The sequence below is a fragment of the Procambarus clarkii genome, chromosome 60 (assembly GCF_040958095.1).
Source record: "Procambarus clarkii isolate CNS0578487 chromosome 60, FALCON_Pclarkii_2.0, whole genome shotgun sequence".
NCBI lineage: Eukaryota > Metazoa > Arthropoda > Malacostraca > Decapoda > Cambaridae > Procambarus > Procambarus clarkii.
In genome coordinates, this window is record NC_091209.1 from 1,112,546 (window position 1) to 1,256,724 (window position 144,179).

Sequence of the window (144,179 nt, forward strand, 5' to 3'; positions counted from 1 at the left end):
GCTCGTCCTGGAAGTCAGGACATTCAAGAAGGACATGCACGACCGTAAGAGGGACAATGCAACTAGGACAATAAGGAGCAGGGCGGCGCTCCATCAAGTGACCATGGGTTAAGCGAGTATGGCCAATACGCAACCTCGCCAGAGCTGTTTCCCACCGCCGGTTACGGTGGAAGGAGGACGGCCACGAGGAAACACAACATTTAAGAGTACGTAGCTTGTTACCAGTAACAGACAACCAAGAAGCCTGCCAACGGGTAAGAACTGAGGAATGGATAACTGGGTAAAAGTCGGAATACGGAATGCCTTTACGAGAGATGGGACAAGAGCGGACAGCTTCCTTAGCGGCAGCATCCGCACGCTCATTTAAAGACACACCAATATGGCTGGGAACCCAACAAAACTCAACCGACTTAAATTTACTGTGAACGAGAAACAGCCAATGCTGGATTTCGACAACTACTGGATGAACCGGATTAAAGGACCCGAGAGCCATGAGGGCACTACGAGAGTCAACAACAACCACAAAGGAAGACTGACAACGAGAAAGCAGGAGACGAAGAGCATAGAGAATAGCATAAAGTTCTGCTGTAAAGATGCTAGTCTCCGGAGGCAAGCGACACATATAAGTGCGATCAGGAAAAACAACAGAGTAGCCAACACCGTCCGCTGACTTAGACCCATCGGTGAAGACAGAAACGGAGCGGGAGTGAGAAGAAAAGTGCTCGAGGAAAAGGCGTTTTAGAACCGTAGGAGGGGTAAAAGCTTTAGTGATACGGGTCAAGGAAGTACAAAACCGCGGAAGAGGGACCCTCCACGGGGGCAAAGAAGGAACAACACGAGGAGAAACATCAGAAATACGAACGGAGAGAGAATCCTGTAGGCGAGATAACCGGACAGAAAGAGGGAGGTGGTGAAGAGGAACAGGAACCGCAGGAGGGGTAAAAGTTAAAGCACGACAGAGGCGAGAGGAAGGATGTTGCAAGGACCGCGCAAGATAGCGAAGACAGTAGCGATCACGGCGGTCCCGGAGAGACAGGAAGCCAGTGTCAACATACAAGCTAAGGATGGGAGTCGAACGAAAGGCACCAGAACTGAGGCGCAACCCAGTATGGTGCAAAGCATCAAGACGGCGAAGAGTAGAAGGAGAAGCAGACGAGTAAGCAGGGCAACCATAATCGAGCTTAGACAGGACGAGAGAGGAATGTAAAGCAAGGAGAGTGCGCCTATCTGCCCCCCAAGAAGTATGGGACAAGACCCGAAGGAGGGTAAGGGCCTTAGAGCACTCAACACGGAGGTAAGAGATATGGGGAGACCAAGACAAACGAGTGTCAAGGAATAACCCCAAAAGCTTCGCGGAATCTTTGTATTCAAGGGGATGACCATAAAGTGACAAAGAGGGACGAAGAACAACCCGTTTCCGCGTAAAAGTCATGGCACAAGTCTTAGAAGTAGAGAACTTGAAGCCATGACCTGTGGCCCAAGACGACACGGCATCAATTGCAAGTTGAAGCCGGCGTTGAAGGAGAGGCGAATCATCACCCTGACAACAAAGGGTAAGATCATCGACATAGAGAGCGGAGAAGACACCAGAAGGAAGAGAGGAAAGAAGACCATTGAGGGCAACAAGAAAAAGAGTAGTGCTCAGAACACTACCCTGGGGCACACCTTCGTATTGCTGAAAAGAGGGAGACAGAGCGGTACCAAGGCGCACCCGAAAGGAACGACGAGAGAGGAAGCTGCGGAGAAAGAGAGGGAGATGACCACGAAGGCCAAAAGAATGAAGTTGAGATAGGATATGATAATGCCAAGTGGTGTCGTAAGCCTTTTCTAGGTCAAAAAGGACGGCAACAACGAGGTCTTCGCAGCAAAAGCAGTACGAATATAGACCTCCAAGTTCACCAGGACATCTGTCGTGCTGCGGCACTTGCGGAAACCAAATTGAGAAGGGGAGAGGAGGTGATGGTGTTCCAGGAACCACATCAGACGAACGTTAACCATACGTTCAAAGAGTTTGCAGACACAACTTGTGAGAGCAATAGGGCGAAAGTCCTTAGGGGAAGTACCCAGAGACCCCGGTTTGCGAACAGGGAGGACAACGGCATCGAGCCAGTCCTCAGGGACTGACGACGACTCCCAGATCCGATTATACAGACTCAGTAAATACTGAGACGTGCTCGGAGGGAGATGGCGAAGCATCTCATAATGAATACCATCGGAGCCCGCCGCCGTAGAACCGCAGAGGGCCAGGGCAGAACGAAGTTCAGAGAGAGAGAAGGGATCATTATAGGGAAGCTGAAGATGAGTGCAGAAATCTAAAGGACGAGACTCAAGGACAGGTTTACGAAGAAGGAAAGATTGGGGAAGATGAAGACCAGAGCTAACAGAAGAAAAATGGGAACCCAGTTCGGAAGCGACCTGCAACGGGTCCGCCACAAGAGTATCATGGAGGTGAAGGACCGGTGAAACATCGGGAACGAACTTACCCGCTATCTTGCGGATACGCTTCCAGATCTGGGCCAGAGGGGTCTCGGACGTAATTGTTGAGACATAAGATGCCCAACATTCACGTTTAGCCGTACGGATGGCCCTACGGGCCACCGCACTCGCTTTCCGAAAGAAAAGAAAAGAATCGGTCGTCTGCCTACGGCGGTGCCTCTTCCAGGCTGCACGCTTACAGCGGACAGCCCGAGCACAGTCCGCATTCCACCAGGGAACGCACTTCCGTGGACCCCGAGAGGAAGAGCGAGGAATAGAGCGGAGGGCAGCGTTGAAGACAGTGTCATGAAAAAGGAGGAGAGTGCGAGAGAGAGGCAGAAGGGAGAGGTCAGGGAGAGCAGCACTGAGGGTAAATAGGGTCCAGTCTGCCTTAGCAAACTGCCACCTAGGGAAAGAGAGGGAAGGGCGAAAAGAGAAAAAGGAAAACAAGGATGGGGAAATGATCACTTCCATGGAGGTCATCAAGAACCTGCCACGTGAAATCTAAGTAAAGAGAAGAAGAGCAGAGAGAAAGATCAAGACAAGAAAGGGTGCGAGTCCGAGAGTCCAATGAGTGGGCTCACCAGAATTCAGAAGAGACAGGGAAGAAGAGAGGAGAAACGGCTCAAGGAGGCGACCCCGGGTATTCGTCAGAACGTCACCCCAAAGAGAATGACGACAATTGAAGTCACCCAGCAGGAGCACAGGCTCCGGCAAGGAGTCCAGGAGGTGTTTCAAATCAGGAAGAGAGAGCGGGACACTCGGGGGGAGATAAATGGAACAAACTGTGTACCATTTCCCCACAAAGATACGAGCAGCAGAACAATGGAGAGGCGAAGGAAAAAGTAAAGGAACAAAGGGAACATCAGCCCGAATCAAAAGAGCAGAAGAATTAGAAGCCCCAGCAATGGCTGGGGGAGGGGAGAGAAAGGAATAGCCACGAAAACGACCAGGACGAGCACCAAGCATTGGCTCCTGGAGACAGACACAAAGGGGCGAAAACCGCGAAATCAGAAGTTGGAGTTCGAGGAAATTGGCGTAATAACCTCGAACGTTCCATTGAAGAATGGACAACGACGAGAAGAGAAAGGACAAAAACAGAGAACAAGGAAGAAACAAAGGCGAAAGAGCAACAGAGCACGTTAAAGAATATCAGGGTCGGGATCAGGGTCAGCAAAGTCAGGGTTAGGGGGCATGGGTAAACTGAGCAAAGACGGAGGGAAGGAAACGGGAGAACAGAGCAGAGGTGGGCGGGCAGGGTCTGGAGGAGGAGGAGGAAGAGGAGGAGACAACGGAGAGGAGCCGTCAAGGACAGCAGCAGGAGGAGGGGGAGTAGAAAGAGGGGAGCGCACCCCAGCAAGAGCAGCAACCGAAAGGGAAGCAGGGGCCAAAGAAACCTCCATAGCAGGAACAGGGGGCGCAAGCACTGAAACGGGAGGGGAAGGAGCAACAGAGCCAGAAGGAGCTGAGGAAGAAAGCGAAGCCTTCTTACCCGCCGGGGAAGAGGAAGGAGAGGAGCCAGGCTTACGCTTCTGACTTAAAGAGATCGGTGTCCCAGCAACTACGTACCGGGCAACGGATTCCAGTGTCTCAACAGGAGAAGCCGAACGAGAGCACACACGACGGCCGTTAGGAGAGCGATGGACATCCGCCCGCACCGACAGGCGGTGGGGAGAGCCAATAGATGGAGGAAGAGGATGGGAAGGAGGATCGGAGGGGGACGAGGAAGAAGACACAGAAGACACGACAGACCGGGTAGAAGGAAGGGGAACCCCAGACAGAGGACCAGGAGGAGGATCCTTCGGGAGAGAACCCAAAGGAACAGAGGAGGGGGCAGTGGGCGCATCAGGGTCCAAGGCCCGGAAACGGTTGTGAGTCTGAGGAAGGCGGGAAGGACGAGGAGAGGAAGAGCGCAACACGCGAGCATAAGAGATATTAGTATAAGGCGGGAGCCGGCGAACCTGGCGCCTCGCCTCAGGAAAAGATAAACGCTCCCGGTGCTTCAGGTTGAGGACGGCTGCCTCAAGGTTGTAATGGACACACGCACGGGAGAAGGTAGGATGGGCTTCACCGCAGTTGAGGCAGCGAGCTTGGGGAGAAGTGCACTCCGACTTAGAGTGACCTTCACTCCCACACAAAGGACAGAGAGAGACAGTCCCAGAGCAGCGGAGGGCACCATGCCCAAACCTCCAGCACTTATTACAAAGTCGAGGAGAAGGAATATACTCCTGGACAGAGCACCTAGCACCAGCAAGAATGACAGAGGATGGAAGGGTCCTACCATCAAAGGTGATCTTCACAACGCGAAGGGGTTGACGGCGACGACCACGAGGGGGACGAGTAAACGAGTCAACCTGGAGGACAGAATGGCCTTGGGCAATCAAGGATATGCCGAATATCATCGTGGCAATCCTGCAGATTCCGAACACCGGTTGCAACATGGGGTGGGAGGAGAATAGTGCCAACACTGGAATTCATCTGAACGTTCTTGGAGACCCGAACAGGGATCTCGCCAAGGCAAGATAAGGCAGCCAAGCGGGAAGCCGCATCCTGAGAAGGAGCAGCAACGACACGTGTACCGAGACGAGTGGGGTTGAAAGTAACACACGCATCCACGGAATCTACAAGATGCCGATGGAGGGAGAAATCGTCAGGAGGCGCAGAATCAAGAGGGAGGAGATCAAAGTATTTGGCCCATGAAGCAGGACCAAACAAGGCCTGATACGCATCAGCACGGGAAGGAATCGAGCGAGTGCGGTTGGGGCGCGAACGGCGTGAGAACCCCTAGAGAGAGAGGGGTCAAAAGGCGCAGTAGTCACAACGAAAGACTTAGCCACACCAGGGGACGAAGTGGTCACCACCGGGGGCTGGAGGCTCGACCCAACCTCAGAGGAGGGAGGGGAGCTGGGGGAAGAAGACAGGACGGTCAAAGGAGGAGCAAGGTCGGGGCCCAACGCAGCGGGAGCTACAGAGCCTGGTCTTCCAATACAGGCCGACTCGGGGGCTTGGTCGCCCACCCCACGAGCCTGAGAGGGTACAACGGAAACATTCAACGACATAGAGACGAAAAGTAACAAATTCATCCACGAATGTGCCCCCAAACCCACCATGGAGCCACAATTAGAGGCAGGACACCCAACAGGAAGCTATCGCCGATCATGCCGGGGCCCCCTAGGGATGCGTCGTGAGTATACGCCCAACACACGCCACCTTAAGAACCGTCAGTCCGTCGAGATCGGGTTCAGCGACGAAAGGGGGATTGACAATAAAAGGTTCCCCTCGCTCGAGACGTCGGGTACTACAGTTCTACGGGTGCAAGAGTATGCATCCTCAAGCACCCGGGCGTCAAAATAGAAGAAGTCCAAAGAAATAATCCAAAACAAGCAAAAGGTCGGCAGGAAACGACAAGCAGATAGGAGAAGAGGGGGGAGAAAAACGAAACATAAGTAAAAGGAAAAGCGATCCGGCACAATTGGAGAAGACAGCAGCAGGAGTGCAAGGCCAAAAAAAAAGGACAGAGGACTGCCCAATGGAGCATCACACTCCGGCAGCCGTCCACCAAGCCCCCTCACGACGCCAACGGGCCGGAAGGGGAGGGGGGGATGTTTTTCAAGCTACATGACATTAGGCTACTGCTATTCACTAGACTTCTAATATATATCCACAAATACATGGCAAGGACTTATAGTACAGATATATGATCTAAATATACATAGATATATGTGGAATACATTTGCAATACACATTTAATACTAGTGTGTTGTCGAAAAAATAATAACTACATAAATTAATATTCGTGATACTAGGCTAATCAGCCAAGACATCACTATACAGTTTGAGCACATCATACACCAGCTACAGTATAATCATACTGGTGTATGTGTGGTCATAACACCACCTCACACCCATATGGTAATATCACAACACACCATGGTCCTGTATGGTAATATCACAACACACCATGGACCAGTATGGTAATATCACAACACACCATGGTCCAGTATGGTAATATCACAACACACCATGGACCAGTATGGTAATATCACAACACACCATGGACCAGTATGGTAATATCACAACACACCATGGACCAGTATGGTAATATCACAACACACCATGGACCAGTATTGTAATACCACAAACACACCATGGTCCAGTATGGTAATATCACAACACACCATGGACCAGTATGGTAATATCACAACACACCATGGACCAGTATGGTAATATCACAACACACCATGGACCAGTATGGTAATATCACAACACACCATGGTCCAGTATGGTAATATCACAACACACCATGGTCCAGTATGGTAATATCACAACACACAATGGACCAGTATGGTAATATCACAACACACCATGGACCAGTATGGTAATATCACAACACACCATGGACCAGTATGGTAATATCACAACACACCATGGACCAGTATTGTAATACCACAACACACCATGGTCCAGTATGGTAATATCACAACACACCATGGACCAGTATGGTAATATCACAACACACCATGGACCAGTATGGTAATATCACAACACACCATGGACCAGTATGGTAATATCACAACACACCATGGTCCAGTATGGTAATATCACAACACACCATGGTCCAGTATGGTAATATCACAACACACCATGGACCAGTATGGTAATATCACAACACACCATGGACCAGTATGGTAATATCACAACACACCATGGACCAGTATGGTAATATCACAACACACCATGGACCAGTATGGTAATATCACAACACACCATGGACCAGTATGGTAATATCACAACACACCATGGACCAGTATGGTAATATCACAACACACCATGGTCCAGTATGGTAATTTTTTTTTTTTGAGATATATACAAGAGTTGTTACATTCTTGTACAGCCACTAGTACGCGTAGCGTTTCGGGCAGGTCCCTGGAATACGATCCCCTGCCGCGAAGAATTGATTTTTCATCCAAGTACACATTTTACTGTTGCGTTAAACAGAGGCTACAGTTAAGGAATTGCGCCCAGTAAATCCTCCCCGGCCAGGATACAAACCCATTACATAGCGCTCGCGGAACGCCAGGCGAGTGTCTTACCACTACACCACGGAGACTGACGGAGACTTGCAATATCACAACACACCCTTGTGATAGTGAAATAGCAGTGATAGTGAGGTAATGGTGATATGGCAGTGGTAGTGCGGTGATGGTGCTATTACAGTGATAGTGAGATAGTGGTGCTGTAGCAGTGATATATCAGTGAATGTGAGGAAATATATCAGTGTGAGGTGATAATGCAGAGACAGTGAAATGATGTTGGTGTAGCAGTGATAGTGAGCTGTTGGTGATATAACAGTGACAACAGCTGTCATATAGTGACACTAACAATTTGTTACTCAACATGGTCAGTATATGACCCCAAGTGTGGGCCCTGAGGTGATGGTGATATATAGAGGTGATAGTGAAGCTATAGTGATACAGCAATGATAGGTTACAGTTCTGAGAAGATATAGCATTGATGGTGATACAGCCGAGATTGTCAGGTATATGATACCAAAGTATAAATACCAAACTGTTAAATACCAAAGATAGTGAAATTATGATGACATAGTGATAAAGGTGTGTCCTTAAATTACATTGGTATCAAAACATGCAGCCCATGGTGATGCAGGAGTGATGGTGGTGGTACAGTGAACTAGAGTGGCAGCACAACACCACAGTAGTGGTGGTGGTGGTACAGTGAAACAGAGTGGCAGCACAACACCAGAGTAGTGATGGTGGTGGTACAGTGAAACAGAGTGGCAGCACAACACCAGAGTAGTGATGGTGATGGTACAGTGAACTAGAGTGGCAGCACAACACCACAGTAGTGATGGTAGTGGTACAGTGAACTAGTGTGGCAGATCAACACCACAGTAGTGATGGTACAGTGAACTAGAGTGGCAGCACAACACCACAGTAGTGATGGTGATGGTACAGTGAACTAGAGTGGCAGCACAACACCACAGTAGTGATGGTGATGGTACAGTGAACTAGAGTGGCAGCACAACACCACTATAGTGATGGTGATGGTACTGTGAACTAGAGTGGCAGCACAACACCACAGTAGTGATGGTGGTGGTACAGTGAACTAGAGTGGCAGCACAACACCACAGTAGTGATGGTGGTGGTACAGTGAACTAGAGTGGCAGCACAACACCACAGTAGTGATGGTGGTGGTACAGTGAACTAGAGTGGCAGCACAACACCACAGCAGTGATGGTACAGTGAACTAGAGTGGCAGCACAACACCACTGTAGTGATGGTGATGGTACTGTGAACTAGAGTGACAGCACAACACCACAGTAGTGATGGTGGTGGTACAGTGAACTAGAGTGGCAGCACAACACCACAGTAGTGATGGTGGTGGTACAGTGAACTAGAGTGGCAGCACAACACCACAGTAGTGATGGTGGTGGTACAGTGAACTAGAGTGGCAGCACAACACCACAGTAGTGATGGTGATGGTACAGTGAACTAGAGTGGCAGCACAACACCACAGTAGTGGTGGTACAGTGAACTAGAGTGGCAGCACAACACCACAGTAGTGATGGTGATGGTACAGTGAAATAGAGTGGCAGCACAACACCACAGTAGTGATGGTGATGGTACAGTGAACTAGAGTGGCAGCACAACACTACAGTAGTGATGGTGATGGTACAGTGAACTAGAGTGGCAGCACAACACCACAGTAGTGATGGTGATGGTACAGTGAACTAGAGTGGCAGCACAACACCACAGTAGTGATGGTGATGGTACAGTGAACTAGAGTGGCAGCACAACACCACAGTAGTGATGGTGATGGTACAGTGAACTAGAGTGGCAGCACAACACCACAGTAGTGATGGTGATGGTACAGTGAACTAGAGTGGCAGCACAACACCACAGTAGTGATGGTACAGTGAACTAGAGTGGCAGCACAACACCACAGTAGTGATGGTGGTGGTACAGTGAACTAGAGTGGCAGCACAACACCACAGTAGTGATGGTGGTGGTACAGTGAACTAGAGTGGCAGCACAACACCACAGTAGTGATGATGGTGGTACAGTGAACTAGAGTGGCAGCACAACACCACAGTAGTGATGGTGGTGGTACAGTGAACTAGAGTGGCAGCACAACACCACAGTCCACCACAGTCACCTCCGTAATGTCACTGTGGTTGACTGCCGCCCTCACCACATCCAGACCGCTCACCACATCACCGAAGACATCTGACCACTGGTCACCATCCTGGTTGTCCCTGGTGATGATGATGAACTGGGCACTCGTGGGATCCCCCGGCTCATACCAGGCCCCCACAGCTCCTGCCTGGCCTGACCCCCGGTACTGCCCCTGGAGGTCAGGCAGCAGTGGGGCTCCTCCCCTACCATCATTACTCTCGTAGTCTCCGCCCCTCACACACTCCCCCGGCTCACCCTTGTCCCACACCTGCAACAGTTTAGTGTTGCGGTAGGTGTGGCCCCGCTGGCCCGTACATAACAACACAAACTGTCTGGCCAGCGGAGTGTCAGGGGTCAGCTGGATGGTAACCCGCCCTCTTGTTGACCCCGCCCACCCGAGGTCAAGGAACGCCAGGGTGCAGGAGGGCTCCAGCACGCCCATAACCTCACTCTCCTGCAGGAAATGAAATAAATCATGCTGACAACTGTATAACAGAATGTTATATTAGTTATCATAACTCAATAAGTCAGTAATGTCAGTAAAAATAGTGGGTGTAATAAAGTAACCTGGAGGGTGTGGGTGTGGGCGGGCGTGGGCTGACGCAGGAGTGGGTGGAGGTACAGCTGTCCGTCTTGTAGAGTTATCCTGGCGGAGCGGCGGCCATCTTGGTCTTCCTGGACGGCCAACACCCGGCCAGCCTCCACCAGCCTCTTGACGGGCTCCCTCATCCTCCTGCGGAGGTCCTCAACCTGTGGACAGTGTCAGCCCCATTATCATCTGTTATCAGTGTCAGCCCCATTATCACCTGTGGTCAGTGTCAGCCCCATTATCACCTGTGGTCAGTGTCAGCCCCATTATCACCTGTGGTCAGTGTCAGCACCATTATCACCTGTGGTCAGTGTCAGCCCCATTATCACCTGTGGTCAGTGTCAGCCCCATTATCACCTGTGTTCAGTGTCAGCCCCATTATCACCTATGGTCAGTGTCAGCCCCATTATCACCTGTGGACAGTGTCAGCCCCATTATCACCTGTGGTCAGTGTCAGCACCATTATCACCTGTGGACAGTGTCAGCTCCATTATCACCTGTGGACAGTGTCAGCTCCATTATCACCTGTGGTCAGTGTCAGCCCCATTATCACCTGTGGTCAGTGTCAGCCCCATTATCACCTGTGGTCAGTGTCAGCCCCATTATCACCTGTGGTCAGTGTCAGCCCCATTATCACCTGTGGTCAGTGTCAGCCCCATTATCACCTATGGTCAGTGTCAGCCCCATTATGCAGGACCTGTAGCTCCAGCCCCCCCCCTCTACTGACAGGGGGATGGTATTGGACTTGTACCTCCAGCCCACCATCTCACTATCTCCTGGCAGGGGGTTGGTGCTGGACCTGTAGCTCCAGCCCCCCCCCCCTCTACTGATAAGGGATTGGTGCTGGACCTGTAACTCCAGCCCCCCTCTACTGGCAGAGGGTTGGTGCTGGACCTGTAGCCCCAGCCCCCCTCTACTGGCAAGAGGTTGGTGCTGGACCTGTAGCTCCAGCCCCCCCTCTACTGGCAAGGGGTTGGTCCTGGACCTGTAGCTCCAGCCCTTCCTCTACTGGCATGGGGTTGGTGATGGACATGTAGCTCTAGCCCCCCTCTACTGGCATGGGGTTGGTGCTGGACCTGTAGCTCCAGCCCCCCCTCTACTGGCAAGGGGTTGGTCCTGGACCTGTAGCTCCAGCCCTTCCTCTACTGGCATGGGGTTGGTGATGGACATGTAGCTCTAGCCCCCCTCTACTGGCATGGGGTTGGTGCTGGACCTGAAGCTCCAGACCCCCTCTACTGGCATGGGGTTGGTGCTGGACCAGTAGCTCCAGCCCACCTCTACTGGCAGGGGGTTGGTGCTGGACCTGGAGCTCCAGCCTCCCTTTACTAGCAGGGGGTTGATGCTGGGCCTGTAGCTCCAGCGCCCCTCTACTGGCAGGGGGTTGGTGCTGGACCTGTAGCTCCACCTTCCCTCTCTACTGGCAGGGGGTTGGTGCTGGACCTGTAGTGCCAGCCCTCCCTTTACTGGCAGGGGGTTGGTGCTGGACCTATAGCACAAGCCCCCCTCTACTGGCAGGGGGTTGGTGCTGGACCTGTAGCTCAAGCCCCCTACTGGCAGGGGGTTGATGTTGGACCTGTAACCCCAGCCCCCCTCAATTGGCAGGGGGTTGGTGCTGGTACTATAGCCCCAGCCCCCCCTCTACTGGCAGGGGGTAGGTGCTGGACCTGTAGCCCCAGCCCCACTCTACTGGCAGGGGGTTGGTGCTGAACCTGAAACTCCAGCCCCCCTCTACTGGCAGGGTGTTGGTGCTGCTCCTTTAGCTCCAGCCCCCATCTACTGGCAGGGGGGTTGATTCTGGACCTGTAGCTCCAGCCCCCCTCTACTGGCAGGGGGTTGGTGCTGGATTTGTAGCTCCAGCCCCACTCTACTGGCAGGGGGGTTGGTGCTGGACCTGTAGCTCCAGCCCCCCTCTACTGGAAGGGGGTTGGTGCTGAACCTGTTGTTCTAGCCCCCCTCTACTAACAGGGGTTGCTGCTGGACTTGTTTTTCCAGCCCCCCTCTACTGGCAAGGGGTTGGTGTTGGACCTGTAGCTCCAGCCCTTCTTTACTGGCAGAGGGTTGGTCCTGGACTTGTAGCTCCAGCCCCCCTTTACTGGCAGGGGGGTCGTGCTGGACCTATAACTCCAGCCCCCCTCTACTGGCAGATGGTTGGTGCTGGACCTGTAGCTCCAGCCCCCCCTCCACTTTGCAAGGGGTTGGTGCTGAACCTGTAGCTCTAGCCCACCTCTACTGGCAGGGGTTTGGTGCTGGACCTGTAGCTCCAGACTCCCCTCTACTGGCAGGGGGGTTTGGTGCTGGACCTGTAGCTCCAGCCCCCCTCTACTGGCAAAGGGTTGGTGCTGGACCTGTAGCTCCAGCCCCCCTCTACTGTCATGGGGTTGGTGCTGGACCTGTAGCTCCAGACCCCCTCTACTGGCATGGGGTTGGTGCCGGACCTATAGCTCCAGCCCAGCTCTACTGGCAGGGGGTTGGTGATGGACATTAACTCCAGCCCTCCTCTACTGGCAGGGGGTTGGTGATGGACATGTAGCTCCAGCCCCCCTCTACTGTCATGATGTTGGTGCTGGACCTGTAGCTCCAGACCCCCTCTACTGGCATGGGGTTGGTGCTGGACCTATAGCTCCAGCCCAGCTCTACTGGCAGGGGGTTGGTGCTGGACCTGTAGCTCCAGCCTCCCTCTACTAGCAGGGGGTTGCTGCTGGACCTGTAGCTCCAGCCCCCCTCTACTGACAGGGGGTTAGTGCTGGACCTGTAGCTCCAGCCCCCCCTCTACTGGCAGGGGGTTGGTGCTGGACCTGTAGCTCCAGCCCTTCCTCTACTGGCAGGGGGTTGATGGTGAACCTGTAGCTCCAGCCCCCCTCTGCTGGCAGGGGGTTTGTGCTGGACCTGTAACTCCAGCCCCCCCTCTACTGGCAGGGGGTTTGTGCTGGACCTGTAGCTCCAGCCCCCTCTACTGGCAGGGGAGATGGTGCTTGAATTGCAGCTCCAGATCACGTCTACTGGAAGGGGGTTGGTGATGGACCTGTAACCCCAGCCCCCCTCAATTGGCAGGTGGTTGGTGCTGGACCTGTAGCTCCAGCTCACGTCTACTGGCAGGGGGTTGGTTCTGAACCTGTAGCTCCAGCCCCCTCAACTGGCAGGGGGTTGGTGCTGGACCTATAGCTCCAGCCCCCCTCTACTGGCAGGTGGTTGGTGCTGGACCTGTAGCTCCAGCTCACGTCTACTGGCAGGGGGTTGGTTCTGAACCTGTAGCTCCAGCCCCCTCAACTGGCAGGGGGTTGGTGCTGGACCTGTAGCTCCAGCCCCCTCTACTGGCAGTGGGTTAGTGCTGGACCTGTAGCTCCAGCTCACCTCTACTGGCAGAGGGTTGGTGCTGGACCTGTAGCTACAGCCCCCTCTACTGGCAGGGGGTCGTTGCTGGACCTGTAGCTCCAGCCCCCCTCAACTGGCAGGTGGTTGGTGCTGGACCTGTAGCTCCAGCCCCCTCTACTGGCAGGGGGTCGTTGCTGGAGCTGTAGCTCCAGCCCACCTCTACTGGCAGGGGGTTGGTGCTGGACCTGTAGTGCCAGCCCCCCCTTTACTGGCAAGGGGTTGGTGCTGGACCTGTAGCCCCAGCCCCCTCTAGTGTCAAGGGGGTTGATGCTGGACCTGTAGTTCCAGCCCTCCTCTTCTGGCAGGGGGTTGGTGCTGGACTTGTAGCTCCAGCGCCCCTCTACTGGCAGGGGGTTGGTGCTGGACCTGTAGCTCCAGCTCACGTCTACTGGCAGGGGGTTGGTTCTGAACCTGTAGCTCCAGCCCCCTCTACTGGCAGGGGGTTGGTTCTGGAACTGTAGCTCCAGCCCCCTCTACTGGCAGGGGGTTGGTTCTGAACCTGTAGCTCCAGCGCCCCTCTACTGGCAGGGGAGTTGGTGCTGGACCTGTAGCTCCAGCCTACCTTTACTGGCAGGAGGTTGGTGCTGGACCTGTAGCTCCAGCCCCACTCTACTGGCAGGGGGGTTGGTGCTGGACCTGCATCTACAGCTCCCCTTTACTGGCAGGGGTTGGTGCCGGACCTGTAGCCCCAGCCCCCCCTTTACTGGCAGGGGGTTGGTGATGGACCTGTAGCTCCAGCCCACCTCTACTGGCAGGGGGGTTGGTGCTGAACCTGTAGCTTCAGCCTCCCCACTACTGGCAGGGGGTTGGTGCTGGACCTGTAGCTCCAGCCCACCTCTACTGGCAAGGGGTTGGTGCTGGACATGTAGCTCCTGAACCCCGTCTACTGGCTTCGGGGTGGTGCTGGACCTGTACCTCCAGCCCACCTCTACTGGCAGGGGGTTGGTGCTGGACCTGTAGCACCAGCCCCCCTCTATTGGCAGGGAGTTATTTCTGGACCTGTAGCTCCAGGTCCCTTTCTACTGGCAAGGGGTTTGTGCTGGACCTGTAGTTCCAGCCCACCTCTACTGGCAGAGGGCTGGTGCTGGACCTGTAGCTCCAGCCCTTCCTCTACTGGCAGGGGGTTATATCTGGACCTGTAGCTCCAGGTCCCTTTCTACTGGCAAGGGGTTTGTGCTGGACCTGTAGTTCCAGCCCACCTCTACTGGCAGAGGGCTGGTGCTGGACCTGTAGCTCCAGCCCTTCCTCTACTGGCAGGCGGTTGGAGCTGGACCTGTAGCTCCAGCCCCCTTTCTACTGGCAAGGGGTTGGTGCTGGAACTGTAGCTCCAGCCCACCTCTACTGGCAGAGGGCTGGTTCTGGACCTGTAGCTCCAGCCCCCCTCTACTGGCAGGGGGTTGGTGCTGGACCTGTAGCTCCAGCCCCCCTCTACTGGCAGGGGGTTGGTTCTGGACCTGTAGCTCTAGCTAACCTCTACTGGCAGGGGGTTGGTGCTGGACCTGTAGCTCCACCCCTCTCTCTACTGGCAGGGGGTTGGTGCTGGACCTGTAGCTCCAGCCCCCCCTCTACTGGCAGGGGGTTGGTTCTGGACCTGTAGCTCTAGCTAACCTCTACTGGCAGGGGGTTGGTGCTGGACCTGTAGCTCCAGCCCCCCCTCTACTGGCAGGGGGTTGGTGCTGGACCTGTAGCTCCAACCCCCCTCTACTGGCAGGGGGTTGGTTCTGGACCTGTAGCTCCAGCTAACCTCTCCTGGCAGGGGGTTGGTTTTGGACCTGTAGCTCCAACCCCCCTCTACTGGCAGGGGGTTGGTGCTGGACCTGTAGCTCCAGTCTCCCTTTGTACTGGCAGGGGGGTTTGTGCTGGACCTGTAGCTCCAGCCCCCCCTCTACTGGCAGGGGGTTGGTGCTGGACATGTAGCTCCAGCCCCCCTCTACTGGCAGGGGGATGGTGCTGGAACTGTAGTTCCAGCCCACCTCTACTGGCAGAGGGCTGGTGCTGGACCTGTAGCTCCAGCCCTTCCTGTACTGGCAGGGGGTTGGAGCTGGACCTGTAGCTCCAGCCCCCTTTCTACTGGCAAGGGGTTTGTGCTGGACCTGTAGTTCCAGGCCCCTCTACTGGCAGGGGGGTTGGTGCTGGACCTGTAGCTCCAGCCCACCTCTACTGGCAGAGGGCTGGTTCTGGACCTGTAGCTCCAGCCCCCCTCTACTGGCAGGGGGTTGGTGCTGGACCTGTAGCTCCAGCCCCCCTCTACTGGCAGGGGGTTGGTTCTGGACCTGTAGCTCTAGCTAACCTCTACTGGCAGGGGGTTGGTGCTGGACCTGTAGCTCCACCCCTCTCTCTACTGGCAGGGGGTTGGTGCTGGACCTGTAGCTCCAGCCCCCCCTCTACTGGCAGGGGGTTGGTTCTGGACCTGTAGCTCTAGCTAACCTCTACTGGCAGGGGGTTGGTGCTGGACCTGTAGCTCCAGCCCCCCCTCTACTGGCAGGGGGTTGGTGCTGGACCTGTAGCTCCAACCCCCCTCTACTGGCAGGGGGTTGGTTCTGGACCTGTAGCTCCAGTCTCCCTTTGTACTGGCAGGGGGGTTTGTGCTGAACCTGTAGCTCCAGCCCCCCCTCTACTGGCAGGGGGTTGGTGCTGGACATGTAGCTCCAGCCCCCCTCTACTGGCAGGGGGTTGGTGCTGGAACTGTAGCTCCAGCGCCCCCTCTACTGGCTTCGGGTTGGTGCTGGACCTGTAGCTCCATCCCCCCCTCTACTGGCTTCGGGTTGGTGCTGGACCTGTAGCTCCATCCCCCCCTCTACTGGCAGGGGGTTGGTGCTGGACCTGTAGCTCTAGCCCACCTCTACTGGCACGGGGTTGGTGCTGGACCTGCAGCTCCAGCCCCACCTTTACTGGCAGGGGGTTGGTGCTGGACCTGTAGCTCCAGCCCACCTCTACTGGCAGGGGGTTGGTGCTGGACCTGTAGCTCCAGCCCCACCTCTACTGGCAGGGGGTTGGTGCTGGACCTGTAGCTCCAGCCCCCCCCCCCCCTCTATTGGCAGGGAGTTAGTTCTGGACCTGTAGCTCCAGCCCACCTCTACTGGCAGGGGGTTGGTGCTGGACCTGTAGCTCCAGCCCCCCTCTATTGGCAGGGAGTTATTTCTGGACCTGTAGCTCCAGGTCCCTTTCTACTGGCAAGGGGTTTGTGCTGGACCTGTAGTTCCAGCCCACCTCTACTGGCAGAGGGCTGGTGCTGGACCTGTAGCTCCAGCCCTTCCTCTACTGGCAGGGGGTTATTTCTGGACCTGTAGCTCCAGGTCCCTTTCTACTGGCAAGGGGTTTGTGCTGGACCTATAGTTCCAGCCCACCTCTACTGGCAGAGGGCTGGTGCTGGACCTGTAGCTCCAGCCCTTCCTCTACTGGCAGGGGGTTGGAGCTGGACCTGTAGCTCCAGCCCCCTTTCTACTGGCAAGGGGTTTGTGCTGGACCTGTAGTTCCAGGCCCCTCTACTGACAGGGGGGTTGGTGCTGGACCTGTAGCTCCAGCCCACCTCTACTGGCAGAGGGCTGGTTCTGGACCTGTAGCTCCAGCCCCCCCTCTACTGGCAGGGGGTTGGTGCTGGACCTGTAGCTTCAGCCCCCCTCTACTGGCAGGGGGTTGGTTCTGGACCTGTAGCTCTAGCTAACCTCTACTGGCAGGGGGTTGGTGCTGGACCTGTAGCTCCACCCCTCTCTCTACTGGCAGGGGGTTGGTGCTGGACCTGTAGCTCCAGACCCCCTCTACTGGCAGGGGGTTGGTTCTGGACCTGTAGCTCTAGCTAACCTCTACTGGCAGGGGGTTGGTGCTGGACCTGTAGCTCCAGCCCCCCCTCTACTGGCAGGGGGTTGGTGCTGGACCTGTAGCTCCAACCCCCCTCTACTGGCAGGGGGTTGGTTCTGGACCTGTAGCTCCAGCTAACCTCTCCTGGCAGGGGGTTGGTTTTGGACCTGTAGCTCCAACCCCCCTCTACTGGCAGGGGGTTGGTGCTGGACCTGTAGCTCCAGTCTCCCTTTGTACTGGCAGGGGGGTTTGTGCTGAACCTGTAGCTCCAGCCCCCCCTCTACTGGCAGGGGGTTGGTGCTGGACATGTAGCTCCAGCCCCCCTCTACTGGCAGGGGGATGGTGCTGGAACTGTAGCTCCAGCGCCCCCTCTACTGGCTTCGGGTTGGTGCTGGACCTGTAGCTCCAGGTCCCTTTCTACTGGCAAGGGGTTTGTGCTGGACCTGTAGTTCCAGCCCACCTCTACTGGCAGAGGGCTGGTGCTGGACCTGTAGCTCCAGCCCTTCCTCTACTGGCAGGGGGTTGGAGCTGGACCTGTAGCTCCAGCCCCCTTTCTACTGGCAAGGGGTTTGTGCTGGACCTGTAGTTCCAGGCCCCTCTACTGGCAGGGGGGTTGGTGCTGGACCTGTAGCTCCAGCCCACCTCTACTGGCAGAGGGCTGGTTCTGGACCTGTAGCTCCAGCCCCCCTCTACTGGCAGGGGGTTGGTGCTGGACCTGTAGCTCCAGCCCCCCTCTACTGGCAGGGGGTTGGTTCTGGACCTGTAGCTCTAGCTAACCTCTACTGGCAGGGGGTTGGTGCTGGACCTGTAGCTCCACCCCTCTCTCTACTGGCAGGGGGTTGGTGCTGGACCTGTAGCTCCAGCTAACCTCTACTGGCAGGGGGTTGGTGCTGGACCTGTAGCTCCAGCCCCCCCCTCTACTGGCAGGGGGTTGGTGCTGGACCTGTAGCTCCAACCCCCCTCTACTGGCAGGGGGTTGGTTCTGGACCTGTAGCTCCAGCTAACCTCTCCTGGCAGGGGGTTGGTTTTGGACCTGTAGCTCCAACCCCCCTCTACTGGCAGGGGGTTGGTGCTGGACCTGTAGCTCCAGTCTCCCTTTGTACTGGCAGGGGGGTTTGTGCTGAACCTGTAGCTCCAGCCCCCCCTCTACTGGCAGGGGGTTGGTGCTGGACATGTAGCTCCAGCCCCCCTCTACTGGCAGGGGGTTGGTGCTGGAACTGTAGCTCCAGCGCCCCCTCTACTGGCTTCGGGTTGGTGCTGGACCTGTAGCTCCATCCCCCCCTCTACTGGCTTCGGGTTGGTGCTGGACCTGTAGCTCCATCCCCCCCTCTACTGGCAGGGGGTTGGTGCTGGACCTGTAGCTCCAGCCCACCTCTACTGGCACGGGGTTGGTGCTGGACCTGCAGCTCCAGCCCCACCTTTACTGGCAGGGGGTTGGTGCTGGACCTGTAGCTCCAGCCCACCTCTACTGGCAGGGGGTTGGTGCTGGACCTGTAGCTCCAGCCCCCCCTCTACTGGCAGGGGGTTGGTGCTGGACCTGTAGCTCCAACCCCCCCCCCCCCCTCTATTGGCAGGGAGTTAGTTCTGGACCTGTAGCTCCAGCCCACCTCTACTGGCAGTAGGGTTGGTGCTGGACCTGTAGCACCAGCCTCCCTCTACTGGCAGGGGGTATGGTGCTTGACCTGTAGCTCCTGCTCCTCTTTACTGGCAGGGGGTTGGAGCTGGATCTGTAGCTCCAGCCCTCTTTCTACTGGCATGGGGTTGGTACTGGACCTGTAGCTCCAGCCCCCCCTCTACTGGCAGGGGGGGTTGGTACTGGACCTGTAGCTCCAGCCATCCTCTACTGGCAGGGGGTTGGTGCTGGACCTGTAGCTCCAGCCCCCATCTACTGGCAGGGGGTTGGTGCTGGGTTTGTAGCTCCAGCCCCCCTCTAGTGGCAGGGGGTTGGTGCTGGACCTGTAGTTCCAGCCACCCCCCCCCCCCACATCTCTACTGGCAGGGGGTTGGTGTTGGACCTGTAGCTCAAGCCACCCTCTACTGGTAGGGGGTTTGTGCTGGACCTGTAGCTCCAGCCGCACTCTACTGGCAGGGGACTGGTGCTGGACCTGTAGCTCCAGCCCCCCTCTACTGGCAGGGGGGTTGGTACTGGATCTGTAGCTCCAGCCCACCTCTACTGGCAGAGGGTTGGTTCTGGACCTGTAGGTCCAGCCCCCCTTTACTGGCAGAGGGTTGGTTCTGGATCTGTAGCTCCAGCCCCCTTCTACTGGCAGGGGGTTGGTGCTGGACCTGTAGCTCCAGCCCCCCTCTACTGGCAGGAGGTTGGTTCTGGACCTGTAGCTCTACCCCTCTCTCTACTGGCAGGGGGTTGGTGCTGGACCTGTAGCTCCAGCCCCCTCTCTACTGGCAGGGGGTTGGTTCTGGACCTGTAGCTCTAGCTAACCTCTACTGGCAGGGGGTTGGTGCTGGACCTGTAGCTCCAGCCCCCCCCCCCTCTACTGGCAGGGGGTTGGTGCTGGACCTGTAGCTCCAACCCCCCTCTACTGGCAGGGGGTAGGTGCTGGACCTGTAGCTCCAGCCCCCCAGGAGATCCGTAGAGTGTGGGGAGGGGAAGCACATGAGAGCACGAGCTCTGTGAAAAACAATATATATCTCGGGATATTTCAGTGATACAGGAACTAAACACAGTCAGATATCTCATAAAGTGCATCTCAACTTAATAAACAATATACCATAGTGATTGCCATCCGACTTTTGTGCTTTAAGGAAATAACAAGTGAATTTTGTGGAGTCCACCTCGTGGTGCCAGAACCCACCCCATAGACCCACGTCCCGTGTGCCCACCGTGTGTGTGTGTGCTTACTAGCAAATTGGTTTCCAACAAGTGTAATAGGGGAATGTGGATTGAGAAATTATTAATAGAGAAAGTGAATACTATTGCAAGTCGGAAATAAAGCAGAAAATCTCTTATTGTAATACAAGCGAATTAATATATCAGTGTTATAACCCAAGTAACTGGCAACTAGGCCTCCAGCCGCGGCCTGGGACAACAACATGTCAACTGTACAGCCTCTGGGACCCTCACCCTCGACCGTGTGATAAGTACTGACCATACAGTAGAACAAATAAACATATATATTGTTACAAATATATGGTATACATATAATATTATAAATATATAGATATATATACGACAAAACAAGGCAAAATGGGAGTAAATATACAAATTTGTGGCCACTGTAACAACTCCTTAAAGTCGAAGGTAACGGGAATTGAATGTTTTATCTGTAAGAATAGATTTCATTCGGCTTGTACTGGAGTGAGTAACACCACGTCACTGAGAGCTAGCCACTTGCTCTGGGTGTGTAAAAATGACCTGCCAGCTTGGAATATCCTAAAAAACCTTCTAGATAACATGATGCATGATCAGAAAACATCATTCATTGGAAGCCTACCAGACATCCAGAAGGAGTGGGAAAGGAACAACAACAATTCTAATATACCAGGGGCGGAGGCTATAGTCAGGGATGAAACTGAGGCTGAAACTCAGGAAGTTGTAAACTCTGACCAGTAGGCCCAGATGTAGATGACAGTAAACTAGAAAGTGTAACAGACAGCACTGACAGCTCAATAGGTACAGACACTACGATGGTTCCCGATAGAGCAATTCAGAACAGAAAGACAGACTTATGCAAATTTTATGCAAAGGGCATATGCAGACATAGATATGCTGGTAATAAGAAAGGATTAGAATGCAGTTACCAACATCCCAAAAAATGTTTAAATATGCTTAGGAAAGGTGAGTGTCGATTTGGATCAATATGTAGGTTTTTCCCTCCTGACATGTGCCAAACCTCACTGGAGGACAGAAAATGCTATGACCTTAGCTGCCCACACTTTCACGTGAAAGGCACGGAACGCTACATAAAGAGTGGCAAGCAGGATAATGAATCTGGAGGAAACTCTATAAATTTTTTATACCAGACCGAAAGAGAATTCAAAAGGAGGAGCATAGGGTGTATGGAACTGGATGCCAGATCCACTTGCATTACAGATACAATTACACACCGAAAGGGAACTACAACTACGACAGGCAACTGCCCTACAACAATCAGTACTGGTCAGAACAAACGCATTATGTCCACGCATAATGGGCATGCCGAAAAAGTCTCCCATTCAAACTATCACTAATTTCATTCATCTTTGCCAACATACAAGGACTGAAAACAAGAACAAACAACAAAGTACAGTTCATAAATGGCCTCCTCACGGAGTCAAATGCAGTATTTGGAGCTTTCACAGAAACCCATGCAGGGGAATTGTTGAACAGTGAGATCTGGATTCCAGGATATAACCTATACAGGTGTGATAGAAAAATTAGGTCACATGGAGGAGTGGGTCTGTATATTAGGGAAGACCTTGTATGCTCGGAGCTCCTAAACGTTACAAATGAGGTGGTAGAGGTACTGGGAATACAAATAGAGAAAATAAATTTAGTGATTATTCTAATATACAAACCGCCAGATGCAACGGCTGAGGAATTCACAGAACAGATAAACAAAATAGAGAATAGCCTTCATAATTTGGAGAACCCGATACCTGATATTATCTTCCTAGGTGACTTCAACTTGCCTAGTCTCAGGTGGAAAATAGCAAACAATAATATTATACCAGGAAATCTATCAGGACCTAACCAACCACAGAGTAGAGAACTACTTAGATTCTGTGACAAATTTTCACTCAATCAGCAGATATCGGAGCCAACGAGAAATGAAAATATTCTAGATCTGGTCTTTACGAACAATAAAGACATTATCAGAGACATTACGATATCAGATACCACATACTCAGATCACAAGTTCATTGAAGTGCAAACGACCATCAATACTCAGAATAGACCTAAAACGTTGATAAAGAGAGAGGGGCTATTCAGTAAATTCAATTTTAATAATAAAAGGATAGACTGGGAGATAATAAACAGGGAACTTATAAACATTCCATGGGAAAATGTTCTAAGTAATACAAGTCCTACAGAAGGAATAGAAAAACTGACTTCGGAAGCGTATCAAGTCTGTCTGAAACATGTTCCTTTGAGGAAAGCCAGAAAGAGATCCAACGTAGAAAGAGAACGCAGACGACACTATAAACGCAGGAAAAAAATAACGGAACTGCTTATGCAAACACGAATTTCCCGTCAAAGAAGGAATAATTTAAATAGGGAGATTGAAGAAATCGAGCGGAAATTGAAACACTCATATGAAACTGAAGAAAGGCAGTTAGAACAGAAAGCAATTCAGGAAATAAAGAAAAATCCAAAATATTTCTTCACATATGCGAAATCAAAAGCAAAAACCACTGCCAGTATTGGACCTATTTGTACAAGTGAAGGTTCATACACGGAGGATGACAAAGAAATTAGGGAAATCCTAAAAAAGCAGTATGAGGACATGTTTAGCACTCCAATAAACAACATGAAAGTGGAAGATCCAGACAATTTCTTTATGTGGGATATTCAAACCCCGGTAAACATAACTGATATCAACAAGAGCGCACAAAATTTTGAAAGAGAAATTGAAAACATGCCCATGCACTTGGCCCCAGGTCCAGACTCATGGAATTCAATATTTATAAAGAAATGCAAAGTGCCGGTAGCACAGGCACTCAGTATAGTGTGGAGGAAGAGCTTGGACACGGGGGAGATACCAGATGCACTTAAAGTAGCAGACATAGCCCCTCTACACGAGGGAGGGCGCAAAGCATTGGCAAAGAATTATAGTCTAGTTGCACTAACATCGTACATCATAAAAGTATTTGAGAGAGTGATTAGGAGTCAGGTCACCAATTTCATGGAGACCAATGACCTTCACAACCCAGGCCAACATGGATTTCGAGCAGGAAGATCGTGCCTCTCACAGCTACTTGAGCACTACGACAAAGTCACCGAGGCACTAGAAGAAAAACAGAATGCTGATGTGATATATACGGACTTCGCAAAGGCTTTTGATAAATGTGACCATGGCGTGATAGCACACAAAATGAAGTCAATGGGAATAACCGGTAAAGTAGGACGCTGGATACTCAGTTTTCTGTCAAACAGGACTCAGCGAGTAATGGTCAACCATATAAAATCTAGTCCAAGTGCAGTTAAAAGCTCTGTACCTCAGGGTACAGTCCTTGCACCGCTGCTTTTCCTTATTCTCATATCAGATATAGACAAAAATACAAGTCACAGCTTTGTATCATCCTTTGCAGATGACACAAAAATCATTATGAAAATTATCTCGGCTGAAGACATTGAAAAACTTCAAGCTGATATTAATAATGTTTTTGACTGGGCATTAGAAAATAACATGATGTTTAACAGTGATAAATTCCAGGTACTCAGGTACGGTAAAAATGAGGACCTTAAACATAATACAGAGTACAAAACACAATCAAATGTACCCATAGTAGGAAAACAGCATGTAAAGGATTTGGGAATAATAATGTCTGACGACCTAACGTTTAACCCTTACACTGCTCAGGGGTCCTGGGGACATTTACACCCCTGTGAGCAATAAAAAAAAATTCAAAATTTTTTTTTCGTCTTCTAAACATGTTAATTTGTGTCCCCTGAGCACAGGAAAAATAAAAAAAAATCGTAGGTGACATATTTTGGGCGCAATTGGCCGAGGAAGTCTGGCAAAAAGTGGGCGTTGACAGAGCGGTCGTCAGACCCGGTCCGCGTCACCCGTGCTGACAGGTGGGAGTTGCCAAAAATGATATTATTACCTAATTGTTTCAATGTCTCCGATTGATTTTTTCTTAGTTTTTTTGCAGTAATATTATTCAATAGTGTGTATTGTAATATATTTATATAATAAAAGTGGTGAATAATCGCTATACTCAAAAGTATGATGTGCATATTAGTGATTCAATTATTATGTTTATAAAACAATAAACAAATAGTTTTGCTGCTATTACACTCTATACACAGGTTATATATAAGTATCTGCATGTTTTGGTCACCATAACGAACCACTAAGTTGGTATTGAGAGTCGAAAAGCAACGAAGAGTTACCGCCACACACCAGCCAGCCACTCGCTGCCACTCCCTCAACACACGCACTAAACTTTCTTCCCCAACAATACCATTTGTGGTGTTATTACACTATATACAGACGTTATATATAAGTATGTATATATTTTGTTCACCACAACTGTACAGCTAAGCTGATATAGTTAGTTCAGGCACTAAGAGTCATCGCTATACACAGATGGCGGCTCCCTCGCTCATTCAAGGTCACACGCACTAAACTTTCTACCCCAACAATACTGTTTGCAGTGTTATTACCCTATATACACATATTATATATAAGTATCTACATGTTTTATGCACCATAACTGTACACCTAAGCTTGTAGTGCGCCCAAAGAGCATAGTGGCCACCCTCTAAACAGCTAGACAAATCGTGCAAACGACGTCACCTCTGTCACCCATATGGCTCCTCCCAGCATAATCCTTCTGCTGTTATTACACTAATAAACACATTATATATAAGTATTTACATTTGTGTTCACCACAGAGAACCACTGAGCTGGTATGGTGAATGCAAACAATAACAGGGAGCCACACAGTCAGTAAACGATGCTGTCTCCCTCCGTCTCTCAGCATCACTCCTCCCACAGCGCTAATTATTACAACAATCCTGCTATTATCACAACCCTGGTTATTTATATCACAGTCATGGGTCATCTGTAATATTGTCATCGCTAAATAATAACAATTATATATTTATTTTAATATTTCGGCAATGCTGTGGTCACAAGCTGAACAGCAATGCTGTTTGCTCATGCTGCGTGCACCAGCCTTGGTTGCTCCAACAGTACTGTGCCTCTCACACCTGAGAATATTGCCCACGATTTTTTGTTTAAATGGCATCTGTTTACAAGAGCCCTGAGGAAGCTACTGTGAACCCCGTGTAGCCGTGGGCCATTTGAATTGGGCCTGGCACCCTATGGCGTATATATACGCTATGCGCACCGTGGGACATGTTACTCAGGGCGTATATATACGCCATGCACATTTTAAGGGTTATAGAGCATAACCAAGCAAATATTGCGTAAGCCAGAAAAATGATAGGATGGATTACGAGAACTTTCAAATCCAGGGATCCCACCACAATGGTTGTACTCTTCAAGTCACTTGTGTTGTCCCGTCTTGAGTACTGCTCAGTACTCACTTCCCCCTTCAGAGCAGGAGAGACTGCTGAAATAGAGGGAATACAGAGAACATATACGGCACGCATAGATGCAATAAAGCACCAAAATTATTGGGATCGTCTCAAAGCCCTCCAAATGTACTCACTAGAAAGAAGACGAGAGAGATATCAAATAATATACACCTGGAAGATACTGGAGGGCCAAGTACCAAATCTACACAGTAAAATAACAACGTAGTGGAGTGAACGATATGGAAGAAAATACAGAATAGAACCAGTGAAGAGCAGAGGTGCCATAGGCACAATCAGAGAACACTGTATAAACATCAGAGGTCTGCGGTTGTTCAACGTCCTCCCAGCAAGCATAAGAAATATTGTCGGAGCAACCGTGGACATCTTCAGGAGGAAACTAGACTTATTCCTCCAAGGAGTGCCGGGCCGGGCTGTGGTGGGCATGTGGGCCTGCAGGCCGCTTCAAGCAACAGCCTAGTGGACCAAACTCTCACAAGTCAAGCCTGGCCGCAGGCCGGGCTTGGAGAGTAGAAGAACTCCCAGAACACCATCAACCAGGTATCAACCAGGTACCCCTCTCTACTGGCAGGGGATTGGTGCTGGACCTGTAGCTCCAGCCCCCCTCTACTAGCAGGGGGCTGGTTCTGGATCTGTAGCTCCAGCATCCTTCTACTGGAAGGGGGTTGGTTCTGGATCTGTAGCTCCAGCCCCTCTCTACTGGCAGGGGGTTGGTGCTGGACCTGTAGCTCCAGCCCCCCCCCCCTCTACTGGCAGGGGGTTGGTTCTGGACCTTTAGCTCCAGCTCACCTCTACTGGCAGGGGGTTGGTGCTGGACCTGTACCTCTAGCCCACCTCTACTGGCAGGGGGTTGGTGCTGGACCTGTAGCTCCAACCCCCCCTCTACTGGCAGGGGGTCGGTTCTGGACCTGTAGCTCCAGCTCACCTCTACTGGCAGGGGGTTGGTTCTGGACCTGTAGCTCCAGCCCCCCTCTACTGGCAGAGGGTTGGTGCTGGACCTGTAGCAATAAAGAACACAATAATGTAGCCGTCACAACTGCAAGAAAAATGACAGGTTGGATAACAAGAACCTTTCACACTAGAGATGCTATACCGATGATGATACTTTTCAAAACGCTTGTGCTCTCTAGAGTGGAGTACTGCTGCACAATGACAGCCCCTTTCAAAGCTGGAGAAATTGCTGACCTGGAGAGCGTGCAGAGATCCTTTACTGCTAGAATCCACTCAGTAAAACATCTAAATTACTGGGACCGATTAAAGTGCCTAAATCTGTACTCCCTTGAGCGCAGGCGGGAGAGATACATAATAATTTACACGTGGAAAATAATTGAGGGGCTGGTCCCAAACCTGCACACAGAAATAACATCACATGAGACCAGAAGACATGGCAGGATGTGCAGAATACCCCCGTTGAAAAGCAGAGGTGCAACAGGTACTCTGAGAGAGAACTCTATCAACATCAGAGGCCCGAGACTGTTCAACACGCTTCCACTACACATAAGGGGCATAACTGGCCGACCCCTCACAGTGTTCAAGAGAGAACTGGATAAGCACCTCCAAAGGATACCTGATCAACCAGGCTGTGACTCATACGTCAGGCTGCGAGCAGCCGCATCCAACAGCCTGGTTGATCAGTCCAGCAACCAGGAGGCCTTGTCGACGACCGGGCCGCGGGGACACTAAGCCCCGGAAGCACCTCAAGGACCAGTGGGAGTGCATCGCAGGTCGCAGGCCGTAGCTCCAGCTTCCCCTCGACTGGCAGGGGATCGGTTCTGGACCTGCAGCTCCTGCCCACCACTACTGGCATCGGGTTGATGCTGGGCCTGTAGCTCCAGTCCCCCTCTCTACTGGCTTATACCTGGTTGATACCTGCTTGATGGGGTTCTGGGAGTTCTTCTACTCCCCAAGCCCGGCCCGAGGCCAGGCTCGACTTGTGAGAGTCTGGTCCACCAGGCTGTTGCTTGGAGCGGCCCGCAGGACCACATGCCCACCACAGCCCGGCTGATCCGGAACTTCTCTTAGAAAACCGTCCAGTTTTCTTCTGAAGATGTCCACGGTTGTTCCGGCAATATTTCTTATAGTCGCTGGGAGGACGTTGAACAACCGCGGACCTCTGATGTTTATACAGTGCTCTCTGATTGTGCCTATGGCACCTCTGCTCTTCACTGGTTCAATCTTGCATTTTCTTCCATATCGTTCACTCCAGTACGTTATTATTTTACTGTGTAGATTTGGGACCTGACCCTCCAGTATTTTCCATGTGTATATTATTTGGTATCTCTCTCGTCTCCTTTCTAGTGAGTACATTTGGAGAGCTTTGAGACGATCCCAATAATTTAGGTGTTTTATCTCGTTTATGCATGCCGTATATGTTCTCTGTATTCCCTCTATTTCAGCAATCTCTCCTGCTCTGAAGGGGGAAGTGAGTTCTGAGCAGTACTCGAGATGGGACAACACAAGTGACTTGAAGAGTACAACCATTGTGATGGGATCCCTGGATTTGAAAGTTCTCGTAATCCATCCGATCACTTTTCTGGCATACACAATATTTGCTTGGTTATGTTCCCTAAACGTTAGGTCGTCGGACATCATTATTCCCAAATCCTTGACATGCTGTTTTTCTACTATGGGAAGATTTGATTGTGTTTTGTACCCTGTATTATGTTTCAGATCCTCATTTTTGCCGTACCTGAGTACCTGAAATTTATCACTGTTAAACATCATGTTTTTTTCTGCTGCCCAATCGAAAACTTTGTTGACATCTGCTTGTAGTTTTTCAATGTCTTCAGCAGAGGTAATTTTCATGCTGATTTTTGTGTCATCTCCAAAGGACGACATGAAGCTGTGATGTGTATTTTTGTCTATATCAGATATGAGAATAAGGAACAGTAGCGGTGCAAGGACTGTACCTTGAGGTACAGAGCTTTTAACATCGCTTGGACTCGATTTTATCTGATTGACTGTTACTCTTTGTGTTCTGTTCGACAGGAAATTGAGTATCCAGCGTCCTACTTTTCCAGTTATTCCCATTGACCTCATTTTGTGAGCTATCACCCCATGGTCACATTCGTCGAACACCTTTGCAAAGTCTGTGTATACAACATCTGCATTTTGCTTTTCTTCTAGGGCTTCTGTGATTTTGTTATAGTGGTTGAGTAACTGTGAGAGACAGGATCTTCCCGCTCTAAATCCATGTTGTCCTGGATTGTGCAATTCAATGTTTTCCAAAAAACTAGAAATTTGATTCCTAATCACTCTTTGAAACGCTTTTATTATGTGTGATGTTAGTGCAACTGGCCTATAATTTTTTGCCACGGCTTTACTCCCCCCCTTGTGCAACTGAGCTATATCTGCAGATTTAAGTGCTGCTGGTATCTCCCCTGTACCCAGGCTCTTTCTCCATATTACACTGAGTGCTCTCGCTACTGGTACTTTACATTTCTTTATGAATATTGAATTCCATGAGTCAGGCCCAGGAGCTGAGTGCATAGGCATATTGTCAATTTCTCTTTCAAAGTCTTCCGAGTTTGTGGTAATATCCGTTATATTATCTGCAGCTTGAATGTCATTCATAAAGAAGCTGTCTGGGTTATCAACTTTCATGTTGTTTATTGGTGTGCTAAACATAGCCTCATACTGGCCTCTTAGAATTTCACTAATCTCTTTGTTGTCCTCTGTGTACGTACCTTCATTTGTAATTAATGGTCCAATACTGGTCGATGTTTTTTATTTTGATTTTGCGTATGTGAAAAAATATTTCGGATTTTTCCGTATCTCTTGTATAGCTTTCTGTTCCAATTCCATTTCCTCAGACTCATATGATCGCTTCAACGTTTGTTCTACTTCTTCGATCTTTCTGCTTAGGCTTATTTTCCTTGCTAGTGATAGTTGTGTCTGCCGAAGCATTTCCGTTATTCTTTTCCTTCTCCTGTACAGTCGTCTGCGTTCTCTTTCTAAAGTGGACCTCTTTCTGCCCCTCCTCACATGCACGTGCTTCAAGCAGACCTCATAAGCTTCAGCTGTCAGTTCAGCTATTCCCTGTATGGGAGTTTTGTCGCTTAAGACCGTCTCCCATTGAATGGTTGCAAGATCTACATTTATTTTTTCCCAGTCAATCCTCCTATTGTTGAAATTGAATTGATTGAATATTCCTTCTAGCTTGTTGGGTCTCATAGACCTACTACCGTTACTTATGCTAGTTCGCACTCCAATGAGCTTATGGTCTGAGTATGAAGTATGGGGGGGTTGATATGAGTCAATCCTCCAATTGTTGAAATTGAATTGATTGAATATTCCTTCTCGCTTGTTGGGTCTCTTAGACCTACTACCGTAATTTATGCTAGTTCGCACTTCAATGAGCTTATGGTCTGAGTATGAAGGCTGTGGGGTTGGTGCTGGACCTATAGCTCCAGCCCCCCTCTACTGGCAGGGGGTTGGTGCTGGACCTATAGCTCCAGCCCCCCTCTACTGGCAGGGGGTTGGGGCTGGACCTGCAGCTCCAGCCCCCCTTTACTGGCAGGGAGTTGGTCCTGGATCTATAGCTCCAGCCCCCCCCCCTACTGGAAGGGGTTTGGTTCTGGACCTGTAGCTCCAGCCCCCCTCTACTGGCAGGGGGTTGGTTCTGGACCTGTAGCTCCAGCCCCCCTCTACTGGCAGGGGGTTGGTGCTGGACCTATAGCTCCAGCCCCCCTCTACTGGCAGGGGGTTGGGGCTGGACCTGCAGCTCCAGCCCCCCTCTACTGGCAGGGAGTTGGTCCTGGATCTATAGCTCCAGCCCCCCCCCCTACTGGCAGGGGTTTGGTTCTGGACCTGTAGCTCCAGCCCCCCTCTACTGGCAGGGGGTTGGTTCTGGACATGTAGCTCCAGCCCCCCTCTACTGGCAGGAGGCTGGTGCTGGACCTGTAGCTCCAGTCCCCCTCTACTGGTAGGGGGTTGGTTCTGGACCTGTAGCTCCAGCCCACTTTTACTGGCAGGGGGTTGGTGCTGGATCTGTAGCTCCAGCCCACCTCTATTGGCAGGGGGTTTGGTGCTGGACCTGTAGCTCCAGCCCCCCTCTACTGGCAGGGGGCTGGTGCTGGACCTGTAGCTCCAGCCCCCCTCTACTGGCAGGGGGCTGGTGCTGAATCTGTAGCTCCAGCCCACCTCTATTGGCAGGGGGTTGGTGCTGGACCTGGAGCTCTAACCCCACTCTACTGGCAGGGAGGCTGGTGCTGGACCTGTAGCTCCAGCCCCCCTCTACTGGCAAGGGGTTGGTGTTAGACCTGTAGCTCCAGCCCCACTCTACTGGCAGGGGGTTGGTGTTGGACCTGTAGCTCCAGCGCCACTCTACTGGCAGGGGGTTGGTGTTTGACCTGTAGCTCCAGCCCCCCTCTACTGGCAGGGGGTTGGTGCTGGACCTGTAGGTCCAGCCCCCCTCTACTGGCAAGGGGTTGGTGCTGGACCTGTAGCTACAGCCCCCCCCCCTCTACTGGCAGGGCGTTGGTGCTGGACCTGTAGCTCCAGCCCCACTCTACTGGCAAGGGGTTGGTGCTGGACCTGTAGCTCCAGCCCCCCCCCCCTCTACTGGCAGGGGGTTGGCGCTGGACCTGTAGCTTAAGCCCCCTCTACTGGCAGGGGGTTGGTGCTGGACTTGTAGCTCCAGCCCCCCTCTACTGGCAGGGGGGGGGGGGGTTGGTGTTGTACCTGTAGCTCCAGCCTCCCTCTACTGGCAGAGGGTTGTGTTGGACCTATAGCTCCAGCCCCCTCTTCTGGCAGGGGGTCGGTACTGGACCTGTAGCTCCAGCCCCCTTCTACTGGCAGGGAAGTTGGTGCTGGACCTGTAGCTCCAGCCCCCCCTCTACTGGCAGGGGGGGTTGGTGTTGGACCTGTAGCTCCAGCCCCCCTCTACTGGCAGGGGGGGGGGTTTGGACCTGTAGCTCCAGCCCTCCCCTTTACTGGCAGGGGGTTGGTGCTGGACCTGTAGCTCCAGCCCTTCCCTTTACTGGCAGGGGGTTGGTGCGGGACCTGTAGCTTAAGCCCCCCTCTACTGGCAGTGGGTTGGTGCTGGACATGAAGCTCCTGCCCTCTCTACTGGCAGGGGGTTGGTGCGGGACCTGTAGCTTAAGCCCCCCTCTACTGGCAGGGGGTTGGTGCTGGACCTGTAGCTCCAGCCCCCCTCTACTGGCAGGGGTTGGTTGGTTCTGGACCTGTAGCTCCACCCCACCTCTACTGGCAGGGGGTTGGTGCTGGACCTGTATCTCCAGACCCCTTCTACTGACAGGGGGTTGGTGCTGGACCTGTAGCTCATGCCCCCCCCCCCCCGTTCTACTGGCAGGGGGTTGGTGCTGGACCTGTAGCTCCAACCCCCACTCTACTGGCAGTGGGTTGGTGCTGGACCTGTAGCTCCTGCCCCCTCTACTGGCCGGGGGTTGGTGCTAGACCTGTAGCTCCCGCCTCCCTCTACTGGCAGGGGGTTGTGCTGTACCTGTAGCTCCATGTCCCCTCTATTGGCAGGGGGTTGGTGCTGGACCTGTAGCTCCAGCCCCCCTCTACTGGCAGGGGGTTAGTGCTGGACCTGTAGCTCCAGCTCCCCTCTACTGGCAAAGGGTTGGTGCTGGACCTGTAGCTTAAGCTCCCCCCCCCCCCTCTACTGGCAAAGGGTTGGTGCTGGACCTGTAGCTACAGCCTCCCTCTACTGGCTGACTCTGCGCCTTTGTGAGGGAGTCAGGATCCCGGGTTCAACAGAGGATTACAGGTTTAATCACCATGCAGGACAGAAATGGTTCACATGTTTCCTTTCACCTGTTGCCTCTGTTCACCTACCAGTAAATATTTATCCAGGAGTTAGGCAACTATTGTGCATTGTATGTTAAGGAAAGTCAGTAGTTGACCTTGGGGAACCTCGATAAACCTAGAAACAGGCTTCCTCTCCTCAAAATGCAACTCAATATCTTGTGATATGACCTATGAGAGGAAATCAGAAACTTACTGTTAATTGTTTCTGGAGGATCTCTCCAGTGATTTCCTGAACTTTATTCATGATGCTGGAGGCTGAGTCTCCCAGGTGTACGGGGTCACCTGTGGCACCTGTCTCTGTGGTCATCATCTCCAGGGCCTCCCTGATGGTCTCCTGCACCTGTCATTACCAACACAAACATTAATGGTGGAGGCTGAGTCTCCCAGGTGTATGGGGTCAGCTGTGGCACCTGTCTCTTTGGTCATCATCTCCAGGGCCTCCCTGATGGTCTCCTGCATCTGTCATTACCAACACAAACATTAATGGTGGAGGCTGAGTCTCCCAGGTGTATGGGGTCAGCTGTGGCACCTGTCTCTGTGGTCATCATCTCCAGGGCCTCCCTGATGGTCTCCTGCACCTGTCATTACCAACACAAACATTTATGGTGGAGGCTGAGTCTCCCAGGTGTACGGGGTCAGCTGTGGCACCTGTCTCTGTGGTCATCATCTCCAGGGCCTCCCTGATGGTCTCCTGCACCTGTCATTACCAACACAAACATTAATGGTGGAGGCCGAGTCTCCCAGGTGTACGAGGTCAGCTGTGGCACCTGTCTCTGTGGTCATCATCTCCAGGGCCTCCCTGATGGTCTCCTGCACCTGTCATTACCAACACAAACATTAATGGTGGAACCTGGACTATAATGAAGCATCAGGCTCTGAGTAAAGTAACTGGACTATAATGAAGCATCAGGCTCTGAGTAAAGTAACTGGACTATAATGAAGCATCAGTCTCTGAGTAAAGTAACTGGACTATAATGAAGCATCAGTCTCTGAGTAAAGTAACTGGACTATAATGAAGCATCAGGCTCTGAGTAAAGTAACTGGACTATAATGAAGCATCAGTCTCTGAGTAAAGTAACTGGACTATAATGAAGCATCAGTCTCTGAGTAAAGTAACTGGACTATAATGAAGCATCAGGCTCTGAGTAAAGTAACTGGACTATAATGAAGCATCAGGCTCTGAGTAAAATAACTGGACTATAATGAAGCATCAGGCTCTGAGTAAAGTAACTGGACTATAATGAAGCATCAGGCTCTGAGTAAAGTAATTTGACAATATAAGTAATGTTTCTCTACACTGACCACAGTGTAGAGAAGCACCAAGATGACAGTTGACTTTATTAATAACAATGTTTCAGGTGTTAGAGCAAAAAATTTCCTATATATAAAGTCAACTCTCATCTTGATGTGTCTCCATGTCAAAAGTGTTTATATAGAGGCAATACTACACTCAGTTGGGTGAGAACAATGTGACCTTCAGCAGCGTACCTTCACTGAGGTGTGGACAGTCTTGATATTTGGGAAGAGTTCGCGGCACTTCTGGAGCCAATCTTCTATCTTCATGCTGCACTCATCAGCTGTGCCTATGGTTGTGTAAACTTCCTGTGGGGTGTTGCCTGTGTCGAGGTTCCCCAACATGGCCTGCAGCTGAGTCTTCCCTTCCTCTCCTTGTGTTGTCATATCCACCACACTGGTATCCTCCAGATCCAAGAGCTTCATTGCTGACTTGTTCTGCTCTACCAGAGCATAGAGTCTGTCCTGGAGCTGGAGGTGGCAAGTCTTCCAGTCCCCCAGCTGCCCCCGATACTCCCCCAGCTGGGACAGTACCTCTTCACAGCTAGTAATGAGGCTGCTGATGCTGCTCTTCTGCTCCTGCACCAGGGAATGTAACTTCTTTTTTACTGGTACAGTTTTCTTTTGTGTTAGCTGGATATCTTTCAGTTTCCTAACAAAAGCCTCCACAGCATAGCTAATTGGGAACTGAGTAGCAGCTGTGGCAGCGTGCTGGGCACGGCAGTTGGGGCAGGTCAGTTGACCATTCTCGATAGCATTGTCAATACACTGGGAGCAGAATGTGTGGCCGCACGACAGTGTGCGAGGCCGTAGCTGATTGTCATCATAAACGTTATAACACACTGAACATTCCTCTGGCTTGTTATCCTGTGGAAAGAATATTTGGTTAAGCTAGATGTATTATTACAGTACAGTGTCACATCGAAAAAAAGTAATATTACAGTACAGGTACTTTATTTCCTAATAGTAATTATATAATATTTACATACATTTTTTGTATTAGCTATTCTAGAGCAGAGTTAATATTACTGACAGATTAACATATCCACAGAAGGGACAATATTTTTTATAAATATATCCCGGAGTATGGGATAATATTTTTAGGTAACATATTGCAGCAGTAGGGCTGCTTGTAAGCCGTACCCGAGATTACAGACTAACAAAACCCGTCCTTACTTTCTTACGAATATTGGAAGGAAATGTATGTATCGTATGTGATAATGGAGGAAAGATCAAGTATTCTTAGTTTAAGTTGGTCTTAGTCCCTCGAAAGGGAAGACAACGAAGGGAGCGCAAGTCCCTCAAGATGCTCACAAAGTAATGAGAGTACTTAAGCGAATTTTCATTGTGGGAGATTCCCAGGTGAGGTATTTGGCTAAAACGTTTTGTGCCAAGGATAGGGGGAACAAGTTAAGGGTTTGCTATTCGGGAGCAGGAATTGGTGATATTGTTTACAACATGAATGATGTTATAACTGGAAATGGGAACAAACCCATTACAATGGGGCCTTGACTTACGATGCTAATCCGTTCCCAGAGATGGATCGTAACTCAAAATATCGTAAGTCGAAGCGATTTTTCCCATAAGAAATAAAGGGATTTGAATTAATCCGTTCCCCACCCTCCAAAATATTAACATACAAATACATTTTATACTGAATACAATGTTTTTTTCTAACTACAATACAGTACCTAAGTTGATCTTACCTTTATGGAGGGCTCTTGATGGCATATGGAAGATGGTGATGAGGGGGGAGGAAGAGAGTTGTTACTGTTTGGAAGGTGTCATGTTCACAGAAAATGGTACCATCTGTTTTCTATGGGTGGCGGAGCAGACGCCAGGGAGAAGGTAAACAGAGCGTACAGGACGCCCACCAAGCTTGGAAGCAGCTAGTCATGTAGTTGTGTATATACGTATTAAAGTCAGTAACCAAGTCATGACTTTACATCAACCCTACAATCAAGACTTCCTCAGTAACACACAAACACCACATTGGCGACGAGGATGAACTGGGAGCGCAGGTATTTTGTTCAACTTCAAACAAGGAAGGAGCATGCTGTCTCGCCCAGAGGAGGAAGGAGAAGTCGTGCTGTGAGCACCATACCCAATGCTGTGTGCTAACCAATGCTTTGTGCTAAACGATGCTATGTGCTAACCAATGCTATGTGCTAACCAATGCCATGTGCTAACCAATGCTATGTGCTACCCCAAGCATGTGCTGACTCAAGCTGTGTAAGAGTAATCTGCGTGCCGACGCCGTGTACGAAACGACGCTTTGAAGTGTACAAAATCTGATGTTTTGGTTACGAAACGACGCTTCGTGCTACAAAATTCTTCACACTGAACTGACTGCTGTACCGACTGCTGTACCAACTGCTGCACCAACTGCTAACTACTGCTGTACCAACTGCTGTGCTGCTGTGAGTAGGAACAACACATATACACCAGGGCTAGGTAAGAAGTCAGTTGATGCTATATTGTGCACTGTTGTGAACTTTTGCATTAAAATGCTTGTGTGCTTTGCAAAATTAAAGTAATTACAGTGAATTCTTAACTATCATATACAGTGCAGTAAGTGTTTAATATTCTGAGGAACATTTTAAGTGATAAGTTTACTTTTATTCAGTAAAAAAGTAAAAATGGCAAATATACCTCAGTTTCCTGCATTTGATCCTGACTGTGACCAGACAAACCTGTCACAGAGGTGGATCAAATGGCTTAAAAGGTTTGAAAATTTGTTGATAGTTTCTGACATCAAAAGTACTGAAAGAAAGCGTGCCTTTCTACTTCATTATGCAGGTGATAGAGTTTGTGACATCTTTGATACACTGAAAGACACTGGTGGTGCCAAAGATTATGACATTGCCAAAGCCAAACTAACAGAGCATTTCAAACCAAGGCAAAATACTGCAATGGAAATTATGCATTTCAGGAGAGCCAGACAACTCTCTAATGAAACCGTTGATCAATACCACACATGTCTGCAGGGTTTAGCAGCCCATTGTGAGTTTGCTGATATTGACAAAGAAATCAAACAGCAAATAATTGAAACATGCACATCTACACGTTTTCGTCGAAGAGCTCTAGAACTTGATGATGATGACAGTTCTCTTACCAAGATACTGGATATGGCTCGTCGAATGGAAGATGCTGCACGTGATGCTCGTGTCATGGAGTGCAGTGCCAACAATGGTTCTGCCACTGTTACTAACAGTGATGAGGTATGTAAGGTTCAGGGAGGACATCGTAATCAAAGAAGATATCATGCCAAACCTAACAGTAAATTGAGCCGAGAACCCAACCCGTTCTCACACAAGACAGCACATATATGACTTAATGCTTAAAGTCAATATGTTGAATATGAATTAGTAAATATGTGATATATTCCCAGTTACTTTTTTTTCCAAGGCCCAAACTCTTCCTCACGTACCAATTTACGTCTCACAGTACCCGTCCGTCAACCTAGATAGCAGAATAGTCGTGATTGGTTCAATTATAAGGAAAATTGTACTTTTCAGGTCCCACATGGGTTGTGAAATTTACCTACTATTGTCCATGCTCTTAGAATATTACAGATCAGCTACTTCCTATTGAAGGCTCGTAGTTTTGTTTTGAGAAATATTAGTTGTTCTTAGTAAATTATAATATGCACTAAAAATTATTACATAGAATAACAGTCCTTCACCAATCGATATTATATACCATAGTTTGTGCTTTACAAATCTTTAAAGGATGTTTTGTAGGAACGCTAACAGAAAACGATGTTACGTTGGAATGTCTATGGGGTAAACTACTGCAAACAGGATGGTATTGTGTCTACTATACCAACTACAGGATGGGTATATTGTCCACTACCACCTGTTAGGTGGGTAAGGGGTCCAATACCACCCACAGGATGGGTATGAGGGTCACATCCACCCACAGGATGGGTATGGGGCTCCAACCACCCATAGAATGGATATGGGGCTCCAACCACCCATAGCATGGGTATGGGGCTCCAACCACCCACAGGATGGGTATGGGGCTCCAACCACCCATAGAATGGGTATGGGGTCCAATAACACCCACTGGATGTGTATGGCGTCCATTGCCGCGTGTAGATATTCGAACCCCAGTTGGAAACAGACCCAACTATAGGATGGGTTAACCCAAGTATCATGCTTCCAAAAGGGTCGCCCAAGTTGGAAAAGACGAACGCTGAAAGAATATTGTTGAAAACATCTTGATAACTGATTAAACCAAAATTATTTATTAGTCAGAAGAAAGACAGAAACGCGATCTATATGTAAAACCTCTACCAGACAAATATTTTAAGTAAAACCGAAGATATTTGTAGTTGTATAAAAGTGGCAGTTTTCATCGCTCGTCGACCTCGAAAACCGCAGCATTCATCTCAGAACCATGCCTATTTCACGCAGATTCCTTAATAAACGTAAGAGTTTTATATGTCACAAGAAAGATAGAAATATAAGCTTCATTCTAAATACCTTACCATGGGCATATTTAAATTTAAAGCAAAGATACGTTTACTTTTATAATAGCCGAGCTCCGACCCCGGACAGATCGATCGACGGAGCAACTCTCTCTCAGAACAATGTTTATTTCACGTGAATTCGTTAATAAACATATATGTTTTATATGTCTCAAGAAAGGCAGACATATAAGCTTCACTGTAAACACTTTACCATCGACATATTTAAAGTTCTAATGAAGATACATGTATTTTAAAAATTACGGAGCTCCCACCCCGTACAGACTGAACGACAGAGCAACTCTCAGCTCAATGTTTATTTCACGTAAATTCGTTAATAAACACAAATGTTGTATATGTCTTAAGCAAGATAGAAATAAGAGCTTCATTTTAAATACATTACAATAGACATATTTATAGCTCAAGTGAAGATACATATGTTTTTATAGTAGCGCTCGGTAGCTTGTCAGGCATGGAGTGCAGACGCCTACGCACTTGCCGATATATTGTATAATTAACAAAGATACGCTAATAAAGCCTAAAATCTCATATGCCTCCAGAAAGACCGAGATATGAACATTATTATGATTGCACCAAATGAAATATATCATGTTCGAGAACAAAGATATATCAATTTTAAATTAAGTTTCGACTCTTGCTCGGGCAAGAGAGATGGGGCGACTCTCGCCCCATCTATTGGAGATTCTGTCCACTAAAAACCCAAACCTACTCAAACCCTCCTTGCATTATTTAAGTAATGAAGTAATATGGTATATTTACTCACTATAATGTGGGTGCTGAATGAAGAACATGAGAAAACATATATTTACTCCAAACTAATGTAATTTCATTATGAAATAAGTAAATAAGTAGCATCAAAGGAAGTCGACGGTCCAAGCATCAATGTTGTGGAGCAACTTATCCAAGATATATCGTTGTTTGGAAAGTGTTTGTTGGCATATCCAGTTGTCGCACTTCTCTGCACAAATTATCACAAATTTAAATTATAATGTTAACTAGTAGAATACATATTTTTAATCAATCTAACATAACTAGCCAGAAAACATTTAACATTTATTAAAAAATATATGTTTGGAAGTTAAATCGACTTCATAGGACAATAGTTTTGTTATCTATACTCGATATTCGTTGACATGCGTTCGCTACTTAAACTACCATGTACTGTACTTATGTAAAATCTCCCATGTCTCTTCGCTCATCTCACCGAAACCTACAGGCTCTGTGATATATTGTTTAATTAATTGAGATTCACAAATAAAGCTTATAATTGTTTATGTTATCAAAAAGGCAGAGCTTAGTTTAGTTCATTTATTATGCACCCCATACCCATCCTATGGGCGATAGTGGAGTGTTACAGAGGCACATAATGGGCTCAGGGACTGAGCCCCACAATTCATATAGCCAAGCAAGTTATAATCTTGATAAGCTAGTTACAAAAGTCAATGCACATTGTCACATCAACAATGTGCTCGAGACTGACCACAAGTACAGTTTATAATTTAAGCAACTGACATATATGGAGGGCTAGTGTCACAATTGATATGTTTATCCTACACATAACCCCCTCTCCCCCATCCAATGGGCAGCGGTGGATAGGTTACAATCAAGTCGTTTTTTGCGTTTTATTCAGAGATTAGATCTTATTGGGTGAGGAAAGATATTCATATTTTAAAGAAGGCTTCTTGGCTGATGCTCTCCATTGACGGAAAATATACAACCTTTTGAAAATCAATGTTAGTTTGATCTAGATATTGTAATTAACGAAAGTATTTATGTCATCAGAAAGGTAGAAATATAGGCTACATTTAAAATCCTTTGTCATAAATATAACTGAATTGAAAACGAAGATATATGCGTTTTGATAGTTACTTGATGGCTAGCTCTGAGAGTGTGAAGCCCTGCACACCAGCCAATAAATTGTATAATTAGTTTCCATATATTTTAATTAATCTTAAAAATCTATATGTCAGAAGAAAGGAAGATGTAGCCGTTAATGTGACAACATTTAAAAATATATATCTCTTAAGTTAAATAAATAATACCACCTTATCGCCGGTGTCCGGACACATGAAAACTACCTAGGTATCAGTATCCAGCCAGGCGGGGATCACAGGCTGCACATTACTGATAAATTATGTAATGCACTACTTGTGGTCGATCTCGAACCCATTTATGATGTGACGACTTATAGTGAATTTTGTAACTAGCTCATCAAGATTGTAACGTGCTTAGCTAAATGAATTATGGGGTTCGGTCCATTCATTTTCTTTCTTTATTATGCACCCTATAATATCCATCCCGTGGGCGGTGGTGTAAAGGATTACAGAGGCCCATAATCGGTTCAGGAACTGAACCCTCTAGTTCGTTTAGCTAAGCAAATAACAATCTTTTGACGCTAGTTACAAAATTATTAATGTACACATACTTATGCATACATGTACAGTACATATACATACGTATACATACATACACATACATATTTAATCACCCACACAAATCAGTAATCTTTTGTGTCACAAGTAATTCAACAAGAGGCTCACAACAGTCACTATAAAAGGCACTTTACATCTATGTGGAGTCGCACAGTTGCTAGTCTTGCTCCACACCCATGCAACTGGGCGGCAGCTTTACAGTCATGTGCTCCACACCCACCCAACTGGGCGGCAGCTTTACAGTCATGTGCATGCATTACCTACAGTAAGCAAATTTTGGATACTTCGCTAAGATTTCGGGCAGCACATCATTATGAATGAAGTACTTATACACTTTTCATGGACACTATTGATGTTGTTATCTTTTAATTCCGTGATTTTTTCACATTCCATTATATAATGACGCAAAGTATGCGAATAGTTCTGCTGACAGAGTTTACATTTAGTCAAATCTACATCATCAGGTGTTACATTCCCAGAGGTACTTGTAACTGAGCCTAAACCTAGCAGTGGTAACATCTAGAAGTCTGCTAACATTATTGGATGATCCATAGACGTGCGATTCATCAAAGTTTATACAACATTGTGAAATTGAGAGTCAGTGTAGTAACATAAATTGGTAAATCATAAATATTGTAAGTTAAAAATCTGATGCATGTGTGTGTGTTGGAGGGGGGTATACCCTTGGTCAGCGAGAGTGAAAAGTAACCTTAGACATTCTGCGGTCAATGTGGAGGGGCGAGGGAGGGTGGGAGAGTCAAATCCACCCTCCAACATCTGGGCATAGTACCACCAGCCTCCACAACACTCCATCAGCCTCCAGCTGATGCTTGTAGATGCCTCATCTAACCTCACCTATGTCACACATTAACCTACAGTTCCTGTGATATTTAAACTCCTCATCACAGTGGCGTCTCACCAATATAAACTGTATTGGATTTTGTTCCGAAATAGCTATATGCTGACTGGACGTGTATGTATGTATGTATGTATGTATGTACGCATGTATGTATGTATGTATGTATGTATGTATGTATGTATGTATGTATGTATGTATGTATGTATGTATGTATGTATGTATGAATGTATGTATGTATATATGTACGCATGTATGTATGTATGTATGTATGTATGTATGTATGTATGTATGTATGTATGTATGTATGTATGTATGTATGTATGTGTGTATGTATGTATTCCCAATCACGTTAATAGAGCTGATAAGCTAGCCAAAGAATCTGCCTTTAAAGGAGCCGTTGAGTGTAACCTTGGATTGTCAATGAGCAATCTGAGAGCAGCAGTACACCGAGAACTTCAACAAGATCTTGTAGATCTGAGGCAAAGTGAAATTGACACCAGTAATTCCATCTATCATCATACTATCATGCAAGAGGAGCCACACATCTATGGATCATCCAATAAAATCAGCAGACTTCTAGATGTTACTACTGCTCAGCTTAGACTCGGTTACAAGTATCTCTGGGAATTCTCATTATCTGCTGATGTAGACCTGACCAAATGTAAACTGTGTCAACAAAATTATTCGCACACCCTCCGTCACTATATGATGGAGTGCGAAAAGATACGTGAATTTAGAGACAAATCTATAACCAATGTTCCAGCGATGTGTCAATATTTCATTCAAAATGATCTGCTACCAGAAATTTTAGCCAAGTATCCCCAGTTTGCTAACTGTAGGTAGTAACTGAGTGATTGTAACCTATCCACTGCTGCCCACTGGATGGGGGGCGGTGTGCAGGACAAACATATAAATTTTGACACTAGCTCTCCACATATGTCAGTTGCTTAATTTAGAACCTGTACTTGAGGTCGATCTCGAACCCATTGTTGATGTGATGACTTACATTGAATTTTGTAACTAGCTCATCAAGATTGTAACTTGCTTAGCTAAATGAATTGTGGGGTTCAGTCCCTGAGCCCATTATGTGCCTCTGCAACCCTTTCCACTACCGCCCACAAGATGGGTATGGGGTGCATAATAAATGAACTAAACTAACTAACCTTGTAGCTTTAATTATGCTGACCTTCCTATCTGTATTCAGACTGTGCCTACCATCATTATAGGTGATTATAACGCTAGGCATAGGAACATTGGTAATTCGCAGTTCAATAATCGTAACGGCAACCAACTGTTGTCACTATTAGGTAGTCACGATGATGCACAGATTGTGGGTGACCTTGAACCGACGAATATCTACGGGGGTATTCTTGATCTATGTCTCGGTTTCAACGTCGCCCACACCGTCTGTGCCTCATCAATAGTGCCAGATATGGCATCTGATCATCTGGCCATATTAGCCACTGTAAGCATTGGAAGCTCTATCCTCCCTGGCGGAATGTTCGCAAAATGCAGTTGGATGATGGCTCTGCTCGACTATGTTACCAGATACAAATACCTTGGTCTTGAGGTTCCACTGTACCGCAATGTTGTAGCCAGACTGGGTCGCCAATGTAGAGAGAGGCTCCGTGCTCTCAAGGCTGTGGCAGGCAAACACAACTACTGTACAGTGTTATATTTTTATTTCAGTTTGAACAATTTTTAACATTAAAGGATAAATCCTTTAATTGGTTGAAATTGGTTTTAACATTCGAGATCTAATGTGTTGATGTTAAATAATGTAAGGTACAAATTTATTAAGATACATACTTTAAAAACTATTTCTATTTGATACCAACAGTATCACGTTAAGAGAAGCGTCTCGCCTTGCTAACCCAAGTATAAAATATAAAAAGAAACGGTGCAACTGTACTGGTATCTGCAGTACAAATATATGTCCCTATTTAAAGAAAAAATAAACTGCACCAATCACTGCCGCTCCTCACACCAATGCAACAATAAGGAGAGTGATAACAGTGCTTCACATTCGACAATGTTAAATTATTTAACAGATGACGAGATAATGAACATTGGAACAAATGTACAGCTCTCTGACTTTCATATAAAATCTGCATGTGACCTCATGAAACTGTGCCAAGCGTAGAAGGCCTTCATGACCCAGCGTTGTAGCAGGACCTCTCCTGGCCAGTTACAATTGGTGAATTTATTCAAATTATCCAAGTTGATGGTTGCCACTGGGTCACCGTTTCCAACATTGGAGTAACTGGACAAATTAACATATACGACACCAGGCATAAATTACCATCCAAATCTACTGAAGTTATCTTGTATGCTCTTGCTAATTGACAGGATGATAAGCTGATATGCAATATAATGAATGTCAGCAGACACAGGGACTCAAGTATGAGTGGAGTGTATGCTGTGGCGTTTGCTGCATCACTTGCAAGTGGTGTAGATCCGGTGAACCTCGTATGATATGCAGAATATGAGACAACATCTTCAAGAGAACTTTAAAGGAAAGTGTCTCATCTCATTCCCTGCAGCTCAGACACTGAGAAGAAAACGAATCATCCGGTCATGCTCGATGGAAGTGTACTGCATTTGCAGAAAGCCAAATGATTTGAAGCTGATGGTATGCTGTGACTGTTGCAATATTTGGCACCATGGATCATGTGTAGGTGTTACAGAATGTAATGATGATTCGTGGATTTGTTTCTTGTGCGCTAGCAAGTTGTGAATTATAATTTAAAATAATTAATACATTATTATTATTATTATTATTATTATTATTATTATTATTATTATTATTATAACCTTACCAAATGCTTTGCTGAATCAAATAATGTTATTACTTTCAATGTGTTACAATAGCATAATTAAGTGCTGCAAGGGTCAGGTCTTAGTCGGTATTTGTTATATTCTGTACTCTTTTTATGTTATTTAAATTTCAAATAGAAATAGTTTTTAAAGTATGTATCTTAATAATTTTGAACCTTATATTATTTAACATCAACAAATTAGATTTCGAATATTAAAACCAATTTCAACCAATTAAAGGATTTATCCTTTAATGTTAAAAATTGTTCAAACTGAAATAAATATATAACACTGCACGGTACAGTTGTGTTTAATTATGTTTTGCGATTCCTTTGGAAAAGGTATTTGTGCACCAAGTATTACTAGGTCATTATGAGATATGCTGAATGTTGTCAATATACCATCTGAATACGCCTCACTTTGCGTTAATCATTGAACGTCCTAATGATTAAGGTCCCCAAAAGGACTTAATCAGACCTCGGTGGATATTTTTGCTCTCCCTCTCAGAGCATCCCCTTATGTGTTGTATGTGGGTGCTGAAGTTCCGTCTCTTGTCTATGTATAGGTGAAGGAACTTTCCATAATTGTTATTGCTAATGTTTGCTTGTAATATTGGGTATACATCCGGTGTTCTTACCCTCGACCGCGGCAAGGGTAAGCCGCGGCCGTATGGTCTGAAAGCCACAAATATTTACAATGGGGGGGAGGAGGGGGGATAACATTTTCTCTTCAAGCACGCGCACACAAATGAACTATGTTACTTAACTGGAAGCACTCGTACAACATAATTTACACGATTTCTCAGGATTATTATACTTCTTACCAGCATATATACAGTATAGTACCTAGGAGGTTCTCTTCAATGATATCTAAGATAATTAAAAGAACCCAAGCAAACTACTGTGGAAATGTGCAGGACAAACATATCAGTTGTGACACTATCTCTCCACATATGGTAATTGCTTAATTTAGAAACTGTACTTGTGGTCGATCTCGAACCCACGTTGTTGATGTGACGATGTGTTATGAATTTTGTGGCTAGCTCCTCAACATTGTAACTTGCTTAGATAAATAAATTGTGTATTCAGTCCCTGAACCCATTATGTGATAAATTAACTAAACTAAAAACTATAGTATGGCGACGAAACCTGAACTGCATAATGTAAATAGGGATTAACCAGAAAAAGATATAGGTGAAGAATAACAATAGGTAAATGTAAAGCTGCCGCCCAGTTGGGTGGGTGTGGAGCACATGTCTGTAAAGCTGCCGCCCAGTTGGGTGGGTGTGGAGCACATGTCTGTAAAGCTGCCGCCCAGTTGGGTGGGTGTGGAGCAAGACTAGTAACTGTGCGACTCCTCATAGATGTAAAGTGCCTTTTATAGTGACTGTTGTGAGCCTTTTGTTGAATCACTTGTGACACAAAAGATTACTGATGTGTGTATTTGAGTGGGTGATTAAATATGTATGTGTATATATATATGTATGTGTATGTATACATGTATACGTATGTATATGTACATGTATGCATAAGTATGTGTACATTAATAATTTTGTAACTAGAATCAAAAGATTGTTATTTGCTTAGCTAAACGAACTAGAGGGTTCAGTTCCTGAACCGATTATGTGCCTCTGTAATCCTTTACACCACCGTCCACGGGATGGGTATTATGGGGTGCATAATAAAGAAAGAAAATGAATGGACCGAACCCCACAATTCATTTAACTAAGCACGTTACAATCTTGATGAGCTAGTTACAAAATTCACTATAAGTCGTCACATCATAAATGGGTTCGAGATCGACCACAAGTAGTGCATTACATAATTTATCAGTAATGTGCAGCCTGTGATCCCCGCCTGGCTGGATACTGATACCTAGGTAGTTTTCATGTGTCCGGGCACCGGCGATAAGGTGGGATCATTTATTTGACTTAAGAGATATATATTTTTAAATGTTGTCACATTAACGGCTACATCTTCCTTTCTTCTGACATATAGATTTTTAAGATTAATTAAAATATATGGAAACTAATTATACAATTTATTGGCTGATGTGCAGGGCTTCACACTCTCAGAGCTAGCCATCAAGTAACTATCAAAACGCATATATCTTCGTTTTCAATTCAGTTATATTTATGACAAAGGATTTTAAATGTAGCCTATATTTCTACCTTTCTGATGACATAAATACTTTCGTTAATTACAATATCTAGATCAAACTTACATTGATTTTCAAAAGGTTGTATATTTTCCATCAATAGAGAGCATCAGCCAAGAAGCCTTCTTTAAAATATGAATATCTTTCCTCACCCAATAAGATCTAATCTCTGAATAAAACGCAAAAAACGACTTGATTTTAACCTATCCACCGCTGCCCATTGGATGGGGGAGAGGGGGTTATGTGTAGGATAAACATATCAATTGTGACACTAGCCCTCCATATATGTCAGTTGCTTAAATTATAAACTGTACTTGTGGTCGGTCTCGAGCCCATTGTTGATGTGACAATGTGCATTGACTTTTGTAACTAGCTTATCAAGATTATAACTTGCTTGGCTATATGAATTGTGGGGCTCAGTCCCTGAGCCCATTATGTGCCTTTGTAACACTCCACTATCGCCCATAGGATGGGTATTGGGTGCATAATAAATGAACTAAACTAAGCTCTGCCTTTTTGATAACATATACAATTATAAGCTTTATTTGTGAATCTCAATCAATTAAACAATATATCACAGAGCCTGTAGGGTTCGGTGAGATGAGCGAAGAGACATGGGAGATTTTACATGAGTACAGTACATGGTAGTTTAAGTAGCGAACGCATGTCAACGAATAACGAGTATATATAACAAAACTATTGTCCTATGAAGTCGATTTAACTTCCAAACATATATTTTTAATAAATGTTAAATGTTTTCTGGCTAGTTATGTTAGATTTTATTAAAAATATGCATTCTACTTGTTAACATTATAATTTAAATTTGTGATAATTTTTGCTGAGAAGTGCGACAACTGGATATACCAACAAACACTTTCCAAACAATGATATATCTTGGATAAGTTGCTCCACAACATTGACGCTTAGACCGTCGACTTCCTTTGATGCTACTTATTTACTTATTTCATAATGAAATTACATTAGTTTGGAGGAAATATATGTTTTCTCATGTTCTGCATTCAGCACCCACATTATAGTGAGTAAATATACCATATTACTTCATTACTTAAATAATGCAAGGAGGGTTTGAGTAGGTTTGGGTCTTTAGTGGACAGAATCTCCAATAGATGGGGCGAGAGTCGCCCCATCTCTCTCGCCCGAGCAAGAGTCGAAACTTAATTTAAAATTGATATATCTTTGTTCTCGAACATAATATATATTTCATTTGGTGCAATCATAATAATGTTCATATCTCGGTCTTTCTGGAGGCATATAAGATTTTAGGCTTTATTAGCGTATCTTTGTTAATTATACAATATATCGGCAAGTGCGTAGGCGTCCGCACTCCATGCCCGACAAGCTACTGAGCGCTACTATAAAAACATATGTATCTTCACTTGAGCTATAAATATGTCTATTGTAATGTATTTAAAATGAAGCTCTTATTTCTATCTTGCTTAAGACATATACAACATTTGTGTTTATTAACGAATTTACGTGAAATAAACATTGAGCTGAGAGCGAGTTGCTCTGTCGTTCAGTCTGTACGGGGTGGGAGCTCCGTAATTTTTAAAATACATGTATCTTCATTAGAACTTTAAATATGTCTATGTTAAAGTGTTTAAAGTGAAGCTTATATGTCTGCCTTTCGTGAGACATATAAAACATATATGTTTATTAACGAATTCACGTGATATAAACATTGTTCTGAGAGAGAGTTGCTCCGTCGATCGATCTGTCTGGGGTCGGAGCTCGGCTATTATAAAAGTAAACGTATCTTTGCTTTAAATTTAAATATGCCCATGGTAAGGTATTTAGAATGAAGCTTATATTTCTATCTTTCTTGTGACATATAAAACTCTTACGTTTATTAAGGAATCTGCGTGAAATAGGCATGGTTCTGAGATGAATGCTGCGGTTTTCGAGGTCGACGAGCGATGAAAACTGCCACTTTTATACAACTACAAATATCTTCGGTTTTACTTAAAATATTTGTCTGGTAGAGGTTTTACATATAGATCGCATTTCTGTCTTTCTTCTGACTAATAAATAATTTTGGTTTAATCAGTTATCAAGATGTTTTCAACAATATTCTTTCAGCGTTCGTCTTTTCCAACTTGGTCGACCCTTTTGGAAGCACGATACTTGGGTTAACCGATCCTATAGTTGGGTCTGTTTCCAACTGGGGTTCGAATATCTACACGCGGCAATGGACGCCATACACATCCAGTGGGTGTTATTGGACCCCATACCCATTCTATGGGTGGTTGGAGCCCCATACCCATCCTGTGGGTGGATGTGACCCTCATACCCATCCTGTGGGTGGTATTGGACCCCTTACCCACCTAACAGGTGGTAGTGGACAATATACCCATCCTGTAGTTGGTATAGTAGACACAATACCATCCTGTTTGCAGTAGTTTACCCCATAGACATTCCAACGTAACATCGTTTTCTGTTAGCGTTCCTACAAAACATCCTTTAAAGATTTGTAAAGCACAAACTATGGTATATAATATTGATTGGTGAAGGACTGTTATTCTATGTAATAATTTTTAGTGCATATTATAATTTACTAAGAACAACTAATATTTCTCAAAACAAAACTACGAGCCTTCAATAGGAAGTAGCTGATCTGTAATATTCTAAGAGCATGGATAATAGTAGGTAAATTTCACAACCCATGTGGGACCTGAAAAGTACAATTTTCCTTATAATTGAACCAATCACGACTATTCTGCTATCTAGGTTGACGGACGGGTACTGTGAGACGTAAATTGGTACGTGAGGAAGAGTTTGGGCCTTGGAAAAAAAAGTAACTGGGAATATATCACATATTTACTAATTCATATTCAACATATTGACTTTAAGCATTAAGTCATATATGTGTTGTCTTGTGTGAGAACGGGTTGGAGAACCACATCACAACTGGGGTCATAGAACACGACTCAAGCAGGCACAACGACCCACATCAGAGGGTGTCAACAATAAATGTTACAATTGTGGAGGAGACTACCCACACCAAGATAATGTTTGTCCTGCTCAAGGTAAGAAGTGCTATGAGTGTGGAAAACTAGGTCATTTTGGTGCTATGTGTCGTTCCGCACTCAAGAAACCACAGTCTATAAATAAAAGCACTGTACGAGGATCAGGTCATAGGGGTCGAGGTGGTAAACGCAATATTGCACCACATATCCAGAATGTTAATAATGTACAAGACAACATTTCATTACAACCAGTCTCAGATGACAGTGAATGTGATTATACTTATGGAGTACAAGCAATCACAGAATGGAATGATCTTCCAAACAACCCAGAGACTATAGTATACATTGCTGGTACTTGTCTCAAAGTTCTTATTGATACTGGATCAAACATTGACACCATTGCTGAGTGCCACTATAAAAAATTTAAAAAACAGTTCCCAAAGCTAGAAAAATACAATGGGAAAGCCACTGCCTATGCTTCAAAGGTAGCTTTGCCAGTGATTGGAACTTTCACTGCAGAGATTAAGTCAAAGAATGCAATGCTCATTACTACATTCCATGTTGTTAGGAATGCAAAGGAGTCTTTACTCAGTTACAAGACTTCAACCAAATTGGGGCTACTTCAGCTTTCTAATGCTGTAGCAGTGGAATCTGCAAACAATGTTGATGGTACTGTTGCTGAATTTTCTGATCGATTTAAATCCATAGGTTGTTATACTGATAGCAAAGTACATCTGCATATCAACCCAGATGTAATTCCAATTGCCCAACCACATCGCCGACAACCATTCCATACTCGCAAGAAAGTTGATGCCGAACTAGATAGGTTGATGGAACTAGATATCATTGAACCAGTAACAGGCCCAACACCATGGGTAAGCCCAATTGTCACTCCACCAAAGCCGAAGAATCCAGATGAGATACGCATTTGTGTGGACATGCGTGTTCCCAACAAGGCAATAATGCGTGAACGCCATCCTACACCCACTGTAGATGATATGATTTACCGCTTGAATGGTGCAACTGTATTCAGCAAGTTAGATTTAAACAAGGGCTATCATCAGCTTGAACTTGATGATGAGAGTCGATTCATCACAACGTTTATGACACATCGAGGTCTGTATAGGTACAAGCGCCTGAGTTTTGGTATCAACAGTGCTGCCGAGGTATTCCAGCACATCATCAGCCAGGTATTGCAAGATATACCTAATGCTGACAACATGTCTGATGACATCATTGTTTATGGCCGTACCCAAGCTGAACACGACAAAGCTCTTCGTGCAACATTGCAACGCTTACGAGAAAAGAATCTGACGTTAAGCCGAGCAAAGTGTGAGTTCAATCAACGTAAAATTGAATTCTTTGGACATGTACTTAGTGACAAAGGTCTGTCTCCAGATCCTAAGAAAGTTGCAGATATCAAGAATGCTGCACCTCCTTCAACGTCCACTGAAGTACATAGTTTTCTGGGAATGGCAAACTACTGTTCTCGCTTCATTCCAGATTTTGCTACCATTACGAAGCCTCTACGTGAGCTCCTGAAGAAAAATGCATCATGGTACTGGAGCGATATCGAGCAAAATGCATTTGATGCTGTGAAAGATGCACTAGTAGAGAATGCGACTGCTGCATACTTTGATCCATCAATGGACACTGAATTAACGGTGGATGATGCTAGTCCTGTTGGTTTAGGTGCTGTTTTAGCCCAACACAAACCTGGTCAACCAGATTCCAGAGTAGTAATTGCCTATGCCAGCCGTTCTCTCACAGATGTTGAGCAACGATACAGTCAGACAGAGAAGGAAGCTCTTGCTCTTGTATGGGGCTGTGAACACTTCAATGTGTATCTGCTTGGTGCACCCTTCACCACGATAGTCATGGACCACAAACCGTTGGAGACCATCTTCAATAATCCAAAGTCCAAACCACCAGCTCGCATTGAGAGATGGGCTCTTCGTCTGCAACCATACAACTTTATGGTGAAATACAAGCCGGGTGCAGGCAATCCCGCTGATTACATCAGTCGACATCCTGCCAACAGTTTCACCATCACCAAGCATCAGCAAGTTGCCGAGGAATATGTACACTCTGTAACCTGTGATGCAGTCCCTAAGGCTCTTACTCTTGATGAAATCCGTACTGCAACCCTAGAGGACCCAACTCTGCAAGCAACAGTGGATGCATTAACTAAGAAAAAGTTTTCACGCATCCCACCCTCAGGAGTTGACCAAGATGCATTCAAAGCACTTGAACGCATCCAGACAGAATTAAGTGTTACGCAACAACGTGACACCGTGCTGCGAGGTACTCGTATCGTCATTCCAGCTGTTCTCCAGCAATGTGCTCTGAAGCTTGCACATCAAGGACACCAAGGTCTTGTTAGGACCAAACAGCTGCTACGAGAAAAGGTGTGGTTTCCTGGCATTGATCGTCAAGCAAAGGAAATGCATGATGCCTGTGTCCCTTGCCAAGCTGCAGTGGATACTTCAAGACCAACACCTCTACAACCTTCACCACTACCTCCTGCACCATGGACGGAAGTATCAATGGACTTCTGCAGATCACTACCAACTGGAGAGTACTTGATGGTAGTCATTGATGATCACTCACGTTATCCAGAAGTAGAAATCATCACGTCCACATCTGCAAAGGCCGTCATCCCGAAACTCGACAAGATCTTTTCAAACTTTGGCATTCCTGAAGTTGTCAAGACAGACAATGGACCGCCATTCAATGGACAAGACTTCGTCAACTTTGCTGAGCATATTGGATTCAAACACCGCCGTGTGATGCCACTACATCCTCAAGCAAATGGAGAAGTTGAGAGATTCATGCAACCTCTCATGAAAGCGGTACGCTGTGCTCATGCCGAAGGACGATCCTGGAAACAAGCTATGTATGCTTTTCTCAGGAACTACCGTGCAACACCGCATGGAACACTGGGCAAGTCACCTGGTGAACTTTTATTTGGACGTCCTTTGAGAATCGCACTACCTGTCATGCCAGCCGAGGTAACGGATAAACGTCTCGCTCAGAAGGATGCACTAGCCAAGGGCAAAATGAAAATTGCTCATGATCAACATGCGAAGGAACAATTCATAAAGGTTGGAGATACTGTTCTCGTTAAAAAGAAAAAAGAGGGAAAGCTAGATATGCCGTATGATACAAAACCATATAAAGTGATTAGTGTAAAAGGAACTATGGTAACAGCTAGTAATAGAGATCATAGTATAACACGTAATATGGCCTATTTCAAAGTGATTCCAACTAGTGTAGAAAATGATGAAGTGCAAAGTCGTGCAAAAGAAAAAGAAAAAATGAGTTATAACTCAATAAACAATTCATCAAGGGATATTATTGCATTTGGGGACTCTCGTCCTAAACATCATGTTAAACGCCCTACACGATTTGATGATTAATTGTGTTCCTATGTAATGAAAAGTATTTACTTATTATGCTAAACTAAATTTAATATTGTTTGAATAATGCAGATCTCTCATTCAATATTTTGTAACTTTGTATTACAGTTTCTTTCATGTTTGTTTAACATTGCATATGTATTTTTAACATTAAAATCCTTTGTGATAAAGATTAAGTTGTTTAAATTCTTTGTGTGCTTAATTAATGTTAAATGTATGCAATATCTCTTGATATGTTAATAACTTACTTTGTGTCAATAACTTTGCTTTGTGCTACAAGCATAATAGACATCCTGTATTCATTCTTTTTAAAGAAAAGGAGGGATGTCATGTTCACAGAAAATGGTACCATCCGTTTTCTATGGGTGGCGGAGCAGACGCCAGGGAGAAGGTAAACAGAGCGTACAGGACGCCCGCCAAGCTTGGAAGCAGCTAGTCATGTAGTTGTGTATATACGTATTAAAGTCAGTAACCAAGTCATGACTTTACATCAACCCTACAATCAAGACTTCCTCAGTAACTCACAAACACCACAGAAGGGGAGTTCCCTTCCATTATCACATCAGGCAGTGATGTTTTCTCTGGGGTACTCTCTCTCCTACGTTTTCTCTGAATACCACTATGACCTGGTTGTGGTTCAGTGCTTGTTTGTCTCACTGCAAATTTGTCAAGAGACATTTTTTCCCCTTCACCCATGCTGCACACATTTTCTTAATTATTGAGGAAGAGACATTCTGTACTCTTGTTTCTGCTCTATGGCATCCTTACATGGGTTTTCATATATTGAGCCTTACCACTGACTTTCCTGGGACTCATGGCGTGATATATAATACAGGTATGTGTGAAATGGACTACTTTACTGCATATTTTGATGAGCCGCTCATGGAGTATATTGTTCAGGAAACGAACAAATATACGACTGATCTCAATGGTGAGGAGTTATCCTATTTTTCACGATTACAGCGATGGAAAGATACGACTTTAGGTGAAATGTATGTGTATGTTGATGAAGCATTGTGTCAAACACGTACTCGACCATTATTGGAGCAAAGACCAAACTATTCCAACACCATTGTTTGGGAAATATATGTCTCGAGACCGATTTGTGATAATCCTCAGGTGTCTTCATTTTGCAAATAATGAAGACCAGACTGAAGATGATAGACTTTGGAAGGTGAGGCACATCCTGAATGAACTTGTTTGAAAGTCAGAGATTTCTACGTACCAGCTCAGAAGCTGGCAACTGATGAATCCCCTGTGCTTTTCAAAGGACGGTCTGCCTTCAAGCAGTATATTCCCTCAAAACGCCTCAGATTTGGATTTAAATTCTGTGTACTCTGTGACTGTGAAACAGGAACTGTGTTACACATGATAATGTATACGGGTACAAGTGTAGACATTCCTGCTAATAACAATCATGGCTTCTCGGGTAGTGTGGTGAAGTCACTGCTTGCACCATATCTGAACAAGAGCCACATATTATACACAGATAACTATTATACCAGTCCCTTGCTAACCAGGTTCTTGCTTGATAATAGAACTGGTGTGTGTGGCACAGTGAAGGCAAAACAAAGGAAAATGCCAGTGTTTCACACTGCTATGCAGGTTGGTGATTGCGAGCAAAGAAAAACTGGTGCAATGCTTTCAGTGCAGTGGAAAGACAGGCATGAAGTGAACATGTTGACCACCGTTTACGATGGTACAATGGTGGACAGTGGCAAGGTGAACAGAACAACAAAACAAATAATCTATAATCCTGATTGTGTTTTGGACTATAACATCAACATGCGCTTGGTTGATAAATGTGATATGATGGTACGGGCAGTAGAGTGTGTACAGAAAACAGTGAAGTGGTCCAAGAAGATGTTTTTCCACCTTGTTGATGTAATAATGCTGAACAGTTACAATACGTATTTTGTCAAAACAGATGGTAAATGAAATTTCTGTGCGTTCAGTTTTACTGTAGACACACAATTACTAGAAAAGTTTGTCAAACCAATTCCTGGCATACAAAGGCCCCATTGTGAACCCAACATTGCACCATGCTCCCACACCCAGGCACGCTTACAAGGATGCCTTTCTGAGACACAAGGTAAGGTATTTACCACCAACTGGAAAGCATGCAGTAGCCCAGCGTGAGTGCATTGTATGAAAGACCACAAAAAAGAGGGAACAAAAACGTAAAATTGGTCTTAACTTGGTGCACAGCATGAAAGGTCCCATTGTGCTATGTCAAATGTTTTGACGAGTATCACAGTCTCGAGGACTTCTAAATGTCCGATACTGGTGTAAAAACATCTACATATTGAGTAAGTGTATATAGTGAAAACAATTCATAATAAATTTCATATTTCCTGAAATATAAAACATTTTTGTGCACGTGACAATAATATGTGACAAAATATTAAATTTATACCAGTTGTATTATAATAAAACATCAAGTGACCACACATTGTACCACATCTGTGAAAAAATGTTGTAAAATATGCCATAGATACTGCAAATAATGCCGTTGTTATGACCCTGGATTCCCATTCAGCAACCAGAGGTCAAATTAAGTTCCAAATAGTTGTGTAAGAGGGATATTTAATTAACAATAATGTTTATATTCAAGGCTTCTCATACCTGATGCGTATTTGTCTCAGTCTTCCTTGCCATACGCAAGATGAACCTTGTTACTCACAGATTATTCAGACTCTGGGCTTGTTGACTATTAAATATAATATTGAACTAGTTCCCAGCTATTCTTAGAACTGTTAAAGTAACTAGTAATGAATGTTGGTGAAGACTTGTTATGTTTATGGCTGTACGATCAGCTAGGCACCCTTCCCAGCAGCATATTTAAGAGAGCGGAGGAGGTTGCTCTCGCTCTCATTCTGGCTGTTGTGGTGTTCACACTCTCCCGCGTGGGCTCTGTTCTCGTCCTTCTCCCTTTCCCTTACCTCATTCTACATTTATTATCTAAGATAAGTACAATACTGTGTTACCGTGTTCTGGCAAAACTGTGTAGTTAAGTTCTTGTGTAGCCTAAGCTAGTGTTTATATCCCTAAGATTACTCTAGGGTGTTTTAGTAAAACCACGTGTGCTCAAGTTTTACCAGGGTATCTAAAGCCTTTACTAGTGTCCTACTCCAAGTAGTCTTTACCCTAGTTGTAATTGCAAACTCTGCATCCTGTCTATGTGGACCAAGGTGTTTAACGTAAGGTAGAGTGGTAAAAAAATTTATTGTATTAATGGATATGGGGGTTATTAGAGGGTTTTAATAAATAAGTTAGATTACGAGAAGTATCAATTCATCCTGTTGAAGTGGTGTAGATGATTAGCTACTAGACAGCAGACCTGTAATTTAAAACATAGAATCATTACTAGGAACCTTTGTTCCTTGGAGGGCCGGGCCTATCTATCCCACTATTTTAGATACATCTTGACTCTAACTATTGGCTCTTCTCAGTACAACCACGTACCCCATAACAAGTGGGGGCCTGTCCGGGAGCTGAAATTTTTATATATAAATTGTAAAAAATTTAGATTTTTGAGTGCCGAAACTAAATTTCTTGCATTCCGCAGAACAGTTATGTGGTAGCCTAGGGTCCAGCTCAACTAGCAAAGGATACATCTTGCACTGACTGAACATCCAACTGGATCCCTTCACGATTGAGGTAAGTGCGAGGTGTGTGCCCACCGACGGAAGAGTGGACCCAGTTAGCTGACCGTGTTGCTAGAGATGGAGCGAGAGGAGTGTTATTGCCATCGGACAATTCTACCTATATTATTTCCTATTGCAAGTGTATATATTTTCTTCAGTAAACTTTTAATCTTACCATTGTGTTTGAGTGAGCCTCCATTCTCTAGGACTATTTTGAGTGAAACCATTTATGTCGCCTTGCACTGCACATGAGATTGCATCCTTGATTTAAGATAACTAATGAGACCACTGAAGTGTTGCCGGGACACGAGTATAAACACCCAGCTGGCGACCTCGAGCAGACCAGATATCTAAGAGAGAGTGTCCCAGTGTCAAGACGGGTTCAGGTGTGATACAGGTAGACTTGAACCTCTCTACTCGCTAGGGGTATATATATAAGGCCAGCCCTTAGTGGACTGGGTTTAGCCCCGGGGCGAGCAGTGGCGTCTGGTACGGAGGGGTGAAGACCCGTGGGAACGACCCCAAACCATATAAGGTAGGAATGGGTGAGAACCTTGACATCTTCCCAATCATGTCAAAGACTGTACCTCTCTCAACCAGTTTAAGATAATAACTCAAAACTACCTAATAAACTCCATGTAACATACCTTACCCCTAAATGTCAACCCATGTCTTATTATTGTAATCAATGCTTTTTGTTGACCAACTTGTATAATTGCTTTTCTCTGCCTTGTTCCCTCCTCCCCTTTTTTTATTTTTTTTCAATGCAATTTAAACTTTAAGCACAATTACTATTAAGTTTTAGTCTAAGTTTTTTTTCCCCCTTCACCTTGCCCAAAAAGCTATGAGTACTAGTGGCTTTAAGTATTGTATGTACTATCTCTATCTTTAAATCCATCATTATGTATGTAACTCAATGGATGTACCTTTACCTGAATAAAGAATCTGAATCTGATGGTGAGTGTATTATTGACATCAACATGATAGTCCACACATACTAATAGTACAACAAGAATAAAATTGTCTTTACCATCATTAATGGGTAGAAGTTGTGTTTGCTATCGTCCTTGGTAGCCGAGCAGAGACTGGAAGCAGTATTACCTATTAGGGGAAAAAGAAAACAAATTTAAGGTTTCTATGACTAAATTTTTCCCACCAAAACATAGTAAACGTTTAGAACATTAAATAAAAAAACCAGCGTTGAATGTAACGAAACGCCATTTTCTGGGTGAGTCCTGGAGGCTCCACGGAGCTTTCCCAGGCTGATATGCTGATGTCAGACTTTGGCATCAGTTATGTGTATGGAGTTATTAGGCCTACCGGGGACCACGGCCAGAACCGGGCCCCACTCAGAGAGGCAAGGAGAGCAATGTCCTATAGAAACCCCCGTATGGTTGGAAGCATTCTATGTCTGCCATCGACCGGAACAGGCACCCAGAAAGGTAAGCGCCTCAAAACAAACCCCTATTCTGATGAAAATTGCTACCAAAAGCCGAACTAGTGGATAGAACTCCCCAACAGAAAACAAGCAAACTAGTGTGACGTCACACGTCGCCGCACCACTGTCTGCGCAGCTCCCCCCTCCCTGGGAGGGGGAAGGGGGAGCCCCAGACCCTCCACGCCGACTACCCACACCTCAGTTCTTGAGGCTGGATATCAAAAACGCGAAAAAAAACGCCGACCGGAGGGAGGGATGCCGGGGAGCCTCCGGGATTCACCCAGAAAATGACGTTTCATTACATTCAACGCTGGTTTTCTGGGGGGAGCCCCATCGTTACCCGGAGCTAATTACCCACAGATGGAAAAAGAGGGACTTACCCAGGAAGCGGTCGTCGCTCACCCCCTCAATTCGAAGTCGAGAAAACTGGTTGCAACTGCTGACCCAAAGCAGCACAGGCCCGACGGGGCCCAGGGACATTCACGAGGTAACGAGCAGCCAGGACCCTCTTCGACCACCAAAAACCCCACGCCCAAATATCAGACCAAGACATATTCCCAAAGACGGCAGCAAGAGCCGCGAACTTACGGACGTCATGGGCACGGGGATAGACCGCAGGCTGGCTGGACTTGATAACCCTGCAGACGACCTGGGAAACCCGAACCCGGGAACAGGGAAGAATGGAAACTGGATCAACCCAAAGCGCGTCCCCGGACACAGAAGCTGTGGCACGCAAATAACGGCGAAGCGCCGCAACCGGACACAAAACATGATGCGCTGGACCACCCACGGACCCCTCCGGAACGCAGCAGTCTCATTCTTCGCCAGAAAAGGAGTCGCCTGCAAGTGAACAAAACAATCTCCACGATCAAAAGAGCAGAAACCCCTGCGCCGGAGGAGAGCATGAAGCTCCAATACCCGACCCCCAGAGGCCAAAGCCAACAAGAAAAGAGCCTTGGAGAAACAATCCCGGACCGAAGGGGCCACAACGAAACGAGGAGACAAAAGGTAAGCGAGCACTCTGTCCAAATACCAGGAAGGCTCAAGTGGCGCATGAACAGGCTGGAGGTGAAACAAGGCACGAGACAGCTTGCGAAACGGCGCAGACATAACATCGATACCGAAGGCAAGCTGAAGTGGCTCTGCCAGTGCCGCACGATATGAGGCGACAGTGTTAGGCATAAGATGACGGTCCTGAAACAACCAAGAGAGAAAGGACAAGACCACCCTAACAGACAACGAACTAACACGACGAAGACGCAAAAAATAACAGAAGGGCCGCCAGGAAACTTCATACTGCCGCCGAGAAGAAGCCCTCAGGTGGGAAACCAACAAAGAGGCCTCCTGATCACCATAGAGATGATGATAGACTCGAGTCAAAAAACCCATACGCGAAGACTCAAGGAGAAGATCGAACCAGCCATGTGACGTACCGGCCCGATCTGCTGAAAGAGGCGGAGTCGCGGAAAAACACTCGGGTTCGGACACCGAGCAAGCAGCGCCTGAAACCAAGGCTGGGCCGGCCACCAAGGGGTCAGAAGGACAACTCTCCCCTGATAAGTCTCCAAGCGAGTCAGGACCTGGAGTAACAGCCGAACCGGGGAAAAGAGGTACAGGAACCCCCGCCTCGACCAGTCAAGCCAAAAGGCATTTACCCTGACGGCCTTCCGACCCCTTCCGCGATTGGGGAAGGGCGCCACATACACGGGAAAACGCCGCGACCACGCCGATGCAAAAAGGTCCACCTCGGGGCACCCGAACATCTGGCAAAGCCAACGGAAGGAAACGTCGTTGACCGTCCACTCCGTGGAGAGGGGAACGAAGCGAGACAAGCCGTCGGCCCAAGACGTTGGACACGCCCCGTACGTGAACCGCCAGGAGAGCCAAACCCCGAGAACTCAACAGACGAGTCACCAAAAGCGACCAACCTCAAAGAGACAAGGACCGCATTGAACCCCCGCGGTTCAGGCAATGAACCACCGGAGAGCAGTCCATATGGAGCTGAATCGTCGATCCGCGGGTGACCTGAATCCTCCAAAGTGTAAACCACACTGCCGCGAACTCCTGCACCATGCTGTGAGCTCGATGGAAGGACGTATCCCAACGCCCCTGGTCGGCTGGGCCTGGTGAGCACTGGTCACAAAGCCCCAGCCGTGAGATGACGCATTCGTGTACACATCGAGTGAGGGCTCGGGCAGGCGCCAAGGCACTGAACCTCGAGAAACCCAAAGAGGAAGCCGGTGACGCAGCAACCGATGCAAGGCCCCCGAAGGTCGAACCCAGTGATCGCGAGAGAGGCGGAAGGGGTGACCCTGAAGGAACCAGAACAGCCGACGAAGCCAAACCCGACCCGGCAGGTAGACTACCATCATGAAGTTCAGGCTCCCGCACAGCCCCTCGAGCAACCGTCGGGTGACCCGAGGGCCCACCAGAAACAGACGAAGGTGGGACTGCAGCCGCAGAAGAGATTCCGGAGGGAGAGACAAGGAGGCGGTCCGAGAGTCCCAAACAAGGTCCAGCCAAGTCCGAACCTGAGAGGGAACCAGATGGGACTTCCTCCAGTTCACCAAGAACTCGAACCCGGTGAGCTGGGATAGAACCAAATCCCTGGCTAGCAAGCAAGCTGACTGGCTGGGAGCCCAAACCAGCCAGTCGTCGAGGTAGGCCAACACTCGAACACCTAGGAGACGCAAACGGGCTACCACGACCTGCGTAAGGCGCGTGAACACGCGAGGTGCAAGGTTCAACCCGAATGGGAGACAACGAAAGTGGTAACTCAGACGCCCCACAACAAAACCGAGCCAGTCCCTGAACTGCGGATGAATCGGGACATGCCAATAAGCATTCCCGAGGTCCAAGAACACCATCCAAGTGCCCGGCTCCAGGAGGAGCCAAACCTGAGACAGCGTAGTCATCCAAAAGGAGGGGCAATGAACCCAGGGGTTCAGACGGGACAAGTCCAGAATGAACCGCAGGTCCGCGCAGTCCCATTTCGGGACCAGAAACAGACGGGAAACACATCTGAGGGATGACGTCATTTCGACGACACCCAAGTGAACCCACTCCAAGATGACCTCACAGAGCGCAGGTGAAGAAACCTGCCCTGCCAGCCCCGACCCCCCTAAGGGGGGGGGCCACCCAACGCCACCGCAGGCCGACAGACACGACCCGAAATGCCCACGAATCTTGGGACCTGGCCTGAGCGAACAGCACAAGCTGCCACCCCCATCACTCCGTCAATGGGGCAAACCGCGAAAGGGCCGGCGCCCCTTACGAGACCCAGAACCCCGCACAGAGCGAACACCGCACCGACCAGACGAGGGTGGTTCCGAAGCAGGAGCCGAACCCAAACCTGACACCAGTGACATAACACAACGAGAGGAACTCAAGCCCTGGCACGACCCTTCCGGGAAGACCCACCCCGGGACCCCCGGAAAACCAACAAGTCCAACATCGGACAACAAGCCGACGACGCAGCCTGAACAAACTGCGCCACGGCCGACTCCTCAAACAGAAGAGGAAAAAAGGGTGAAGACCGCCTAAGAGCCAGAGCCCAAGCAGATTCCACGGAGGAACCCACTACCGCCTGCCGACACCCTTTAACAGGAAGCATAAAACAGGGAAACCGTATCCCGCAAAATTGGCGTTTAAAGCTTCAACAAGGCAGCAGACGAACGCGCTGCAGAGGACAAGGCGCCGGACCCCGGAACAGACCCAAGCGTCCTCACATCCTCCACGAACCAATCCGAGGACAGCTCCAGGAGGAAAAAGAACTATAAGGCCGAAGCCAAAAGGCCCCAGGCGCGCAAGTCCTCCGCTATGAGCGCAGCCAAAAGGGCGGGAACCTGCACATGAAGCTGAACAACGCCCACATTGCGGGGAAGGGCAGGGGCAAAGAAGCACTCATTCAGGTACTCAAGATCACCCCCCAGGTAAACCTGAAGCACCATGGAAGCTTCCTGCCACTCCAGCGTGTGGGAACGACATAAGGAATGCCAGGAATCCAGAACAAACAAGGGGGGAAGTCAGCTATCCAGGAAGACTCCAGAACCTCGTAACAGAGCCAGAAAGGGAACGAAGTCCCAAACCTGAACTCAGACAGATCCATTTCCGAGCATAATCCGGGTCACGCAGGAGGTAAGCTGCAAGGGCCACTCGCACCACACCAGGTTGGATGTAATAAGCCAAAAACCTCCAGAAAGACGGAACCGACATACCCGGGGAAACACGGAACCGAACCCAGGGAGGGGCCGACACCTAATCCAACTCGTACACAGAGGGGGGAAAAGAAAGCCCCACACCTTGTAACAATAAGCCCCGCTCAGAGGGAAGAATAACCCAGGCGGGGTCCAGCGGGGCCCAAGGCCCCCAAGTCAGCCCCTCCCCAGCCTCGAGGTCCTTCACCACAGGATCCGGGGCCGAGTCCTCTCCCCAAGCCCCGACCCCACAAGACAAGGACGGAGCAGCCGTAAAGGCCGGAAGAAAGGGGGCCCACTGGTCAGACCCAGAAGCTTCAGCCGGGAGACAAGACTCGAATGCCTCTGTTGCCCTCCCCCTCGGAAGGGGCACTCACGAAGCTGCCCGAGTCTCGAGATCAAGTAACGCCTGCTCCGACTCCAAAACCTTCAGACGTTTCGGGGCCGGAAGCAGGGGAGAGGGGGACCAGAACGAGCAGAAAGGGAAGGACGACGAGGTGCGGACTGAACCAGGATCAAAGCGACCCTCACCCCAAGTCCGGGTCTCGAAAAGCAAAGCGAGGCAGCCCCGGGGCATAAGGGTGAGCAACCAACCGAGCCCGTTGCAACAGACGAAACCTAGCTTGCAATGCATGCGCCGCCTGTACCCAAATAGAATCATCAGAGGATTGGGTAAATTGAGTCACAAGCAAGTAGCAACACTCACAGGACTCAGGGTCGAAAGTATCACCGACCCAACAGGCAGCGTGGCAGAGGCCAAAACAATGAGGGTCACCCTGAGACAAGGGGACCGAGCAACCATCAAACTCACACACATCGAGAGGGACTCCAGGGTCACATCCATCGGACCCACGCGCCCCTAGGGGATTCCCAGGGTTCCGAGAGTTTACTTTAAGAGGACTCGCGCTCAGGTAGTCCCAGGCAGAGCGCTGCTAACCGGCACCCAAAACTACTAAGCGAACTTCTATAGCTGTACCCCAGGGACATGTACACTCACGGGGACCTAGCAGGGGGCGCCACCGAGGAGAACCGTGGAAGGGCAAACACCAGTGGAATAATAGGACAGAACCCCCCACCAGGCAAAAACAAAAAGAAAACAAAACCCTGCAGGAGAGCGAACCCCCAAGGAACAGAGCCGGCCGCTATGTCGGGAATACAAAGCTGTGCAGCACCCTGCGCCCCTACCAGTGCAAACTGCCTCTTACCTGCAGGGAACACGGGAGAACTGAACACCCAAGAGCCCAACAGGCGGCCGAAAAACCGAAAAAGTAAAACAGACCAGCAGAGGCAGACCCCGAGGAGCCAGTGGAAGGTGTCCCCAAGCCCCAAGGACAGTACTTACAGGGCACCTAGGTAAGGCAGCCCTAGGCATGCAGCCCGAGTACTGAAGATAACTCCTGGCTCTCACACCCACAATAACAAACGCCACACGCGAAGCACAGTGCTGTAGCGACACTGGAGCCAGAGCACACGACCTGCGCCTATAGCATCAGCCTCAAGAACTGAGGTGTGGGTAGCCGGTGTGGAGGGTCTGGGGCTCCCCCTTCCCCCTCCCGGGAAGAGGGGAGCTGCGCAGACAGCGGCGCGGTGACGTGTGACATCACATTAGTTTACTTGTTTTCTGTTGGAGAGTTCTATCCACTAGTTTGGCTTTTGGTAGCAATTTTCATCAGAATAGGGGTTTGTTTTGAGGCGCTTACCTTTCTGGGTGCCTGTTCCGGTCGATGGCAGACAGAATGCTTCCAACCACACGGGGGGGTTTCTATAGGCCATTGCTCCCCTTGCCTCTCTGAGGGGGCTCTGGTTCTGGCCATGGTCCCCGGTAGGCCTAAGAACTCCATACACATGACTGATACCAAAGTCTGACATTAGCATATCAGCCTGGGAAAGCTCCGGGGCTCCCCCCCCCCCCCCCCACCTAGAAAATCAGGAGTTTTGCTTTTACCAGACGTTAGGAGGATGAGCACGTTTAAAGAGAGTGGGAAGGAGTAAGGAGGGTGGGAACAAGTAAGGAGGGTGGGCAGGAGTATGGAGGGTGGGCAGGAGTAAGGATAGGTAGGAGTAAGAAGGGTAGGCAGAAGTAAGGAGGGTGGGCAGGAGTAAGGAGGGTAGGCAGGAGTAAGGAGGGTAGGCAGAAGTAAGGAGGTTGGGCAGGAGTAAGGAGGGTGGGCAGGAGTAAGGAGGGTGGGCAGGAGTAAGGAGGGTAGGCAGGAGTAAGGAGGATGGGCAGAAGTAAGGAGGGTGGGCAGGAGTAAGGAGGGTGGGCAGGAGTAAGGAGGGTGGGCAGGAGTAAGGAGGATGGGCAGAAGTAAGGAGGGTGGGCAGGAGTAAGGAGGGTGGGCAGGAGTAAGGAGGGTAGGCAGGAGTAAGGAGGGTGGGCAGGAGTAAGGAGGGTGGGCAGGAGTAAGGAGGATGGGCAGGAGTAAGGAGGGTGGGCAGGAGTAAGGAGGGTGGGCAGGAGTAAGGAGGATGGGCAGAAGTAAGGAGGGTGGGCAGGAGTAAGGAGGGTGGGCAGGAGTAAGGAGGGTAGGCAGGAGTAAGGAGGGTGGGCAGGAGTAAGGAGGGTGGGCAGGAGTAAGGAGGATGGGCAGAAGTAAGGAGGGTAGGCAGGAGTAGGGAGGGTGGACAGGAGTAAGGAGGGTGGGCAGAAGTAAGGAGGGTGGGCAGAAGTAAGGAGGGTGGGCAGGAATGGGGAAGGGGGTATGGGCGGGTTCTCAGCTGCCTCCCCTCCCTCTCTCTGACAGCCTAGGTAATACAAACCATGTGCAGGCGATGAGTCACAATAACGTGGCTGAAGTATGTTGACCAGACCACACACTAGAAATTGAAGGGAAACGACACAATCGACTTGAGAATGGTCCAGGACGGACCGAAACGTCGTCGTCCCTTCAATTTCTAGTGTGTGCTCTGGTCAACAAACCATGTGCATTAACCCTTAAGCTGCTACAGCCTGGGCTGTAAAAGCTGGGGCTGGGCAAAAAAATATTTGAATTATGTGAAAATTAATATTAAATGCTAAACAAATCACCAACTTCTTGGCTTAAGCATCATGAAAGTTTCATCCCAATATTTTCAAAAATATATTTTATACAAAATTTTTTTTAAAGGAGAACATTTTATTGGTAAGGAGAACAGCTCCTATTAACGAGAACTGAGGAATAATACAGTAATAAGGAGATGTGAGTACTTGTTCAATGTACAAACAAGAAGAATAGTAGCAAGAAGTGTCCACAAAGTGGATATGCAGCTGGTGCCTTTATATCATTGCTGAGTAATACATAATAATACCAATAATAATGAGTATGTTATCATGCCCTATTTTGTTATATATCATAAAAATGCATTGCCTAATGTTAATATCTGTTACTTTCACCAAAGTCTAAAAAATATTTTTTGGGGAGGGGTTGTGGGTCATTTGGGGCTTGAATCTGATTATTTAAATATTAATGTAGTAAATTAAATTACGAAGGACCACCCGCTTTTATAGTAAAGAGGGAAACTGAGAATTTCTGATCATTAGATAATTCCTAGATGAACCAGTAACTATGGATAAAATACTAGAGAATATGATCATAGAAATAATTAATGGGCTGTATAATTAAATGAATCAAACCCTCAAACACCTACATGGGGGGGTTATTACTGGAAGTCAGTACGTCCAGGAACTAGTGTGGTTTGTTCACTAATCCAAATTATAATAATCTAATCCTATGAATTATAATGAAAACCAATGTCATTTCCATGAATGGGAACATAGAATATGAGTATAATAATGATAATCACAATAAACACACGTTAATCCAAAGGAACTCTGCATGTAAATAATTCCAGATAATTAATAAATGAATACAAAGGAATCTTAGCTTAATGACGATTCCTTTGTGGGTAAGTCACGACGCTTCCTCTAATTCCCTGGGCTCGGCTGGCTGACGAGTGGGATGGATTAACATGGGAGAAGGCGGCAGGGAGAATTCTTCTCACGTGCTGCAAGACAAATATTTACAGTAGCAACTAATTAAACTACTGAATCTCTATGTTCAAGAAATTAACATTCACAGGCGATAATGGGTAATAACCTGTGGTTTGGTGTTGGTATACGTCGTCACGGTCAATCACCCAGCTACTATACTACACCTTACAAGATGCATCAAATAAGGATAAGATACTTAGCTGATATGGGCACTGTATAAGTTTTAAGATTACCGAAATTCGCGTCCCAGGCTCTGGCTTCACCCTATCCTGGATAATGGCGCGCTTCACTGGCAGGTCACGTGTAGTCAAGAACCAGATTAAAAAGGTTCCTTATGTTACACCGACACCAGTTGAAGATATTATCTGCAAGGTTGTTCACGCCTCACAGTGGCGACTTTCATCTGAGGATGGATAACGTCTACTCTGATGACTGGGCAATGGCGTCTCCTCGTGAGCACGATGAGGACAGGTCTGCTCGAGAGCTTCCATCCACGTGTACTGGCGTGCCCTCCTCACCCACGCCGCGTCTCGCATTCATTAGACAAATTATTGTCATGAATATTAGTATTTCTCGCATTTGTGCTTGAAATGTTGGAGACAGGATGGGTTTATTATTTAGAAGAGGGAAATATTATTATTTGCCAATTTAGTGATAGTAAACATATAAGGGAGAGGAATTAATGTCTCTCCATGGCATTCACTTGTGACGTTAATTTTCATTACTAGATAACCGCTATGACTCTAACGCTCTATTCAGCTTTTAGTTGGAAGTCAATTTATCTGTAATTAATTATCACACAGAACGCCTTGGTTATAGAGAATCGAATTCAATTCTCAGATACATTGGATATAATGTGTTTATTGTAATGAAATCTGACGCAATACTGGCGTCGGGTGACGTGAGAATTCTAGCCTACTGCACAGATGAAATTATTAGTACATGAGAATTCTACGTTGTGTTATTTCTGCTTACTACAATAATCAGTAGAGTTAGTAATAATTAATGAGAAGACAACAGTGTTGTATTCGGTGTTGGAAATTTCCAACATAACTCCGGGGGGAGGATTCTAGGGTCGTAGTGTACTGTGGAGTACTGACCTATCCCGAAGTTGAGATTAATATTGGTATATTAGTATGTTAATATGTTAGTATGTTAGTACACACATAACGAACGTCCCGTATTTATCAAGGACTCACAAGAACTTGAGTCTTGCTATTTACATGTCAAATAAAACATGTTGTTTATAGCCTACACAATAATTAAAGAATTGCTCTTAGTTGAGAACTATAATAGGCTTGCAGTCTCCTTTAGTGGAAACATGTATTAAATATTGAAACATTAAATGATTAAGTCATCGGTAATCAGGAACCCTCTAAAGCTCACAATAAACTCAACAACTAGGGTCGCAATGACATGTAATGGTGTATTACGTAGCTGCTGAATCGTAGGCAAACTCAGAATAAGTTCCTAAGAACTGACAAAACTATGGTATGATTATACAGTAAAGTATTATTAGTCATTCAAGATCAAGGAGACTATGACACTACAGTAAGGTCACTGTCTAGGGTCGCTGTGACTTGCAACTATTGAGTTACTAGACAATAACATCACGCAGCATCATGATCACCTCAAATTCAAATGAGGAAATGAATTTAATGTGCACTGCCGTGCAGTAGTCATTCTGACTGATGGTACAACTAATTTGCTAACTAGCTAAAATAATAGAAAGGTAGAGAACTGAAAAGTTTATTCATTGAAATCAAGGAAAATTCTGAGTTGACAGTGAGATTAGTAGCCTAGTCATTCTGACTTATGAGCTAATTGAATGGTAGCTCATAGGCTTGACACTGTAAACTTGTTAATACGAAATCACCTTTACATGAATTTGAGTTTATTAAATCAGTCTCTATAAGTATAGTCAACTGCAATTAATGGTGAGTACAGATTAGGTTAGTACTCAGTTGACACTAACTAAAGTCCCTTAGCCTACCTAAATAAATGGTTTGAATTTCTAACCTACCTAAGTAAGGGACTAAACTAATTGTGAGCAGTATTGAGCTCATTAACAAGTCGAGCTATATTGAACTCGTGAATATGGTGAGCTACAGTGAGCTCGTTAGCAGTGCTAACAGGGTGAGTTACAGTGAACTCGTCAACAGTGTTGACAGGGTGAGCTCGTTAGCAGTGCTAACAGGGTGAGTTACAGTGAACTCATCAACAGTGTTGACAGGGTGAGCTACAGTGAGCTCGTTAGCAGTGCTAACAGGGTGAGTTACAGTGAACTCGTCAACAGTGTTGACAGGGTGAGCTACAGTGAGCTCGTTAGCAGTGCTAACAGGGTGAGTTACAGTGAACTCGTCAACAGTGTTGACAGGGTGAGCTACAGTGAGCTCGTTAGCAGTGCTAACAGGGTGTTACAGTGAACTCGTCAACAGTGTTGACAGGGTGAGCTGCAGTGAGCTCGTTAACAGTTAACAGGGTGAGTTCAGTGAACTCGAATTAACGAGGTGGAGTTTTGCATCATTCAATTATCATGACGAGCAGTGCTCATGGCATGGGGAACATTAAAGCGTTCGATTGTCATGGCGAGCAATATTAAGCTCGTACGCATGGGGAACAAGCACTCATATTATTACGTTAATTCTAAGGTGAGCTATATTAAGCTCATGAAGCATGTTAATTAACAATGCTGATGTTTAACGATAATGCATTAAACATATTAGTTCTCTGTAAATTCGCTTACGTATTAGTAAGTTTGCAAGTTTGTTCGTGCTGCGCTCCTACACTAAATAAGCAGAAACGAAAGAAAAACAACTCAAACAAATTAATGCAAGTATTTATCACTAACTCTTAGTGCAGAAAACATGGTATTAAGAAGGTTTTCTTGGCAAACCTTTAAGCGCAAGTATAGTGGACCAGTGGTCCTAGTGAATTTGTAATTACTGAAGTTGCTTGATGACTTCATAGAATTACTAAATTCAGGAAATGCCAGTGGCATTGAGTGCTAGATTCTCTAGCCTAACATTATTAATTACCTAGGGAGTACTAGATTCTCTAGCCTAACATTACAATTTAACTAGGAAGACTGAGTGTGGTCAATTACTACTTGTCGAGAATAATTCTAGGTCTGCAGGGAATTCAATGGTTTGGTCGCTGTGACTTGTACTTGTTTGAGTATGGACCATTGGTTTTCACTGAGAGCTATGAAACATCCCGGCGAGTATCAATTGCACTACATTCAATCTGAGTTTATTACTCAGCTGCGTTTCTCCTTTTAGCTTGCTGCTGGAGAATTGATTTACTGCTGACTAATTTATTATTGTTGGCAGGTTTAGGCTTGTTCACATTCAGAACTTTACCAGTAAGTAAGTAGCCACCTGCAGATTGGAGCATATTCATTCCCAATCGTTTAACATGTCCAGTTATGAACTGGTAATAGTAGTCGGCTCCTACTAGTACATCTACATTGTTAAGGCGGTCAGACGTTAACTTGTTGTCAGCCAAATTAATTTCTTGTTCCTGCAGGAAGTGGGCTGTGTACCCCAGACCCTTAATATTTAAGTCTAAAGGTATTTGATCTACAACAATGGCTTGGACAGCCTTGGCATGACTACCTAGTCGTACAAGCGGTTGAACTACTGAGTATTCATGGGTTCCTCGATTTATCATGGACCCTGACAAGTTTAATTTTACCTGTCCTATTGGTTGTAAATTAAGTGCCTCTGCTGCTCTTTGAGTAATGAAAGTTCTTTGGGAACCTTGGTCAAATAGTCCACGTATGGTGATCTTGGTTCCTCTGTTCTTCACTTGAAGTTGGGCAGTAGGCAAAGCAGCATCTACTTGAGATGCTTGTGAAGTTACACTGTATACATCTCGCACCTTGCAGCACTGTACTGGTGTAGATTCTCTACGTCCTATTCTAGGATTGACATAATTAGTCCTAACTAATTTGCACAGTGCAGCATGATGCTTGCCCCTTCTATACCTATTGCAGGTATTCAGTGGGGTTTCACAGCTGTTAACATTATGTGGTTTGAGACACCTAGTACATTTGTGTAACTGTTTGAGTCGTCTGACTCTTGTGTCTCTATTAGGATAATTAGTACATTTGTACAGAGAATGTTTTTGATTGCAAAACAAGCACATTCCCCATCCTGCAGATCGTTTAGGGGTTACCGGTTTAGGTAAAACAGTATTTGCAGGTGGTGATGGTTTTACTGCTTGCATTTGCTTGTTATTTATTCGCTTGTGAGTACTTGGTGTACTCTGGGGAACCATTAACAGGCTCTTGGGAGTGCTCTTTGGACTATTAGGTCTCTTAGGAGCACTTGTGGAGTTATTAGGAGTGCTCTTTGGACTATTAGGTCTCTTAGGAGCACCTGTGGGGCTCTTAGGCCTCACTGATGAATCAGTGTTTGACTGATTGTTGTTACATTGATTACTAGCACCTTGGTTACCTAGTGACAGTGTCACTTTAGGAGTGTCAGGTAAGGAAACTGTTGTACGTACAGTTTTGGTGCATTCAGATTCAGCATTAATTGCTTGGTCTGCTGCATGATTGCTCATATTGCGCAAACCTGTAAATATATCCTGCATTGACAGGGTATTACCATTCTGGTATACATATAATTTATTAAGTGTATCACCAGACAATTTTCTCTGGATGATAATTTTAGTCATCCACTCAGTAGTTGGGTGATCCACCTCTTTACTGAAAGAATTTATCAGTGACTCGAGCTGAAAACTAAAGGCTTGTAAGGAGTCAACTGATTGTTCTGGTGAAGATAAATTTAATAATTGGTGCACAAGGTTTATAATAGTCTTCTCATTGTTAGCACTTACTTTAGAAGGCTGTTGGGAGCAATTGTGACCATTACTTGTGTTGCTTAAGGCTTCTTGTTTAGCCTCAGCTTTGATTACAGCTTCGACTGCTGCTGCAGCATTAGCTTTATCATTTTCTGGTTCAGATTCACTGATTATTGCAGTTTCACTTGTTTCATCTGCAGCTTCACTTGTTTCTCTGGGTTCTTGTGATAGGCTAGTTAATTCAGTAGCTTTATGTATTGAACTTATAGAATCCAGGGAACATGGAGAAGAGTGGTCTGAAAATTGGTCAGACTCTGTAAACAAATCATCACATGAAGCTGTATTAGATGAGAGGTTAGAAAATGAAGGTTGAACTTCAGTTGTGGATCCTGTGTAGTGATCAGTATTGATTAGAGGATTCTCCTCGTCTTGAGGTAGTTCAGGTATTTCATCTGAACTGAGTGTTGACTCAGGTGTAGGTCTATTAATGATCGGCTCTATCCACTCAGGAATATCTTGTCTCGCAAGCATCTCCTTATATCGGTCTAACCTGGTTTGAACGTAAAGTTCATAGTTATCCAGATCCGATTCTGTCAGACGTAAGTGGTCTGAAACAGTATGACCGACTTGGAGTAAATTCCTGTGGGACTCGATTACAGTCTTTACATGATCATATTTTTGAATGGCGTTCCTTATGGAACTTGCTAGTCTGTAGACGTCACCTGGGTCAGTTTCTACACAGAGATGACATTTCATAAGCAGTTCTCCTAGGCGGATTTGAAGAGCTCTCAAGAATCTTGCATTCCTTTCTAGAGGATTCATTCTTGCGGTAAATTGAGCCTGATAGGGCTTATGGAGCTAGTGGTATAGCTATGGTGTCTGCTCCTTGATGTAGAGCAGGTATAAGTATTGACAGCCTGGTATTTCTTGAGGCTGGTTGTAATGTACCTCCTTTAGAGGTTAGCTACCTACCTAATAATAAGCAACTAAGATTTTACTGGTACCTTGGTCTCACTACAGGTGTTCCTCAGCTTAGCTCTTCTAAATCAGCCTCGGATGGGTAGTGGACTTACAGTAACACTCAAAAACATACATAGAAATATGCAATAAAATAATTACACAATAAATGGTTAATCCCAGCCTTAATAGGGTCAGCACAAAATGAATAATATATGTGTCACTAACTAGCTCAAGTCAAGTGTGAATTTCTACTTGAGAAACTACAACTATATTTAGTCTATGTTTGTGCCAAATTCAGCACAATCACAGCCTAAATTGCTACCTAATGAAGGTTGGCAAAGATTATATTATGGTGCAGTAATGTGCAAATAATTGTGCTGTGTTTTTGGGTTTTTTGTATTTTATATAATATACACTTGTATAATTATGTGTATAAGAAATTAAATGAACACAAAGGAATTAATTGTGTTTGGCAAGTATTCTACTGCTGTAAATATTATCTAACTCCTAAATGTACTCCTAATGGTGGAATAAAATATTATCAGGGTTAGTAATGATTAACTAGTATGAGATCAGTAATTTATATTAGTATACTGGATCCCTAAATGTTAATGATCCACCGACTTGAGTGAATCAGTAATTATAACATGGATTCAGGCTATAATGGACAGTCTGCTGACAGCCATATATTGAAACATTGGTATAGCCTAAATGGTTAACACTTAATTGGTGTTAGTGATTAATATAAGGTTATGAGCTGTTGCTCTTGGTGACCTAAAGATTCTACTTCAGTATGAAGTGTAGGTCTAAATGTTATGGGTAATTGGCTATGACCCACTAAAGCTACCTTATACATGAGGTGAAAGTAGCAATATGTTAGTGTGATCTAGACTAACTGATGTGTTACACTGTTAGTTGAATTAAATAGTTAGTCTAGCTTATGTCACACAAGGATTAGTTATTAAGATTAATATTTTAATTATAAATTTAATGCCTATCCGGTTCAAAGGACCATAATGTGGGACATTTGGGGCTTGAATCTGATTATTTAAATATTAATGTAGTAAATTAAATTACGAAGGACCACCCGCTTTTATAGTAAAGAGGGAAACTGAGAATTTCTGATCATTAGATAATTCCTAGATGAACCAGTAACTATGGATAAAATACTAGAGAATATGATCATAGAAATAATTAATGGGCTGTATAATTAAATGAATCAAACCCTCAAACACCTACATTGGGGGGTTATTACTGGAAGTCAGTACGTCCAGGAACTAGTGTGGTTCGTTCACTAATCCAAATTATAATAATCTAATCCTATGAATTATAATGAAAACCAATGTCATTTCCATGAATGGGAACATAGAATATGAGTATAATAATGATAATCACAATAAACACACGTTAATCCAAAGGAACTCTGCATGTAAATAATTCCAGATAATTAATAAATGAATACAAAGGAATCTTAGCTTAATGACGATTCCTTTGTGGGTAAGTCACGACGCTTCCTCTAATTCCCTGGGCTCGGCTGGCTGACGAGTGGGATGGATTAACATGGGAGAAGGCGGCAGGGAGAATTCTTCTCACGTGCTGCAAGACAAATATTTACAGTAGCAACTAATTAAACTACTGAATCTCTATGTTCAAGAAATTAACATTCACAGGCGATAATGGGTAATAACCTGTGGTTTGGTGTTGGTATACGTCGTCACGGTCAATCACCCAGCTACTATACTACACCTTACAAGATGCATCAAATAAGGATAAGATACTTAGCTGATATGGGCACTGTATAAGTTTTAAGATTGCCGAAATTCGCGTCCCAGGCTCTGGCTTCACCCTATCCTGGATAATGGCGCGCTTCACTGGCCGGTCACGTGTAGTCAAGAACCAGATTAAAAAGGTTCCTTATGTTACACCGACACCAGTTGAAGATATTATCTGCAAGGTTGTTCACGCCTCACAGTGGCGACTTTCATCTGAGGATGGTTAACGTCTACCCTGATGACTGGGCAATGGCGTCTCCTCGTGAGCACGATGAGGACAGGTCTGCTCGAGAGCTTCCATCCACGTGTACTGGCGTGCCCTCCTCACCCACGCCGCGTCTCGCGTTCATTAGACAAATTATTGTCATGAATATTAGTATTTCTCGCATTTGTGCTTGAAATGTTGGAGACAGGACGGGTTTATTATTTAGAAGAGGGAAATATTATTATTTGCCAATTTAGTGATAGTAAACATATAAGGGAGAGGAATTAATGTCTCTCCATGGCATTCACTTGTGACGTTAATTTTCATTACTAGATAACCGCTATGACTCTAACGCTCTATTCGGCTTTTAGTTGGAGGTCAATTTATCTGTAATTAATTATCACACAGAACGCCTTGGTTATAGAGAATCGAATTCAATTCTCAGATACATTGGATATAATGTGTTTATTGTAATGAAATCTGACGCAATACTGGCGTCGGGTGACGTGAGAATTCTAGCCTACTGCACAGATGAAATTATTAGTACATGAGAATTCTATGTTATGTTATTTCTACTTACTACAATAATCAGTAGAGTTAGTAATAATTAATGAGAAGACAACAGTGTTGTATTCGGTGTTGGAAATTTCCAACAGGGGTATATTTTTTGTTCTAATTTGTTTATTATCTGATGTTGTTATAACCTCTACATCCTAGAGAATGCATACCCATCCCTAACTATGTCAAGATAGAATGAAATTGGTTATCAAATAAATCAGTCACAACTGGCAGAACTTGGGACTTTGAATTTTTTCGACTGAGTTTTTCACAGATTTCAAATTCTATTTTCTTTGTCTCTTTAGGCAGTTTTGATGATTAGGGACCAGATTAGGGCTTTATCACTTTTATAAAGTATAAATTTTTATCCCCTAAATCATTACAATTATCCCAATATTTTGTTTTTTTGAGGGTTATTTTTTCTTGACATCATTCCAACACACATTCACCTACAGCTTTCACATACTCGAGTACGAATGTCAAACAACGTATATTAAAACATATAAGTAAATTAATGAATTAGAACTACAGTGGTACCTCGCATAACGATCGCCCCAAAAGACGAACATTTTGGGTAACGAACGGCCCGATCGGCATCAAATCGTCCCGTATGACGAACGCTGGTTTGAGTGACGTCAACACTACATGGTGGGGTCGCGCTGCTTCTTGCACATTCTTAGACGCCTCCGAAGATGCACATAAATTATGTTGTTCTTGTTTAAAGATGCTAATGATGCTGGGATATAAAGGGGTGACTGCTGAGATGTTGCAAAGCATTGACGTTTTTGTAGGAAAAAAGAAATGAAATGTCTGATATACAACAAATGTCAAAAAGGTTCGTGCGGTGTTTGGCAGGTAGGCTGCTCCATTATAACAATCTTTCTTTGTTTCAAATGTGTTCCATTTGTTTTGTATTTGTCATTTACGTCTCAATAATGGAGCAGCCTACCTTACATATACACTCAACAAACCATTATGACATTTTCTTTTCTTCAAATGTGTTCAATATTTATTTTTCATTTGTCTTATAGCAAAAGGTTCGTTCGGTGGTCGGCAGGTAGGCTGCTCCATGCTTCTTACATACAAAAAACGTAAAAAATAAAAAAAATTAAGAATTTTGAAAACCAGTACAAATGTCAAAAAGGTTCGTTCGGTGGTCTACAGATCGGCTGCTCATGTTTCTTAAATAAAAAAAAAATAAAAGAACTGTTGAAACAATTTGAAAAATGGACAAATGCCATAAAGGTTCATTCAGTGTTTGTCGGGTAGGCTGCTCCATTATTGAGACGTAAGTGACAAATACAAAACAAATGGAACACATTTGAAACAAAGAAAGATTGTCATAATGGAGCAGCCTACCCAACAAACACTGAACGAACCTTTTGCTATAACGAATATGAAAGACAAGGGCTGCTGGCTGGGTTAGTACTGCGTGAGCAACCATTTGTGGCACACGTGCCTCTGGCTCTCAAACACCTGTCCGACACGGTGTTGAAAGACTGCACTCAGTCGGTGCAATTCAGACCCTATTGTTTGAAGAACATAAGGGTCATAACATAGGTGAAGCTAGGCGCAATAAGGGCTTAACACAACAGTCGGATGCCAGTGATACAGCACCTATGAGGATGATACAGCGAGCGTATCCAGTTGTAGCTCTGAGCCCCACCCTTGCCATCTCCAATTTATATAGATGAATCGTTTTCTGCGTTCAGTGATGATGCATCTGATACAAGTAGCATAGATGAACAGGGTTAGTGGCTTCCATGGTGGTATTGTCCATAGATATTTTCAAGAATACCTGAATCTCTTCCTGACTGATGGACACTCTTTGAGGCTAGCTGAATCTCTTCCTGTGTGGGACCTTACAAAGCGATCTTTTCAAGACTACCTTACAAATCTCAAAAAAAAAAAAAAAAAAAAAAAAATTGAGCTTTTCCTATAATTGTTTCAATACTACCTTATGCTTTACAAGCTTGGCTACATACCACCTACAAGTACTAAAGCCAAGGGTGCATGAGAGTGCGTTATTTGCAAGCACACAAAACGATGAAACAGGAAACAAAAATCTATCTGTAGCTGGTGCAAGGAGAGCAAAGTCGGGTGAATACCATGGGCTACTTCGTTGACTATTACGCACCTTCAAAGTACTGAGTGTGTTACTGTGTAAATAGTATGTGAAACTGTACATATTGTAATTTTAGTGAATTTTTACCACGTAATATTGTGACAATAAACATTTATTGTGGACACCTTACTGACACATGTGACACAGTTACCATGGAAAATTATGAACATTCTACTGTATACATATTGTAAAGGTCACAAATATGCATCATAAACGATAAAAGCAACAAATAAAACCGCATTGGAAATACATAGAAAAAATATTTGAAAATATATTTGTGGCAAAACGCGGTGCTTGAATGGCATGCGCGACCGTGTCTGGGAGCTTCACACACGGGCGACCAGCCCTTGATGACGTCACAGCACACCTTGTCCACGTCCTCACAGCCAAAGTAAGTGGAATTTGGTAATTATTTTTACATAGACATGTTCAGGGAAGGTAATTTATCATTTTACAAAGAAAAATTATATTTTGGGGAACATTTGATGTCATGCACACTGGGGGAATTTCACAATAAACACAGTGCATCACAATGGTTAAATGGGGACATTTGTTTTGTATGACGTCCGTTTCACATGACGAACACAGAAAGGATTAAATTCGTTATTCGAGGTACCACTGTATGTGAAACACTAAACGAAAGATTCCAAAGTGTGTTTGTGCAAAATGAGATCTTCAGGGAACCAGACACAATAAGAATTCCAGAGAACAACATAGAGCACATAGAGCTGTCTAGAGACGAAGTGAAACAAATGCTCTTGGAGCTAAGTAAGAACAAAGCAGTTGGCCCAGATGGAGTTTCACCATGCGTTCTAAGAGAATGTGCAGTTGAGTTCAGTATACCACTTTGGCTGATTTTTCAGACATCCCTGTGTACAGGAGTTATAGCAGATGTGTGGAAACAGGCTAACATAGTTCCAATCTACAAAAGTGGCAGCAGGGAAGACTCCCCTCAATTATAGACCAAAATCTTTGACAAGTGTAATAGTCAAAATATTGGAAAAAATAATAAAAACTAAATGGGTAGAACACCTGGAGAGAAATAATATAATATCAGACAGACAGTATGGTTTTCGATCTGGAAGACCCTGTGTATCGAATTTATTCAGTTTCTATGATAGAGCCACAGAGATTTTACAGAAAAGAGATGGTTGGGTTGACTGCATCTATCTGTACCTAAAAAAGGCTTTCGACAGAGTTCCATATAAGAGGTTGTTCTGGAAACTGGAAAATATTGGAGGAGTGACAGGTAAGCTTCTAACATGGATGAAAAATTTTCTGACTGATAGAAAAATGAGGGCAGTAATCAGAGGCATTGTATCAGACTGGAGAAATGTCACAAGTTCAGTACCACAGAGTTCAGTTCTTGCACCGGTGATGTTCATTTTCTACATAAATGATCTACCAGTTGGAATACAGAATTGTATGAACATGTTTGCTGATGATGCTAAGATAATAGGAAGGATAAGAAACTTAGATGATTGTCATGCCCTTCAAGAAGACCTAGACAAAATAAGTATATGAAGCACCACTTGGCAAATGGAATTTAATGTGAATAAATGCCATGTTATGGAATGTGGAATAGAAGAACATAGACCTCACACAACCTATAAATTATGTGAGAAATCTTTAAAGAATTCTGATAAAGAAAGAGATCTAGGGGTGGTTCTGGATAGAAAACTTATCTCCTGAGGACCACATAAAGAACGTTGTGCGAGGAGCCTATGCCATGCTTTCTAACCTCAGAATTGCTTTTAAATACATGGATGGCGAAATACTAAAGAAATTGTTCACGACTTATGTTAGGCCAAAGCTAGAATATGCAGCGGTTGTGTGGTGCCCATATCTTAAGAAGCACATCAACAAACTGGAAAAGGTGCAAAGACATGCTACTAGGTGGCTCCCAGAACTGAAGGGCAAGAGCTACGAGGAGAGGATAGAGGCATTAAATATGCCAAAACTAGAAGACAGAAGAAAAAGAGGTGATATGATCACTACGTACAAAATAGTAACAGGAATTGATAAAATCGACAGGGAAGATTTCCTGAGACCTGGAACTTCAATAACAAGAGGTCATAGATTTAAACTAATTAAACAAAGATGCCAAAGAAATATAAGAAAATTCCCTTTCACAGAGTGGTAGACGGTTGGAACAAGTTAAATGAGAAGGTGGTGGAGGCCAAAACTGTCAGTAGTTTCAAAGCGTTATATGACAAAGAGTGCTGGGTAGACGGGACACCACGAGCGTAGCTCTCATTCTATAACTACACTTAGGTAATTACCTTCTGAGGATGCCCAGGCAACTGGACCAGCACCCAGCACTAGCAAGAACTCACCTTCTGAGGATACCCAGGCAACTAGACCAGCACCTAGCACTAGCAAGGACACACCTTAAGGAGAAGGAAAAAATAGAAGAAGCAGTAAAGGAAGTCAAACACTGCAGCAACCAAGATAAAACAAACATTAGGCTAGAAGTGAGGAAAGAATTGGCATCTAACCCAAAGTTGGTGCAAAACACAGTTGATCGGAGTAAGTCCCTGATCATTTTTCGCTGCAAGGAAAAGGAGATAACATCTAGGTCAGAAAGAGCTGTAGAAGAAGAAAAAGTAGTAGATAAAATTGTTGGCCTCGTGGAAGGTCTTACAACCATAGAGAATGTCTGCGACTACAGGAGAATAGGCAGATATGTAAAAGGGAAAGATCGACCTTTGAGGATCACCCTAAATGGTACCAAACAAATGGAAGACGTATTAAGGAATGCTAGAAAATTACAAAGTGATGAGGATGGGAAAGTGTGGTCGTTAAGACGAGATCTTTCAAAAGAAGATAGAGAGAAGCTGAAACTGAACCTCGCTGAGGCAAAACGTTTAAATGAGAGCAGGAATGAAGAAGAAATCAATTCTTTTTTCTACAAAGTGATAGGGGTAGGCAGGCCAGTAAAGTGGTACATAAAGGCAAACCAACAAAATCATTAGAGAAAGGGGGAGTGAAAAATAAGAAGAGGGGGAACAAGTTCCTCAAGATTGCATACACCAACATAGATGGAGTAAGATCAAAGATACTGGAGTTAAGTGATATAATACAGCTGCAGACACCAGACATTGTTGCACTCACGGAGACAAAACTTGAAGATGCTATTTTAAATGAGGTCATATTCCCAAGGGGCTATTCAATTTGGAGACGGGACAGAAAAATCAGGAAAGGCGGTGGCGTTGCTGTGCTGGTGAAAGAACACCAAAAGGTGAACGAAATAGTGACTGCCAATCCACAAGAAGTTGACATAATAGCACTAGAGATCTGCCATGAGGATGATAAACTAATGATCATAAATGCATATAGTCCACCGTTAAGCAGCACATGGTCAAAGGAGGAGCTAGATAGTAAACGAGAAGGTCTTATAACAATAATGAGAGAGATCATAGCGAGAGCGGATAACGATAGTTCACGACTGTTGATAGTCGGCGACTTCAACTTGAAATCCATAGACTGGGAAGCATGTGAAGCTAAAACAGAAGATTTCAGGACCTGTAAATTTGTAGACCTCATCCTGGAAACATTCTTGTATCAACATGTTAAACAAGCTACGAGGATGAGGGAAGGGGACGTCCCCTCCATGCTAGATTTGATATTTACCTGGAAGGAGGAAGAAATATTTGACATTCAGTACCTTCCTCCCTTGGGTAAAAGTGACCATGTCTTTTTGGGAATAAAGTATGCAATGCGTTATAATCTGGAAGAAAATATGACGGTTGATGCAAATGAAAAACCTGACTTTAGGAGAGGACATTATGGCAACCTTAGAAATTTTTTTAGTGAGTATAATTGGACAGACTTGTTGCTAGGCAAGGAAGTGAATGAGATGTATGTCAGGTTTTGTGAAATATATGATAAAGGCACAAAAAAATTTATACCAAAACAGAGAAGCAGAACTAGGAAACAGGATTGGTTCAACAGAAAGTGCGAGAGGGCCAGAGACCAAAAGACACAAAAATGGAATCAATACAGGAAGAGGCCGAAGCCCCAAACATAACAGCGATACAAAGATGCGAGAAACAACTACACGGCAGTGAGGAGAGAGGCAGAAAGAAATTTTGAGAAAGGGATTGCAGACAAATGCAAAACAGAACCAGGTCTGTTCTATAAATTCATAAACAACAAATTGCAGGTAAAGGATAATATTCAGAGGTTGAAAATGGGAAATAGATTCACGGAAAATGAAAAGGAAATGTGTGAAACATTAAACAAAAAGTTCCAAAGTGTGTTTATACAAAATGAAATCTTCAGGGAACCAGATACAATAAGAATTCCAGAGAACAACATAGAGCACATAGAGGTATCCAGAGACGAAGTGGAAAAAATGCTCAAGGAGCTAAATAAGAACAAAGCAGTTGGTCCAGATAGAGTTTCACCATAAGTTCTGAGAGAATGTGCACCTGAGCTCAGCATTCCTCTTCAACTGATTTTTCAGGCATCCCTGTATACAGGAGTTGTAGCTGATGTGTGGAAAAAGACTAACATAGTTCCAATCTACAAAAGTGGAAGCAGGGAAGACCCCCTTAATTATAGACCGGTATCATTGACAAGTGTAATAGTCAAAATATTGGAAAAAATAATTAAAACTAAATGGGTAGAACACCTGGAGAGAAATGATATAATATCAGACAGACAGTATGGTTTTCGATCTGGAAGATCCTGTGTATCGAATTTACTCAGTTTCTATGATCGAGCAACAGAGATATTACAGGAAAGAGATGGTTGGGTTGACTGCATCTATCTGGACCTAAAAAAGGCTTTCGACAGAGTTCCACATAAGAGGTTGTTCTGGAAACTGGAAAATATTGGAGGAGTGACAGGTATGCTTCTAACATGGATGAAAAATTTTCTGACTGATAGAAAAATGAGGGCTGTGATCAGAGGCAATGTATCGGACTGGAGAAATGTCACAAGTGGAGTACCACAGGGTTCAGTTCTTGCACCAGTGATGTTTATTGTGTACATAAATGATCTACCAGTTGGTATACAGAATTATATGAACATGTTTGCTGATGATGCTAAGATAATAGAAAGGATAAGAAACTTAGATGATTGTCATGCCCTTCAAGAAGACCTGGACAAAATAAGTACATGGAGCACCACTTGGCAAATGGAATTTAATGTTAATAAATGCCATGTTATGGAATGCGGAATAGGAGAACATAGACCCCAGACAACCTATATATTATGTGAGAAATCTTTAAAGAATTCTGATAAAGAAAGAGATCTAGGGGTGGTTCTAGATAGAAAACTATCACCTGAGGACCACATAAAGAATATTGTGCGAGGAGCCTATGCCACGCTTTCTAACTTCAGAATTGCTTTTAAATACTGTACATGGATGGCGATATACTAAAGAAATTGTTCACGACTTTTGTTAGGCCAAAGCTAGAATATGCAGCAGTTGTGTGGTGCCCATATCTTAAGAAGCACATCAACAAACTGGAAAAGGTGCAAAGACATGCTACTAAGTGGCTCCCAGAACTGAAGGGCAAGAGCTACGAGGAGAGGTTAGAGTCATTAAATATGCCAAAACTAGAAGACTGAAGAAAAAGAGGTGATATGATCACTACATACAAAATAGTAACAGGAATTGATAAAATCGATAGGGAAGATTTCTTGAGACCTGGAACGTTAAGAACAAGAGGTCATAGATATAAACTAGCTAAACACAGATGCTGAAGAAATGTAAGAAAATTTACTTTCTCAAACAGAGTGGTAGACGGTTGGAACAAGTTAGGGGAGAAGGTGGTGGAGGCCAAGACCGTCAGTAGTTTCAAAGCGTTATATGACAAAGAGTGCTGGGAAGACGGAACACCACGAGCGTAGCTCTCATCCTGTAACTACACTTAGGTAATTACACTTAGGTAATTACCTTCTGAGGATGCCCAGGCAACTAGACCAGCACCCAGCACTAGCAAGGACACACCTTCTGAGGATGCCCAGGCAACTGGACCAGCACCCAGCACTAGCAAGGACTCACCTTCCAAGGATGCCCAGGCAACTGGACCAGCACCCAGCACTAGCAAGGACTCACCTTCCGAGGATGTCCAGGCAACTAGACCAGCACCCAGCACTAGCAAGAACTCACCTTCCGAGGATGCCCAGGCAACTGGACCAGCACCCAGCACTAGCCATAACTTACCTGGGAGTACCAAATGAGCTGTACAGTACAGTTCTAATGACATTAAATGTACAAAGTGTTGTTTAAGTGATATACATGTACTGCAGTAGTGTGATTCTAGTGCTCTGTACTTCATGTACAGACTGTAGTGAATAATGTACATTTGTTAGAAAAGTTACTGTTCTTTAAACAATTTATATTCATGTGTGTGGCACTCTCAGGATATTAAGGCTAACACAGTTTGCACTACACAACTAAACTGGTAAGGACACACCTTACCAGCACTCATTGCAATACAAATTCTTTGTTATTTAAATTTTTCATAAGGCAAATGTGTACTGGCATATGTATTAATGTGATCGTATTTTTGGGGGGAAGGGGGTTGCTGGGGCCGGATTGATGGAATGAATTCCACGCTGAAATGAATCGGCTACGCCCCCATATAGTTCGTTCAAGCGAGGGCACACTGTATTACTCATTTAATTTCTACATTTACTGCCTACATTTAATGTTATCTAATTTCATACATTTCTTTGATAAAGTGTTTAATCGTGTCCTTTATGATCTTGGTTATTTGTAAGTGTTGGCCCCATTAACCTTAAATTATAGGATGTTACTCTATGTTCTGATATGTTCCAAGAAAATGTTATGAGGAGCAGTTCACTTGCTTTTCTAGATTAGGCCTTGTATTTCCATCCTGTAATTAATGTACATAAACTACTGTACTGTTGCTAGAACTACTGACTCAATAATGTAATAGTCTATGCTTGTCATCCTTAAGTATCACCTTTGCATTAATTTTTAATTTTCCTTGAACATTCTCATTTTGTTAGCTTACTTCTCTAATAGTATTAAGTGTTTTATCCCGTCACAACATTAATTAAAAAATTTCTATATTATTATTAATTTTGCCCGAAAGGCTTTGCGTAATAGTGGCTTCATTAGTATGTGTAACTTCTGTCCCTTCAATTGAACAATACTCTTATGTTCTTAGTACACACAATCTTTTGAATAAATAATAATAATAATATTATTATTAATATTATTATTATTAATATTATTATTATTATTATTATTATTATTTACACACAGAACATCACACTAATGTGATATACATCAATGAGAAAATTCACTCGGGTTGTGAGGCGATGCGAACCTGCAATGTTTGCATCACCTCACAGCCCCAGTGGATTGTTCATTGATGTATATCACCTTCGTATGATTTTCAGTGTATCTGAAGTTGGGCATACGGTGTTCAACTACAATACTTTACCCCTTCACCCGAGTGCTTAGGGGTCTTACATAAAACTTGGACTGGCTTCAAGACTTCCTGTGATATAAGGATATCACAGACTTCCTGTGATATCAGTAGAAATCTGATTGCAAGACTTTAAGGAAGTCAGTGGTAGAGTATGCGGCTGACAATGCCTTGGGCGTGAGTTTGCAACACCCCACAGTCCCAGTGGATTTTCTCATTATTATTATTATAAAAATAATCATTCGATAGGCCAATAACCACACCCCAACAATGTCATTGGCCTACGTCCACACCCCCAACTATTCCACAGGCCTATTTCCACACCCCAACAATTGCATGTTGGGGTGTAAGACAATGGTGGAGCAGAAAGTACTCCAGTACTTACGGAGGATGATGAGAGTGCGAGGAATAAGGTGGTCAGGTGGAGCCAGTGACTCCTTCCTTCAACAGTTTTGTCTCTCCCTCGTGGTATATCCTCAATGTCTTCAGTGGTGTGGCCTCACCACACACTTACACTGCCATAAGTGTCCTGAGAGTACTGTGGGAGGGACAATTTGGCGGGTATTGTGTACACAGGTCTTTAAGACAGGCGAACTTCACGAGTCATGGAGACGTCTATAGCAACCTTTGTTGTGATGACGTCACTCGCTCGCTCGCTTGTCCGCCACGGTGCTCTTCCCATTTTCTTTGGTTACTGATTTTTGCTGACTTTAAGTGTACTTTATATTACCCGAGAGCCACTAATACTAGTGACCTCGACGAGGACAGGAAGCTGGCGGCTTATCAAAGGTTCCATCCATTTGCCCAGATAATCTTTTCTATCTGTATTTTAAAACCTAATAGAGTTTTGGCGTTTACCTTACCTACTCTTCAGCGAGTGGACGGTTCCATTTATTTATTTATTTATGCATATACAAGAATGTACATAAGGAATGTGAGGATACAAATATGGTAATTACAGTCTTGTAAAGCCACTAGCACGCGCAGCGTTTCGGGCAGGTCCTTAATCTAAGAAAATTTTAAGGAGATAAATACTTGCAAAATTTATAGACACAAAATGATAACAGATTACATGAAATGAAAAAAAAAATGATGAGAGAAAATTGTAGGTACAGTATATTAAAGCACATAGGTAGCTAAGATTGATTGCAATGACAGCTTAAAATGGTAGTTGACAACAAATTGGTAGGCACAATACAGCAGAAACAATATAAGATTGATTGCAATGACAGCTTGAATGGTAGTTGACAAAAATTGGTAGTCACAATACAGCATATGGCTAGCACATAAAAGAAGACAGCAATGAGCACAATGATAAGGTTGTTTGATATTACATAAAAATTAGGAGATTGGGTAACACTAGGTACAGAGCAAATTTAAAGCTCAGTGTAGGAAACTAAGATGAAGTTAGGTACTTTTTGGTTTTGCTTTTAAATAAGGCAAAAGTTTTACAGTTTTTCAATTCACTAGGGAGTGTTCCATAGACTAGGTCCCTTAATTTGCATAGAGTGTTTACACAGATTAAGTTTGACCCTGGGGATATCAAAGAGATATTTATTTCTGGTGTGGTGATAATGGGTCCTATTACATCTGTCCAGGGAGAGTTTCAGAGCATGGTTTGCATTTAAGAACAGGGTTTTGTAAATGTAGTTGACACAAGAGAATGTGTGGAGGGAGTTAATATTTAGCAAGTTTAGGGATTTAAACAAGGGAGCTGAGTGTTGTCTGAAAGCAGAGTTAGTTATTATTCTGATAGCAGATTTTTGCTGTGTGATGATGGGCTTAAGGCGGTTTGCAGTGGTAGACCCCCATGCACAGATACCATAATTAAGATAGGGGTAGATTAGTGCATAATATAGTGAGAGGAGAGCAGAGTTAGGAACATAATATCTGATTTTGGAGAGTATACCAACTGTCTTAGAGACTTTCTTAGTTATGTGTTGAATGTGGGTGCTGAAGTTGAGTCTCTTGTCTAGGAATAGGCCAAGAAACTTGCCATCATTTTTATTACTGATGTTAATGTTGTCTATCTGTAGCTGAATTGCATTTGATGATTTGCTTCCAAATAAGATGTAGTAAGTCTTTTCGATGTTGAATGTTAGTTTGTTGATTGACATCCATAAGTGGACTTTTTTTAATTCATTATTCACAACATTATTTAGTGTATGTGGGTTGAGGTTTGAGTAGATAAGGGTAGTATCGTCAGCAAACAATATAGGTTTGAGAATATTAGAGACATTAGGCAGATCGTTTATATATATAAGAAATAGAAGAGGTCCTAAGATGCTGCCCTGTGGCACTCCAACGGTAATTGGTAGAGTGGAAGAAGTTGTATCATTGATGGTTACATATTGGTGTCTGTCACTAAGATAGGATCGGATGTAGTCAAGGGCAAGGCCTCGGATTCCATAATGCTGGAGTTTAAGTAAGAGGTAGTTGTGATTAACAGTATCAAAGGCTTTTCTTAGGTCAATGAAGAGTCCAATCGGAAACTCATTTTTGTCAAGGGCTGAGTAGATAATGTCAAGGAGACTAATGATTGCATCATTGGTGCTCTTTTGGGACCGGAAGCCAAACTGGCAGGGGCTGAGTATGTCGAATTTTACGAGGTAGGAATAGAGCTGTTTGTAAATAATTTTTTCAAATATTTTTGATAGAATGGGTAGATTTGATATTGGTCTATAATTGTTTATGTCCGCCGGATTGCCTCATTTATGGACTGGCGTTACTCTTGCTTTTTTGAGGATATCAGGGAAGGTGTGATACTCTATAGATTTGTTGAACAGTAGTGATATGGGTGGGGCAAGGGCATGGGAGGCTCTCTTGTATACAATGGACGGAATTTCACTGGTGTTCCCTGCCTTGGTTTTTAGAGAATGTATGATGGACACAACATCTGCCGGGCTGATTGGTGAAAGGAGAAGAGAGTTTGGATAGCTGCCTGAGAGATATGTGTTAATATGTGTCTGAGTCTGTGGGATTTTACTGGCAAGATTAGCACCAACCGATGAAAAGAAACTATTAAATTCATTTGCCTTTTCTAAATCAGTTGACGGTATATCCCCATCCTTGTAGAGTTTTATTTGGTTATGTGAGTGTTGTTTAGTTCCTAGGATACTAGAGATAGTTTTCCAAGTGCTTTTCATGTTGCCTTTTGCTTCATTGAATCTATTCACATAATATGCAAGTTTTGCCTTTCTTATGATACTGGTAAGCATTGATGAGTACCTTTTAGCTACTTCCTTTGAAACTAGGCCAATCCTAACTTTCTTTTCATATTCATGTTTCTTGTTGATTGAGTTGAGAATGCCACTTGTGAGCCATGGATTGTTTAATCTTTTGTCAGTTACTTGCTTGGTAAGAAGGGGACAATGAAGGTTGTGGAGGCTTAGAGTTTTGGAGATGAAGAGGTTAGCTAATGAATTTATATCATGGGTATTATTGAATTCAGAATCCCAGTTAATATTGTAAAGTGCCTCTGTAAGATTGTCTAAAGCTGATTCACTGTGTAGCCTAAATGAAAGTTTCTTGCTTTTTGGTGGTGTTATGTCCATGTTCGCTATGAGAAAGGTAGGATAGTGGTCAGTTGTTCTGTCGTAGATTATACCAGATACAAGGGGAGCTGTTATGTTTGTCCATATGTGGTCCAAGGTAGTGGCTGATGTTTGAGTGACTCGGGTAGGTTTGGTGATTGTGGGGATTAGCATACAGGAGTTCATGCTGTTAAGGAAATAGTCAACTTGAGAGCAATTTTGTTGACCCAGGTCAATATTAAAATCTCCTCCCAGAATGATGTGGTTTTTGTTGAGATTGTTGTTTATAATAAGATTCCTTAGGTTGTCTGAGAAAGAAGCTATGTTAGTATTGGGAAATCTATAGATGGCTCCAATAGTCAAAGAGGATTTAAGGGATTTAATTGTAAACTGAGCAAAAGTATATTCACAGTAGTCATCTCTGTCACTAATAACACTGTTGCAGATAAATGTATCTCGGTAATATATAGCTGTGCCACCACCTTTTTTATTAGGCCTACAGTTATGAATGGCTTTATAACCAGCTAAGTTGTAGAGTTGGGTATAGTCTTTATTTAGCCAAGTTTCTGTTAAAATAATGAACGATAGGTTAGTACCTATTGCTGTGAGTAATGCATTTAAATCGTCAAAATGTTTACCAAGTGATCTAACATTTTGGTTATAAACTGATAGACAGGTGCTATTTTGAAGTTTGTTTTTAGCCTGGTGTGCTGTGAAATACTTGCAATAATGATGATCAATGTGCTGGTTGGTGTAGATATGAGACAGAAGATTTTGATCAGGATCAATATCAGTGTGCATAGGGATGCAGAGGGATCACGATACAAGATACACGGTAGAGCAAAACACAAGAATAAAAGCAAATACAATAAAATAGTAACAATTTAGAAGTAAAATAAAGATCCAATAGATAGCCAGGGAGGACACAGAAGTTACATAAAATAAAAAACAAAAAATCAGTAGAGACTGACAATATAAATGTAAAATAAAAAATAATAAGAAAGATAATAATCATAAAAAAATGATCTTGAAGATAATTAGCTTAGTAATGGTTAATTAACAGGGTAATAAAAAGCCCTAGGTTTAGTGACAAGGGGATTAACTAAGAACAAATAATTAAGAGTATAAAACAGGCAAAGATGACAAACAAAAAAAATAAAAAAAATAAAAATAAAAATAAACACCTTTGGAAAGGAAAGGCAGAGCTTAAGTACACTTTGGTTGTGTGTGAGACTACAAATTATGTTCTGGTTATTCAGCTGATATCCCACAGTCATCCAGGAAAGAATTGAGGTGTGCTTCAGTGGTTATGACATAAGTTTTTCCAGAGTCAGTCTTCCTAGCTATTATTTTACCATCGCGCACAAAACAATGTTTAATAGCAGTGGATCTATTACAAATTCCACGTAGTTTAAATAAGAGATTTTGTCTGAATCTGGTAAGACATTCGTTCACATAAACATTGGATTTCATAGCGACTGCAGTAATGATAAGGTCTGACTTGCGGGAGCAGCTATCTAACTTCACCCTTATCTTTCTGTTGTTTGTACCAGATGATTTGGTACCCACTCTATAAGCTGACTTAATGTCTCTTGCTTCGATTGAATAATTCAACTTAGTACGCAATTCCTGGATCACGATGGCAGTACAGTCTTCTCTGTCAGTTTCATGGGGAAAATCATGTGATGAGATGATGACAGAATCAAGGAGCTTAAGTTGGTCTGATTCGTCTTGGGTTGCAGTGTGTTGGGGTCCATAGAATTACCCAAATCGGCCCAAAACTACCCAAATCGTCCTAGCATTACGTAAGTAATGAAGAAATATGGTATATTTACTTACTATAATGTTGGTGCTACACGTAGAACATGATCAAACCTATTTTTACTCTGAAATAATCTAATTTCATAACGAAATGAAACGTAAATATGTGAGAGGTGACGCCATAGGAAGTCGACGGTCCAAGCGACAATTGTGTGGAGCGACTTATCCAAGATATATGGTCGCCTGGAGAGTGTTTGCTGCCATATCAGCCTCCTGTACACAGTGATCCAGTCGTCGTATTTCATGGCTCAAATTGTCGCAAATTTAATTGGTAATATTAACAAGTAGAATGTGTATTTATAATAATATTTTTCATAAACAGCCACAAAATATTTAATATTTATTAAAAAAAAGTGTCTGGAAGTTAAATCAATTCCACATGACAATAAATTTGTTATATAGATACTAGCGTTATTCGTTGGTATGCGTTCGCTATTTAAACTACTCCAGTCCTTTTCGTTCATAGAACACCGAACCCTACACGCTCTCTGATATATTGCTTAATTAACAAATATTCACAAATAAAGATTATATTTATATACGTTATCAGAAAGGCAGATATAAAATAGTTTGTGTTAATGCATCACAGAGATTATACCCTATTAGAGAGGAAAAATATTCATATTTTAAACAAGGCTTCTTGGCCGACGCTCTCCCTTTCGCCTTTCGATGGGAACTATGACCTTTTGAAAATCAATGTTAATTGAATCTATATATTGTAAAAAACGAAGTTTTTTATGTTATCAGAAAGACATATAAGCTGCATGTTAATACTTTGGTATAAATATAACAGAAGTGAAAGTTAAGATATATGCCTTTTTATAGTTACTTGATGGCTCGCTCAGGGAGTGTGAAGGCCTGCACACAAGCCAATCATTTTATAATTAATTTTATTATTTATTTATGCATATACAAGAATGTACATAAGGAATGTGAGGATACAAATATGGTAATTACAGTCTTGTAAAGCCACTAGCACGCGCAGCGTTTCGGGCAGGAATGTACATATATGCAAAGTAACGTCAAAGGTTTTTATTTCAGAATAAAGACAGATGTAGACGATAATGTAAATACATTTCAAGGAAAACATATCTTAAATGAAAGCAAAGATATGGTCAAATAAATAGGCAATACCACACCATCGCCAGTGTCCGGACACATGAATATTCGCATTAGGTAGGTGAAAGGAAATGTACAACCATTTCCATTTACGCGACCAGTTTCCGTTCTTATGTTCTTACTTACATTTATTGAAATTTATCATCATCATCATTTACAGAAATAAATTAACATAAAAATGTAGTAATTTTAATACACAAAACAGAAGTAGATATGTATGTAAATTATGACGTAGGATAGGATCACTATTGCAGAACTATTCGCATACTTTGCGTCATTATATACAGTACTGGAATTTAAAAAAAAATCGCGGAATTCAGAGATAACACCATCATTGGTGTCTAAGAAAAGTGTAAGTACTTCATTTATAATGATGTGCTGCCCGAAATCTTAGCGAAGTATCTAAAATTTGCTTACTGTAAGTAATTCATGCAAATGATTGTAAAGCCGTCGCCCAGTTGGGTGGGTGTGGAGCACATGACTGTTAAGCTGCCGCCCAGTTGGTTGGGTGTGGAGCACATGACTGTAAAGCTGCCGCCCAGTTGGGTGGGTGTGGAGCACATGACTGTTAAGCTGCCGCCCAGTTGGGTGGGTGTGGAGCACATGACTGTAAAGCTGCCGCCCAGTTGGGTGGGTGTGGAGCACATGACTGTTAAGCTGCCGCCCAGTTGGGTGGGTGTGGAGCACATGACTGTAAAGCTGCCGCCCATTTTGGTGGGTGTGGAGCACATGACTGTTAAATAAATAAATAAATAAATATGTTTATTCAGGTAAGGTACATACATACAAGTGATGTTACATTAATGGATTGATATATAGATAGAGCTTGTACATACAATGCCTAAAGCCACTATTACGCAATGCGTTTCGGGCAAGAAAAACATTAATATCTAGAACTTAATACTAATTGAGCATAAAGAATAAAAAGTGTTGAAAACAAATACAAATAAAGATAAAAAAAAGGGGGAACATGACTGAAAAAGCAGCACAAATACAATAGGTTGACAAACAGTGTTGATTAAAAAAAAAAAATAATAATAATAATAAAATAAAATAACAGACATGGGTTGACAATAAAGGAGTGAGGTGGGTTACAGGGAATTTATTAGGTATTGTTTAGTTTTTATCTTAAACTGGTTGAGAGAGGTACAGTCTTTAACATGGTTGGGAAGGTCATTCCACATTCTGGGTCCCTTGATTTGTAGAGCATTTCTAGTTTGATTAAGTCGTACTCTAGGAATATCAAAACTGTATTTATTCCTGGTGTGGTGCTCATGGGTTCTGTTACAACCTTCAATGAAGCTTTTGAGGTCAGGATTGGCATTACAGTTCAGCGTTTTATATATGTATAATACACAAGAGAGAATGTGCAGTGACTTAATATCTAACATATTCAGAGATTTGAGTAAGGGTACCGAGTGATGTCTGGGGCCAGAGTTGGTTATTGTCCTAATAGCAGCTTTGTGTTGGGTAATGAGAGGACGTAAATGATTTTGGGTAGTAGAACCCCAAGCACAAATACCATAGTTGAGGTATGGATAGATGAGGGAGTAATAGAGAGTAACCAGGGCAGGGCGGGGTACATAATATCTGATCTTAGAAAGAATGCCAACAGTTTTTGAAACTTTTTTTTATATATTTAGAATGTGACCCTGGAAATTCAGCTTGTGGTCGATGAGAACGCCAAGGAATTTGCCATCTAATTTGTTACAAATTTGGGTATTGTTTATTTTGAGATTTATCTGATTAGAGGATTTATTGCCAAACAGAATATAAAACGTTTTGTCAATGTTAAGGGTGAGTTTGTTGGCAGTTAGCCAAAGATGGACTTTCTCTAGCTCAGTGGGTGGGGAGTTGGGTAGGGTGTTAAGCTGCCGCCCAGTTGGGTGGGTGTGGAGCACATGACTGTAAAGCTGCCGCCCAGTTGGGTGGGTGTGGAGCACATGACTGTTAAGCTGCCGCCCAGTTAGGTGGGTGTGGAGCACATGACTGTAAAGCTGCCGCCCATTTGGGTGGGTGTGGAGCACATGACTGTTAAGCTGCCGCCCAGTTGGGTGGGTGTGGAGCACATGACTGTTAAGCTGCCGTCCAGTTGGGTGGGTGTGGAGCACATGACTGTTAAGCTGCCGCCCAGTTGGGTGGGTGTGGAGCACATGACTGTAAAGCTGCCGCCCATTTGGGTGGGTGTGGAGCACATGACTGTTAAGCTGCCGCCCAGTTGGGTGGGTGTGGAGCACATGACTGTTAAGCTGTCGCCCAGTTGGGTGGGTGTGGAGCACATGGCTATAAAGCTGCCACCCAGTTGGGTGGGTGTGGAGCACATGACTGTTAAGCTGCCGCCCAGTTGGGTGGGTGTGGAGCACATGACTGTAAAGCTGCCGCCCAGTTGGGTGGGTGTGGAGCACATGACTGTTAAGCTGCCGCTCAGTTGGGTGGGTGTAGAGCAAGACTAGTAATTGGACGACTCACCATAGATGTAAAGTGCCTAGTATAGTGACTAGTGAGCCTCTTGTTGAATCACTTGTGATACAAAGATTATTGATGTGTGTATTTGTGTGGGTGATTGAATATGTATGTAAATGTATATGTATGTATATGTATATATGCAATTGACGATCACGAAACAATAATCATTTGTATGCGGATAATTCCATATTTCATTTCTGTGGATTTACCGCATATGTATATATATGTACATGTATGTATGATTATGTGTACATGTATATATAATATTAATAAGAAGAAATGAAAATGAAGAAATGATAAAAAGAATGGCAATAGTGGATAGTAGTAACACACTTAAGAATTATTCAGTAATAAATACAAACTCGTCCTTCACCTATGGTAAAGGAAAGTCAACTTGGAAGGATTCAATTTACATGAGATTAAGATTAGGATACAAATATATCTGGCAATACGGAGTTGATGTCAGTGAAAAAGATAAGGATTGTAAATTATGTAGTATGCCGCACGCCCACACCTTAGAACATTATGTATTAGAGTGTCAACTTATTGATAACTATAGAAATAAGGAAATAAGTAATGTACCACATCAAATTGTTTGTATGTGTGATAATGGTATGATAGACAGTATACTTAGGAGCTACAAAAATTTTTGCCCCAAGAGTGTAACAATTAGATGCTGTACTTACTATATTAACCTGCAATGTTAAATGGGATTCTTGTAATGTTAATTGTCTATTTGTACTTACTGAATTTGTGCGCCCCTTGAGGGACTTGCAGTAGAGGGGGCAGAAATAGCCTAAGTTACTCTATCCCTTTGAAATGTATTTTTTTCTTGTCTCAATAAACATACTTGAACTTGAACTGTAAATATTTGTGGCTTCCTGACCATAAAGTTACCGCCGCAAAGGGTAAGACACCGGATGTACCCCATATAGAAGCCGCACTAGCTATTAGTTCATAAAAGCTGACAACTTACCCAGATAAACATTACTTCCTAATTATATATATATGCAAATAATACAATTGAAATGTTTAAAACGTGATTATATATATGTATCATGTGGACAATTTTTAATGTAATTTTTTCTCCTGATATTCGGGTTCTTTATTATGCTTCATCTTGAGGCAAAGCCCAATACCTTACGCAATATTGATGCTCTGTCCACAGATCATTCTCTCTCTCTCAAATCATATACATTGATGGTTTCCTACACCGCCACACGGGTGCAGCTGCAAGTGCAGTTGCCTCTACCCATCAAACAGAACTATTTGCCTTGCTTGTTACACTAAAATGTGTACAAGTGTGTGTGTCTATGTATGTATTAACACGATGTACTGAACGGGGTGAGAATAGCTTGAGATACCTCATCCATTTGTGTGTATTTTACCTCAATAAACTTATTTCAATTTCAATTTCAATTCAAGTCTCCAAACTTGATGCATTAATTGTGATTTTCTACCATCCTTCATTAATTGTAAGTGATTTCTATCATCCTTAATTGCGCGCAACTCTCTAAGACACAATTGTAACATGACCGTGTCCGAAGCTAGACAGAGAAAAACACAACATTATTAGTGATGGTAACATAATCCATTTCATGTGAATTCCATCTTCGTTGACCTCCGAAACTTGAGGAATGGTCCAGAAAATAGCTACTAAAGTTTAAGTCAAGTGTGAAGATACTTTAGTTGATACTTAGATACTTCCAATAAGTGTAAACATAAGTGCTGACGATGCTACCTTCATCTATTCATACCCCAACCCAAACGCACTATATAATAATGAAAATAACAGATTTAAAAAGTCCACTCATGGATGTAAACTAACAAACTCACATTAAGCATAAAAAAGACCACTATTTTTGTTCGGAAGTAAATCCTAAAACCAAATTCAACTTCATATACACAATGTTAACATTAGCAATAATGATTATTGAAAGTTCCTTGACCTATACATAGACAAGAGACTGAACTTCAGCATCCACATACAACACATATGTGGGTGTTATATGTGGGTGTATACACACACACACACACACACACACACACACACACACACACACACACACACACACACACACACACACACACACACACACACACACACTGCTATGCTTTCTAACTTCAGAATTGCATTTAAATACATGGATGGCGATATACTAAAGAAATTGTTCATGACTTTTGTTAGGCCAAAGCTAGAATATGCAGCTGTTGTGTGGTGCCCATATCTTAAGAAGCACATCAACAAACTGGAAAAGGTGCAAAGACATGCTACTAAGTGGCTCCCAGAACTGAAGGGCAAGAGCTACGAGGAGAGGTTAGAAGCATTAAATATGCCAAAACTAGAAGACAGAAGAAAAAGAGGTGATATGATCACTACGTACAAAATAGTAACAGGACTTGATAAAATCGACAGGGAAGACTTCCTGAGACCTGGAACTTCAAGAACAAGAGGTCATAGATTTAAACTAGCTAAACACAGATGCCGAAGAAATATAAGAAAATTCACCTTCGCAAATAGAGTGGTAGACGGTTGGAACAAGTTAAGTGAGAAGGTGGTGGAGGCCAAGACCGTCAGTAGTTTCAAAGCGTTATATGACAAAGAGTGCTGGGAAGACGGGACACCACGAGCGTAGCTCTCATCCTGTAACTACACTTAGGTAATTACACTTAGGTAATTACACACACACACACACACACACACACACTCACACACACACACACACGCACGCACACACACGCACACACACACACACACACACACACGCACACACACACACACGCACACACACGCACACACACACACACACACACACACACACACACACACACACACACACACACACACACACACACACACACACGCACACACACACACACGCACACACACGCACACACACACACACACACCAGGAAGACATTTACAGAGAGTAGGGAATTAATTAGGTATCTGGGAGCTAGTTAAGTGGTGTGGGATTTATATCTTGAGGTACTGTATACAATGTTCACAACAGAGCAATGTATAATCATTTCATTGTATAATACACATTTTGGTGATATCCCGCGAAATCTTATGTAATTTATTCTTAAGCTTAATAACATTGTTTAAATGTGCTAAATTTCCATTTATATATATATATATATATATATATATATATATATATATATATATATATATATATATATATATATATATATATATATATATATATATATATATATATATATACATTATTTTAATATATATTATGTTTCCAAATTTCTGATGATACACAACATATTGTGGTTTATAATTAAGTTCTTATTAATAGTGATCCTGCATCAAAATTAACAATGTTCAAATTCGGTTTTGTATGTTAAAATTAACTACATTTTTATGTTAATTTCTTTCTGTAAATAATGATGATAAAGTGCAATAAAGATATGATTGAGACAATGTTAAATCGTTAAATCCTAAATATATCTTGATTCTTATACTTGAAATATTAAATGAACATATAGTGTGTAGTGTAGTGTTTCAATTATTATTAGCAGGGAAGGGTTGGGGGTAATGGTTCATATGTCCACATTCGAATGCCCCTCTTCCCAGGACTGGGGGTGCGGGAGTGTACAATAAACTATACCCACCTCCGGCAGCAGCTTGTCGAAGGCGGAAGTGGAGTCTAGGCCGTTTGTCATGAAAATTATAGTGTGATGGCTCTTATTTTTATTATGGGTACATAATAAGATTATGCCTTTATTCTTAATTTATATTACAATGCTGGTAAAATACACTTCTTGATGAGTATGGAGTACAAATGAACTCATTGTGTACCCTGTACTCACAGGATGAGTATAGGGTACACAATAAACTACCACTCACATCATGGGTATGGGTTGCACAAGAAACTATCGGAGAGCAGAGTATGGAAAGCAAAGTAAACAAAGATTCACACGATGAGAAAGGGTTCCACAATGTCCTATGACTCACAGGATGAGTACGAGGTGCATAATAAATTACCATTCATAGGATGAGTATGGGTTTCACAATAAACTAAAGGTAACAGGATGAGCATGGGTTGCACAAACTATTGGTAACAGGATGGGTATGGGTTGCACAATAAATTACTGTGCTAGGATGAGTGTGAGTAGGATATATATATAAACATATTGTGGTTTATAATTAAGTTCTTAATAGTGATCCTATCCTGCATCATAATTTACATAACATATATATATATATATATATATATATATATATATATATATATATATATATATATATATATATATATATATATATATATATATATATATATATATATATATATATATATATATATATGTATATATGTATATATATATATATATATAATTAGGAAGTAATGTTTATTTGGGTAAGTTGTCAGCTTATATGAACTAATAGCTAGTGTGGCTTGTATATGGGGTACATCCGGTGTCTTACCCTCGACGGTACCCTCCTTACCCTTATCCGCGGCGGTACCTTTATGGTCAGGAAGCCACGGATATTTACAATGGGGCTCGGTCAGTCAATATGATTCCTTTGACATCACTAAACTGTAACTCTTATGTATTCTGTTCTCGTATTGACAATTTGAATGACATCAAGAATATTTTGAATATCTTCTGACATAGATGGTGCTGTAGTTGATTGTTGTTCATGACTTGTCCAATGGGTCGAGACTGGTCTCATTAGCATCGCTCAGATTAGTGGGAAGAAATTCTTGCTGCAAGAATGTGTGTTCTCAGAGCTAACTAGGGTAACTAAAATACTTATTTCCTAAATAAATACTTTAATTGTAAATATTTGAAAATATATGGTATGTTTCAGAATTTCAGACGATATAAAACATATTGTGGTTTATAATTAAGTTCTTAATAGTGATCCTATCCTGCATCATAATTTACATAATATCTACTTCTGTTTTGTGTATTAAAATGACTACTTTTTTTGTTAATTTCTTTCTGTAAATGATGATGATGATAAAGTTCAGTAAATGTAAGTAAGAACATAAGAATGAAGGTAACTGCAAAAGACTTATTGGCCCATACGAGGCAGCTCCTCGTATGGAGCTGCCTTTGATAAGTAATTACCAAAGAAGGCACCAAGCCGGGAAGGCTGTGTAGCACAATCAAATAAGTCAACTGCTCCTGAAGAGGACGGCATTACTTACAGTTTACTGAGATTAGTCTCACAAGTACCAGGTAATCCACTTTTAGTGTTGTACAGAATGAGTTTAAGTGAAGGAGTATTACCTGATGATTGGACAGTGTCATTGTTCCCATCCCCAAAGCACACTCAGATAATTATAGACCCATATCTCTAACATAATTTTGTCTATTAGCACAGTTTTCGGCGTGAATGCATTTTGGTTCTACAAGGTAGCCAACTCCATCAAAATATTAAATATGTACCCAACTCAATTAACGATTAATCAACCAATTACTCCATGGGATAACTTGGATCTAGCAGTTGATTTTGTAAATGCACCCAAGAAAGATAATGTACACTCTACATTATTAAAACAGTTAACACTGTGAAGCATCACTGAAAGTACTCAGAGTATGGGTAACGATGTGTATCAGTGCTATACCGACGGTTCTGTAGAAGAAGGTGGACGATGTACCGGATGTGCATGTAATATATTTGAACAATCTTCTCTCGTACATACATGAATGAAGCGCGTCAATGATTGGGCAAGTACAACTCAAACCGAACTTGCAGGCATATACCTTGCCACTGAATTTTTAAAACACAAAGGCAGTCGACTTATATACTGTGATTCGCAGAGTGCACTCCTGGTATTGAACGCACATAGTAGTGACACCCAGAAAATAGTCAGTGATATTCGAATGAATATTTTAGCTGCCAAAGAAAAGAGATTTGAAATTAAATTCCTATGGATACCATCACATGTTGGCATCTCAAGGCATGACACTGTTGATATGCTTGCAAAGACAGCCTGTAGAAAACCAGTAGTAGAAATTTATATGGGTGTTTCATTAGCAGTGACAAAGAGAATACTTAAGCAAACATCTAATGAAAATCTCACCGACCTAACAAATTCACAAAAGACCTGAAAATTGTAGCATTAAATATTATGATAGATATCGTGCGGAGACATTCACATACAGGATTAATGGAACAAGAACCCAGCAATGTGATGTTATAGTGGCCATAATACGCTTGGGATATAGACGTATCTGGCAGCTTTCTCAAAACCCAAATGTCGAGTACACAATGTGTCAACTTTGTGAAAGAGAAAATATGCACTCCCTTGAACATTATATTGTAGAATGTCCCATACTGACTGACTTTCGCCCTCCTGGGCTAAGGTATGCTGAACTGTGTAATTACTATTTGAGTACTGGAACACTTGATGATATATTGAACTTGTACCCTAGATTGACCATGTAACGTATCAATTATACAATGTATGTATGTGATGTAACTCTATAACCTGAGCTTGTGAAAGCACCTTAATCACCTTCAGTGATTAAGTGCTTAATTGCACACTAGTTTCTCTATCAGTTATCTCACCTTGTCAGAGTAAAAGAGACAAATATATGTGTATGTATGTGTGTATATATGTATGTATATATATGTATATGTACGCATACGTCTGTGTGTGTATATGTATGTGTATAAAGTATATGTGGAAGCTGGTCAGAATTCAATTTCACCTTTGTAAATGCACGTTAATGACACTGTAAAAGACACATCGAACACTTTATGTTGGGCATACGTAAATCTGTGTATTTATGTATTTACGTATGTAGCTTAGCCTAGCATTTTAAAAACACTACAATCACCTTATGTGGTTGATTGTTCAATAAATCCCTAAACTATATGTTTAACAAATCTCTAACCCTATCAATGGAGTTAGTTAGTTTAGTTCTTATATTATGCACCCTATACCCATCTTGTGGGCGGTAGTGGAAAGGGTTAGAGTCCATGGCGGACTGAAGAAAATGTATATATGCTGGTTAGCATTGTTAATGTGTGGCCACGTCTGTGGTAGAAAATAATACAAAAAATCAAATAAAGGTATTATTGAAACTTTATAGGAAAACATTAAATCCTAAATATATCTTTAATATTATACTTGAAATATTGTATACTTTGCTCTCTCCATCGTACTTCTGCACCTGCTGGCAAGTGGTTCGGTGCAGTGTGCAGGTGATGTTCATTACTGGGTGAGCTGGCAGGTGGTGCTCACCTGCCAGCTCACCCAACGAAAATTTGGTTTTTAATACACTTACACATTTATTGGGTCTTTCCTTCACCTTCATTCAAGCACTAGGGTATTACAGTAAGTGTTTTAATTATAATTTAATTATTTATTGTTTTATTATTTATTATTATATTGTTTTATTATTTATTATTATATTGTTTTAATAATTTAATTATTAACAACAAGGTGAGGATTGCTGTAACATAGCCAACACCCTAATTAATTCAAAGATCAGTGTCAATGTTCAAATCAAATCGGCTATTAGGATAGATAAAAACAATCCCCGTAACAGGACAATGCTCATCAAACTTGCAAATCCCTCTGCGAAGTTTGACCTCATACAAACAGCTGCTCAGCAAAAAACCAACCTCTATATAAATGAGTGTCTTACAAAGCAGCGCGGATCCCTCCTCTACAGGCTGCGCCAAATTCGCAAACAAAACCCTGGTCTTATCAAGCAGTGCTACACAAGGAATGGTACGATTTTTGCGAAGAAAGAAGCTACAGGAAAAAGATATGAAATAAAATGTGACCAACAACTCCTGGCCTTCTTAAGTGATTGTGGTATATCGGAAAACCTGAACCCGACCAATGCCAGTACTTAAAATAACTCTTTCAGTGCCTGAGCCTAACCTAACTTAATCTAACTTTGTCTAAGGTGCTGTCTCTGCCTTACCATTTACCTGATGTTCTCCTATTCATATAATTTCCTAAATAATCCATCAAGTCTCCATGCACTTATGCAAGCATCTACCTCAGTTTCATTGTAAAATTTTACTCTTAAATCTAATCTTACCCTATTCCATTTATATTTTATATTTATTTGTATTGATCTATGTCATTTATTGAAATCAATTATTGATCTCATTTTTGTTCTTTTAATTAAGTTCATACTAATTATAAGTTAAAACTAAGCTTAATAAAATTTATTATCTTTAAGATTATTTTACTTTACAATTATCATTTGTCAAATTTTTTTATATATTCATCTTGACAGTCTCTACTGATTTTTTGTTCTCTCCGCCAAACTTGTGTATCCTCCATGGCTATCTAGTGACCTTAATTCTACCTCTAATTGTTTCACTTCCTTGTTTGCTTGCATTTATTGTTGTGTCTTGCCATAATTATTCTCTAATTTAGCAGACTCAATACTTTGTACGCTCTTATTGTATTGTTATATTATTATATTGTGTTTTGCTATAATTACTTCCTATTTTACAGCAGATTTGTTTTTCATCTGTTCATGTAATTGCTTATCTTATTGCATTGTGACATTCTTTTCTATATTGATATATATTTTCTGTCTATTGTTACTTACAGTGTACCTGAGAGTACCTGTAAGCAATCTACCTCATTTTTCATTTTTGCTCAATTTTTTTTGTATTGCTTAGTCTTGTTTATATTTTTGTTTTGTATATCTATATCTTGTGTTTTGTATAGTCCATGTTTATATGTTTTTTTCTTTAATCTCATTCATTACCTAGGTTTCCTAGCCTAGCCATACTCCCTTACTCCATTGTACCCCTGTAAGCCCCTTTTGTGTTTGTTTGGTACAGTATTGTGTACATTTATTTCTTTTTGTTTTTCTTGTTTTTCCTGCAATCAGCTTTTTTTATGCAGTCAAGTATAGACCCAGAACTTAACCTCTATCCACTATCTATGACAATAATCACTTTAATGATCTAAATTGCAGATATTTTGCAGCACATGATGTAAACAATGTATTAACTCATAGTCACAATATCTCTGTAATCAATTTGAACGTTAGATCCCTAGGTAAACACTTCGATGATGTTAGTGCCTTGATTGAAGCTATTGACAACAAATTCTCTTTTATTATACTTACTGAAACATGGTTGAAAGATGATACTACTCAACTCTTTAACATGCCTAACTACTCAGCAATCCACAACTGTCGTCAACTTCAGAGAGGTGGTGGCACTGCTCTTTACTACCACCAAGAACTAACATGCTTAAAAGAAATTAGAACTAGAGACTGCTATGGGGAGTATATCTTCGCCAGCTTCAGAGTCAAGGGTGCCGAGTCTATCCTGTCTGTGGGTGCAGTTTATAGAATTCCTAACACTGATGTGTCCGAATTCAACTCAAACCTTAGAAATCTAATACTTGATAACAGACTGAACAAAAACCACCTAATTATCGCAGGGGACTTTAATATTGACCTCTGCGAGCCAGAACACCCTACTGCTGTTAGCTTCCTCAACTATATGAATTCCTGCTTCCTCATACCCTTAATCACTAGACCTACTAGAATCACTGATAGCACTGCCACGACTCTAGATCACATCTGGACAAATATAACCTCTCCGCTTACTTCAGGTATAATCACCGATAGCACTACAGACCATTACCCCACATTTCTCTTAACTAACATTAGCAAACCACCTCTTGAGTCAAGAGAGATACGTTTTAGACTACACAATGAAACTGCTATAGACAATTTTATAACTGCTACTGATAATGTCAACTGGGAGTCCGAGTTAGGTAACATAGAGGACATCAACCTAGCAGTTCAATCTTTTCTTCAAAAAACTCTTAGCCTTTATAATACCCACTGTCCTATGCTTACAAAACAAGTCACAACCAAAAGGCTTAACAATCCCTGGCTTACAAAGGGAATACTTAAATCAATTAATAAAAAACATGACCTTGAGAAAAAGCATAGGTTAGGAATTGTCTCCAAAGAATTCTCCAAGAATTACTCATTATTGCTATCTAAGATAATTAGACGAGCCAAAACTAAATACTACGAAGATAAATTTACCCAAATAAAGAGCAACATTAAACAAACATGGAGAACAATTTCACAAATATTGGGATCAAAGAAGTCTTTAAATAACAAACCGACTCTCCTGTCTAATAACGATGGTCAGCTTTCAGCCTCTGATTCTGCTATTGAGTTCAATAGGTTCTTCTCTTCCATTGGTTCATCCCTTGCTAATGATATTCCATCTTCCAGTACTGACATTAAGGACTATCTTACAGGGAACTATCCCCAGTCTCTGTACCTAAAGCCTATTAATTCCATTGACGTCAATGAGATAATCCTTTCCCTTAAAACCAAGTCTGGTGCCCTTGAGGAGATACCAACTTTAATCTACAAAAAAGCCTCCAGATCTTTAGCCCCTGCTATTGCTTTGCTCTTCAACAAGTCACTTGAACTCCAAACCTTTCCAGATATTCTAAAAAAAGCGAGAGTAACGCCTGTCCACAAATGTGGTGATCTCACAGATGTTAACAACTACAGACCTATATCAATCCTGCCAAACTTGTCAAAAATTTTTGAAAAACTAATCTATAAGCAGCTTTACTCATATCTAGCCAAACTCAATATTAGCCCTTGCCAATATGGCTTCAGGCCCAAAAAAAGCACTAACGATGCACTTATTAGTATGCTTAACTCGATTCATACAGCTCTTGATAAAAATGAGTTCCCTGTTGGGTTATTTGTGGACCTGCGTAAAGCTTTCGATACTGTCAACCACCAAAACCTTCTTCTTAAATTACATCATTATGGTGTCAGAGGACACTCCCTACAATACCTCAAATCCTACCTTACTGATAGGCTCCAATGTGTTTCTGTGAATAATACAATTTCTCCCACCCTACCCATCAACATTGGTGTTCCCCAGGGCAGCATACTTGGCCCTCTCCTCTTTCTCATCTACATTAATGACCTTCCAAATGCCTCCCAACACCTCAAACCAATCCTATTTGCTGACGACACAACCTTCATTTACTCCAGTCCTGATCCCCTTGCTCTAAATGCCACAGTAAATACTGAGCTAAATAAAGTCCATCTGTGGCTAACTGCCATATACATTACTTACGTAATGCTAGGACGATTTGGGTAGTTTGGGCCTGATTTGGGCCGACTTGGGTAATTCTATGGACCGCAACATACGGCCAACACCGCGGCCGGTTCATAGAATTACCCAAATCGACCCAAATCAGCCCAAAACTACACAAATCGTCCTAGCACTACGTAAGTAATGAAGAAATATGGCATATTTACTTACTATAATGTTGGTGCTACACATAGAACATGATCAAACCTATTTTTACTCTGAAATAATCTAATTTCATAACGAAATTAGACGTAAATATGTGAGAGGTGACGCCATAGGAAGTCGACGGTCCAAGCGACAATTGTGTGGAGCGACTTATCCAAGAAATATGGTCGCCAGGAGAGTGTTTGCTGCCATATCAGCCTCCTGTACACAGTGATCCAGTCCTTTTCGTTCATTGAACACCGAACCCTACACGCCCTCTGATAAATTGCTTAATTAACAAATATTCACAAATAAAGATTATATTTGTATATGTTATCAGAAAGGCAGATATAAAATAGTTTTTGTGAATCCATCACAGAGATTATACCTTATTAGAGAGGAAAAATATTCATACTTTAAACAAGGCTTCATGGCCGACGCTCTCCTTACCGATATGGGAACTATGACCTTCCGAAGATCAATGTTAATTTAATCTAGATATTGTAATAAACGAAGTTTTCTATGTCATCATAAAGACATAAATATAAGCTGCATGTTAATACTTTGGCATAAATATAACTGAATTGAAAGTTAAGATATATGCCTTTTTATAGTTACTTGATGGCTCGCTCAGGGAGTGTGAAGGCCTCCACACAAGCCAATCAATTTTATAATTACTTTGCATATATGCAAAGTAACGCCATAGGTCTTTATGTCAGAATAAAGCCATGTAGACGATAATGTAACTACATTTCAAGGAAAACATATCTTAATATAATTATTAAATGAAAGCAAAGTTATGGTTAAATAAATAGCCAATACCACACAATCGCCGGTGTCCGGACACATGAATAGTCTCATTAGGTGAAAGGAAATGTACCCAACCATTTCCATTTACCCAACCAGTTTGTGCACCCTATACTCATCCTCTGTGCGGTAATTTATTGTGCATCCCATACTCATCTTGTTACCAGTAGTTTGTGCAACCCATACTCATCCTGTGACCCGTAATTTATTGTGCATCCCATACTCATCCTGTTACCGGTAGTTTGTGCAGCCCATACCCATCCTGTGACCTGTAATTTATTGTGCAATCCATACTTATCCTGTGACCTGTAGTTTATTGTGCAGCTAATACTCATTCTGTGAGTCATAGGACATTGCGCAACCCTTTCTCATCGTGTGAATCTTTGTTTACTTTGCTCTCCATATTCATCCTCTGCGCGATAGTTTCTTGTGCAACCCATACCCATGATGTGAGTGGTAGTTTATTGTGTACCCTATATTCATCCTGTGAGTATAGGGTACACAATTCTTGTTTGGATTCTTGTAATGTTAGTTGTCTATTTGTAGTCACAGTATTTGTGCGCCCCTTGAGGGACTTGAATTAGAGGGGGGTTGAAATAGCCTAAGCTACTCTATCCCTTCGAGATGTATTTATTGCTTATCTCAATAAACATACTTGAACTTGAACTTGGGTACACAATGAGTTCATTTGTACTCCATACTCATCATCAAGAAGTGTATTTTACCAGCATTGTAATATAAATTAAGAATAAAAGCTTAACTGGATTACGGACCCATAATCAAAATAAGAGTCATCACTAATTATCATGACAAATTGTCTAGGCTACACTTCCGCCTTCGACAAGCTGCCGCCGGATGTGGGTATAGTTTATTGTACACCCCCAGTCCTGGAAGGGCGGGCATTGGGATGTGGACATGTGTACCATTATCCCCCCCCCCCCCCCCCCCCACACACACACTCCTCTCCTGTTAATAATAATACTAATAATAATAAAAATTAAAAATAATAACGTTAATAAATATTATAATTAAAACACTTACTGTAATACCCTAGTGCTTGAATGAAGGTGAAGGAAAGACCCAATAAATGTGTAAGTGTATTAAAAACCAAATTTTCGTTGGGTGAGCTGGCAGGTGAGCACCACCTGCCAGCTCACCCAGTAATGAACATCACCTGCACACTGCACCGAACCACTTGCCAGCAGGTGCAGAAGTACGATGGAAAGAGCAAAGTATACAATATTTCAAGTATAATATTAAAGATATATTTAGGATTTAATGTTTTCGTATAAAGTTTCAATAATACCTTTATTTGATTTTTTGTATTATTTTCTACCACAGACGTGGCCACACATTAACAATGCTAACCAGCATATATACATTTTCTTCAGTCCGCCATGGACTCTAACCCTTTCCACTACCGCCCACAAGATGGGTATAGGGTGCATAATATAAGAACTAAACTAACTAACTCCATTGATAGGGTTAGAGATTTGTTAAACATATAGTTCAGGGATTTATTGAACAATCAACCACATAAGGTGATTGTAGTGTTTTTAAAATGCTAGGCTAAGCTACATACGTAAATACATAAATACACAGATTTACGTATGCCCTACATAAAGTGTTCGATGTGTCTTTTACATAGTGTCATTAACGTGCATTTACATAGGTGAAATTGAATTCTGACCAGCTTCCACATATACTTTATACACATATACACACACAGACGTATGCGTACATATACATATATATACATACATATATGCACACACACATACACATATATTTGTCTCTTTTACTCTGACAAGGTGAGATAACTGATAGAGAAACTAGTGTGCAATTAAGCACTTAATCACTGAAGGTGATTAAGGTGCTTTCACAAGCTCAGGTTATAGAGTTACATCACATACATTCATTGTATAATTGATACGTTACATGGTCAATCTAGGGTACAAGTTCAATATATCATCAAGTGTTCCAGTACTCAAATAGTAATTACACAGTTCAGCATACCTTAGCCCAGGAGGGCGAAAGTCAGTCAGTATGGGACATTCTACAATATAATGTTCAAGGGAGTGCATATTTTCTCTTTCACAAAGTTGACACATTGTGTACTCGACATTTGGGTTTTGAGAAAGCTGCCAGATACGTCTATATCCCAAGCGTATTATGGCCACTATAACATCACATTGCTGGGTTCTTGTTCCATTAATCCTGTATGTGAATGTCTCCGCACGATATCTATCATAATATTTAATGCTACAATTTTCAGGTCTTTGTGAATTTGTTAGGTCGGTGAGATTTTCATTAGATGTTTGCTTAAGTATTCTCTTTGTCACTGCTAATGAAACACCCATATAAATTTCTACTACTGGTTTTCTACAGGCTGTCTTTGCAAGCATATCAACAGTGTCATGCCTTGAGATGCCAACATGTGATGGTATCCATAGGAATTTAATTTCAAATCTCTTTTCTTTGGCAGCTAAAATATTCATTCGAATATCATGACTATTTTCTGGGTGTCACTACTATGTGCGTTCAATACCAGGAGTGCACTCTGCGAATCACAGTATATAAGTCGACTGCCTTTGTGTTTTAAAAATTCAGTGGCAAGTTATATGCCTGCAAGTTCGGTTTGAGTTGTACTTGCCCAATCATTGACGCGCTTCATTCATGTATGTACGAGAGAAGATTGTTCAAATATATTACATGCACATCCGGTACATCGTCCACCTTCTTCTACAGAACCGTCGGTATAGCACTGATACACATCGTTACCCATACTCTGAGTACTTTCAGTGATGCTTCACAGTGTTAACTGTTTTAATAATGTAGAGTGTACATTATCTTTCTTGGGTGCATTTACAAAATCAACTGCTAGATCCAAGTTATCCCATGGAGTAATTGGTTGATTAATCGTTAATTGAGTTGGGTACATATTTAATATTTTGATGGAGTTGGCTACCTTGTAGAACCAAAATGCATAATCAGATTTCGCTCTTCTACGGACCTCAGGTGAGTGTAGCATATTAGAAAGTTTAGCTTGAAACTTCTTGTATTGCCGAGATCTACTCAATGCCTTCACGCCGAAAACTGTGCTAATAGACAAAATTATGTTAGAGATATGGGTCTATAATTATCTGAGTGTGCTTTGGGGATGGGAACAATGACACTGTCCAATCATCAGGTAATACTCCTTCACTAAAACTCATTCTGTACAACACTAAAAGTGGATTACCTGGTACTTGTGAGACTAATCTCAGTAAACTGTAAGTAATACCGTCCTCTTCAGGAGCAGTAGACTTATTTTATTGTGCTACACAGCCTTCCCGGCTTGGTGCCTTCTTTGGTAATTACTTATCAAAGGCAACTCCATACGAGGAGCTGCCTCGTATGGGCCAGTAAGTCTTTTGCAGTTACCTTCATTCTTATGTTCTTACTTACATTTATTGAACTTTATCATCATCATCATTTACAGAAATAAATTAACATAAAAAGTAGTCATTTTAATACACAAAACAGAAGTAGATATTATGTAAATTATGATGCAGGATAGGATCACTATTAAGAACTTAATTATAAACCACAATATGTTTTATATCGTCAGAAATTCGGAAACATACCATATATTTTCAAATATTTACAATTAAAGTATTTATTTAGGAAATAAGTATTTTAGTTACCCTAGTTAGCTCTGAGAACACACATTCTTGCAGCAAGAATTTCTTCCCACTAATCTGAGAGATGCTAATGAGACCAGTCTCGACCCACTGGACAGGTCATGAACAACAATCAACTACAGCACCATCTATGTCAGAAATTATTCAAAATATTCTTGATATCATTCAAATTGTCAATACGAGAACAGAATACATACGTTGAGTGATGTCAAAGGAATCATATTGACTGACCGAGCCCCATTGTAAATATCCGTGGCTTCCTGACCATAAAGGTACCGACGCGGTCGAGGGTAAGAGACCGGATGTACCCATATACCTATGAGGCCATCAAAAATAGTGAGTCACGCCAAACAAAAAGAAGTACTGGTAAACAGGTCAGACACAACCAGTACTATGATGATGCTAAACTGAAAGAGCTTAAATCAATTGCTAGACAGACAGGTAAAGCATATAAGAGCCTTAGAACTCATCAAATGTTAAAACTGTTTCAGGCCGCGCTTGCAGCGGCAAGGGAGAGAATGACTGAACTGAGACAAAATGAATGGGAGGGTTTTGTTAGTGGACTTAACCTGCATACTCCCCTGGGCAAAGCCTGGAAAGGCATAAACAAAATTATTGGTAAAAATAGTAGACAAGTTTCACACCCAAACCCGCTACAGAAAGCCAATCAGTTAATTGCAAAATGGGCTCAGGTTTCCAGCCTTGGAATGCTACCAGCTAGCACTGGGGAGAAATTGCAGGCGAGGTCCACAGACAGAAATTCTCTCATAAATTTCATGTTGAGCAAGCAACATGATGAATGTGATGTTCCATATACAGATTATGAATTGGATGCAGCCCTCTCCAGGGGCAGTAGCACTGCTCCTGGTGAGGACGGTATCACCTATGATATTCCTAGACTCCTTCATCGTGTACCCGGTAACCCATTATTAGAATTGTTTAATGCCAGCTATGTCTCTGGGCAGTTGCCTGTATCATGGACCACCAGTCTTACGGTACCTGTACCAAAGCCTGGCCAACCTGATGCTTTCCGTCCCATCTCACTGACCAATTGCATGTGCAAAACCTTTGAGAGAATGGTGCTTAATAGATTATTGTATAGAGTTAAAGAGCACATGTCACCTGATATCAATGGTTTCACACATGGTAAAAGTGTACACAACTGTATCACAACCTTTCTTACTGTTCATGGAGACACATTTTATAGCACACATTTAATTTGTATCTAGTTCTTTATTGTTAACTTACATAATCAAAGAACCTTGCAACATCTACATTCGAGGAAGGATTCCAGAAGCAGTTAACAACTGCCATTTCTTGTTTCTGGAATTCTTCTTTATGCTGTAGGTAAAGTAGTTAATAGAACTACTGTCTCCTGCTCCTGGGGTTAGTGGTTCGAGACTACTTGTGCCCAGGGTGAATGTGGAGGTCAGTAGTTCGACCTTGGAGGTGGACCTCGATATACACCTAACGAATAGACATGCACAAGCTGCCTGTCCTCAGTGTATATTTTACACACACACACACACACACACACACACACACACACACACACACACACACACACACACACACACACACACACACACACACACACACACACACACACACACGTGAGTGTGTGATTATGCGAGACTGGCTAACATCAGAACAGCCTTCAGGAACCTGTGTAAGGAATCATTCAGAACCTTCTATACCACATATGTAAGACCAATCCTGGAGTATGTGGCCCCAGCATGGAGTCCGTACCTTGTCAAGCACAAGGCGAAGCTTGAAAAAGTTCAGAGATATGGCACTAGGCTAGTCCCAGAACTAAGAGGCATGAGCTACGGAGAAAGGCTGCGAGAAAAGCACCTCACGACAGTAGAAGGCAGAAGAGTATGGGAGACATGATCACTACCTACAAAATTCTCAGAGGAATTGACAAGGTAGATAAAGATAAACTGTTTAACACGGGTGGTACGCAAACAAGGGGACACAGGTGGAAACTGAGTACCCAAATGACCCAGAGGGACGTTAGAAAGAACTTTTTCAGTGTCAAAATAGTTAACATGTAATGCATTAGGCAGTAATGTGGTGGAGGCTGACTCCATACACAGTTTCAAATGTAGATATGATAGAGTCCAGTAGGCTCAGGAATCTGTACATCAGTTGATTGACAGTTGAGAGGCGGGACCAAAGAGCCAGCTCAACCCCCCAAGCACAATTAGGTGAGTACACACACACACTCACTCACTCCCTCTCATAAGGGAGGTGGTGGCCGAGTGGACAGCGCTCTAGACTCGTGGACCTAGGGAGTAAATGTTACTCCTACTGCTATGTAACAAGATTTTGTTGGTACATTTTCATGTAAATTCACAACTCTTCGCGCCGGAAACAAGTCATGAGAGAGCCACACAATAATTTTCGGATCTAACCTTCATTCTTTCTCAATGTGTTGTATACAATGAAATGATTATACATTGCTTTGTTGTGAACATTGTATACAGTACCTCAAGATATACATCCCACAACAGTTAACTAGCTCCCAGATACCTAATTAATTCCCTACTCTCTGTAAATGTTAATGTGATGTCACCGAGCAGTAAATAGGTACCTGGAAATTAGACAGTTGCTACGGGTTGCTTCCTGGTGTGTGTGTACTCACATATTTGTACTCACCTATTTGTGCTTGCGGGGGTTGAGCTTTGGCTCTTTGGTCCCGCCTCTCAACTGTCAATCAACTGGTGTACAGATTCCTGAGCCTACTGGGCTCTATCACATCTACATTTAAAACTGTGTATGGAGTTAGCCTCCACCACATCACTGCCTAATGCATTCCATCCGTTAACTACTCTGACACTGAAAAAGTTCCTTTTAACGTCTCTGTGGCTCATGTGGGTACTCAGTTTCCACCTGTGTCCCCTTGTTCGCGTCCCACCAGTGTTGAATAGTTTATCCTTGTTTACCCGGTCGATTGTTTGTGTGTGTGTGTGTGTGTGTGTGTGTGTGTGTGTGTGTGTGTGTGTGTGTGTGTGTGTGTGTGTGTGTGTGTGTGTGTGTGTGTGTGTGTGTGTGTGTGTGTGTGTGTATGTGTGTGTGTGCGTGTGTGCGAGAGAAAAAAAAATAGTTAGTCAGTAATAGTTGATTGACAGTTGAGAGGCGGGCCGAATGAGCAGAGCTCAACCCGCGCCTGCACAACTAGGTGAATACTCTCTCACTCTCTCTCTCTCTCTGTCTGTCTCTCTCTCTGTCTGTCTGTCTCTCTCTCTCTCTCTTTCTCTCTCTCTCACCACTCACATATGTGTTGTATGTGGATGCTGAAGTTCAGTCTCTTGTCTATGTATAGGTCAAGGAACTTTCCATAATCATTATTGCTAATGTTAACATTGTGTATCTAAAGTTGAATTTGGTTTCAGGATTTACTTTCGAACAAAAATAGTAGTCGGTCTTTTTTATGTTTGATGTGAGTTTGTTTGTTTACATCCATGAGTGGACTTTTTAAATCTATTATTTTCATTATTATATAGTGCGTTTGGGTTGGGGTCTGAATAGAGGAAGGTAGCATCGTCAGCACTTATGTTTACACTTATTGGAAGTATCTAAGTATCAACTAAAGTATCTTCACACTTGACTTAAACTTTAGTAGCTATTTTCTGGACCATTCCTCAAGTTTCGGAGGTCAACGAAGATGGAATTCACATGAAATGGCTTATGTTACCATCACTAATAATGTTGTGTTTTCTGTCTAGCTTCAGACACGGTCATGTTACAATTGTGTCTTAGAGAGTTGCGCGCAATTAAGCATGATAGAAATCACTTACAATTAATGCAGGATGGTAGAAAATCACTTACAATTAATGCATCAAGTTTGGAGACTTGAATTGAAATTGAAATTGAAATAAGTTTATTGAGGTAAAATACACACAAATGGATGAGGTAGCTCAAGCTATTCTCACCCCGTTCAGTACATCGTGTTAATACATACATAGACACACACACTTGTACACATTTTAGTGTAACAAGCAAGGCAAATAGTTCTGTCTGATGGGTAGAGGCAACTGCACTTGCAGCTGCACCCGTGTGGCGGTGTAGGAAACCATCAATGTATATGATTTGAGAGAGAGAGAGAGAGAGAGAATGATCTGTGGACAGAGCATCAATATGGCGTAAGGTATTGGGCTTTGCCTCAAGATGAAGCATAATAAAGAACCCGAATATCAGGAGAAAAAATTACATTAAAAACTGTCCACATGATACATATATATAATCACGTTTTAAACATTTTATTTGTATTATTTGCATATATATATATATATATATATATATATATATATATATATATATATATATATATATATAATTAGGAAGTAATGTTTATCTGGGTAAGTTGTCAGCTTTTATGAACTAATAGCTAGTGCGGCTTGTATATGGGGTACATCCGGTCTCTTACCCTCGACTGCGGTGGTAACTTTATGGTCAGGAAGCCACAAATATTTACAGTTCAAGTTCAAGTATGTTTATTGAGACAAGAAAAAAATACATCTCAAAGGGATAGAGTAACTTAGGCTATTTCTACCCCCTCTACTTCAAGTCCCTCAAGGGGCGCACAAATTCAGTAAGTACAAATAGACAATTAACATTACAAGAATCCCATTTAACATTGCAGGTTAATATAGTAAGTACAGCATACAATTGTTACACTCTTGGGGCAAAATTTTTGTAGCTCCTAAGTATACTGTCTATTATACCATTATCACACATACAAACAATTTGATGTGGTACATTACTTATTTCCTTATTTCTATAGTTATCAATAAGTTGACACTCTAATACATAATGTTCTAAGGTGTGGGCGTGCGGCATACTACATAATTTACACTCCTTATCTTTTTCACTGACATCAACTCCGTATTGCCAGATATATTTGTATCCTAATCTTAATCTCATGTAAATTGAATCCTTCCAAGTTGACTTTCCTTTATCATAGGTGAAGGACGAGTTTGTATTTATTACTGAATAATTCTTAAGTGTGTTACTACTATCCACTATTGCCATTCTTTTTATCATTTCTTCATTTTCATTTCTTCTTATTAATATTATATATACATGTACACATAATCATACATACATGTACATATATATACATATGCGGTAAATCCAGAGAAATTAAATATGGATTTTTCCGCATACAAATGATTATTGTTTCGTGATCGTCAATTGCATATATACATATACATACATATACATTCACATACATATTCAATCACCCACACAAACACACACATCAATAATCTTTGTATCACAAGTGATTCAACAAGAGGCTCACAAGTCACTATACTAGGCACTTTACATCTATGGTGAGTCGTCCAATTACTAGTCTTGCTCTACACCCACCCAACTGGGCGGCAGCTTTACAGTCATGTGCTCCACACCCACCCAACTGGGCGGCAGCTTAACAGTCATGTGCTCCACACCCACCCAACTGGGCGGCAGCTTAACAGTCATGTGCTCCACACCCACCCAACTGGGCGGCAGCTTAACAGTCATGTGCTCCACACCCACCCAACTGGGCGGCAGCTTTACAGTCATGTGCTCCAAACCCACCCAACTGGGCGGCAGCTTAACAGTCATGTGCTCCACACCCACCCAACTGGGCGGTAGCTTAACAGTCATGTGCTCCACACCCACCCAACTGGGCGGCAGCTTAACAGTCATGTGCTCCACACCCACCCAACTGGGCGGCAGCTTTATAGTCATGTGCTCCACACCCACCCAACTGGGCGGCAGCTTAACAGTCATGTGCTCCACACCCACCCAACTGGGCGGCAGCTTTACAGTCATGCGCTCCACACCCACCCAACTGGGCGGCAGCTTAACAGTCATGTGCTCCACACCCACCCAACTGGGCGGCAGCTTAACAGTCATGTGCTCCACACCCACCCAAATGGGCGGCAGCTTTACAGTCATGTGCTCCACACCCACCCAACTGGGCGGCAGCTTAAGTCATGTGCTCCACACCCACCCAACTGGGCGGCAGCTTTACAGTCATGTGCTCCACACCCAACCAACTGGGTGGTAGCTTAAGTCATGTGCTCCACACCCACCCAACTGGGCGGCAGCTTTACAGTCATGTGCTCCACACCCAACCAACTGGGCGGCAGCTTAACAGTCATGTGCTCCACACCCACCCAACTGGGCGACGGCTTTACAATCATTTGCATGAATTACTTACAGTAAGGAAATTTTAGATACTTCGCTAAGATTTCGGGCAGCACATCATTATAAATGAAGTACTTACACTTTTCTTGGACACCAATGATGGTGTTATCTCTGAATTCCGCGATTTTTTTTAAATTCCAGTACCGTATATAATGACGCAAAGTATGCGAATAGTTCTGCAATAGTGATCCTATCCTGCGTCATAATTTACATACATATCTACTTCTGTTTTGTGTATTAAAATTACTACATTTTTATGTTAATTTATTTCTGTAAATGATGATGATGATAAATTTCAATAAATGTAAGTAAGAACATAAGAACGGAAACTTGTCGCGTAAATGGAAATCGTTGGGTACATTTCCTTTCACCTACCTTATGCGAATATTCATGTGTCCGGACACTGGCGATGGTGTGGTATTGCCTATTTATTTGACCATATCTTTGCTTTCATTTAAGATATGTTTTCCTTGAAATGTATTTACATTATCGTCTACATCTGTCTTTATTCTGAAATAAAAACCTTTGACGTTACTTTGCATATATGTACATTAATTAAAAAATTGATTGGCTTGTGTGCAGGCCTTCACACTCCCTGAGCGAGCCATCAAGTAACTATAAAAAGGCATATATCTTCACTTTCACTTCAGTTATATTTATACCAAAGTATTAACATGCAGCTTATATGTCTTTCTGATGACATAAAAAACTTCGTTTTTTACAATATATAGATTCAATTAACATTGATTTTCAAAAGGTCATAGTTCCCATCGAAAGGGAGAGCGTCGGCCAAGAAGCCTTGTTTAAAATATGAATATTTTTCCTCTCTAATAAGGTATAATCTCTGTGATGCATTAACACAAACTATTTTATATCTGCCTTTCTGATAACATATATAAATATAATCTTTATTTGTGAATATTTGTTAATTAAGCAATATATCAGAGAGCGTGTAGGGTTCGGTGTTCTATGAACGAAAAGGACTGGAGTAGTTTAAATAGCGAACGCATACCAACGAATAACGCTAGTATCTATATAACAAATTTATTGTCATGTGGAATTGATTTAACTTCCAGACACTTTTTTTTTAATAAATATTAAATATTTTGTGGCTGTTTATGAAAAATATTATTATAAATACACATTCTACTTGTTAATATTACCAATTAAATTTGCGACAATTTGAGCCATGAAATGCGACGACTGGATCACTGTGTACAGGAGGCTGTTATGGCAGCAAACACTCTCCAGGCGACCATATATCTTGGATAAGTCGCTCCACACAATTGTCGCTTGGACCGTCGACTTCCTATGGCGTCATCTCTCACATATTTACGTCTCATTTCGTTATGAAATTAGATTATTTCAGAGTAAAAATAGGTTTGATCATGTTCTACGTGTAGCACCAACATTATAGTAAGTAAATATACCATATTTCTTCATTACTTACGTAATGCTAGGGCGATTTGGGTAGTTTTGGCCTGATTTGGGCCGACTTGGGTAATTCTATGGACCCCTCTGAAGCTTTATTATCAGGTCCGACTGCTCTCGGATTATAGACTTTTGGTCGTCATGTATTTGAGTCAATAATCTGAGCCATGGATTATCAGCGTGACGCTTAAAGTCAGTACATTGGAAGGCAGCTCGTTTAAGTTGCTCCATATGGTTACATAACTGTTGTAAGGCTCGAGTCAGTGACGACGCTTCAATCAGCTGGGAAGGTTTGTTATTGTTGACGCAGGGAGGGTCGGTACTCCCCCCGGTAGCCCCTAAGGGGGAGACAGCCGCATTATTCCTGTTGCTAGCTTGGCTGGTTGGGTTCATCCTGATAGGTGTGCTATCATTCTTTACGGCCTTGCCGAGCTTAGAATTGTTTGGCATGGTAGCAGCAGAGATGTATGCAGCAGATGGGGTAGACTCGTTGATATGGCAGCAGCAAACGTCAGGTTAGCTTTCTCCAGGGAGCAACACTAATGAGGTCGAGATGAGCTAGTAGGTTAGGTTTTGTCGAATATTTCGGTCACATTTAGGTCACTGGGTACTTAGCTGCCTTCTGGGGTTGTTACATCATGTTAGGGATGTTGTCGGCTCAAGGAGCAGCTGATAAAGTTGGAGGGGCAGCAGGGTCGTCAGGAGCGGATGAGCGTTCGAGCTCGATGGAGAGAGTGGAGGGGTAACTTGCCCTGGAAAATGGAGAGAGTGGAGGGGTAACTTGCCCAAAACGCGAAAGTGTTTGGGGAGATAAACTTTCGTTCAATACTATTATGCAAGAGGAGCCACACATCTATGGTTCATTCAATAAAATCAGCAGACTTCTAGATGTTACTACTGCTCGGCGTACCCCTACTCAAATCTCTGAATATGTTAGACATTAAGTCACTGCACATTCTCCCATGTGTATTATACATATATAAACGCTAAACTATAATGCCAATCCTGATCTCAAAAGCTTCATAGAAGGTTGTAACAGAACCCATGAGCACCACACCAGAAATAAATACAGTTTTGATATTCCTAGAGTACGACTTAATCAAACTAGAAATGCTTTACAAATCAAGGGGCCCAGAATGTGGAATGACCTTCCCAACCATGTTAAAGACTGTACCTCTCTCAACCAGTTTAAGTTAAAAACGAAGCTATATACCTAATAAATTCCCTGTAACCTACCTTACCCTTCTATTGTCAACCAATGTCTGTTTTTCTTTAAAGAGCGCTGTTTGTCGACATAATTGTATTTGTGCTGCTTTTTCATCTATGTTTTCATTCTACTCATTATGCTCAATTAGTATTAAGCTTGTCATTTAAGTTTATCATGCCCGAAACGCTTTGCGTAATAGTGGCTTTAGGCATTGTATGTACTAGCTCTACCTATAAGTCAACCAATCCTTGTAAAAAAATTTTGTATGTATGTACCTTACCTAAATAAAATTGTATTGTATTGTATTGTATTATTATTATTATTATTATTCAAGCAATTACGTACTCTTCAAAAACGTGTAAGGAGATTGTCTACCCATGCCTTCAACTTCTTCACAAACATCAATTGAACGGTTATGACACCTCTATCCACAACCCGTTCTCGCAAATTCGTAAAGTCAATATTGACTTATTAACTACGTGCATAGGTGATATACTAAACATAATAGATACCCTTAAAAAGATTCATAGAAAACACCGACCTTACCTAACCTTGTTAGTATCTTAAGATATGTATCTTATTGCTTCGTAATTACAATTATTACTTAACCTATACCTATTATAGGTTAGGTAATAATTGTAATTACGAAGCAATAAGATGCTTATCTTAAGATACTAACAAGGTTAGGTAAGGTCGGTGTTTTCTATGAATCTTTTTAAGGGTATCTATTATGTTAAGTATGTCACCTATGCACATATTTAATAAGTCAATATTGACTTATTAAATTTGCGAGAACGGGTTGCTATCCAATGGGTCCCATCACATGGTATTCTCTATAATGAACTTGTAGACCAACTAGCCAAAGCGATGCACAACACGCCTCATATTACCCGTCATACAATTCCCCATGTTGCACGTAAAGGAGCCTTCAAAGATACTATCTCCCAGGATTTTGCAACAGACTGGAAAACGTTATGCTCACCTTTGCATTATGGGTCCATTAAAAAGAAATGGGAAACTTGGAAACATGTCCGATATAAAAGCAGAGAAATTTATGTAACGATGACCAGATTAAGGCTGGGACACACCAAACTAGCAGCACACAGCTCTAAGTACAGAACAGACATCAATGAACTCTGTATTCACTGTCAGGTGCCTGAAAGAGTTGAACACTATCTCCTGAACTGCTTCCGACATCATAGTGCCAGAGTAAATTTCAAACAAGTCTGTATCGCACTTAAAATACCCTTTACCATCGAGCATATATTAGGAGGTGGTGACCACTCGTTACAAGAAAAATACCAAATAGTCAAAGCACTGGCTAAATATCTCCAGTCGACCAACAAATTGGGTCACACCTAACCCGTACTGCCACATTTATACCTGGCGCCACCAACAGCTAAACACAGAAAACAAATGCCTATCCGCAGCGGGGACTGGTCAAGTCGTATACTGCAATTTCGGATACCGGGCTAGAAACAACTTCGTTCACTGAGAAGTTTGTACATACAAACCATTCCGTTCGTATATGCGCTGGTTTGTGTTCGCTGTTGTTCTTGTCTGAATAAATACATGGCACTTGTTCATATAATTAGCGCTTCCATTATTAGAATTATTTATCCATTATTAGAATAACAAGGTGCAAACCATACCCCTTACAGTTTAAATCTTTTATTTATATACAAGAAGGTACATTGGGTTGCGAGAGTACATAACATATATTAAGAGGTACATTGTAGCAAGATTTGAGATTAAAGGATTTAAGACTAACACGTTTAGAAACAAGGCGCCACCGAAGGAGGCTGTTATTTGTTATGCACCCCATACTCAACCAGTAAGTAGTGGAGCAAAACATAGATTACATGGTCATAAAGTCTTAATCAGACCAATTCAATTCTATTTCTTTCTTTATTATGCACCCCATAATACCCATCCCGTGGGCGGTGGTGTAAAGGATTACAGAGGCACATAATCGATTCAGGAACTGAACCCTCTAGTTCGTTTAGCTAAGCAAATAACAATTTGTGACGCTAGTTACAAAATTATTAATATTATATATACATGTACACACTCTCATACATACATGTACATATATATATACGTATACATATAGACATACACATACATATCTAATCATCTACACAAATACACACATCAATAATCTTTGTGTCACAGGTGATCAACAAGAGGCTCACAACAGTCACTATACAAGGCACTTTACATCTATGGTGAGTCACACAGTTACTAGTCTTGCTCCACACCCACCCAACTGGGCGGCAGCTTTACAATCATGTGCTCCACACCCACCCATCTGGGCGGCAGCTTTACAGTCATGTGCTCCACACCCACCCAACTGGGTGGCAGCTTTACAGTCATGTGCTCCACACCCACTCAACTGGGCGGCAGCTTTACAGTCATGCATGTGCTCCACACCCACCCAACTGGGCGGCAGCTTTACAGTCATGTGCAGCATTACCTACAATAAGCAAATTTTGGATACTTCGCTAAGATTTCGGGCAGCACATCATTATGAATGAAGTACTTACACATTTCTTGGACACTATTGATGGTGTTATCTCTAAATTCCGCGATTTTTTCACATTCCATTATATAATGACGCAAAGTATGCGAATAGTTCTGCTGACAGAGTTTACATTTAGTCAAATCTACATCAGCAGATGTTACAAACTCCCAGAGGTACTTGTAGCCGAGCCTAAGCCTAGCAGTGGTAACATCTAGAAGTCTGCTAACATTATTGGATGACCCATAGACGTGCGGTTCTTCCTGCATAATAGAATGATGATAGATGGAGTAACTGGTATGAATTTCACTTTGCTTCAAGTCTCCGAAATTTAGTTGATGTTCCTGGGATATTGCTGCCCTCAGGCTGCTCAAAGGCAGTCCAAGTTTGTAATCAATTCCCTCTTTACGAGCAAAAGTCTTGGGCAACTCATCAGTTCTCAGTGGCTATTTTTACATTATCATTTACAACTAACTTAAGTTAAATAACAACCAGTAAACAGACTGCTGTTTTCTAATTCTAGTTCAGGCACTTCCTGGGATAAAACGCGAACATTCCTTGAGGAACTGTGAGGTGCTTATCTGTTTTTCCTCGTAACGGTCCCAAAGCTTCCACAAATGTTCCTGTTTCTCTTCATTGCCCATGCGGCGACTGGACTTTAGCTTTTGATCAGAAACCAGTTGGTAATGCAAGGTTACCAGGGACGCCTCACGGTACAGTAAGGGGATTAAAATATATAAAGCCAAGTTGTCCCTCACTGCCCTTTGATTCAGACGCTGGTGCCATCCTTCTACGTCATTGTTGGTCCTCACCAGTCGTCTAAATGCTTACCAGTTCCCCAATTCCCACACACTGTTGCACAGCCACGTAATTTTTTATGTAATGAGTTAATTGTGTCGTTAAGGGTGGACTGCTAGCCGACTTTTCTAATTCAGCAAACGCCTTACAATTATGTAGTGCATACGTACCACATAAGTACGTGTGTGTTACACACGTACACACACACACACACACACACCTTGTCAAGCACAGGACGAAGCTTGAAAAAGTTTAATGGTATGCCAATAGGCTAGTCCCAGGACTTAGAGGCATGAGTTACGAGGACAGGCTGCGAGAAATGCACCTCATGACAATGGAAGACAGAAGAGTAAGGGGAGACATGATCACTACCTACAAAATTCTCTGAGCAATTGATAGGGTACATAGAGATAAACTGTTTAACACGGGTGGTAGGCGAACAAGGCGACACAGGTGGAAACTTAGTACCCAAATGAGCCACTGGGATGTTAGAAAGAACTTTTTCAGTGTCAGAGTAGTTAATAGATGAAATGCATTAGGCAGTGATGTGGTGGAGGCTGACTCCATACACAGTTTCAAATGCAGATATGATAGAGTCCAGTAGACTCAGGAATCTGTACATCAGTTGATTGCCAGTTGAGAGGGGGACCAAAGAGCCAGAGCTCAACCCCCGCAACCACAACTAGGTGAGTATACACACGCGCACACACACACGTACACACACACACACAGACACAAACATACACACACTAATGCCTCTATTCACCTTGCAGTAAATAGGAACCTGAAAGTCAGGAAGCTGCTAAAGGCTGCATCTTGGGGATGTGTGTGTGTGTGTTAGATAAAAATATGTTGTTTAGATATGATGGAGGAAAAGAGGCCGAGAGTCGGTACATTAGACAACCGACGCTTAGAAAGGTGGGGTCCAAGAGCTAACAGCTAAATCTTGGAAATAATAAATTAAAATATTTAATACACACACATACATGTTTCACATGAATTTGGCTGAGGGCACACTGAGGGCTGGTGGCCCCGTCGACGGGGCAGGAAGTCGGCGGTTGATCAAAGGCCTCCCACATCCTCCACATACCTGAGGATTATTCCGGCTTAATTTTAAACGGAAGTAATGTCTTGGCGTTTACGGCTTCAGCGGGTGGGTGGGTCCGTGGGTTTATTACACTATGAGTGAAAACAATCGCCTGTTCTCTATTTTATATTGCCGCTTGTAGAGCTAGAAGCTGTTGCCTCTTGTGTGCGCTGCACAAGGGGATTAATATCTGGATTAATATCTTTCAATATTTCCAGTATTTTTTAAGGTATCGCTTAAATACCGAAGATACTGCTATTGGACACCGCTTAATTGACAATGTCTCAACAACGCAGGCTGAAGATGTGCGTGGCTCCTGCTACTGCAATGATGCTCATTTGCTTTTCAATGATGCGCCTTAGTTGTCCCCTCTCTAACTTACCGTTCTAAATACCCCTTCTCCATCTCTCGCAAACATTCCCCCTCATACATCTCCCCCCTTTCCTCCTGTCCCCCTGTCCATCTTTGTCCCCCTGTCCCTCACTTTGTCCCCTTGCCCACATTTTCTGTCCTCTGTCCCCGATCCCTTTCCCCCTGTCCCCTGTCCCCTTGTCCCCCTTTCCATCTCTCTGTCCCCCTGTCCCTCTCTATCCCATTGTCCCTCTCTCTGTCCTCCTGTCTCTCTCTGACCACATGTTCCTCTCTCTGTCCCCCTGTCACTCTCTGTCCCCCTGTCCATCTCTGTCCCCCCTGTCCATCTCTCTGTCCCCCTGTACCTCTCTGTCCCCCTGCCCACTCTTTCTGTCCGCTGTCCTTCATCTGTCCCCCTCCCTTTCCTCCAGTCCCCCTATCCATCTTTGTCCCCTTGTCCCTGTCTCTGTTCCCCTGTCCCTATCTCTGCCCCCTGTCCCTCTCTCTGTCCCCCTGTCCGCCCTTTCTGCCCCCCTGTTCCTGTCTTTCTCTGTCTGTCCCTGTCCCTCCCTCTGTCCCCCTGCCCACTCTTTCTATCCCCTGTCTCCCCTCTGTCCCCTCTCTCTTGGTCTCCTGCCCCCCTCTCCTCCCTCTGTCCCTCGGTCCCCCTCTCTGACCCTGTCCCTCTGTCTCTGTCCCTCTGTTCCTGTCCCTCTGTCTCTGTCCCTGTCCCCTTCTCTGTCCCTGTCTCCCTCTCTGTCCCACTGCCCCCCCTCTGTTCCCCCGTCCCTCCTCTGGCCCTGTCCGTCTGTCCCTGTCCCTCTGTCTCTGCCTCCTCGTTTCTGCCATTCTCTGTGTCAGCTTATCTCTCTGTCTCTTTCCTCGCTCTATCTCTGTCATTCTCTCACTGACTTTGCATATCCTTATCTATCCGTCTCTGTGTCTAACATTCTCTCCCTGATTCTGTCTATATCTATTTCTCTGTCTCGGTCTTCATCTCTTTCTCTCTCTTTCTCTCCTCTCTCTCTCCTGACATACATACATACATACATACATTTATTTAACACATGTGGTACACGCACAAGGGGACACAGGTGGAAGCTGAGTACGCAAATGAGCCAGAGAGATTATAGAAAGAACTTTTCAGTGTCAGAGTAGTTAATAAATGGAATGCATTAGGCAGTAATGTGGTGGAGGCTGACTCCATACACAGGTTCAAATGTAGATATGACAGAGCCCAGTAGGCTCAGGAATCTGTACATCAGTTGATTGACGGTTGAGAGGCGGGACCAAAGAGCCAAAGTTCAACCCCCGCAACCACAACTAGGTTAGTACGTACATACATACATACATACATACATACATACATACATACATACATACATACATACATACATACATACATACATACATACATACATTCATACATACATACATACATACATACATACATACATACATACATACATACATACATACATACATACATACATACATACATAAGATATAAAACAGTGGAGGATTCCCAGGTAGAACAATCAACCAGGTTAGCACATACATACATACATGCATACATACATACATACATACATACATACATACATACATACATACATACATACATACATACATACATACATACATACATACATAAGATATAAAACAGTGGAGGATTCCCAGGTAGAACAATCAACCACAATGCCCATTACCCCTTTACCCTGTTGTCCTTAACTACACAACTATACAAGAGTCATTAACACGTGTAATGGCTGATCCCCCATCACGATAGCATGAAGACCAATTGCCTGACCCGCAGTCCGTCTTGCTCCTCAAATAATTTTCGGGTTAACATGAAAACGTCTCTCGAGTTTATCTCTCTAATGTTGTTCTCCCATCTTTCATTTTATCAGCTTAGTTCCTTTATTATGCCCCAATTACTCATCCATTGAGCGGTAGTTAAACTGAACCCAAATTTAAAAAAAGTTCCTTTTGCTAAGCAAGCTACAGTCTTGATAAGTCAGATATATTGTTTGTTAACACATTTCTCAACAATAAACAGTCAGTTTTATCAAGCTAACATATCCTAACACAACGAGTGAGAGTATTAACTGGTCTAATTATTTTATTAGACCAGTATATATTATTAGATTATACTGGTATAATTATATATATATATATATATATATATACAGGCGATGAGTCACAATAACGTGGCTGAAGTATGTTGACTAGACCACACACTAGAAGTTGAAGGGACGACGACGTTTCGGTCCGTCCTGGACCATTCTCAAGTCGATTTTGAGAATGGTATATATATATATATATATATATATATATATATATATATATATATATATATATATATATATATATATATATATATATAGTGCCTGTTCATTACAACTATTTAACACTGGGAAGGGATCAGGATAAGGATTTGGGATGGGATGGGGAGGAATGGTGCCAAACCACTTGGACGGCGGTCTGGGATTGAACGCCTAGGACTGCTACTGTGCATTTAAATTACTAACTTACCTGAGAGTCTATATCCCTACATGTCAATGTTTGTGTATACTGGTAATGTGAGGAACATACAGAAGATAAGGGTAGCTGAACACCACAAAATGCTGATGGACAACTTTATTAAAGTTGCATAATGAAATGTGTAAGTACTTCATTCATAATGATGTGCTGCCCGAAATCTTAGCGAAGTATCCAAAATTTGCTTACTGTAGGTAATGCTGCACATGACTGTAAAGCTGCCGCCCAGTTGGGTGGGTGTGGAGCACATGACTGTAAAGCTGCCGCCCAGTTGGGTGGGTGTGGAGCACATGACTGTAAAACTGCCGCCCAGTTGGGTGGGTGTGGAGCACATGACTGTAAAGCTGCCGCCCAGTTGGGTGGGTGTGGAGCACATGAGTGTAAAACTGCCGCCCAGTTGGGTGGGTGTGGAGCACATGACTGTAAAGCTGCCGCCCAGTTGGGTGGGTGTGGAGCACATGACTGTAAAGCTGCCGCCCAGTTGGGTGGGTTTGCAGCAAGACTAGTAACTGTGTGACTCACTATAGATGTAAAGTGCCTTTTATAGTGTAAAGTGCCTTTTATATTTACTGTTGTGAGCCTCTTGTTGATCACCTGTGACACAAAAGATTATTGATGTGTGTATTTGTGTAGGTGATTAAATATGTATGTGTTTCGGCGTGAATGCATTTTGGTTCTACAAGGTAGCCAACTCCATCAAAATATTAAATATGTACCCAACTCAATTAACGATTAATCAACCAATTACTCCATGGGATAACTTGGATCTAGCAGTTGATTTTGTAAATGCACCCAAGAAAGATAATGTACACTCTACATTATTAAAACAGTTAACACTGTGAAGCATCACTGAAAGTACTCAGAGTATGGGTAACGATGTGTATCAGTGCTATACCGACGGTTCTGTAGAAGAAGGTGGACGATGTACCGGATGTGCATGTAATATATTTGAACAATCTTCTCTCGTACATACATGAATGAAGCGCGTCAATGATTGGGCAAGTACAACTCAAACCGAACTTGCAGGCATATACCTTGCCACTGAATTTTTAAAACACAAAGGCAGTCGACTTATATACTGTGATTCGCAGAGTGCACTCCTGGTATTGAACGCACATAGTAGTGACACCCAGAAAATAGTCAGTGATATTCGAATGAATATTTTAGCTGCCAAAGAAAAGAGATTTGAAATTAAATTCCTATGGATACCATCACATGTTGGCATCTCAAGGCATGACACTGTTGATATGCTTGCAAAGACAGCCTGTAGAAAACCAGTAGTAGAAATTTATATGGGTGTTTCATTAGCAGTGACAAAGAGAATACTTAAGCAAACATCTAATGAAAATCTCACCGACCTAACTAATTCACAAAGACCTGAAAATTGTAGCATTAAATATTATGATAGATATCGTGCGGAGACATTCACATACAGGATTAATGGAACAAGAACCCAGCAATGTGATGTTATAGTGGCCATAATACGCTTGGGATATAGACGTATCTGGCAGCTTTCTCAAAACCCAAATGTCGAGTACACAATGTGTCAACTTTGTGAAAGAGAAAATATGCACTCCCTTGAACATTATATTGTAGAATGTCCCATACTGACTGACTTTCGCCCTCCTGGGCTAAGGTATGCTGAACTGTGTAATTACTATTTGAGTACTGGAACACTTGATGATATATTGAACTTGTACCCTAGATTGACCATGTAACGTATCAATTATACAATGAATGTATGTGATGTAACTCTATAACCTGAGCTTGTGAAAGCACCTTAATCACCTTCAGTGATTAAGTGCTTAATTGCACACTAGTTTCTCTATCAGTTATCTCACCTTGTCAGAGTAAAAGAGACAAATATATGTGTATGTGTGTGTGCATATATGTATGTATATATATGTATATGTACGCATACGTCTGTGTGTGTATATGTGTATAAAGTATATGTGGAAGCTGGTCAGAATTCAATTTCACCTATGTAAATGCACGTTAATGACACTATGTAAAAGACACATCGAACACTTTATGTAGGGCATACGTAAATCTGTGTATTTATGTATTTACGTATGTAGCTTAGCCTAGCATTTTAAAAACACTACAATCACCTTATGTGGTTGATTGTTCAATAAATCCCTGAACTATATGTTTAACAAATCTCTAACCCTATCAATGGAGTTAGTTAGTTTAGTTCTTATATTATGCACCCTATACCCATCTTGTGGGCGGTAGTGGAAAGGGTTAGAGTCCATGGCGGACTGAAGAAAATGTATATATGCTGGTTAGCATTGTTAATGTGTGGCCACGTCTGTGGTAGAAAATAATACAAAAAATCAAATAAAGGTATTATTGAAACTTTATACGAAAACATTAAATCCTAAATATATCTTTAATATTATACTTGAAATATTGTATACTTTGCTCTTTCCATCGTACTTCTGCACCTGCTGGCAAGTGGTTCGGTGCAGTGTGCAGGTGATGTTCATTACTGGGTGAGCTGGCAGGTGGTGCTCACCTGCCAGCTCACCCAACGAAAATTTGGTTTTTAATACACTTACACATTTATTGGGTCTTTCCTTCACCTTCATTCAAGCACTAGGGTATTACAGTAAGTGTTTTAATTATAATATTTATTAACGTTATTATTTTTAATTTTTATTATTATTAGTATTATTATTAACAGGAGAGGAGTGTGTGTGTGGGGGGGGGGGGATAATGGTACACATGTCCACATCCCAATGCCCGCCCTTCCAGGACTGGGGGTGTACAATAAACTATACCCACATCCGGCGGCAGCTTGTCGAAGGCGGAAGTGTAGCCTAGACAATTTGTCATGATAATTAGTGATGACTCTTATTTTGATTATGGGTCCGTAATCCAGTTAAGCTTTTATTCTTAATTTATATTACAATGCTGGTAAAATACACTTCTTGATGATGAGTATGGAGTACAAATGAACTCATTGTGTACCCAAGTTCAAGTTCAAGTATGTTTATTGAGATAAGCAATAAATACATCTCGAAGGGATAGAGTAGCTTAGGCTATTTCAACCCCCCTCTAATTCAAGTCCCTCAAGGGGCGCACAAATACTGTGACTACAAATAGACAACTAACATTACAAGAATCCAAACAAGAATTGTGTACCCTATACTCACAGGATGAATATAGGGTACACAATAAACTACCACTCACATCATGGGTATGGGTTGCACAAGAAACTATCGCGCAGAGGATGAATATGGAGAGCAAAGTAAACAAAGATTCACACGATGAGAAAGGGTTGCGCAATGTCCTATGACTCACAGAATGAGTATTAGCTGCACAATAAACTACAGGTCACAGGATAAGTATGGATTGCACAATAAATTACAGGTCACAGGATGGGTATGGGCTGCACAAACTACCGGTAACAGGATGAGTATGGGATGCACAATAAATTACGGGTCACAGGATGAGTATGGGTTGCACAAACTACTGGTAACAAGATGAGTATGGGATGCACAATAAATTACCGCACAGAGGATGAGTATAGGGTGCACAAACTGGTTGGGTAAATGGAAATGGTTGGGTACATTTCCTTTCACCTAATGAGACTATTCATGTGTCCGGACACCGGCGATTGTGTGGTATTGGCTATTTATTTAACCATAACTTTGCTTTCATTTAATAATTATATTAAGATATGTTTTCCTTGAAATGTAGTTACATTATCGTCTACATGGCTTTATTCTGACATAAAGACCTATGGCGTTACTTTGCATATATGCAAAGTAATTATAAAATTGATTGGCTTGTGTGGAGGCCTTCACACTCCCTGAGCGAGCCATCAAGTAACTATAAAAAGGCATATATCTTAACTTTCAATTCAGTTATATTTATGCCAAAGTATTAACATGCAGCTTATATTTATGTCTTTATGATGACATAGAAAACTTCGTTTATTACAATATCTAGATTAAATTAACATTGATCTTCGGAAGGTCATAGTTCCCATATCGGTAAGGAGAGCGTCGGCCATGAAGCCTTGTTTAAAGTATGAATATTTTTCCTCTCTAATAAGGTATAATCTCTGTGATGGATTCACAAAAACTATTTTATATCTGCCTTTCTGATAACATATACAAATATAATCTTTATTTGTGAATATTTGTTAATTAAGCAATATATCAGAGGGCGTGTAGGGTTCGGTGTTCAATGAACGAAAAGGACTGGATCACTGTGTACAGGAGGCTGATATGGCAGCAAACACTCTCCTGGCGACCATATTTCTTGGATAAGTCGCTCCACACAATTGTCGCTTGGACCGTCGACTTCCTATGGCGTCACCTCTCACATATTTACGTCTAATTTCGTTATGAAATTAGATTATTTCAGAGTAAAAATAGGTTTGATCATGTTCTATGTGTAGCACCAACATTATAGTAAGTAAATATGCCATATTTCTTCATTACTTACGTAGTGCTAGGACGATTTGTGTAGTTTTGGGCTGATTTGGGTCGATTTGGGTAATTCTATGAACCGGCCGCGGTGTTGGCCGTATGTTGCGGTCCATAGAATTACCCAAGTCGGCCCAAATCAGGCCCAAACTACCCAAATCGTCCTAGCATTACGTAAGTAATGTATATGGCAGTTAGCCACAGATGGACTTTATTTAGCTCAGTATTTACTGTGGCATTTAGAGCAAGGGGATCAGGACTGGAGTAAATGAAGGTTGTGTCGTCAGCAAATAGGATTTGTTTGAGGTGTTGGGAGGCATTTGGAAGGTCATTAATGTAGATGAGAAAGAGGAGAGGGCCAAGTATGCTGCCCTGGGGAACACCAATGTTGATGGGTAGGGTGGGAGAAATTGTATTATTCACAGAAACACATTGGAGCCTATCAGTAAGGTAGGATTTGAGGTATTGTAGGGAGTGTCCTCTGACACCATAATGATGTAATTTAAGAAGAAGGTTTTGGTGGTTGACAGTATCGAAAGCTTTACGCAGGTCCACAAATAACCCAACAGGGAACTCATTTTTATCAAGAGCTGTATGAATCGAGTTAAGCATACTAATAAGTGCATCGTTAGTGCTTTTTTTGGGCCTGAAGCCATATTGGCAAGGGCTAATATTGAGTTTGGCTAGATATGAGTAAAGCTGCTTATAGATTAGTTTTTCAAAAATTTTTGACAAGTTTGGCAGGATTGATATAGGTCTGTAGTTGTTAACATCTGTGAGATCACCACATTTGTGGACAGGCGTTACTCTCGCTTTTTTTAGAATATCTGGAAAGGTTTGGAGTTCAAGTGACTTGTTGAAGAGCAAAGCAATAGCAGGGGCTAAAGATCTGGAGGCTTTTTTGTAGATTAAAGTTGGTATCTCCTCAAGGGCACCAGACTTGGTTTTAAGGGAAAGGATTATCTCATTGACGTCAATGGAATTAATAGGCTTTAGGTACAGAGACTGGGGATAGTTCCCTGTAAGATAGTCCTTAATGTCAGTACTGGAAGATGGAATATCATTAGCAAGGGATGAACCAATGGAAGAGAAGAACCTATTGAACTCAATAGCAGAATCAGAGGCTGAAAGCTGACCATCGTTATTAGACAGGAGAGTCGGTTTGTTATTTAAAGACTTCTTTGATCCCAATATTTGTGAAATTGTTCTCCATGTTTGTTTAATGTTGCTCTTTATTTGGGTAAATTTATCTTCGTAGTATTTAGTTTTGGCTCGTCTAATTATCTTAGATAGCAATAATGAGTAATTCTTGGAGAATTCTTTGGAGACAATTCCTAACCTATGCTTTTTCTCAAGGTCATGTTTTTTATTAATTGATTTAAGTATTCCCTTTGTAAGCCAGGGATTGTTAAGCCTTTTGGTTGTGACTTGTTTTGTAAGCATAGGACAGTGGGTATTATAAAGGCTAAGAGTTTTTTGAAGAAAAGATTGAACTGCTAGGTTGATGTCCTCTATGTTACCTAACTCGGACTCCCAGTTGACATTATCAGTAGCAGTTATAAAATTGTCTATAGCAGTTTCATTGTGTAGTCTAAAACGTATCTCTCTTGACTCAAGAGGTGGTTTGCTAATGTTAGTTAAGAGAAATGTGGGGTAATGGTCTGTAGTGCTATCGGTGATTATACCTGAAGTAAGCGGAGAGGTTATATTTGTCCAGATGTGATCTAGAGTCGTGGCAGTGCTATCAGTGATTCTAGTAGGTCTAGTGATTAAGGGTATGAGGAAGCAGGAATTCATATAGTTGAGGAAGCTAACAGCAGTAGGGTGTTCTGGCTCGCAGAGGTCAATATTAAAGTCCCCTGCGATAATTAGGTGGTTTTTGTTCAGTCTGTTATCAAGTATTAGATTTCTAAGGTTTGAGTTGAATTCGGACACATCAGTGTTAGGAATTCTATAAACTGCACCCACAGACAGGATAGACTCGGCACCCTTGACTCTGAAGCTGGCGAAGATATACTCCCCATAGCAGTCTCTAGTTCTAATTTCTTTTAAGCATGTTAGTTCTTGGTGGTAGTAAAGAGCAGTGCCACCACCTCTCTGAAGTTGACGACAGTTGTGGATTGCTGAGTAGTTAGGCATGTTAAAGAGTTGAGTAGTATCATCTTTCAACCATGTTTCAGTAAGTATAATAAAAGAGAATTTGTTGTCAATAGCTTCAATCAAGGCACTAACATCATCGAAGTGTTTACCTAGGGATCTAACGTTCAAATTGATTACAGAGATATTGTGACTATGAGTTAATACATTGTTTACATCATGTGCTGCAAAATATCTGCAATTTAGATCATTAAAGTGATTATTGTCATAGATAGTGGATAGAGGTTAAGTTCTGGTCTATACTTGACTGCATAAAAAAAGCTGATTGCAGGAAAAACAAGAAAAACAAAAAGAAATAAATGTACACAATACTGTACCAAACAAACACAAAAGGGGCTTACAGGGGTACAATGGAGTAAAGGAGTATGGCTAGGCTAGGAAACCTAGGTAATGAATGAGATTAAAGAAAAAAACATATAAACATGGACTATACAAAACACAAGATATAGATATACAAAACAAAAATATAAACAAGACTAAGCAATACAAAAAAAATTGAGCAAAAATGAAAAATGAGGTAGATTGCTTACAGGTACTCTCAGGTACACTGTAAGTAACAATAGACAGAAAATATATATCAATATAGAAAAGAATGTCACAATGCAATAAGATAAGCAATTACATGAACAGATGAAAAACAAATCTGCTGTAAAATAGGAAGTAATTATAGCAAAACACAATATAATAATATAACAATACAATAAGAGCGTACAAAGTATTGAGTCTGCTAAATTAGAGAATAATTATGGCAAGACACAACAATAAATGCAAGCAAACAAGGAAGTGAAACAATTAGAGGTAGAATTAAGGTCACTAGATAGCCATGGAGGATACACAAGTTTGGCGGAGAGAACAAAAAATCAGTAGAGACTGTCAAGATGAATATATAAAAAAATTTGACAAATGATAATTGTAAAGTAAAATAATCTTAAAGATAATAAATTTTATTAAGCTTAGTTTTAACTTATAATTAGTATGAACTTAATTAAAAGAACAAAAATGAGATCAATAATTGATTTCAATAAATGACATAGATCAATACAAATAAATATAAAATATAAATGGAATAGGGTAAGATTAGATTTAAGAGTAAAATTTTACAATGAAACTGAGGTAGATGCTTGCATAAGTGCATGGAGACTTGATGGATTATTTAGGAAATTATATGAATAGGAGAACATCAGGTAAATGGTAAGGCAGAGACAGCACCTTAGACAAAGTTAGATTAAGTTAGGTTAGGCTCAGGCACTGAAAGAGTTATTTTAAGTACTGGCATTGGTCGGGTTCAGGTTTTCCGATATACCACAATCACTTAAGAAGGCCAGGAGTTGTTGGTCACATTTTATTTCATATCTTTTTCCTGTAGCTTCTTTCTTCGCAAAAATCGTACCATTCCTTGTGTAGCACTGCTTGATAAGACCAGGGTTTTGTTTGCGAATTTGGCGCAGCCTGTAGAGGAGGGATCCGCGCTGCTTTGTAAGACACTCATTTATATAGAGGTTGGTTTTTTGCTGAGCAGCTGTTTGTATGAGGTCAAACTTCGCAGAGGGATTTGCAAGTTTGATGAGCATTGTCCTGTTACGGGGATTGTTTTTATCTATCCTAATAGCCGATTTGATTTGAACATTGACACTGATCTTTGAATTAATTAGGGTGTTGGCTATGTTACAGCAATCCTCACTTTGTTGTTAATAATTAAATTATTAAAACAATATAATAATAAATAATAAAACAATATAATAATAAATAATAAAACAATAAATAATTAAATTATAATTAAAACACTTACTGTAATACCCTAGTGCTTGAATGAAGGTGAAGGAAAGACCCAATAAATGTGTAAGTGTATTAAAAACCAAATTTTCGTTGGGTGAGCTGGCAGGTGAGCACCACCTGCCAGCTCACCCAGTAATGAACATCACCTGCACACTGCACCGAACCACTTGCCAGCAGGTGCAGAAGTACGATGGAGAGAGCAAAGTATACAATATTTCAAGTATAATATTAAAGATATATTTAGGATTTAATGTTTTCCTATAAAGTTTCAATAATACCTTTATTTGATTTTTTGTATTATTTTCTACCACAGACGTGGCCACACATTAACAATGCTAACCAGCATATATACATTTTCTTCAGTCCGCCATGGACTCTAACCCTTTCCACTACCGCCCACAAGATGGGTATAGGGTGCATAATATAAGAACTAAACTAACTAACTCCATTGATAGGGTTAGAGATTTGTTAAACATATAGTTTAGGGATTTATTGAACAATCAACCACATAAGGTGATTGTAGTGTTTTTAAAATGCTAGGCTAAGCTACATACGTAAATACATAAATACACAGATTTACGTATGCCCAACATAAAGTGTTCGATGTGTCTTTTACAGTGTCATTAACGTGCATTTACAAAGGTGAAATTGAATTCTGACCAGCTTCCACATATACTTTATACACATACATATACACACACAGACGTATGCGTACATATACATATATATACATACATATATACACACATACATACACATATATTTGTCTCTTTTACTCTGACAAGGTGAGATAACTGATAGAGAAACTAGTGTGCAATTAAGCACTTAATCACTGAAGGTGATTAAGGTGCTTTCACAAGCTCAGGTTATAGAGTTACATCACATACATACATTGTATAATTGATACGTTACATGGTCAATCTAGGGTACAAGTTCAATATATCATCAAGTGTTCCAGTACTCAAATAGTAATTACACAGTTCAGCATACCTTAATGTGTGGCCACGTCTGTGGTAGAAAATAATACAAAAAATCAAATAAAGGTATTATTGAAACTTTATACGAAAACATTAAATCCTAAATATATCTTTAATATTATACTTGAAATATTGTATACTTTGCTCTTTCCATCGTACTTCTGCACCTGCTGGCAAGTGGTTCGGTGCAGTGTGCAGGTGATGTTCATTACTGGGTGAGCTGGCAGGTGGTGCTCACCTGCCAGCTCACCCAACGAAAATTTGGTTTTTAATACACTTACACATTTATTGGGTCTTTCCTTCACCTTCATTCAAGCACTAGGGTATTACAGTAAGTGTTTTAATTATAATATTTATTAACGTTATTATTTTTAATTTTTATTATTATTAGTATTATTATTAACAGGAGAGGAGTGTGTGTGTGGGGGGGGGGGGGATAATGGTACACATGTCCACATCCCAATGCCCGCCCTTCCAGGACTGGGGGTGTACAATAAACTATACCCACATCCGGCGGCAGCTTGTCGAAGGCGGAAGTGTAGCCTAGACAATTTGTCATGATAATTAGTGATGACTCTTATTTTGATTATGGGTCCGTAATCCAGTTAAGCTTTTATTCTTAATTTATATTACAATGCTGGTAAAATACACTTCTTGATGATGAGTATGGAGTACAAATGAACTCATTGTGTACCCAAGTTCAAGTTCAAGTATGTTTATTGAGATAAGCAATAAATACATCTCGAAGGGATAGAGTAGCTTAGGCTATTTCAACCCCCCTCTAATTCAAGTCCCTCAAGGGGCGCACAAATACTGTGACTACAAATAGACAACTAACATTACAAGAATCCAAACAAGAATTGTGTACCCTATACTCACAGGATGAATATAGGGTACACAATAAACTACCACTCACATCATGGGTATGGGTTGCACAAGAAACTATCGCGCAGAGGATGAATATGGAGAGCAAAGTAAACAAAGATTCACACGATGAGAAAGGGTTGCGCAATGTCCTATGACTCACAGAATGAGTATTAGCTGCACAATAAACTACAGGTCACAGGATAAGTATGGATTGCACAATAAATTACAGGTCACAGGATGGGTATGGGCTGCACAAACTACCGGTAACAGGATGAGTATGGGATGCACAATAAATTACGGGTCACAGGATGAGTATGGGTTGCACAAACTACTGGTAACAAGATGAGTATGGGATGCACAATAAATTACCGCACAGAGGATGAGTATAGGGTGCACAAACTGGTTGGGTAAATGGAAATGGTTGGGTACATTTCCTTTCACCTAATGAGACTATTCATGTGTCCGGACACCGGCGATTGTGTGGTATTGGCTATTTATTTAACCATAACTTTGCTTTCATTTAATAATTATATTAAGATATGTTTTCCTTGAAATGTAGTTACATTATCGTCTACATGGCTTTATTCTGACATAAAGACCTATGGCGTTACTTTGCATATATGCAAAGTAATTATAAAATTGATTGGCTTGTGTGGAGGCCTTCACACTCCCTGAGCGAGCCATCAAGTAACTATAAAAAGGCATATATCTTAACTTTCAATTCAGTTATATTTATGCCAAAGTATTAACATGCAGCTTATATTTATGTCTTTATGATGACATAGAAAACTTCGTTTATTACAATATCTAGATTAAATTAACATTGATCTTCGGAAGGTCATAGTTCCCATATCGGTAAGGAGAGCGTCGGCCATGAAGCCTTGTTTAAAGTATGAATATTTTTCCTCTCTAATAAGGTATAATCTCTGTGATGGATTCACAAAAACTATTTTATATCTGCCTTTCTGATAACATATACAAATATAATCTTTATTTGTGAATATTTGTTAATTAAGCAATATATCAGAGGGCGTGTAGGGTTCGGTGTTCAATGAACGAAAAGGACTGGATCACTGTGTACAGGAGGCTGATATGGCAGCAAACACTCTCCTGGCGACCATATTTCTTGGATAAGTCGCTCCACACAATTGTCGCTTGGACCGTCGACTTCCTATGGCGTCACCTCTCACATATTTACGTCTAATTTCGTTATGAAATTAGATTATTTCAGAGTAAAAATAGGTTTGATCATGTTCTATGTGTAGCACCAACATTATAGTAAGTAAATATGCCATATTTCTTCATTACTTACGTAGTGCTAGGACGATTTGTGTAGTTTTGGGCTGATTTGGGTCGATTTGGGTAATTCTATGAACCGGCCGCGGTGTTGGCCGTATGTTGCGGTCCATAGAATTACCCAAGTCGGCCCAAATCAGGCCCAAACTACCCAAATCGTCCTAGCATTACGTAAGTAATGTATATGGCAGTTAGCCACAGATGGACTTTATTTAGCTCAGTATTTACTGTGGCATTTAGAGCAAGGGGATCAGGACTGGAGTAAATGAAGGTTGTGTCGTCAGCAAATAGGATTTGTTTGAGGTGTTGGGAGGCATTTGGAAGGTCATTAATGTAGATGAGAAAGAGGAGAGGGCCAAGTATGCTGCCCTGGGGAACACCAATGTTGATGGGTAGGGTGGGAGAAATTGTATTATTCACAGAAACACATTGGAGCCTATCAGTAAGGTAGGATTTGAGGTATTGTAGGGAGTGTCCTCTGACACCATAATGATGTAATTTAAGAAGAAGGTTTTGGTGGTTGACAGTATCGAAAGCTTTACGCAGGTCCACAAATAACCCAACAGGGAACTCATTTTTATCAAGAGCTGTATGAATCGAGTTAAGCATACTAATAAGTGCATCGTTAGTGCTTTTTTTGGGCCTGAAGCCATATTGGCAAGGGCTAATATTGAGTTTGGCTAGATATGAGTAAAGCTGCTTATAGATTAGTTTTTCAAAAATTTTTGACAAGTTTGGCAGGATTGATATAGGTCTGTAGTTGTTAACATCTGTGAGATCACCACATTTGTGGACAGGCGTTACTCTCGCTTTTTTTAGAATATCTGGAAAGGTTTGGAGTTCAAGTGACTTGTTGAAGAGCAAAGCAATAGCAGGGGCTAAAGATCTGGAGGCTTTTTTGTAGATTAAAGTTGGTATCTCCTCAAGGGCACCAGACTTGGTTTTAAGGGAAAGGATTATCTCATTGACGTCAATGGAATTAATAGGCTTTAGGTACAGAGACTGGGGATAGTTCCCTGTAAGATAGTCCTTAATGTCAGTACTGGAAGATGGAATATCATTAGCAAGGGATGAACCAATGGAAGAGAAGAACCTATTGAACTCAATAGCAGAATCAGAGGCTGAAAGCTGACCATCGTTATTAGACAGGAGAGTCGGTTTGTTATTTAAAGACTTCTTTGATCCCAATATTTGTGAAATTGTTCTCCATGTTTGTTTAATGTTGCTCTTTATTTGGGTAAATTTATCTTCGTAGTATTTAGTTTTGGCTCGTCTAATTATCTTAGATAGCAATAATGAGTAATTCTTGGAGAATTCTTTGGAGACAATTCCTAACCTATGCTTTTTCTCAAGGTCATGTTTTTTATTAATTGATTTAAGTATTCCCTTTGTAAGCCAGGGATTGTTAAGCCTTTTGGTTGTGACTTGTTTTGTAAGCATAGGACAGTGGGTATTATAAAGGCTAAGAGTTTTTTGAAGAAAAGATTGAACTGCTAGGTTGATGTCCTCTATGTTACCTAACTCGGACTCCCAGTTGACATTATCAGTAGCAGTTATAAAATTGTCTATAGCAGTTTCATTGTGTAGTCTAAAACGTATCTCTCTTGACTCAAGAGGTGGTTTGCTAATGTTAGTTAAGAGAAATGTGGGGTAATGGTCTGTAGTGCTATCGGTGATTATACCTGAAGTAAGCGGAGAGGTTATATTTGTCCAGATGTGATCTAGAGTCGTGGCAGTGCTATCAGTGATTCTAGTAGGTCTAGTGATTAAGGGTATGAGGAAGCAGGAATTCATATAGTTGAGGAAGCTAACAGCAGTAGGGTGTTCTGGCTCGCAGAGGTCAATATTAAAGTCCCCTGCGATAATTAGGTGGTTTTTGTTCAGTCTGTTATCAAGTATTAGATTTCTAAGGTTTGAGTTGAATTCGGACACATCAGTGTTAGGAATTCTATAAACTGCACCCACAGACAGGATAGACTCGGCACCCTTGACTCTGAAGCTGGCGAAGATATACTCCCCATAGCAGTCTCTAGTTCTAATTTCTTTTAAGCATGTTAGTTCTTGGTGGTAGTAAAGAGCAGTGCCACCACCTCTCTGAAGTTGACGACAGTTGTGGATTGCTGAGTAGTTAGGCATGTTAAAGAGTTGAGTAGTATCATCTTTCAACCATGTTTCAGTAAGTATAATAAAAGAGAATTTGTTGTCAATAGCTTCAATCAAGGCACTAACATCATCGAAGTGTTTACCTAGGGATCTAACGTTCAAATTGATTACAGAGATATTGTGACTATGAGTTAATACATTGTTTACATCATGTGCTGCAAAATATCTGCAATTTAGATCATTAAAGTGATTATTGTCATAGATAGTGGATAGAGGTTAAGTTCTGGGTCTATACTTGACTGCATAAAAAAAGCTGATTGCAGGAAAAACAAGAAAAACAAAAAGAAATAAATGTACACAATACTGTACCAAACAAACACAAAAGGGGCTTACAGGGGTACAATGGAGTAAGGGAGTATGGCTAGGCTAGGAAACCTAGGTAATGAATGAGATTAAAGAAAAAAACATATAAACATGGACTATACAAAACACAAGATATAGATATACAAAACAAAAATATAAACAAGACTAAGCAATACAAAAAAAATTGAGCAAAAATGAAAAATGAGGTAGATTGCTTACAGGTACTCTCAGGTACACTGTAAGTAACAATAGACAGAAAATATATATCAATATAGAAAAGAATGTCACAATGCAATAAGATAAGCAATTACATGAACAGATGAAAAACAAATCTGCTGTAAAATAGGAAGTAATTATAGCAAAACACAATATAATAATATAACAATACAATAAGAGCGTACAAAGTATTGAGTCTGCTAAATTAGAGAATAATTATGGCAAGACACAACAATAAATGCAAGCAAACAAGGAAGTGAAACAATTAGAGGTAGAATTAAGGTCACTAGATAGCCATGGAGGATACACAAGTTTGGCGGAGAGAACAAAAAATCAGTAGAGACTGTCAAGATGAATATATAAAAAAATTTGACAAATGATAATTGTAAAGTAAAATAATCTTAAAGATAATAAATTTTATTAAGCTTAGTTTTAACTTATAATTAGTATGAACTTAATTAAAAGAACAAAAATGAGATCAATAATTGATTTCAATAAATGACATAGATCAATACAAATAAATATAAAATATAAATGGAATAGGGTAAGATTAGATTTAAGAGTAAAATTTTACAATGAAACTGAGGTAGATGCTTGCATAAGTGCATGGAGACTTGATGGATTATTTAGGAAATTATATGAATAGGAGAACATCAGGTAAATGGTAAGGCAGAGACAGCACCTTAGACAAAGTTAGATTAAGTTAGGTTAGGCTCAGGCACTGAAAGAGTTATTTTAAGTACTGGCATTGGTCGGGTTCAGGTTTTCCGATATACCACAATCACTTAAGAAGGCCAGGAGTTGTTAGTCACATTTTATTTCATATCTTTTTCCTGTAGCTTCTTTCTTCGCAAAAATCGTACCATTCCTTGTGTAGCACTGCTTGATAAGACCAGGGTTTTGTTTGCGAATTTGGCGCAGCCTGTAGAGGAGGGATCCGCGCTGCTTTGTAAGACACTCATTTATATAGAGGTTGGTTTTTTGCTGAGCAGCTGTTTGTATGAGGTCAAACTTCGCAGAGGGATTTGCAAGTTTGATGAGCATTGTCCTGTTACGGGGATTGTTTTTATCTATCCTAATAGCCGATTTGATTTGAACATTGACACTGATCTTTGAATTAATTAGGGTGTTGGCTATGTTACAGCAATCCTCACCTTGTTGTTAATAATTAAATTATTAAAACAATATAATAATAAATAATAAAACAATATAATAATAAATAATAAAACAATAAATAATTAAATTATAATTAAAACACTTACTGTAATACCCTAGTGCTTGAATGAAGGTGAAGGAAAGACCCAATAAATGTGTAAGTGTATTAAAAACCAAATTTTCGTTGGGTGAGCTGGCAGGTGAGCACCACCTGCCAGCTCACCCAGTAATGAACATCACCTGCACACTGCACCGAACCACTTGCCAGCAGGTGCAGAAGTACGATGGAGAGAGCAAAGTATACAATATTTCAAGTATAATATTAAAGATATATTTAGGATTTAATGTTTTCCTATAAAGTTTCAATAATACCTTTATTTGATTTTTTGTATTATTTTCTACCACAGACGTGGCCACACATTAACAATGCTAACCAGCATATATACATTTTCTTCAGTCCGCCATGGACTCTAACCCTTTCCACTACCGCCCACAAGATGGGTATAGGGTGCATAATATAAGAACTAAACTAACTAACTCCATTGATAGGGTTAGAGATTTGTTAAACATATAGTTTAGGGATTTATTGAACAATCAACCACATAAGGTGATTGTAGTGTTTTTAAAATGCTAGGCTAAGCTACATACGTAAATACATAAATACACAGATTTACGTATGCCCAACATAAAGTGTTCGATGTGTCTTTTACAGTGTCATTAACGTGCATTTACAAAGGTGAAATTGAATTCTGACCAGCTTCCACATATACTTTATACACATACATATACACACACAGACGTATGCGTACATATACATATATATACATACATATATACACACATACATACACATATATTTGTCTCTTTTACTCTGACAAGGTGAGATAACTGATAGAGAAACTAGTGTGCAATTAAGCACTTAATCACTGAAGGTGATTAAGGTGCTTTCACAAGCTCAGGTTATAGAGTTACATCACATACATACATTGTATAATTGATACGTTACATGGTCAATCTAGGGTACAAGTTCAATATATCATCAAGTGTTCCAGTACTCAAATAGTAATTACACAGTTCAGCATACCTTAGCCCAGGAGGGCGAAAGTCAGTCAGTATGGGACATTCTACAATATAATGTTCAAGGGAGTGCATATTTTCTCTTTCACAAAGTTGACACATTGTGTACTCGACATTTGGGTTTTGAGAAAGCTGCCAGATACGTCTATATCCCAAGCGTATTATGGCCACTATAACATCACATTGCTGGGTTCTTGTTCCATTAATCCTGTATGTGAATGTCTCCGCACGATATCTATCATAATATTTAATGCTACAATTTTCAGGTCTTTTGTGAATTTGTTAGGTCGGTGAGATTTTCATTAGATGTTTGCTTAAGTATTCTCTTTGTCACTGCTAATGAAACACCCATATAAATTTCTACTACTGGTTTTCTACAGGCTGTCTTTGCAAGCATATCAACAGTGTCATGCCTTGAGATGCCAACATGTGATGGTATCCATAGGAATTTAATTTCAAATCTCTTTTCTTTGGCAGCTAAAATATTCATTCGAATATCACTGACTATTTTCTGGGTGTCACTACTATGTGCGTTCAATACCAGGAGTGCACTCTGCGAATCACAGTATATAAGTCGACTGCCTTTGTGTTTTAAAAATTCAGTGGCAAGGTATATGCCTGCAAGTTCGGTTTGAGTTGTACTTGCCCAATCATTGACGCGCTTCATTCATGTATGTACGAGAGAAGATTGTTCAAATATATTACATGCACATCCGGTACATCGTCCACCTTCTTCTACAGAACCGTCGGTATAGCACTGATACACATCGTTACCCATACTCTGAGTACTTTCAGTGATGCTTCACAGTGTTAACTGTTTTAATAATGTAGAGTGTACATTATCTTTCTTGGGTGCATTTACAAAATCAACTGCTAGATCCAAGTTATCCCATGGAGTAATTGGTTGATTAATCGTTAATTGAGTTGGGTACATATTTAATATTTTGATGGAGTTGGCTACCTTGTAGAACCAAAATGCATTCACGCCGAAAACTGTGCTAATAGACAAAATTATGTTAGAGATATGGGTCTATAATTATCTGAGTGTGCTTTGGGGATGGGAACAATGACACTGTCCAATCATCAGGTAATACTCCTTCACTTAAACTCATTCTGTACAACACTAAAAGTGGATTACCTGGTACTTGTGAGACTAATCTCAGTAAACTGTAAGTAATGCCGTCCTCTTCAGGAGCAGTTGACTTATTTGATTGTGCTACACAGCCTTCCCGGCTTGGTGCCTTCTTTGGTAATTACTTATCAAAGGCAGCTCCATACGAGGAGCTGCCTCGTATGGGCCAATAAGTCTTTTGCAGTTACCTTCATTCTTATGTTCTTACTTACATTTACTGAACTTTATCATCATCATCATTTACAGAAAGAAATTAACAAAAAAAGTAGTCATTTTAATACACAAAACAGAAGTAGATATTATGTAAATTATGATGCAGGATAGGATCACTATTAAGAACTTAATTATAAACCACAATATGTTTTATATCGTCTGAAATTCTGAAACATACCATATATTTTCAAATATTTACAATTAAAGTATTTATTTAGGAAATAAGTATTTTAGTTACCCTAGTTAGCTCTGAGAACACACATTCTTGCAGCAAGAATTTCTTCCCACTAATCTGAGCGATGCTAATGAGACCAGTCTCGACCCATTGGACAAGTCATGAACAACAATCAACTACAGCACCATCTATGTCAGAAGATATTCAAAATATTCTTGATGTCATTCAAATTGTCAATACGAGAACAGAATACATAAGAGTTACAGTTTAGTGATGTCAAAGGAATCATATTGACTGACCGAGCCCCATTGTAAATATCCGTGGCTTCCTGACCATAAAGGTACCGCCGCGGATAAGGGTAAGGAGGGTACCGTCGAGGGTAAGACACCGGATGTACCCCATATACAAGCCACACTAGCTATTAGTTCATATAAGCTGACAACTTACCCAAATAAACATTACTTCCTAATTATATATATATATATATATACATATATACATATATATATATATATATATATATATATATATATATATATATATATATATATATATATATATATATATATATATATATATATATATATATATATATATATATATATATATATGTTATGTAAATTATGATGCAGGATAGGATCACTATTAAGAACTTAATTATAAACCACAATATGTTTATATATATATCCTACTCACACTCATCCTAGCACAGTAATTTATTGTGCAACCCATACCCATCCTGTTACCAATAGTTTGTGCAACCCATGCTCATCCTGTTACCTTTAGTTTATTGTGAAACCCATACTCATCCTATGAATGGTAATTTATTATGCACCTCGTACTCATCCTGTGAGTCATAGGACATTGTGGAACCCTTTCTCATCGTGTGAATCTTTGTTTACTTTGCTTTCCATACTCTGCTCTCCGATAGTTTCTTGTGCAACCCATACCCATGATGTGAGTGGTAGTTTATTGTGTACCCTATACTCATCCTGTGAGTACAGGGTACACAATGAGTTCATTTGTACTCCATACTCATCAAGAAGTGTATTTTACCAGCATTGTAATATAAATTAAGAATAAAGGCATAATCTTATTATGTACCCATAATAAAAATAAGAGCCATCACACTATAATTTTCATGACAAACGGCCTAGACTCCACTTCCGCCTTCGACAAGCTGCTGCCGGAGGTGGGTATAGTTTATTGTACACTCCCGCACCCCCAGTCCTGGGAAGAGGGGCATTCGAATGTGGACATATGAACCATTACCCCCAACCCTTCCCTGCTAATAATAATTGAAACACTACACTACTCACTATATGTTCATTTAATATTTCAAGTATAAGAATCAAGATATATTTAGGATTTAACGATTTAACATTGTCTCAATCATATCTTTATTGCACTTTATCATCATTATTTACAGAAAGAAAT

General features: G+C 42.5%; 2 protein-coding genes across 2 annotated transcripts; both read right to left on the reverse strand.

Annotated features, from left to right (window-relative positions):
• Positions 1–7,314: 7,314 nt before the first annotated feature.
• LOC138353869 (peptidyl-prolyl cis-trans isomerase-like) lies at positions 7,315–32,742 on the reverse strand. Its single transcript, XM_069307296.1, has 3 exons — positions 32,625–32,742; positions 10,239–10,421; positions 7,315–10,125 (listed from the first exon to the last, which is right to left on the reverse strand). The coding sequence occupies exons 1-3, from the start codon at positions 32,739–32,741 to the stop codon at positions 9,613–9,615; spliced, it is 813 nt and encodes a 270-aa protein (XP_069163397.1). The 5' UTR covers position 32,742; the 3' UTR covers positions 7,315–9,612.
• A 1,165-nt stretch (positions 32,743–33,907) lies between these two features.
• LOC123751313 (tripartite motif-containing protein 59-like) lies at positions 33,908–84,594 on the reverse strand. Its single transcript, XM_045733406.2, has 3 exons — positions 84,368–84,594; positions 57,565–57,635; positions 33,908–34,591 (listed from the first exon to the last, which is right to left on the reverse strand). The coding sequence occupies exons 2-3, from the start codon at positions 57,568–57,570 to the stop codon at positions 33,908–33,910; spliced, it is 690 nt and encodes a 229-aa protein (XP_045589362.2). The 5' UTR covers positions 57,571–57,635; positions 84,368–84,594.
• Positions 84,595–144,179: the final 59,585 nt, after the last annotated feature.

Excerpts from the sequence above, each read along its gene's own strand:
- LOC138353869 (XM_069307296.1), bottom strand. The coding sequence starts at position 32,741 with ATGATGACCACAGAGACAGGTGCCACAGGTGACCCCGTACACCTGGGA. Across the intron at positions 10,422-32,624 it reads TCCTCCAGAAACAATTAACA|GTTGAGGACCTCCGCAGGAG; the intron begins GTAAGTTTCTGA and ends CACTGTCCACAG. Across the intron at positions 10,126-10,238 it reads CCCACACCCACACCCTCCAG|GAGAGTGAGGTTATGGGCGT; the intron begins GTTACTTTATTA and ends CATTTCCTGCAG.